General features: G+C 39.8%; 3 protein-coding genes across 11 annotated transcripts; 1 reads left to right on the top strand and 2 right to left on the bottom strand.

Moving 5' to 3' along the window:
* The first annotated feature begins 223 nt into the window (after window positions 1–223).
* On the top strand, window positions 224–15570 carry stat1a (signal transducer and activator of transcription 1a). Of its 6 annotated transcripts, none has more exons than XM_031735767.2 (25): window positions 224–369; window positions 2814–2941; window positions 4196–4340; window positions 4426–4521; window positions 5784–5870; window positions 5964–6042; window positions 6451–6542; window positions 6728–6879; window positions 7355–7513; window positions 7613–7705; window positions 8130–8189; window positions 8267–8287; window positions 8382–8472; window positions 8600–8641; window positions 9308–9397; window positions 9499–9597; window positions 9690–9825; window positions 10135–10190; window positions 11467–11564; window positions 11653–11792; window positions 12057–12245; window positions 12331–12406; window positions 12487–12583; window positions 14109–14159; window positions 15220–15570. In XM_031735767.2, exons 2-25 carry the CDS (start codon window positions 2814–2816, stop codon window positions 15250–15252), a joined length of 2310 nt encoding a protein of 769 aa, XP_031591627.1. In that variant the 5' UTR covers window positions 224–369; the 3' UTR covers window positions 15253–15570. The 6 variants fall into 6 exon arrangements, with proteins under 6 accessions (XP_031591627.1, XP_031591621.1, XP_031591660.1 ...); XM_031735761.2 differs by having other exon boundaries at window positions 2811–2941; XM_031735777.1 differs by lacking the exon at window positions 224–369 and having other exon boundaries at window positions 11470–11564.
* A 2320-nt stretch (window positions 15571–17890) lies between these two features.
* Window positions 17891–47984, bottom strand: LOC116317077 (glutaminase kidney isoform, mitochondrial). Of its 4 annotated transcripts, none has more exons than XM_031735744.2 (18): window positions 47587–47983; window positions 37695–37791; window positions 36583–36701; window positions 33981–34110; window positions 33723–33802; window positions 33284–33447; window positions 31633–31691; window positions 26358–26390; window positions 25291–25349; window positions 25007–25073; window positions 24675–24725; window positions 24398–24574; window positions 22982–23113; window positions 22748–22840; window positions 22040–22101; window positions 20679–20755; window positions 20538–20601; window positions 17891–20377 (listed from the first exon to the last, which is right to left on the bottom strand). In XM_031735744.2, exons 1-18 carry the CDS (start codon window positions 47838–47840, stop codon window positions 20233–20235), a joined length of 1863 nt encoding a protein of 620 aa, XP_031591604.1. In that variant the 5' UTR covers window positions 47841–47983; the 3' UTR covers window positions 17891–20232. The 4 variants fall into 4 exon arrangements, with proteins under 4 accessions (XP_031591604.1, XP_039462692.1, XP_031591610.1 ...); XM_039606758.1 differs by lacking the exon at window positions 47587–47983 and adding an exon at window positions 41215–42267; XM_031735750.2 differs by having other exon boundaries at window positions 20233–20377; window positions 37695–37785; window positions 47587–47984.
* A 7281-nt stretch (window positions 47985–55265) lies between these two features.
* On the bottom strand, window positions 55266–79731 carry LOC116317068 (NGFI-A-binding protein 1). The gene is made up of 8 exons (XM_031735734.2): window positions 79218–79731; window positions 70714–71516; window positions 70496–70629; window positions 70172–70223; window positions 67923–68042; window positions 64970–65141; window positions 59223–59375; window positions 55266–58993 (listed from the first exon to the last, which is right to left on the bottom strand). Exons 2-8 carry the CDS (start codon window positions 71512–71514, stop codon window positions 58917–58919), a joined length of 1509 nt encoding a protein of 502 aa, XP_031591594.1. The 5' UTR covers window positions 71515–71516; window positions 79218–79731; the 3' UTR covers window positions 55266–58916.
* Between the last annotated feature and the right edge of the window lie 37539 nt (window positions 79732–117270).

The following is a 117270-nucleotide window of genomic DNA, read 5'->3' as shown; positions in this document are numbered from 1 at the left end:
GTGTCGTTCTCTTTAACTGTGTTCAATGACAAAATACATATTGACTCTTCATGTTATGCTTACAGGGGCAGCTTTAAATAAAAAAACACCCTCTGTGTATTTTTTTTTTAAGGCATGCTTGGTAGCTGTGAAGAACAGCCGTTTTTCCCTCTTTGTGATTGGCTGTCTCATGGAAAAGGGCGGGGGCTTGTCGTAAATGGTGTGCGGTGATTGGCTGATAGTGTTTCCGTAAAGTAAGCTGCGCCACTGGAGTAGAAAAAAGGTAGGAGAGCTGTGTGGCTTGTTTCTGGCACATTTAGGGACTCAAGCGTTTTCGGAAACACAACTTACTTCCTGTGGAAGCTTATACACGTTACCTTTACATTAAAGGTAAGTTACACGACTTACATGTTCAAAAGGTGACGTTGTTTTATATAAATCGCCTCTGTGACCTTTTATTTACACAGCAAGCCGTGCTAGGGGAGCATTTAAACTTGACGTTGCTAATCGGTAATGCTTAAAAAAACGACTCCTGGAAACACTTAACGGTAGTTTACGCGATATAAGCGTTCCTCTGTGTATGTTGTAATATTTGTGTATCTGTCCGTAGCCGTTATTTAAATCAAATCTTAACTTTTTACACGCTTATGTCCATACCGCCCACCATTAGGGGTCCGAAACGTAAATAATTACCCGTCAACCAAGTGTAAAATGGGATCTTAGTCGATGTGTAACACCAGATGAATTATTGTATATGCCGATCGCTCAGGTGAGGCACCAACATGTAGAGAATCTATTGAGTCTTGTATTGTTAGACGTTAAAATAAGGGCCTCTGCTTGAAATCCTTAAAAAGACACATTACCGATTAGAGTTTGGCTGAGGAGAGCTAGAAAGGACCACAGGGCTGCCTTAAGTGACTTGGGGAGCCAGAAAGGGATCATGCTCTAAAAATGAAAGCTGTGAAATTGACTTATTGGCTATGATCGTCTTGTGAATGTGGAATTAGGTCATATATCTAGATAGACATACGTTTAAATACTCTTAATGATATATTTTTAAACTGATGCTGGAGGCAAAGTTGCATTTGTGGGGAAACTGAAACCTAAGCTGACCTTAGACGCCTCCTACATTCAGGTTTAGCCACTTAGAACAAGATAAATACAGATAAGATTGAGTTTGATTTTTAAAAAAGTAAACAACAAAAAGGTTAATTTGTCTCTTCTTTAGCTGTCAAACAATCCTGTTTTACAATATGGGAATTAATCTGTGGAGCTAATTACAGCTTATGAGCTTCAGTGTCTATGAAATCCAGCTGCTTTTAACAGAAATCAGTGTTGGATGTTCCTTTACATCATCACACACATATCTTTCTTTGCTTTTACTTTCTGATCTTAAGTCAGAGCAGAACTGAGCCAGGAAGGAGGCAGGTGGCAGCCCGTGACAATCCTCGAGTCAGCACTTATAATTTCAGAATTTCTCACACTAAACAAGCAGCTGGTTTTCTGTAGTGAGATAAATGTTTCGGAGCTTCCTGACCTTTGTCTTCTGTCCACAGTGCTGCAAGGAGAGTCAGAAATAAAAAATTATTTTCAGTTAGACCTTCAAATTATTGAATTATCCTCATATATTTATGGGTTTAAGATGACTTCTTGGAAAACCAAGCTCTGAACAAATGACTAATAAATGTTTCCTTTATTTATTCAGGATTATTACACACATCTACATTGTATATAAACTTTAACTGGGTATCCACATCTAGCGAATTCTCAAAAAGCATAAATTCCCTTTAAAGGGTTTTTAAAAAGTCTCAGATTTCTGCCACTTTTATCTCACAGCCTCATGATAATAGATTCTGTATGTTTTTATTAACTGTTGTGTGTCTACAGCTGGAGACTGCAGACAGAAATGTGACATACATGTCAATAAATTCACACACATGATCTGCATTTGTGGGCATTTAATAATCCGGCTAGAGTTTTCTTCAATCTTTGATGACACACCAGTGAAAAAGTATATAAAATCAGACTTTTTCTGCTCATTTCCAGCTCCATATTTTCACTCCTGGACTCTGCTAGAGTAGCTTTGCATGATTCCCAGATCAGAATAGTCCTTATTTATCTCATACTTGGTCTCCAGTTCATCCTCTGTCTAAGCTGTTTTTGCTCCTTCACTTTTAAGCTGGCTTTCCTCTGATTGGCTGCCCCTCACTATCAAGACTTTTGTTGCACATGTTAAAGATATGTGCCCTCCATGACATAAAGATCAAAGAGTAGGAAAATAAATTATTGAAACTGAGTATTTAGAGCAGTCGGAGGCTACAGTGATTACTCGCACATACACTGTCCTCATTATTTGAAGCTCTGTTGGATGTTTCATATCAACATCCACCACAGAAACAGGCTATGTATGACAGCAAAACCACTTTAACATTTCTTATCTGTGACACTAAAATGGCAGATAATCTTGCCTGATGCTCGGTAGAAAAACCTGTATATATGTAGCCACCTTCTGTTTTTTTAGGAAAATCATGAAGCTGAGCATTTTGGCCACCACCTACCTGTTGATTTGAAACTGATTACCTCTTATTTCTGACACTAATACAGCTAAAAAGCAATAAAGTTAAGTTCATGTTATATTAGCAAGATGTGAAAGTACAGATTTAGGCAAATAAATTCACCAAGAGAGTTTATTTTATTGGCATCACTGAGCAGGGGAAGAGGCTACCTGCTGGTCATTAGTAAGAATGCAGCTTTTAGACTCTCCCGTCTTTTATGTAAGCTGTGGCACATCGTGCAAAAAACGTCCTGACAGAGCTGCTTTCATTCACCAGAAGATGGCGCAGTGGGGCCAGCTTCAGATGCTGGACAGCAAATACCTGGAGCAGGTGGATCAGCTGTACGATGACTCGTTCCCCATGGACATCCGGCAGTACCTGAGCAAGTGGATCGAAAGCATCGACTGGTAAGAAGTCCGAATAAAGGGCAGCGTCTTTTTTTTTTTTGCCAAACGTTTCTCATCGACTCGTTTGAACCATTAAAAAGTTGTATTTATTGTAATACCTGTACTGATTTACCTAAATTTTTTTATCTGGCATATCCCCTCCATACAAAAAAAAAAATAGAGGAAAAACTAACACTGAAACAAGAAAATCAAAGGTTGCAAAGTAAATCAAAGCAAAGGTTAAACCGGATGTCCTGATGGAAAAGAAAATTGTAGGTGCATTTATATCGGGATCGTAGCCCAAACAGAAGCGAGCTCACACTTGTGGACGTGGATCTGGATCTATGCTCCTGCACTGGAAACACCAGGGTCACCAAGGATATGGAAAGCTTCATGACATTGTATCCACAATGCAGGGATATAATAACATGGACTGAACCACCACTCACAACCACTAGCATTTTATATAGCCTCTGTAGAAATTATCCATATATCTCACTTATCTTAACTGCACTACTGTATAGTTCTGTGTAAATAATCATTCTGTACATATGATAATTTTTAATCCTACAACTGTTCATAACTTGCATAGTTCACATTTCTGTATAACTGTATATCTCATATTTCTGTATAGTTTTTTATTTCATATTTATATCCTTTTCATAGCCTGTACATAGCTTGTACTCACTACAGCCTGTACATACTTATAGTTATAGAATATTCATAACATACTTCACACCGTGTATAACATACCATAATAGACCCATTTCTGTAATATACTTACATATCTATATTATTGCTAATATATATTGTAATATATCTATATCATGGCTAAAGCACTTCTGGATGGATGCAAACTATATTTCGTTGCCCTGTACCTGTGCAATGATAATAAAGTTGAATTCTATTCTATTCTATTCTATTCTATATCTTTGCGCATATTGAGAGTTTTGGTTCAGCTGCGCAAAGTTAATTACATGTGGGAAAAAAGTCCTCACAGCCCATAAAATCCTGGTTGTAAAAGTGCAGAAATACCTGTCCTTCGTCATCATTTCAGCATCTGTTCATTAACGGTTCCATTGCTAGATTTTTATCAGACCAAAGCAAAAGTGTTTGAGCTAATGAGACTGATAATCATGGACTTCTCAATATTTGGATAAAGGTTTTGTTGAAGCACAGCATTTGCTGAAAACCAATTTGTAACCCTTTCAAGGTTAACCCCAAACTGAGCGTCTTCTGTTCATGCTACTCAAAGACTTACTGTGGTCTCCTCAGGGACACGGTGGCCATGCAGGACTCTCTGGCCACTGTTCGTTTCCACGACCTTCTCGCTCAGCTGGACGACCAACACAGCCGCTTCGCTCTGGAGAACAACTTCCTGCTGCAGCACAACATTCGCAAGATCAAGAGGAACTTGCAGGTCCGACCCTGGATTCGAAACACTTCTGTGTGAGCCAGGTTAAATTCCTTTATGTAACTAAAAGTACGAGCGGTTCTCTCTCCAGGATCGCTTCCAGGAAGATCCCGTCCACATGGCCATGATCATCTCCAGAAACCTGAAGGAGGAGCTGAAGATACTGGAGATTGCAAAGAGCACCGAGGTAAAAGCTGCAGCTCGGTTTCGTTGTTAGAACAGAACTATGACACCAGAATAACACCCGACAGATCTAAATCCTTCCGTTAATCAGACTGGGGTTTAAGTTATAAACAAGTGTGCAGGATCCAAACAGCTTATAGGTGGATTACAGCCAGCTTCTGGTGCTAGTAGACCATCCTGAATCCTACCAGATGAAACTTAAAGCAAGAGAAAAGATGCTTTCAAGACAAAAATAGCTGAACAAATGATAAGAACTGTATTACTTTTCCAACTTAATGGCTGCTTGAATGCTCCAAAATCATGCTGATGCACGGTACACATGTCTGCATGCTCTATGAATCAAAGCCCAATATGCACACAGGGACTGAGTTCTCATTCTTCAAAATGAAAAATCAACAGAAACAACCTCAGAATCAGCTTTTTTTCTTATGTACTATAACTTTAGTGCATTAAATAATGCTATAAAAACCATTTCATCTTCATGCTGTTTATATTCTCTTACTCTCACAGAGTAAAAAAAAAAATCATCCTATGTTTGTTTGTTTTTTTCCTAGTAATATTTCATCTGCATGATCTCTTTCCACTCTTACACAGAATACATGACCACGGATATTTTCTACTTCACAGCCACAAGCCGTAATCAGAACATTAAAGCGACCTTCTCCTAGATCTAAAAGACAGAAAGAATTGGAAAAGATCTACTTCATTACACCCCTTATACCTAATTTTTTGTCATGGACAAAACTGCCACGCTTGTGGGATAAATTACTTTTAATTTAAAAGGAAATACCATCTGTCCATCCATCTATCTTCTTCCGCTTATCCGGGGCCGGGTCGCGGGGGCAGCAGCCCAAGCAGAGATGCTCAGACCTCCCTCTCCCAAGCAATCCCCACCCACCTCCTCCACTTATCCGGAGGAACACCAAGGCTTTCCCATGCCAGCTGTGTCCTGGGTCTGCCTTGGGGCCTCTCCCGGTGGGACATGCCCGGAAAAGGAAATACTTACCTGTGATATCCTCAACGATCCCAGAGTGATGTTTTTGGCCCTGATGAGAAACTGGCTAAAATTTGCTCCTCTGTGGATTTTGTCTTAAGATTGAGACACTTGGAGTGGGTGTAATCTTGATCTGATTTCCTTGTTTAGCAAAGCTTTAACCTCTATGTCTAAATTAATACTTGAATTCAGTTTTACTTTTAAAGATCCCGAAGAGTCTAAACCTGTTTCTGTTTCGGAGACGCTAAAATGTGTGACCTTTGTTTCGGTAGGATGAGACCGATGGGGCAGTGTCGGCCATGGTGGTGGAGAAACAGAAGCTGGACAACAAAGTGAAAGAGATGAAGCACATAGTCCAGGTAAAACTATACGCAGCGTGTAGGTCCCAGCTCGAGGTTGGCCCGGCTCTGCTGGAAAATCTCTAACGGGTCCGGTTCCTTTGACTTTTTCAGGTGGTGGATCAGAACATTAAGAACGTAGAAGACCTGCAGGACGAGTACGACTTCAAAGTCAACACACTGAAGAACAGAGGTGAGGAAATCAGAAAACTCGTTCAGGCTCAGCTGTAGAGCCAAACCCCAAAATGTGATTGCAGTGATTTGGATGGCTGAGGAAATACTTCTGGCAATACAGTGAAGATCAACATGTCAAGGGGCAATTTGAGTTCTTGGAGACAGAGAAATAATTTCAGAGAGCCGACTGAGTTTTGAGGTTTTGATCTAAAGCGCACTTGTTACCAAATGCAGTGATCTGATTGGTCCGATCTGTTTATTCTGATCTTAAAAAGTCGGAACAAAGGAGCTCGCTTTGGTAAAATTACAGAGTGAAAGGCCTTTTCCAAACTGACATATATTAGATGCTCTTAAAACTTCATATTAAAATTTAATCTATGTTGCTTCCAAGTTTTAATTGTGTGGATTTTTTTTCCTTCTTCTGCAGAGAATGAAATGAACGGCATGACGGTGAAGGAGCTGGAGAAGGAGAAGATGACAGTTGGGAGGATGTGCTTTGAGCTGAAAGCCAAGCGTCAGGTGACGAGAAACACTGAAACATGACTAACATATAATCCCTCTGAGGTCACTGGGTTGTAACAATAAAGTCATTTTGAGGTTATAAACAGTTTCTTTCTGAGGAGTTTTAAATGCCATAACAGGACATTTGATGTGACTGATGCGATGGACTCTTGGGTGTGGGGTTTTTTGTTTTGATTTTTTAGGACGCTGTAGTCGGGCTGAACGAGCTGCTGAACATCACTCAGGCCCTGCTGGCAGAGTTGATCTCCGAGGAGCTGCCCGACTGGAAGCAGCGTCAGAAGATCGCCTGCATCGGTGGCCCGCCCAACGCCTGCGTGGACCAGCTGCAGAACTGGTGAGCCGCCCTTTCCATCCCATCTCTTCCTCTTTAACCGCCTCTTTCTTCACTTCCTCTTCTACTTAGCCATCAATCTTAGTGTCTTTTTCATTCTTCCACCTATATTTAATATTTCCCTCACCTTCCTCATCGTCTACCTCTTAATTTTTCCATCAGTTTTTTTTCATCAGTTCACTTTGATTAAACACCTGCGAGGATGTGAACCTGTTTGAGAAGAAAATTTAAAAGGGTTTAATAAGATGTTAAAATAGTTTGATAAAAGATGTAACATTGTAGATAAACAGATGAAAGTGGTCACTAAACGATACGGAAAGCTCCTAAATGGAGGAGATAAATGACTGAAATTAAATGGAGAACCAAAAGTAATCCAGGTCCAGTTCATGAATGGTTCCTCGGTCGACTGGGTGCATCATCTGTTGACAACCTTTTATGTTGGTGTGTTAGCTGATCTTCTGTCCTCGCCCTCCTGCAGGTTTACGGCAGTAGCGGAGAGTCTGCAGCAGGTCCGTCAGCACCTGAAGAAGCTGCAGGAGCTGGAGCAGAAGTTCACTTATGAGAACGACCCCATCACAGGGAAGAAGGCTTACTTGGAAGCCCGAGCTCTGGAGCTCCTCAAAAACCTGCTCTCCAAGTATGAAACCCTTCACTCTTTATTGTTATTATTATTATTATCATTATTATTGCTGAGTGTTATTATTGGCTGTTAACCTGGATTCTGATCTGTGTGAAGCTCTCTAGTTGTAGAGAGGCAGCCTTGCATGCCCACCCACCCACAGAGACCACTGGTGTTGAAAACAGGCGTCCAGTTTACGGTGAAACTTCGGTAAGAAGTTAAATGTGACGTGTGAAGTGTTGACGTGTCTTTCTGCCCTGACCACTAAATCATTTTTACATTTATATAATTTATATAATAATTAATATAATTTCTAATTTATATAATTTCTAAAAAAACAAAACAAAACCCAGGTTATTACCACTCTTAATCCTATCATGCTGGTATCGATCCAATACTGATACTAAAATTGGTATCCATACTATCTATACATCCCTGAGCCTGGTTCTGCTGGAGGTTTCTTCCTGTTTAAAAGGGAGTTCTTCCTTCCCACCAAATAAATAAAATAAGAATTGAATTTTTCCTTCTTTGTTTTGTACCCAAATGAAATTAAAACGCAGAAATTGCGTCAGGTGATGTTTATCCGTTGGTGTGCGTCAGCTTCCTGTTTCAGTCTCGTTTCCCTTCTGTTCAGGTTTCTGGTGAAACTGCAAGAGTTTAACTACCAGCTCAAAGTCAAGGCCCTGTTTGATAAGTAAGCTTTGCTTTTGCCGCTTTGAATCATCATACTGGCATATTTCCAAATATGTAACACTTTTTCTTCCTCCTCAGGGATGTTACAGAGAAGAAAGGGTACGTCTGAAATCCATTCATACACATTGAAATATAACGTGTTATTCAGTAACGCAGCAGATTAATAACTTTCCATTGATCATCTTTGAATCAGGTTCAGGAGGTTTAACATTTTGGGGACAAACACCAAAGTCATGAACATGGAGGAGTCCAACGGCAGTCTGGCAGCAGAGTTCAGACATTTGGTAAAATCAGTGTCTTAGTAGTAAACCCACATTATTCCCTTCCACTGGTTATATATTGTTTTTATTATTTAGGGAGTTTTCTTAGACACCCTAATAGTGATGCCTTTCCAACTTAATCTCCATACAGCAACTCAAAGAACAGAAAGGACCTGGAAACAGAACAAATGACGTAAGAGCCTTTAAAACTTTATTCCATATAATACACAAACCTGCTCTGTGTGTTTGAGACTGCAGGTCACATACTGGGTGTTTTACAGTCATCATAGAGGCCTTCAATATGCAACAAAGTCGTCTACCTGGATGTTTTTTCTTCCTCTTCCTTAGCTGTAGGAGCGCGCCCTCCTTCTCTGTGCTTATTCTCTTGTGTGGTGGAATATAACCATTAAATTAGTAATACTGTCCAGGCTGAATGTCACATGAAAATCACAGTTTCAGCTTCCCAGGGCATGTTAGTGCGAATGCTTCAAAATAAAAGCCTCTTTAGAAAAAACTGAAGGGTTTTTATAGAACTAACAGTGGCCTAAAAAATCATTTTATATGTAATGCACACTAGAAAAAGATAAGAATTCATTGTCCTGCATTACAGCTTACATAGCTATATGAGGAACCTTATTCCACTTTATATGTAACCTTTGTAAATGTGACGTATAGACAGATATGGACACACAGTTTGTTTTGTTGGAGAAAGATTGTAAACTACATTTGATGTGGTTTTACGTGTAGATTGGTGATGTAGAGTGAAGTTTAGTTACAGGAACGTTGCATGCTTCCTGCAGAGGCTTGTGTAAGGGTCTTGTGTGTTTGGAGTAAGCTGAGTGTGTCTCTGGGTGTTCAGGGTCCTCTGATCGTCACCGAGGAGCTCCACTCGCTCAGCTTCGAGTCGGAGCTGCAGCTCAACCAGTCCGGACTCGACATCAAACTTGAGGTGAGACCCGCCGCCTGCCCTTTGTTCATGCTCAGAATTAAACTGGAGTTGATGGAGGAGATTAAACCCTGCTGCTTCCTCCTGTCGTTTTTTTTTTCTAGGCCATTTCTCTCCCCGTGGTCGTCATCTCCAACGTCTGCCAGCTACCCAGCGGCTGGGCCTCCATCCTCTGGTACAACATGCTGACCACGGAGCCCAAAGTGAGAACACGCTTTGATTTCAGTCTGCTCCTAGCACCTCCATGTACCCTCGTTTTTGTCTCTTATCGATCTCCAACTGTCATGTTTTCCAGAACCTGAAGTTCTTCCTCTCCCCTCCTGCGGCGAAGTGGTCTCAGCTCTCCGAGGTGCTCAGCTGGCAGTTCTCCTCCGTCACCAAGCGAGGCCTGAACCAGGAGCAGCTCAACATGCTCGCTGATAAACTGCTCGGTGAGACGCACAAAAATAACATGTGGTAACATTTTAAGAAAATTTAAGACAACTAAATATCTTTTAAAGTCTCTGTTTTATTCATAAGAGGCTTAAACCTTAACTATAACTAAAGATCTTAACCCTCAATCTGTCGTTTCTTTACTACTGATGAAATATAAGACGATCCGAGGCTCAGAGAGCTGCAGACCAAAACGGATGGCTCAAAGCCAACAAATGGCCGACTCTCACTGCTGTGCTAATAAACTTCTACCTGCAGTACACATGAATAACCTGCAGATGTTTGTGCCTGATTGTTTTTCTGTGAAGGAACCAAAGCTCAGAGGAACCCGGAGGGACTCATCCCCTGGACCAAGTTCTGCAAGGTGAGCCATAGTCTGATAAGCCTCATTTATCCAGCTGATAATGATTTAATTTATATTCAAAACCAGGAGACTCAGAGGGCAACGTAACAATCGCAAAGGTTAAAACTATTTAAAAAAATGCAATTATGCAGGTGCCGATGTAAATAATTACAAATAAAAATAAAGTCTGTAAAGATTGTTTGATACACTGTACTGCCAAAAGTACTAACTCGCCTGCCTTCACACACATATATCAACCTGAGTGACGTCCCATTCTTAATCCATAAGGTTTGATATGATGTTGGCCCTTTGCAGCTATAACAGCTTCAGCTCTTCTGGGAAGGCTTTCCATAGGTTTAGGAGTGTTTTGAGGAATTTTTTACCATTCTTCCAGAAGCACATTTGTGAGGTCAGACTGTCGGGTTGAGGACAGGACTACCAGGAAGGGAAACGTCCACAAACTGTTCAAAGCTGAGAACGTGATATTGTCCAACATGTCTTGATGTGCTGAACCCCCTTTGTTCCTTTCACTGGAACTAAGGGTCTGAGCCCAACTCCTGAAAAACAACCCACATCATAATAACCGATCCAACAAACTTTACACTTTGCACAATGCAGTCAGACAAGTACCGTCTAGACTGAAAACTGTGATTCTTCGCTCCAAAGAACATGTTTCCACTGCTCCAGAGTCCAGTGGTGGAGTGCTTTACACCACTGCATCTGACACTTTACATTGGCAGTCTGCGGCATCCCACAGCTGACTGTGGAATATTTATTAGTAAGGAAATTTCATGCCTGGACTTGTTGCACAGGTGGCATCCTGTCACGATACCATGCTGGATTCATTCATTTACTGAGCTCCTGAGGGCGTCCCATTCTTTCATAAATATTTGTATAAACAGTCTGCATGCACAGGTGGTGGATTTTTTCCCGTCGTGGCCATGGAAATGACTGGAACACCCGAATTTTATGATTTGGATGGCTGAGTGAATACTTTTGGCAACATAGTGTATTTATATCAGTGTCTGCATCTATATCCATCTAACAAGTGGGTATCTTTGTCATCAGCTTCTTTTCTATTGGCCCTAAGTTTACTCCCAAATAACATTAAAACAATCTTTAAAAGCTTTGAGTATAATTGACGCTTGAGCCATGTTCCCATGGCTGCAGCCTCCTCAGGCAGCTTGCTCCAAAGCCTTGACTCTGGAGCGGCCGCCTCGTGATCTGAGCCAACAAATATTCGCCTCTAATCACTTTTATTCATCGTGCACTGAACCAGACTTTCTGATTCGTCCAGCAGCAGAGCGCAAACGAGAAGGCGTTCCCTTTCTGGTTGTGGATTGAAGGTATCCTGGATCTGATCAAAAGACACCTGCTGTCCCTCTGGAACGATGGGTGAGTGGCGCTCCGGTGAAGCTGTGAGAGTCCGTGGGGGGAGAATTTAAACTGTAAACGTGAGTTTGTTTGTTTTCTCCTCCTGCAGCTGCATCATGGGATTCATCAGTAAAGAGAGGGAGAAGGCTCTGCTGACTGACAAGTGTCCGGGCACCTTTCTGCTCAGGTTCAGCGAGAGCAGCCGGGAGGGAGCCATCACCTTCACCTGGATCGAACACGACGTCCACGGTAATGAGATAAAGTCACTTCATTTGACCTTCATTTACACTTTCAACAACACAAAACTTGAAATTTTGAAGGTTTTCATGATTAAATGTCTCTAAAGATGTGGCCGCACTGTAGTGGCTGATGAGACATTTTTATTTTGGGAGATTTCTCTACCACTTCAAATCAAACCACATGAACCAATAGCATTGATGTCCTGTGCAAGAAGTAAGTTTGAAGGAGGTTTAGTCCTCGGATTTAATATCTTCGGTCTCTTTTTCCACGCAGACAAGCCGGTCTTCCACTCCGTGGAGCCGTACACGAAGAAGGAGCTTTCCGCCGTCTCGCTCCCCGACATCATCCGCACCTACAAGGTGATGGCAGCGGAAAACATCCCAGAGAACCCGCTTCGCTTCCTCTACCCCAACATACCCAAAGACAAGGCCTTTGGGAAGTACTACCCCAAACCATCAGAGGGTAAGAGCTGCCGTCACGCTTGGTTTTCGCCCATAAATACTCTGATACTCTGCAGACCTTCATCCAAGCTTCATTTACCTTCCAGCTGCTGAACCGATGGAGTTTGAGGACACGGACAAGACTGGCTACATGAAGACGGAGCTCATTTCGGTTTCAGAAGTGTAAGCAGAGAGAAACAAACGCATCATGACTAAAGAGAAAGACTTAACGTGTAATCAGAGTTTGTGTCTGTGTGGTTCAGTCATCCGTCCAGGCTGCAGGACAACATGATGCCGATGTCTCCGGACGACTACAAGGCTCTGGAGCAGTACGTGAGCCCCAGAGACATTGACGCTGTGGTGAGTCAGCACTGTTTAAACTATAAATTTGGTATTAGCCGAGCAGTAGTAAAAGTGGTAAAGTACAACGCAAACCAGAAATGAAGTCTGTTCACCTTCAAAGTAAAAGTTGCACTCTTTGTAACCTAGGGTGCTTGGAAAGAAAAGCATCTGGACTTCTTTAAATTTCCTTTAAGATGTTTCACCTCGTATCCAAGAAGCTTCTTCAGTTCTAAGAGCAAGTGGTGGAGAGTCCCAGATTTTAAGCCCTGTGATATTGTCCCCAAGGGGGTCATGGATGTGAGTGGGCATTAAGGCGTCTGGGATGGGATCTCAAAACTGGATTATAGATGGCAGACAGTTGGTGTCGTAAACCACCGCCTCTGTTCAAAGATGGTCGCTCACAGTGGATATAAATGGCTTCTTTCACTCGTCTTTCAAACCATCTGTCTTCTCTGTCCAAAATGTGAACATTGGCATCCTTAAAAGAGTGACCTTTGTCCTTTAGATGCAGATGAACAGCTGAGTCTTGTCCCATGGAGGAGGTTCTTCTATGTTGTGCCATGCGTTTGTGAAGTGGCTTTAAGTCCAGACGCGTTTCTTTCCAAGCTCTTTAGACTATGACCTGGATGACTGAGAACCTTTACAGATACTCTTTGTAACCTTCTGCCAGAGCTTTTATTTTGAAGGCAAATGATCTTGAGCAGTTGGACACTGTCTGTAGACAAGTCCAACTGCTCACAAGGAGGTCTTTGCCAACTGGATGGGCAATATGCATTTTTCCCTAGCAACAGGTGGTTGTCACTGACTCTCTAGTCACCACGTTGCTGCTTTCTGTGTGGATGGCCCTTTCAGCACCACCTTGTGGCAGTATGCAGATTGCAGCGGACGAGCAGGAGTCCGAGGATTTGGGCTGATTCTGGTTCATCTTCACTTTCATCGTTTCCATTCTTGAATATGTCAGTAGTTGTGTGTGTGTGTGTGTGTGCACTTATTTTTTGGTGAGCGATGTCGCCACAAAACCGAGAGGTCCTGTCGGCAAGACCATCAAGTTTGGTACAACCAGGAGGGTCAACCTGAAGATCATACGTCCTAAAACATGTTACTGTTGTCTTCTGTCTACGCAAAGATGCAAATTAATGGAAATTTGCTCTGCATGCTCTGAATGGGGATAAATACATGCCAGTCCAAAACCCATCAGCAGTGATTCCCCCTCGCTTGGCCATCAGTTAGAAATGGAGGAGGAGCATATTGATGGCGTCTGAAAGCAGCTGGAGCTGAATCTTTAAACTCTGATGTCATTTAGAGAGAAATTTAGAGCAATCTTTGGCTCTTTTTTTAAAAACATGGCAGTATAAATGACCTTCTGCCCCTGGAGAAACTGTTTTTGTTTTGTTTTTTCCTCTTGGCACTGCATGATGTCATTGAAAAGGGACTTCCTTTTATGGACACCAGTTTCTAGTGTTGGGACAGGCTCCAACCCCCCTTTACTGCATCAGCTGTTCCTGTTGTCTATCCCTCTACAATGTTTCTGTCTGTCTTTTAGGTCTGCTTTCAGGCCAACAGTCTGCTGGATCTCGAAGACTTTGACCATCAGGTAGATGCAGCTTCAGTGTTGCGCTGCTGTGTGTTAAAGTTTAGTTGGTGTAGCTTTGACACACCTGCTGCATGTTGCCATACTAATGTTAAAACTCCCTCAAGTGTTTAGTACATCATCCTCACTTGTGTGGGCCAAAATAAATCCATCTGACAGGACAACGCCATCCATGATTTATTTCCTAGTGGACAGCCCTCCTTGTTCTTATTTTCAAAGTTTAGGGTCCGGCATGATTTTGGAAGGGTTTCTAAAGATTTTAACATTTATTTAGCAGTTTAGCAGTCAAGACTTGATAGGAAGGTGGGCGAGAGGGTGCAAGGAAAGACGCAGCAAAGGATTGCTGGTCGACCAAACCCAAGCTTTCAGCTATAAGGCATGCATGCCTGCTAATCAGCAAACTAAACTGCACCATTGGTTTTTAGACTGGCTTCTGACATGCCAATTTCTGATATGACTTTGAACTGGTTTCGGACCCGTTTCTGACACGCCATTGGACTGGTTTCGGACCCACTTCTAACATGACTTTTCACTGGTTTCTGACCTGTTTCTGACATGCCGTTGGACTGGTTTCTGACCTATTTCTACCATGACTTTGAACTGGTTTGTGACCCATTTTTGACATGAGTTTTGACTGGTTTCTGTCTGTTTTTATTTTTATTTGAGTCGGTAGCTACACTTGGTCTCAGTATTGTATTTTTCACGTAATCCAGTCTGCCTCTATGATGTTGAGCTCTGTAGTGTGTGATTTAGACCACTGGCTACAGGACACATTGTTCTTCATGTGGCTGAGAATATTTCCCAGATGTATTTTGGCCTAAATTGTCTCAATTTTGTTGAAATGAGAACATTGATAATGAAAGCATGAAGCTCTTCTTCCTTGCTAACCCTGTTACCCTGTAACTGCCTGCACGTTTTGTGTCAAGAGTTTGTCTTTTGGAGTTTTCTGTGTAATATTGTAGGGTCTTTACCTTACAATATGAAGCACCTTGAGGGAACTGTTGTTGTGATTTGGCATTATATTAAAAAAAAATTAAATCAAATTTTACTTATTTCTTTTCAGATGAGTGCAGCAGACTTTCGAGATGGAAACTGAAGGGAAGTCATATTCCTTTGACCTTCATTCTTCTCCTTGTACTGTACTTTTCACCAGAGGTCATCAGATTATGTACTCCTCTTAGATTCCTGTACGATTTTGACAGCACGGTCACCTTTCAGAAACAGAAAATTTTCTCCTTTTTATTTGTACATAGTGTTTCTTTTCAATTAACTGTGAACTTTAAAGCCCTCAGTATCCCCTGCTGTAAAACTGTAGCATTTACAATGTGATTCTGCTTGCTTCATGAGAAATTATCATCATAAATGACTGTTTGGATTCATTTTATCACTATAATAAATGCTTGTATTAAAATGAGTCAGTGATGCTTTGTTTTTAAGGTATAACACCCCCCTCCCTGATCCTGTTGTGAGGTTTCTTCCTGTTTAAAGGGAGTTCTTCTTCCCCACCATCGCACCATTGCTCCTCATTGGGGATCATTTGATGGTTAGGGTTCTTTCAGTAATACTGTCTGGTCTTTACCTTTATAATAAAAAGCATTAAAACAACAGTTGCTATAAAATTATATAAAAAGTATAAAACTAAATTAGCCTCCTGGGACCTGGCGTTCACACACGTGGACATCACATTCTGGGTTGTCTAGACCAAAATACTAAATTTTGCTCTACAAGGGCCTGATGTCCACTTACGAGGACGTCATACTGCCGCTGTTCTATCAAAATTTAAAACAAATATCCTCTTATGTGGATCTCATTTTTCTCAGAAACAAAAATTGGGTTAAAAAAAAAAAAGGTAGTTCTTTGTTTTTACATTCATCAGGCCCCAATCAGCCCAAAGAGAAATTAAAAATGCATGCCGTGAAAGAGTTTGGGTCTTAGGAGGTTAAACTGAACTAACACACTGTTAAGGTTACAGGTTTTACACTGATATTTTTCAGCTGCTTCTAAACTGGGCCAAGTAACATCAGTATCAATAGGGTATGTAATCATAACTATTGATACATGTACTGTCAACAGAGCAACTGATTTTACAAAGATGAAAGTTGAAACAATGCAGACTAAAAACACAGATGCTGCAGTGTGAGAGGAAAAGCATTGTGAGGTGATATACTATTCAAAGGATGTTCTTCAAACGTTTAACAGCAAGACTGGAAAAGATCTAATACATTAATAAAGTTTAGACTTTGTGAAGGCAGGAAGTGAGTTGAGACTCACAGCTCTATCACTGATGCAGGAGAATCTGAATTATTTGAGTATTTCAATAAACTCTTAAAAAAAAAGATGGTTTTCAATTTTTAGTCTTTCAGCTGCTTTGGCGCTATGTACAGTAGCACTCAGTGTAAAGAAAATAAAAACAAAATTCAAATATGCTTAGTCTACCTGCAAAGTACAAACAGATATCCTCTTTTAGGGTCCTACAGTCCCAATCAAAAGTTTAAGACTGGAAAAATGGCAAAAAAAAAAAATCATATTTTGCATGGTTGGAAGGTTTGCAAGGTTCCAGGTAGAGCTTCAATATGCAACAAGAAGAAATGGGAGTGAGACAAAACAGTTTTTAATTGGTCTTAAACTTTTGATTGGGACTGTATAGTAATGTTTAAAGAACAATAAAACTGTTGAACTGTTTACAGCCAACAGGTGGAAAAAAGTCACGGAGTAAAATTGTGTTTTAGAAAAAAACATTTCACAACACAAAGACTTTAGACCTTCCTGGTGTTGACACACAGAGGTCAGAGGGAGTGGCGATGCTAGTCATTTAATTTCAAACCTGTTGCTCTGAAACGAGTTATCTAGATAAGATGAAATCCTGCCTACTGGCCTCATGTGTCTGCCACCATGTTTCAAACTGGTTTTAAAGTCTATTTCTTCCATTATTCTGAACTGGTTCTAGACTGGGACAGTTGCTGTAAATTTATAGGTCAAACTTTAGACCAGTTGTGCACAAAAATGTTTCCTACAAGCTAAATATTCTACAGCACACATTCCTAAAGTCAAGAGTGCTGCGGCTCTCTTAAAAACCAAAGAAATTCCATGGGGCCCATCAAATCCTAACCTTCACTCTAACCAAAATACAAGAGAAAGTGAAAGTGATGCATTTCACTGAAAATTGTATTTAAAAACAAACCACACATGCTGTTGGCTATAAAATGCTAAAACTACTCAGTCATAAGCAAAGTGTTAACACCAGGTGAGACATGAGTAATATCACCAAACCAACCAACAACTACCATATTGCCTGTAAATACATTTATACAAATATGTTACTGTACATACTCGAGTAATGGCAAAAGTTGAAGGCTTTGAATGTGAGGAAAAAAAAATCTGTTTGATCAAATACAAACAGGTGAAGTTTTATATTTTAAGACCTACTGCTCTCTTATTTAATCTCAGCCAGTTAAACGTCAGTTTTATATCATCACATTAGAGGTACTTTTTTCTTTTCTTTAGAGTTTTAGCACTTTTTGTTGTCTTCGGTCATTTGCGGCATTTGTCGGTTATTCTGAGCTTTGGGTGGAATAAAGAAAAAAGCGTGTGGTAGCTCTTGTATCGCCTGAGCCATCTTTCCAGACGAGCAAAGAGATATTAAAACGTGACGATGGAGATGGTCATGGGTTTAACCAGCATCATGACGGTGAAGGAATCTCCTAAATCATTCATATAAAACTCAAACAGCCAGCTGGTTTTTTCATGTTTTTATTCTGTGAATAAATATCTGGGCCGCCTGCAGTTGCTCAGTGAGCTGCAGCAGCTTTACATACACATGAAGAAGAAACAGAACAACACCAAACACGTTACATTCAGAATACTTTGGACTTTGATTTGGATCAGTTCACCTCATCCTACAATCACGTCATCTCTATTGCTACTAGTGTCAAAAATATTGGCGTTTTGTGCTTCCTTTAAGTTCCTTTTTTAATTTGAAATGTAAACTGGATGAACTGATCCAAACCTGAGGAAAAAACAAAAACTGTTTTTGTGGATTTTCTAAATTGTGGATTATGTCGCAGACTGTCTGGTTCAGTTTGTTCGCTCACAAAGTAAAAACAGTCAAACACGCTTCAGACACACAAAAACACATCTGCTTTTCAAGTATGACTGCTCCTTTAAAATAAAAGCCTTTAAATTTGAACAGCAGAAAATGAGAGGGTCAACAAAGGAAGCAGTTCACTGGTTATTAAACGAACGCTGGATGTTTTTAATTCCAACTTTAGGTAGCTTAAAATGCAGGATTAGTTAAGATGTAGATCCGAGGATTTTCACGTCTACAGCAGGAAAGGAAAAAAAAAAAAAAAAAAAAAGTACTCAAGCAGATTCTTTCAAGACTTCATTTAAATAACACTGTATTTAAATGTTGCTTTGGGGGATTTTACAATTTGTGCCTAGAAACAGAGGCTGTCCTCAGAGGCTGGTAGAATTACCAATAAAGTTTTAAAAAGAAGTTTAATGAGGAGAAAGATTAAGAACCATCTATAAGATATATAGATGATATATAAAGTCAAAAGATAAGTAAGGTGAAACTGTCAAGTTGCTCTGTGTTATCTTAATCCTAGAGAACGTACAGGTTGCTAGGAAACATGCATATTCATTTTAAGGTTGGTTACAAAGACTAGTGTACCGAAAACCTCGCTTTAGTGGCCAACAGGTTGCTGTATTTGTGCAGTTTGTATGAAAGACTCCAACTTATCTGCCGACACTTGCCAGCTGCTCACTGAGCGGTAGAGAAATTATGAGGACTGAGAATTGACCTCTGCAGATCGGTCGGCATCTTCAATGCCAACAACAGGTGATCCAAGCAACATGTTGGCTATCAGAGCAACACGTTCTTTGCAACCAATTTCAACTCAGTGACAAGTCTCTAGGTCTCCATTAGCAAGACCTTAAAATGTTTAAACTGATTTCCGTTTTCAAACAATGCCACTAAAGGATTTGTGATAATAACTAGAATAGTAAGAGTAGTAGTAGCAACTCTCACGGTACTCTTCAGCTACTTTAAAGCAACTCACAGGGACCAATCAGCTCACTGTTTATGCCACATACTGAAATACACTAGACAGACTTTCAAAATAAAAGTATTGAAATATCTCCATTGCTGAGTGCATCCATTTTCTGCTGTGACTTCTTTAAACTAAGACAAAGTGTAAGAAAAACATTTTCTTGCATGTTTACAGTCATTCACTAGGAGCCCTGACAGTGTCGCGTCTGATATGCAGAAACACTTTCAATGGTCAGGAGACGAAGTACGAACTGAACTTTGGCTGGCTTGCTTTACGTTATTACCACTTTAAAAAAATAATAAACCTGAAATAAATAGTAAATAAAAGAAAAGACGGGTGAAAAATTCCAGTTTCAGTGGAAAAAAAACAACAATAAAAACAAAAAATCTTTTAACTCATCTGTTGCCACATTAAAAAGCTGCTTACCAAAAAAAACTAATAATAATAAGAATTTTATGGTTCAAATACTTTCCAAAAGTGACTGAAACGCACACTGTTATCAAATCTGAACCCATCACCACACGAGACTGATCGACTACACATTTGTACACCTATTTACAGAGACTCGCCGTCCTCGGTTAATATACACAAACACTACAGTAATGTACAGTTTATCTTACATCGATTATCACAAACGCACATCAAAAACTGTTTGTGGGGGCGGAGTTACACTCCATAACGAAGGTTTTATGCAGCTGCTGCTTCCTGTTGCTGATGTTCAGAATAAAAAGAACCGTCAACGTAAAAGCTGAAACACGGAAAATAAGAGTACTTCCACACTCAGAGCACACAAGCGGCGATACAAAAACACAACGACACCTAAAGAGAACATGATGAGGAGCACTTACACTCGGAGGGAGGCAGCTGCTGCGCTAACAGATACTGTAAAGGTTTGTTTTCAGTTATTTCAGCGATGCGTCTACTTGCGATCTTTCCAGTTTTTTGTCTAAAGCACCGCCTGATCTCTTCCCCTCGCTGGTGGAGGCAAGCGCCCGGCCTCACACGGCTGAGCAGCGCATTCTCCATCACAGCATCCCGTCCAGGTTCTCTTCGTTCTTCTTGGCCGTGCTGCCTTCCTGATGGGTGTACTGATTGTGGTAATCGCGGAGGATGGTGACAACGTCATGGTGGCCGAAGTGCACGGCCTCATCCATCGGCGTGTTCCCCCACCTGCACCAGACACGAAGAACTTTAAACACAAATCCACCTCGTTTCATTTAACACATCTGGCTCAAAGAAATTCCCTCCATCTCTATCTAGATAAGTTTTTTTTTTTTACATGCATTTGTTTATTAAAAAGATAAGTAAAGTAAAGTGTGGTCTCTGGTACCTGTCTTTGGGAACTGGGTTGACCTTGCAGGCCTCCAGCAGGAAGCGGACCACCTCAGCATGTCCTGAAACACACAAACATCGGGTCAGCTGACCGAACAGAGTAACTGCCATGCCGACAACCTGACTATACGCATTTCACCTTCAGCGGCGGCCACGTGCAGCGCTGTCCTCGAGTCGTAGTCCCTCTGCTCCATGTCCATGGAGGACAGCGCAAACCTGCACAAAGACAGAACAGCCAAGCAGGAAGGAAGGAGTGAGAGCCATGTGGAAACAACCAGGAGTGACTGCATTTAGTTTTTATATTTGGACTTGATTCAATCATGTGGGTTTCTTTAAGTTTCAAGCTCTTTGCGATGGTGCTGAAGGTAAATTACCTGAAGATTAGAAGTTATGTTTGCAAACTAAACTGGAAAAAACAAAGCCGTCTAGTGGCTGACATCTTCATATCAGACCTCTACCTCCTTTTCCTTGGTGGACACGCTGCACCTCAGCTGTTCAGAAGAGACTCAAAACAGGCAAAGATGTCTTTCCCTTTTTGCAAACTCCCTGATTTCGGCTTCCCACAATTGCATGAGTATTACTGACTGATACTTAAAATGCGGGCTCTGCCAATTAAAATGCAAAGAGCTAATTTAAGCGGTCCCTACATCAGTACTGATGATGTGTCCCCATGTGCTAATCACAGCTTTCCCCTGCATTGAGCAGCTTGAAGTTTACAGGACTAGTCTGAAGACAGACAGACACACAACAAAAAATAAATGTGGATACAATACATGGTGTGAACTACTCCCACTAAGCAGTTCCCATTTAATGCAAGTGATGTTAAACAATAAAAACATTGCAATGGTTTCTAACGTAAACTGTTCATCAGTTCAGACATCCATAAAAGCGAGTCAGTATCCATCCAGCTCTCAAAGATGGACTGAAATCAACCAATCACTTTCCACTTGGCCATAGACAACTATCCAGTAAACATGATTCGTTAGTTTCAGGAAAATGATCGGTTTACTGGACTAAAGACACATTATCCCCCTCCAAATGAGTAGTCTTATTCACATCCATCATGGGAGCACAATGAATGGAGTGAAAGACTTTATATTATTAGCCTGCAAAGATTAATTTAGAAATATTAATTTACAGGAAAGTAGCAGAGTGTAAAGATGAGAGCAGGACCCTGTTGATTTAATTTGGTGCCAAGTTTTAGTGCAGTTTTTTTTTTTCAAACCAACAAGTCAAATAATCCAATTGGTGTGCTTGGACCCAAGTAATGTAAATTCTGTCATCAGATGGTGAGCACTCAAGTCTGCACAGAGGTCTGTGTACCTGCCTGTTATCTGTGTGTGGTGGAAAAATGAATGAATCCACAAGTTTATCCTGGTTCTTCTGTTTTCCTAATTGCTGAAGGCCAAAATTCATATTTGAAATTAAAATCAAATGAATGTCTCTGTGCTGTCCAACGGTCCTGAGTGTTACTGACACTAAACCTGAGAACTGGCGTACCTCCTGAGAGCTGAGACGTCTCCTGTGTAAGCAGCAAACAGCAGGTTGATCACAGACTTCACCTGAAACACGAGAAAACAAAGCAGAGACTGTGATGTTATAATAATGCATCGTATCTTAGTGTTACTGTGTTTTTGAAGTATGGCAGAGCTGAAAAAAACTAATATTTGTTGTATTATGCTTGATTTAAAGTACAGTGAAAGACACCAATGATCAGGTTGTGCAAAGCTGGAAAATAACACATCTGATGCAGTAATCTTCCAGCAGATGGCGCTGTGGATTAAGCTTCCACAAACAAGGAGGGTAATCTGCCTTTTATGGTGACACTTTAGAGTCAAAATGAACACAAACTGCTCTAAACTGTAGAAAATAACCAAAATAATTACATTAATGATCTTTGTTGGTGTGTTAAAAGGAACTTCCGCTTATGTTAGTTATGTTGCAGTGCAGTCTGGGTAGTGATGTCTGGTGATTTCTCATCAGACTTTTTCAATCTGAACCCCACAGTAATGTAACTGAGACATTACTCACTGTGAATATGATTACAGCACACAAGCTAACGGCAGCCTTTATGGCTCAAAATATGCATCAAACATTCAGGATTTTAACACCGCACTCCAGCAGAAGGACATTTACAGCATGTAAAGGTCAAAATAGTCGAGGTTGTGAAAACGGAGAAGGATGAAGGCTGATGGTGCTGGCGCTCACCCTCTGGTCTCCTCCCTCCCTGCGAGGATCCAGCTTCTTTGCAAAGTGCCTCAGGTTGTCGTAGTTGTGGAAGTTACACAGGGAAACCAAATCCTAAAAAGAGAAAACATGACCCAAATTTTTAAAAAAGAATAATAAAAGTATCTTAGGATGAGATAAAGGATTATTTTGAACTTTGAATCATGCAAAGCTACTCAAGCATAGTCCAGGAAATGACTTTAAAGATGACGTTACCGTGCAGAACTGGATGCCTCTGACGCTGTTGCCCAGCTTGTCGAGCGGAGGAGACCAACACATGATGCCCATCACGTTGGGAACGACCAGCAGGATCCCGCCAGCCACACCCGATTTAGCCGGCAGACCAACCTGAAGCAGAAAGAGAGAATGTGTTCTAATTATTTGAGATTACCTGTTAAAACTGTGGCTCACATCTGTCTTAAAGTAACCAACAGATCCCAAACCAAAGAAACTCAAAACATTACAGGTAACATAAGTCAGGGTGCTGCTGGTCAGTTGAGACCCAGTTTAGCCATTTAAAACAGTTTTCTGTGAAGATTTGAATGTTTAAACTTTAGATCGTGTTCAGCTCTGGGATTTTTCTGCATTTAAGAAATTTTGACGTCCACCCTTTTGGGGGATTTTGGCCCTTTGCCCAAGGAAAATCCCCAGGCCTGTAATAAAAATATTTTCAACTCGTTGTCACTCAAGCATAAAATATTTTAATTGTTTAAATGGCCTGAAATGACAGGAAAGTCTTATCTATTGATTAAAGCAACACAAAGTCGCCACCTTCAACAGGCTCAAAGGTAAATTTGAAGAGATGAAAAGTCCTGGATACTCCCTAGCCTGAAAGCAGACACACAGTCTGATTTTGTTTCCATTTCTTCATTGCTTTATTTCAATTTAGTCCAGAACGTTTAAAAGAATAAAAAGAGTTTTTCTTGTAATTATTACAAGTTGTAAATATTGTTGGTTAACATCCATCGCTTGCTGTTCGTCTTGTTTTGAAAAACATAAAATTAGAGATGGACAGAATCAGCAGAATTCCAGCGTTCTGGGCCCTGACCGGAGATCAGCCTCATGCATGTCTGATTATGAGACGGACCCTTTCAGGCTTGCTAACTACAAGTTAGCATGGAAGCTCCCCACTGTGAGTGAAACTGCAGTCATGAAAACCTAGTCAGACACTTAAGTCACCCTCACCCTGACGAACAGGGACATTTAAAAGAAGCTAACACAGGCAAAGAGCACAAAGCTAAAACTATCCAGAGCTCAGAGTCAGCCACAAGCTAGCAGCCTCGGTATGAGCAACAGATCAAAGCACTTATGAGGAAAATTATGGAGATGAGTGAAAAAGAAGTTACAAACATAGTGACGTAAGTAAACCTGCTTTTTTGTTTATTATTTGTAACTTTTCCAGTAGTAGAGCACTTTATTTTCAATTGTCTAAGTGATAGGAAACCCTGCAATTTTCTGCAGTTTGGGGAAAATTGTAAAGTTAAAAATGTTTTTTTAATGTAAGTAAAATTAAATAACCTTTTTAATGACAAGATGAAGACAGAATGTGCAGATTTTTAAAGTTCTGGTGCAAAATGGGAAAATGGAGATGGTAGCAGGTTGAACATGAGATCAGGACGAGGAGATACTGACGTGAAAAGCGAACTGTCCGGAGAAGTCATACATGCCGCAGGAGTGCATCAGACTCAGAGTGTTTCGCACAGACTCAGGGCTCAGCACACGCTCGCCCGTTATTGGACAGAAACCGCCGTTGGCCAGAGTTGCCGCCATAACGCTGGCACTCTCACAGGTCACCTCGATGGAGCACAACTGATTGAAAAACAAAGATTCGTCAGTGATTGGATCACAATGACAAACAAAAATCCCGTCGCATCAGTGATTCCACTGCATCGGGATGAGCTCTACTCACCTGGAAGTAGAAGTCCAGGATGGACGTCATGTCCGTCCCCTCTGGAAAACACTGTTAAAGATAAAAACACTTTAAAATGGAAACTGCTTTTCTTCAAACAGAAAAGAGGAAAACCAAAATGCAGACATCAAAGGATAAACCAGGTAATAATGTGATAAACTGATTAATTACTGGAACAGAAATCCTAATATTTATGCAGAAATACCGAAAATAAAATTCAAACTACAAATGCTAAGAATGAAATCGCAAATACAGTGTGTTCACAAAAGGAAGAAAAACTTCCTTTTAAACAAAAAAATCCCGGCTCAGTTGTCAGCACCATCTAATCTCACCTTCTTCTCCTTCAGGTAGTAGCCAATGGCGAAGTTTCTGTCTCCAGACTCACGCTCTGACTGGAAACTGGGCCACACAGAGAGCAGAGAGAGGTTTATTTTGTGATGTGACTCAGATCCTGTTACATGAACTCAAACTGAACCAGGAAGTTGCTTTGAGACCTGAGATTCACCTCAGAGATGCAGAACTGTTTTGTAAACAAGAAATCTGTCAAAGACGTTAAAGTGCTTCATTTCATCTAAACACAGAAAATCTGTTTTATTTCTAACTCTGCTGCACTCACGTGGCATTGCTGAAGCCCACATACTCGTTTCCTGCCAGCTTGTTCATGAAGTTCATGACCTGCAGAGCAGAAGAGCAGATTAAGAGTAAATACACAACACAAACACAAGACTACGAAGAAGGCTCAAGGACACTGAGCATACATATAATAAAATAAATAAATAATAATGATAATGTAGAGCAGCTGACGTTTTTGTAAAAAGTAAAGTTAAAATTAGAAGAATAAAACTGAAACTTCTACAAATACGTCACAATTTCTGGAATTAACACTTACTCAATTTAAGAAAAAAAAAAAATACAAATTTGAGTAAAAAATCATTGTTGTAATTTCATCAGTTATACATGAAATTACAATTAAAATATCCAAAATAAACTTAGAATTTTAGTACAAAATCATAAACTTAAATCTAAATTTTAACCAAAATATTGCAATTTGCAATATAATACTGAAATTCTACAACTAAAATAACACTTTAAAAAGTAAAACTTTCACAATAAAATCATCCTTTACAGTTTAAAGATTACATTTAAAGACAAAGGGATACACAAAGTATTCAAAAAAATAATGTCATTTTTTTTTAAAATAAAGTCTAACTATTAAGATTTAAAACTAATTTTTGAGACTATAAAAAATGTTATGAATAAAGTAAAAACTACATCAAAACTAAAGTCAACAGAAAAGTTAATATTAAAGAAAAATGTTAAATGAATAATGTCGAATAAAATTACTATATATCGATAGATAGATAGATAGATAGATAGATAGATAGATAGATAGATAGATAGATAGATAGATAGATAGATAGATAGATAGATAGATAGATAGAAATAAAACTCGAATTTGACAAATGTCAATGAAATTTTGAGTATGAAGCTAAAATTTCAAGAATAAAATTTAAAATAAAGTCAAAATATTCACAATTAGAATCAAATTTTTGAGAATAAAAACTATTTTAAAGTATAAGTGTGGAAGAAAAAGGTATAATTCCAAGAATAATGTAGCCCTGACATTTTATTTTATAACTTCCGTTTGGAAACTTCTCCTTCAATCAATATTTAAATACTCACGTAATCAAATTTCTCGGCGTTGCTCGCCCCTTGCTGTAACACAAACAGAACCAATCACAATATTCATAAAACAAAAACTTCAGTAATGAAAGCATTAAAAACAGTCACCCGTGTGACGATATTAACACTACCACGTATGATCCACGTCTCTATGAAATTAAGCTACGGCAGGAAAACAGTGCAGGTTTACATCACTACTCATGTGACCAGTCAAAAAGGCCATTCAGGCATGACGTCAGATGAATTAAGATTAGAGGTGGGAGACTAGCTGGAGATGGAGGAGGTGAAAGAAAAGTGTTAAATCCACTCTGGGGCTTCTGCTTTTTTGAATAGAGAATTAAATAAAAGGTTCATTTAAATAAGTGACTTAAGAGCACAGCTACTGATTACTACAGGCGTGTTTACTGTATGGTTACGTGATTGGACTTTAAAGTGCAATCACACTGCGAGCCACAAAATTAAGTTCATATTTATCAATCTGCTTCTCCTACAGCTTTCCATAGTCGTTTCCTGTAACTGGTGCGTTGGTGGGGCAGAGACGATGGGGAATTGTGTGAAATATGTAAGTTTCTTGAACACTGAAGCCTTTTTTTGCATTTCTTTTCACTTCCAATCACTGAATCTCTACAAACCAGATGTTTGTAAAGAAGACTTCATTACAGTTTGTGTTGATTGAGTCACCAGATCATCTAGATTTGGTTTGTTGAGGTATTTTTGAATGAATTATGCATCACAGTATGTTTGTATCATTTAAGTTTTTCTTCTACTTGGATTAAAGTATGAGAAACAACAGCAGAGTCATTTTAAAGATGTCTGCTTTATAAAATATAATTTCACTCCTTGGTCATTTTAGTCCCTAAAATAATTGGTTAAGGGTTAAAGACTCCGGTTTTACAGGTCAAAGTCAAAGAAAACTTCTGGTGCATTGTGGGAAATGTAGGAGCCACTGTATTTTAAGCCTGTTGCTTCAGCTTTTCTGAGGCTAACATTACTTTGTCTTACCTGTTTACAGATTTTATTGATAATTACAATAACTGACAAATACAGATGCGGATGTAGAATGAAATCTGACTTATTTTACACTTAATGTCATTTAAATTCTTTCAACTCTACTCGATTCTATTTGAGTCCTTTCATTAAATCATGTTTCCCTACATTTTTTATTATTACAGTAAAATTATAAACATTTCCAGAAATATTTATACAGTTGATCCAGATCAAGTTAGGGATATAGCACTAATGTATTTAAACCTATAAATAAGAAATTTAAAACTTTACTAACCACTGCAGAACTTCATCATTATTACTATAATACAGCAAAAGTAGTTGGAGCGAGTGACCGTTATCTCTCAGATAACAGACTCAGTCATGTGGTTCGCAGTGTGAACTCACCTCCTTCAATTTAAATCAGACAAAAACCAAAAGTTTGGCCAAATGTGACAAGAACAACAAAGCCTGAAGCACGGGGAACGTTACTGCCTTTATTCAACAGCCTGAGCATGAATTCTCATTTTCAGGTCATGTAACACTCTCCCTAAAAGCTGCTGCTCTACTTTTAAACTCAGATATTTATAATTACTGCTGCCTGCAGAGTTTTTCTGGGCTCCAGCTTCACCTTTACTCTTTCATTTTGCTTGCCCAAAGTGATGTATGAATCTGCTGTGACCATAGGTGGAAATCAAAGGTGGGACCCGGGGGTCCCGATCCCCTATTTCTAGGAAGACAGTGTTGTCCTCCTCAGTACATCACTCTAAATATGACTGTATAAGGTTAAATATTATTATATGAGGCACTGAAAGCCCTTGTGCTAATTACAGATGCAAAACAATAGATCTACAGAAGTTCAGTCCAGTGCTTACCAATCCCTAACTCTCTGACATCGTGAACAATGATTGCTTCTGTAAATAAACAAGTGATAAAAATAAATAAATCCAGTTAGGCACTCTGGAGATGGCTGCGAAAACATTCTGGAGTTATATTGTCCTTGTTGCTCATGACAAATCTTCACTCTCAGAGAATTAAAACAGATGTTTTAATGAATATATTATGACTAATTTGAGCCCATCAGTGTGTGACTCTTCCTACTGTTCTCTAACATATGATGGAGCTCTTAATCTGCCGCCAGAAAAGTTTCTCAAACTGACGGACCACACTTTTGAATAAAGACAGCAAAACATCCCCATGAATTTACGAGCATCACTACTAACACGACTTATTCTTTCATACCGATTACTAAAGACAAACAAATTGCTTGAAAAGAAACATATGCACAAAAAAAAGAGCTCCCTCTCCAGAGAAGAATGGAGTATGATATAAAACCAGTGTTTGTGCCAGAGCTGCACTGTTTATAATCCAGGTGTATAAACAGTTTGGTTTTTTTGAGGGGGGGAGGGGAAATGCAGGCGAAAAAGTATAAAAAGCAACATTAAAACATTCATAGACAGCCATGTGGAGGCTAAAGCTTCTCACAAATCCAGATCAAATAAGGGAAAAAAATAATTAAAAAGGAAAAATTACCAACGTCATTGACCTGAGGCTGTGGTCATAATTTCCCAAAGATCCTAATGCTGTAAAATATGCAACAACACATAAAACCACACAACGAGCCTTGAAAAGGTACATCACAAATGAGAGCGTTTAAAGTGATTTAAACAGTGATTGGCTGGGACTCAAGAAAGCTGATTTCACATCTTGTGGGAATGATTATCAGAAGCGGAAAAGTTAACCTTTTTCCTCTGATGACGACATACATTATGTCCACTCAGCTGGATTTTAATTTGCAACAATCATCTTCATACAATGTTTCTACCAAAAGAGATACACGGGATGATTCATCTTTTCAATCCATAACATTAACAACATAAAATGTTTCTTTTTAAGGATGGAAAGCTGGGCTGTTTATAGTGTTGGAGGAAGGAGATTTGGATAAGGAAATCAGCAATAGAATAGAATAGAATAGCTGACCTCTCTCACACTTAAAACTATTAAATAACTGGGTCATAACTAAATGACAAACTTAAAGAACTCAGTTTCATTTTTTTAGAGATATCATTTTCTTTTTCTGTGGATTCCTGTAGATGAATCCTAAATCCTTCCTCCCTCGAAAGTAAACCACCCACAGTGTGACTCATAAGGACCTTTTCAATATAAAAGCATAATGATGGACACAAAGAATTAGTAACCCTGATGTAATATAATCCTTTCCCTAAATCTTTGACATTTCACTGAGGTGCAGTCCAGTAGATGTGTTAACATCATTTTCAAGTTGTGCTGCTGTTTTTAAACAAATGAGGAAGCAGTGTTAGTTTATGGAAATCTTTTCAAACATGTCAAATTTCCCTTTATGAAAAGAGATGGTACGATAGTAGAAAGCACAGCGGCTTTATTTTCCTTTCGTTGAGTTAATTGTGCAATTTTTTTGCTCTTCTCTAACATCAAGTCTGAGGCTGAAAACTGCTGTGATTTTGCTCTTTTAGGATAAGGTGGAGTTCTGGACGCGTTCTTTCTGGCAGGGTATAGGTTAAAGATTTTTGTATTGGGTGTTACGGGCAGCAGATTTTCTTCTTACAGCTAGTTCAGGAGTTTGCAGTGTTTTGAGTTTTTCTCTACATCTCCAAAACGAAAACTGCAGAGAACACAAGAGCATCCGCGTGTTTCTTCTCAGCAGTCGGCACATGGAGCTCTGCAACATCACAAACTCACTTTCATGTAGTTTTCTTTTTACTTCCCTCTAGTATCAGATCTGGGAAGTAACATAGTGAAATGTCTGCCAACATACAAAATACAGCCATCAGTGGAAACACTTTTCTGCCCACAAGTGGCTATGAATCAGAGTTCTTCCTTTGACTTTAATATTATATCTGGGCCCTCGCAGGGCTGGCAGAAATAGGAGCTTTGGCACATTTAGAGTTGTTGCTCAGCACCAGGTTTAGAGGGCAATCACTTTTTCACACAAAGCCTTGTAGGTTTGGATTTTTTCCCCCCTTAATAACAAACACCTTCATTTAAAAACTGCATTTTGTGTTTACTTGTGTCATCTCTGGCTAATATTTAAATTTGTTTGATGATCTAAAACATTTACCTGTGACAAACATACAAAAAAAATAGAGAATCAGGAACGGGACAAACACTTTTTCACAGTGTTGGGTCAAAATATAATGGTAATAAAGCCTGGTGTGTTATCCTGCAAGTCAGCTATTATAGTTTGAGGAGTTTGACCTCAGATGTGTTCTCACTCAGCTGCCTGTCCTTGATCTGAATTGCTGTACTGTTTCTGGAGATAAACATGTATAAAACTTGCCCTTACCCTGTATCTCCCTCATCACATTTGCTCAGTTTTGACCTGCTAATTTATAACCCACTGCACTGTTAGTAGCCTCACTCAGTCTATTTCTATTGTCTATGTAATGGAAATACTTCTTCACCTTTCCAGCCATTTTGTTGCAATACTGTATTTATTTTATTAAGCTAGACATTTTTTGGCTGCTTTAACCATTTTCCAGCTTTTGGGAAAAGTAAAGTATGCAGTGCTGTTTCCTACAAGCACTCCAACATGTTCGCGTCCAGGATTTGCCTGAAGATTTTCCAACTTGTTTGATTTTGTGTTCCATCTCTCTCTTATTGAATGTAATTAAACTCCTCTCTAAAAAGCCCCCCTGGACTCATCCTCACCGGCCAAATGAGGAAGGAGTTTTTAATTTTGATTCAATCAGCAGGTGGTGCTCTTGTATTCACCCCAGCTCCCTGTGCATCTGTACGTAGGTCAGAGGAGGATATTTAATGAAACACTCAGGTAATAGAACAGTTCTCTGATTAAATATGGTGGAGCTGACCTGCCTGGAAGTAGCTGCTCTCCAGCTCCACCCACTCTGTGGGCAGTGTGTGTGCGCAGGATCTCCGAGCGATTCCGCTTTCAACCAAATCCCCTTTCAGCATGATTATCTATAACCTTAATCTCCCTGTTTACACTAATCTGGCGGAAACACGTTCTGCACACGATTATAATTTTATTCCATTCAATTTCTCTCCAACTATTTTACTCCCTGCTCCACTCAGACATCCACAAAAATCATCTTTAAGGGAGTAAAATGTAAATCTACATATGTGGATTTATAAAACGATAAAGAAGCAAAAATCACAGGGGCCTCAAATCAAATTTACAGGGTTGAACATTTGCTTCCACAGAGAGAGAGAGAGAGAGAGAGAGAGAGAGAGAGAGAGAGAGAGAGAGAGAGAGAGAGAGAGAGATAGATAGATAGATAGATTAAAAGCTTACCTTAATGAGGGAGGTGCAGACAATAGCACCAGCATTAACCATGGGGTTGTGTGGTTTATCTGCAGGACAGGAAATAGAAGTTAATAAGAGCAGGTTTTAGCAAGCTAACGCTGCAGGAACACCTTCATCTGAGCACATCACAACCACATACTACTCAGTTGTATATAAACTGATAGTCCACAGTTTATTATTCCAGATTATATTGTTTGAAGTTCTTTTTAAAAATTGGCCACTCTGCTGCTGGTAGTCCTGCTCATGTTTCTGATTAGCCAGATGCTGCAACCTCCGCCTCTTTAATGTGAACACACTCCAAGCTAGATTGGGAAACGCTGGGTTAACCTTATGAACCCAAACACCTTTCATGTGACGCCTTAGGATAAGATATCCTGGATATGTTGAACCTGACTTGTTCTACAAGCCCTTGGAAAAGCAACTTGGGAACACAATAATTTGTGAATTATTGTTTACTTTCTCAAAAAGTATACAGTAAAAGAAAAAGAAAGGAAGCCTTTTTGTGCCAGAGATCAAAACATAAGTGAATAATCTACTGAGTGAACTAAAAAACATATAGGGCACAATTACAACACTTCCCCTCTGAGTTGTAATCGTCTTAAGCAACAGGAAGAGTGATGTTTCCTTCTTTTCACTTGTTTTTAAAGGGAAAATAAACAGCTGGAATATCTGTGCCACCACAGACTTCTCTGCTCGGTTTGTTAACAACAAAGAGAGGAAACCTGGAAACGTTCTCACACCAGTTTCCGCTCAGAGAAGCTACAGACACAATAAAACCCAACTCTATTCAGGTTGAACAAAAACTACTAACTGTATTTGTATCCAACATATCACATTACTTCACTTGCGACACAAAGTTACTGCTCTTTAACATTTCGACATGCTGAGTATTGCAGTAACATATGTTCCAATGTATAAGCTTTTTTCAACTGCAAATAAAATCCTCAAAGTTAAACTTTGTCAGCATCTCTTTTATCCAATAAATCTTTTATCACTTTAGTTTTTATTCATGCAGAAATATTACGATACTACGCTATACTTATACAAATTCAAATTTATTCACTCAATTCTTGTTTTTTTTAAATTGATTAAAAACATATGCTTCACAATCATTCAACCAAAACCCCAAATCACCATGACATTAATGCCCACGATAGGTGAACGTAACCTTCTGACCACAGCTGTATGAGGATTACTTTGAACTGTGCAAGATGCAAAGTCACTCTAGTAGAGTCCAGAAATAAAGGGTTTTTTTGAGCTCATAAGGCCTACTGTGCTCAAAGAACAAATGACCTGCTCTATATTGTGATTACTGATATCGCTTGACATCCTCGGTGTATTTCAGACCTGTGGGAAACCATGCTCTGATTCCCCTGCACTGCAGGACTGATACTAAAAGAGCGCCTCTGTGTCTCGGCTGCTCCGTTCTGCCTGCTTTTTAAGGAACCACATGCCAACAGCTTGTTGTTTTTCAGGTTTTTTCTGTCTCCGTTACACACTGCCCACTTTGTTTTATCCAGCTACGCTCCTTAACAATTTATCATGGCGCCATGGAAACCAGGCCACGTGAATGGCTCCTCTTACAGAAAGTGCATGCACCTGTGCGCCATGTGAAGGTGTGAAGTGACCGTTTCCTCACCGTCCTCGTTCAGGAAGAGCTTGTTGAAGCGCAGGCCGCTGGGCTCTTTGCCGATGAAGCGATGCACGTACTCAGTGCCGTGGTCGTGAACGGCGATGGCGTATTTCAGCGGCTTCACGCAGGACTGCAGACAGAAGGGAACTTTGGTGTCGCCGACAGTGTGCCTGCAAAAGACACAAGTGTCTCACTGCACTGCCATTCTTATACCTTCAAACTATTAAGGTTTATTTCAATAGCTTTTCAGAGTGAGAGGAAATAGAAAAACTCTCTAAATCTACGTAATGATAAGTCTGGCTTTTACCATTTCCTATACAGATAAAGGCCTGACCACATCCCCATTCTCTCATATCTGACAGCCACTTGTGAAAAATACATTTACTACAAAGCCTCTGGTGAAGAAACCATACTCTGTAGGTTCTTCTACACGTAATCAGAGTACCTCTGTCCGTCGACTGTGCACAGGGCGACGGCCCACAGGTCTGGGCTGAAGCGTGCCAGCTGGGGAATGTAGTCTGCCACCTACAGTGTGAAGAAACAGTGAGGTTTAATCTGACCTATTCCTCACTCCCAACCATCTTGTCCTGGCTGTTATTTAATATCACAAAGTATTTAACAAACAGACAAATGACTCGCACTGTTAAAACTGGTCTATACAGAATGGTTAGATACAGTTCTACTCAGCTCTGCTCTCACTGACCTGCCCTCCAGACATGTTTTTGGCGTTTTCGTACAGCTCGTCGATGTGAGCAGAGAAGGACTGGAAGTCTGGAATAACAAACTTCTTCCTGAAGGCCTGGGTGAGCAGAACGATGTTGCTCTGGACACATCTGAGGCAGGAAAGAAGACAAATATTTAGGCTGAGGAGTACAGAACGTCCTTATTGACCTTGACTGCTTCAAATCCTCTGAGACTTTAATGACAAGTATGGAGCTAGTTAATGAACACAAAGCTTTTAAGGGCACGCATTACTAAATATAACATTAGATATAATTAGGGAAATTTCTGATTTTTGAACACGAGATAAGACTAAATACAGTGAGTCTGCGCTCCCTTGCTCAGCTCTTTTCCTCTTAACAACACCTAAACTTGAGGAGTCTGAGTAGAGAGTATAGCCAGGTGTGCTTCACAAGTCATCCTGCTGCTTCTGTCAGCAGGCACATCATCAATAAACACCAGTGGTCTGGTTCTACTGGGAGCCATACATGCCCATAACCATAACACTACGTCCACCATGTTTGACAGATGATGTGATATGCTTCAGACCAGGAGCCGTTTCTTTGGTTGAAGCTCATTTTGGTTTCATCTCTCTAAAACATTTGTTTCCAGATCTGTGGAGTCTCTTTCAGATATTCTCTGGTAAATTCTAATCTGGCCTTGCTTTTTTTGAGTGTAACCAGTGGTTTGCATCTTTTTATAAACCTTATAAAGGCTGACGGGCTTGTCAGTCAATTGTACTTTTCAATATCTAAAAATTGTAAAAAAATAAAAAAATAAAAAAAAACACTGTGTAAAAATGTCTAAATAATAAAGAACTAATGCAATACTTTTGTTAAATCCCTTGAGTTAAAGCTGAAAGTGTGCATTTCAAAGACCGACTGTGGTGCTAGTGTACAGACAGACCTGACTATATTTGCTTTTCTGGTTCAAAGCTTCTATTTCCAGGCTAAAATTTTCCAGTAACTGTTCTGTGAGAGCTGTATCCTCAGCTCAACTCGGCCAACTCTGTTGACCTTTCGCTGCGGCTGCTGTAGTTTTAGGAAAAGATCCCCGCTTGTTCCCTCGCAGCATGGAATTAAAATTAAACAATAAAAGAAAATATGTACTCCTTTTCCCAACACGTTCTGTACTCTAGATCACCCTTAAAGCAGCATGCTCTGGCTTTTTTACCACTTATAGATTTTGTCCTGGGCCTTTTTATACGAGTGATTATGGATGCAGACCTTGTAGTAAACACGGCTCCACGTAACAAGGCGGTGAGATAGAAGCTCTCCGTTAGCAGAGAGATTTACAGCTTGGCTATCTCACTGCATCGAGCGGTCTAATCCCTGCAGAGAAAACACACGCTACACTCCACCGCCCGCTCACGTGCTTCCCTCTGAGAGGCTCTATAAATAAGCCCGGGGAGCGGAAGTGATGGACGCCAGCCAGGAGCGCCGGCTCGGGGTCTGTTCAGTGAGGATTTTTCGCTCCCCGGTGAGCCATCATATGCCCAATCTCACCAAGCTGTCACCCAGTTCTGTCTCAATGTCGTTTCCTCCGGGGAGGGCCAGACAGCAGTGATGCAACAACACAAGGGGGTGAGGGTGGAGGTGGGGATGTCATTTCACTCCACATATCTTTGTTTCCTCTCCAGCTGTGTTTCAACAACAGGTTTGTGTGGCTAAAAATGTTGTGATTACCAAATAAACATGAATTTGAAGGTCGTGTGATGGCCTTCTGCACGTTCCAGTTTCCCCACAGCAGGCCCAAGTCAGCAACATTTACCATCACAGAACAAATCGGCCGTGATCGAGTGCAGTTGTATTCTCTGAGCACTGCCGTTTTTCCTTTTCCTCAGTCCTCAGGTCAAAGTAAAGTCATGTGGAAAAGGAGGCAGGAGGTAAATTTGTGGACTTTTTAAGTGCACCATCATTTTAAGTTAGATTACAAGGAACATTGTTAAGTTTTATGCAAAGTGGAAACCAAAAACACCTTGTTTTTTTGTTTTTTTTCCCCTTTTCAGAATAAGAAGCCAGTGTCAAAATGAAACCTCCAAACACTGGAACATAGCCAGATTGCGCCAAATCTACTCCAAATCTTCACCTGTGAATCTCCTAATTAACAATTTGATCTCAAGTTATTGAAGTCTACCAGTTTTCCCTGAGCAGATTTTTTCTGGGTGATGAAAACCTGAAGATCGGGTTGCTGACGTGCAAAGCGAGGGATGATGAATGATTAATGGCATGCAGTGACCCTGTTCTGCTGCAGGGACAAGCAGAGGACTCTAACCAGCTTTAATAATTCTTGTGATGAAACATTGATGCTGGTCATAAAGGTGGGACAGCAGGCAGGGCATTAAACACAGGATACAGCTAAAAAACACTAAATATTTATATATAAAGAATATCCATATAGTCAATGCAAGGTTCTGTCTTCTTATACATAACAGTAAAATCCAACATCTGGCTTTTGACTCAAGCTTCACATCTGGACCTTTTATTAAATTTTATGGAGTTAATTAGGCTGCAGTTTGTTAAATGAGAGTGCAGAAAACTCCCACATCAATCCATCTTTGCTCAGTAAATTAAAGGCAGGCATACTTTTTGAAGAGGTGTCGGTCCAGCGCTCCGTCTGAGGTTGTCTTCAAGGTCACCTTCAGCATCTCCATACATTCTTTCAGCCGCGGGTCTCCCGTGCGAAGCCCTGTGGCCTTCAGAGCCTGTGCAGAGAGAGAAGAGAGAGACACCAGGATTAAGACAGCCTGACAACAAAATCAATAAAGCTATGCGCTGTGATTCCTCCAGAGCCTGACAGGAGGGGCTCATAATTCAGAAAGCTACAAGGCTGAATCACTGCCAACAAGTCAGTAATTTATGTGTGACACGCATTTATTTAGCTGCTATACTGTAAATGCTTTTTGTCATACATTTTATGAAAGTCTTATTTCAGTTAAGTCACCACAGCATTATTTATCCATTTGTCAACATTGTGTGGATTTCCCATCTTCTTTTCACCTTCATAACTGATTCAATTCAGTTGTACTTATATAGCACCAAATCACAACAATAGCTGCCTCAGGGCGCTTTATATTGTAAAGACCTTACAATAATACAGAGAAAACCCTAACAATCATATGAACCCCTATGAGCAATGAGTGGGAAGGAAAAACTGAATTTTAACCAGAAGAAACCTCCAGCAGAACTCCAGCGGGCTAAGCAAGGGGTGGCCATCTGCTGCAGCTGGATGGAGTACAGCGAAGATGATAACCACAACATCTAATTGGTAGTTTTTATGGGTCATTTATCCAGGGGAGGAACTGTTGTATAAAACCACCCCGAAGTTCCTGTTTCAAGCTGGTTTTAGACTGGCTTCCAACACTGCAGGATGGTAGTACACCACTGTACTTTCACTCCAAGTGGAATTTAGATATAGATATCTTCAACAAGTTTATGTGATTCTAAGCCAACACCTGATTTCACTTCTAAGATCTATCCAAATCTGCACAATGTTTAATGACTTAATCTTCTCCATTACTCCCCTAATGAAGTTTAATAATAAGTGAGATCTGCTTTGTTACTCTGTCTCCATTACTGTGGGCGATTTGAGCCCATTTTCTCTTGTATAATTTATTTCTAGTAATATTTCTATTTAACAAAGGTTCCGACGCCATAAATATCCAACTCTCAGACATATCACTGCTGTGATAACTCACTGTGGTAAATTTGTGTGCAGGGATTTTTTCTTGGCCCTCTGCGATGGTGTAGAACAGCAGATCCTCCAGGCTGGGCAGGATGCCCGCCTTTCTTCTCCTGCAGGAAGCAAAAATAAACACGCAGAAACAGAAAAATGAGAAAAATAACTCCACAGTGAGGAGCTGTGGTGGAAATGTGGAGATACAGGAGGAGGAGCAGGGTGGGGGGGGGGACTGCAGCAGAGGGAGAAGAAAAAGCTTTTTCACTGCAGGGAGAAGCAGTGAGTAATAACAGTAAGGAAAACACGGCCTCAGCTTGCCTTACCTCAGCATTAAAACCTGTGGAAAAGTATACTTCCATACTTTTAGTAACATACTTTTCCAGGAGGTTAATACGCTGCTTTGAGGCCACAGGAATTGTTAATTGTACCTTGCTTGAATACCAGCCAGGAATGTGTTTGAAAAGCTCCCAGCATGCAAGCTAACAAAACCCAAGATTTAACGATTTACCCAAGTTTACACAGAATTTAACCCAAAACGCTTCAAGCCAAGGAGAGAATTTAGTGCTAAATTTCTTTCCTAGCTTTAAGTTTAGAGACTGCAGCACAACAAAAACTACCAACACTTCATGACAGACAACCCTTACAGCCCTCGTCATTCACACTGTGTGAGGTCGCAGTGTTGGTGCAATCAGCTGGATAAAAACACAGTCTGGGATGTGATGACTGGGCCTTAACTGTTGCAGCTGGGAAGGGAGACTAGCCAAGGCCTCCGGCATGCTGACGGTGTTCAGTGGCTGGAAGAAAACTAGGGGAAAAAAAAACAACAAAACAAACAGCAACAAAAAAAAACCACACACACAACCAGAGTGATAGGTTAGCACTCGGCGTGGCAGCTAAAACCCTACGTCAGACTTGCAGCGTCACCAGAGCCCCATTTTTATCCTTCAGAGCTGAGTTAGCAGCAAATAAAGAAATAAATGAAAAACACTTGGCAGAACCAATTAGACCTTGTTTTGTTTTCCCTCTATAAAATGGTAACAGTTGAAGATGAACACAAGTCAACAAATTTGCACAAATGCCTCGCAACTCACAAATATAAATTTAAACGATTCAACATTTAATTGGGGGCAATAATGACGATTTAATTGATTGATACCTGCAATCTTGTTCTAACCCTCCAACTTCAACAATCATTTATCAAACTTCACATACTCAAACTTGGAATATAACTGAACTGAAGGACAAATAGACAGTGATGGGGTCCAATACTAGTCCCACACAAGAGGAACTACAAACAGTTATTGTAAATACCTAAATATTAACAACAACACTTGGTCAGTCATCTTTTACAGTTAATTGGCTCAGATTTGAAACACTATCTTACTAAATTTTTAATGTAAATGGAAGATTATAGTTTAAACAAAAGCAAATCTGTGATCATTAAAATATATTTTCTGAATGTTTCTATTTGTATTAGTTTCTGTATTCCAACTGTCTGATTTTATATTTGATATGGTGCAGCTTAAAAGCCTAACCAGGGACAAGGTCTGCAAATTAGCGGTGGCTACAAGTCAGTTTTTTTGCATTTTGGTCAGTATGAGCTTTTAGTAAAAGGTAAAAATCATCACAGTTAACCGATTCTGCTCATGTCCACCTCCATGTTTTTTAATTCTTGGCCTTTACCAGAGCAGCTCTGGATAATTCATAGTTCAAAATAATCCTTCTTTAAATTATACTGCAGCCCCTCAGTTCACCCTCTGTCTAAAACAAACTTTTTAGCTCCTCCCTTTTTAGACAACTTTCTTCTGACTTCCTGTCCCTAAGGTTCTAGACAGGAGGTGGGTGGGGATTTTGTGCTGAGATGGCCTTATTAAGGGTTATCCTCTCTGAGAGAGCCACGAGTAGAAAAAACTACCTGAGTGTGAGTGTGAAACATCGCACACGTGACCGAAATCAAAGCAGAAAATGTCCCCTTCAAGGAAACCTGAGAATCTAGCACTGTTTCCTGGCTGGTATTCGGAGCAGAGTGTCCACAGGAAGTCGTCTCTGGGAGGAAGGTTAGTAGCGTGTCAGGAGGCAGACGGGACGAACGGCTCACAGCAGGCTCTCTGCTATGATTCATACCAACACCAAATTGGATTTGTGCAAAGCTCTGGGTGCTCACGATGACCTGCAATGCATCATGGGGGGGCGGCTTGGTGCTAGGAGAGGATGTCTGAAGGTCAAACTTGAGTTGGCAGGCAGCTCCTCTCAGCAGACAACCAGAAATAAAGAAAAGGAGCCAAGTTTGGATACATGAGAGCAGAAATGTACCAGATTATAATTTCAGCATCAGCAGAGCTTCCTCTGGAATCATGCAGCAGCAGCAACCATCAGAAAATTACAACATCTAATAGAGGAAATGGACAATTAACAGAAGCTTTCACTCTCAGCTTCTTGCGCTCACTCTTTGTCGATGGAGACAACATGTCACATTACCATTAGCATAAAAGCTTCCCATCAGTGTCTACTCCACTCTGTGTGCAAGGAGGGGCACTCACAGTAAAGGAGAAACCAGACTTTATTTAAGCAACAGTGCTTTTTACTTCAAGCTGCTTTCGTCCTTGTGTTGACTGCACTTATAGAACTGAATTAAACTGAGTCTGAACTGAATTCCTGAAACTATAGTTTGCCCTTCCAACTAAAATAAAAAGGATTTCCTCCCAATAATTTCTATTTATAGATAATGTTTTTTGTCGAGTCTCATGTGGTTTTAAATATTAAAGAATGATTCCCAGTCTTTTTCCTCAGGGTAGGGAGTATAGCTTATTATTTACATGGGTGTGGGAAGTAAAAAAGGTTGGATTGGAGCATCTCTAACATACACACATAGCTCCTGAATATGTGAGAAACACAGAGTGACTTGGACTAAAGTAACAGATGTGAACGGGGGTTTTCCTGAGGCCCACTGCTGCAGAAACCAAGAGAGGAAACACTGGCAGCGAGTTGAAAGTCAGATTTATAGCTTTTGTGCCAAGTTCCACTCAGGGTGAAAAGTCAGGAAGTCTCAGCGAGGAGCACATATATTTTAAAAGTGTGTCTGTTTGAATAGATTACATTAGGTTGCACCTCTCAGAGGAATACCGCCCCATACTTGAAAATCGGATTCTTTAACGGTGCCTTAGGAGGAAGCTCTGACTTTCCAGCATCAGTGAAACGCAGCAGTAACACTACAAACAGTTCACACGCCGTCTGGGTTCGCATGTCGGGGTCGCTGCATCGTGCTCCACCTCTGACCGCATTAATGCAGGCTGCTGGTGAGGAAGGAATACACATCAGAGAGTGTGTGATTGAGGAAGAGGAGGAAGACAGGATGGAAGGATGGAGGGTGAGGTAGAATAGAGGGGGACTGAAGCGCAGCCACTGGGAGGAAGTGAGGTCATGTCTAAGTAAAAGCAGTTGGCTTTCTGTAGAAAACCTCTACTTCTACTGGAAAACAGATTTTATTTTGAAAAACTTAAAAAAAGAGAGACTAAAACGACAAATAGAAAGATACTTACAAATGCAAAGCAAGAAGATCAACAACAGGGAGACAGAGAGTGAAGAGGGATAACACTGAATTAGTAACAGTGGCATTAAACTGAAACTGTAACAGTGAGCAAACATATGATCAGCACAGTGCACGTCTTCAGATCACACTGCTGTCAGGACAAGAAATAAAACAGAAGCTGTGACATTAAATGCAGCGTTTCACAGTGAATCACATTAAAAACATGCAGCATTGAAATGCACTATGAGACATACAAACGAATAGTACAATCTGAAATGACTACTATGACTGAGTACTACTACTACTACTATACTTTTTCCCACCACTGAAACAAATGAGGCCCAGCCGGCTTTGGAGTCAGAGGTCTCTGCTCTAATCAAAAGCAAGCAGCCATTTCCATATAAATAAACATTTGGCCTAAAATGAAACAGAAACAGCTGCTGGTGGATTTTAACCGTGTAACACTTGAAATGAACATGACACTGTAATCAAATAATAATGAAGTAAGAGGGTCCTTCTTGAGTGAGAGACTTCCCCTGTGGGAGCATCATTACCACAGGCAGGTTAGAGGTGGACACTGGAACATCTGGATGGTCTCATTAATCTACCTCAGCTGGTCTCATTAGTACTCTCGCTCACACTCTCCCTCCCCCTCCTCTCGCTCTGTTTGTTTTTAAAGGTCAACGCAAAGAGAAGCTGAAACAGCAGCAGCCACTCCACAAAACTCTCTCCTGTACTGCAGATGAGCGAGCCTCTTCCAGAAGAGTCATCGAAATGGCATCTAACCGAACTGAAGCAGGAATCTGGAGAGGTTTCCTTCACACGTGACCTTTCTGTGCCTAGACCCCCACAGGAGCAGTATTTTACCCGTCACTACTAACACAAATGCTTCAAACCTTTGTCATCAATGTTAAGGCAGCTGTTTAAACAGATGTAACTCACCCACATTATGTTTAAAAAAGTTGGGAGCTTTATGGTGAAAAAAACCCTGCAAATTAACAAGAATTTACTGGCAAATTTGTGAGAAAAAACCAAATTCAATTTATGACAAAGAAACTGCCAGACATACGGGGAAAAAGGCAGAAACTTACCAAGAAAAAGCCAGGAAAATTATGCACCACCATGGCTCACCTGAATAAGCAGGTGAGCTCTCTGCCTGCTCTCCTGAAACCAAAATTTGCAAGAAACTCACAAAATTATGAGGACAAAAAAACAACAACAACAACAAAAAAAAAAAAAACACAGTATCACCCTCACATTACATTGTTTTCTCCAACCAGGCCTTAACACTAATACACCACCATCATATTCCCACAGATCTCCCTCTGAGCCCACCATCAGATGGTGCGACTCCCTTCAAGTCGGGGCCTGAGGTGTTCGCACTGACAGGCGGAGGTCTCTGTGTGAATTGAGCCGTCAGTATCTGCTGCATTTATTTAATCTGATCGATGGCGCTGGTTTCACCGCCTCACAGGCATCATGACAAATTGTTGCTGGTGGGTTGGAGAGGGCGGAGGCAGACATTAGACTGGGAGCGCTGAGAGAGAGGCGGTGCTGCACGAATCGATCTATGCGACTGACTCATCTGCTCAAGGCCCTGACATCTGCTGGGCGGCACGCCAGCTCACGGTGCTTAAAATAAATAAATAATTAAAAAGCGAAGACATGATTTAGGCAGGGTGAGCTCCTCTGCATCGCAAACAGCTCTGAGCCCTTACTAGCTGAAGCACGGCCTCAGAGCCCTCAGAGTCAGAGTGGAGCTCAGGCTGAGCCTGTCTGTCTCTTCTTTTCAGACTTCAGTGTTTGAAAGCAGCAACAAACACCAGGATGTACATCTTATGTGTTGAACGCCAACAAAACAGTCCAACAACCTGACTGAAGAAACCCTGATTAATATATATGTAATACTGTTATGTCTTAATAAACAGCTGTGGGGTGGTTGTGTAAGAAGGTGGTCTGCATGTCGAGGTATCCTCAGGTGAGACACTGAGTCGACCCAGATGCATCCATCAGAGTGAATGTGTGCACGAATATTTCGTGTTGCAAGCTAAACATAGGACAGCAACCTGTTTACATCTACAAAAATAGAAGAAAAAAAATGGTTGCTTCCTGGTTGTATTAAACCCTGTTGAGGGTGACTGACTTCTATCAGGAGACCTGTGCAACCTTTCTGCAAACAGCTGCAGTCTGACTTGGACTGTTTCAGTCACTCTCAGAGAGACTGCAAATAATTGCCGTCTAGTTTTTAAATGCCGACAGATGCCAACACGTTGCCATTAATCTGGACCAGTCTTTGTGAATGAGCACAACTCGACTGGTTGTATTCTGGTTATCTGAGGACAAAAATGTAAGACAGCAACAGATATGTGATTTTCCATGATTTATCAGTTCATTGCCGTTTTGTCAGAAACAGTTTGCAAGTAATTGCCAACTTGACCCCATTCAATCCCAGACTGATTGCAGACCGACTCATTTAGAAGTCAGATAACTTTATCTTACTGGATAAAACAGATACTGACTGAGGTTAATTTGAGGACATAATTTGGAGAGCAAAAAGGTGATAAATCACAGTGTGTGTTTCTGCAATAGTCAGCATATCACAAAAAGTAAAATATCGCATATCATGTGGGGTGTCTGGTGACTCCCACCTGCAGTATTTAGTTCAGAATGTGAATAAAAACATTCTAGAATTGAAGAAAAAAGCTGGCGATGTTGTAGTTTAGGCCTACAGAGGGGCAGAGCCACAAACGAGACAGACTGTAGTCACAATCAAAAACTTAATCAAACTGCCTGATCAGCAACAAAACAACCGATATTACAGATTAAACTACAGATCTTTACATTTTTATGTTTCTGATTCGATTTGCTGGATGTTGGAGACTGCCATTTAATGACCCACAAGAACCCTGAAATGCTGAAAAACTAACCCAATAATCAATCCCTATTATGGACATAAACTGATGAGTGTGGCTATGAGAAGGTTTTACAATGTGTGGGAGTATGGCTGGAGGATTTTTAGACTTTCTTTGCATATCTTCTTATATTACTCTCTTTTATAAGGCTTTATATTACACAGGATATTTAATATTGTGAGTAGCTGTCCAGGAACTGCAGATGGAAATCACCTGGAAGCTAAATGTGCTGTCTATGTACGATCCCTGACACGTAAACAAAGCTCCTTTAAGCTGCCTAATAGAGAGAAGTCACTGAGTTCCTCAAAAGCGTTGAGTTTTTCAAGAAGACGATGAATCTGCTTGCTCACCGTGATTCACGCTGCAGATAAACTTCACACAGTGATCTTCACAGAACGAGCCGAAGCTTGGCTCAGACTTGGATTAACCTCCGGGGGAGGCATGCTAGTGCTGACAACCAGTCAGCTGAGCAGAGCGACAGCCTGAATGCCGCCGGTAGCTTCAGCAAATTGTCCGTGAACAGAAACAAGTGGGGCAACTCTGTCCTGGAGGGGCAATGAGGCATTTTATGACTGTGGAAGCTCTCTAAGGAGACAGGCTGGTGTCAGAGCTGCTCCGAGGGGAAGAAATGATCGGCCGGCTGGTTATCACGCTGGATCTTCAGCAACTATGTGCATCTTTATATATTTTCTTAATGAGTTGCCTCTAAAAATAATGAAATTACAAACCCTCCACTGTGGCTGTCCTGCAGCCCCCTCTCCTGATGATAGTATAAATTAACAGACTTATTCAAAATTCTGACACTCATATTTTCATTCACTGTATTTCTACGGAGGTCCAAAAGACAGCAAATTTAAATTAAAATGACACAAAAATCAATTAATATGCCGCTACATGAAAACACAGCACCTCATCTCTGTACTGCTTTTTATCTCCAAGATTTTTCTATTTTTTTAGTCTGTATTTTCTTTTATGTTTTTTCTATTTATTTACTTATTTATTTGATAGACAATAAGCTAGTGTAGCTGAATTTCATGATATTAAAGAAAGATGATTCATGACAGTGTATATCTGTGGAGGAACCACAAACACTGAGTTTAATTTATTTAATTCTAATTTATACTATTCTTGATACAACCTATTAGGACTTATTAACTTTTTTTTAAATTTTTTTTATTTCTATATTTGGAAGATTGTTTTTTTTTCCCCAACTGGCATACATACTTTTTTTTTTAATTCTGTATTTTACTTTGACCTTTTTAAAGACTGACATTCATAATAAATCTATTGAATTTTTTTCATATTGCGCCAAATCACAACAACAACAGTCACCTTAATAAGCTTTTACATTGTAAGGTAAAGACCCTATAAGAATAGAGAGAAACCACAAAAACTAAATAAACCCTTGCATTTGGCAACAGTGGGAAGGAAAAACTCCCTTTTAACAGGAATGACCTCCAGCAGAACCAGCATGACCATGGGGGTGAGGGGATGAAGACAGGACAAAGACACACTTTTGGAGAAAGAGACATTCAGGATTCAGGGAAAGGAAAGGAAAGAGCTCCTCAAACTGGAAGCTGGTTCCACAGAAAGAGAGGCCTGAAAGCAGAAGGCTCTGCCTCCAGCTTTATTTTTAAATACTCTACGAACCACAAGTAAATCTGCAGTCTGAGAGCATAGTGCTCTACTGTGGTGATATGATACTATGAGGTCTCTAAGATAAGACAAGGCCTGATTATTCAAGACCTTGTGTGTGAGGAGCAGCATTTCACATTTGATTCCGGATTTTACAGGACGTCTGTGGCAAGAAGCCAACCAACGTTAATGAAATGCCAAGAAGAGTGGTCAAATATCAGCCACAATTATACCAGAAGCTTGTTGATGGCTACCAAAACCACCCAATCAAGGTGCAACACGCTAAGAAACATTTAGTGGGAGTTTATGTATATATTTGATCCTGTATGTATACTTTTAATCCTGTGTGGATCAGAGAAAATCCCAAATAAATACAAATTTGTGCACTAAATTCTTGTTTTCTAAAGTCATTAAAGATGTGTGCTGTACGATCGTTCCACCCTAGAACATGCCCACAACTATATATGTGTTAAACATTTAACATGGGAAAAACTGATTTTAACTTGTGTCTATGTTTTCATTATTTTATCTTTATTTTGATTCATTGTGCTATTTTTTACTATTAGTAATGTAACAGATTAATTTATTGTTATTATTAATGTTATCAATGATTTATACTGGATTTTTCTACTTATTTTTTATTTATGTCGCTAGTTAGAGGCATTTAAAATAAAACTTTGTTTCAGCCACTGAAGAAACATTTTTGGCATCCATAAGAGAAAATTTCAGGTTAGTATCTCAAAATTTTTACTTGGAAGTTGTGGCTTGGCTCTACCCAGCAGTTTGTTTATATATTTATTTATAATGTATATAGTTTTTTTTCTTTTTTCCCCCCAGAGGCAGAGACAAGCGTCTATACTTTAGACTTGCTTTACTTTGCCTCTCATCATGTGGCATACACTGTGCTTTATAATTAATTATAAGTGTATTAATTCAGGTCAGTAGCTGCACTCCTATGGAAGCAATCGTGGGTGACCTTGAATATGCATGGAGCTGATGCTCGGTGTGGAGTGGAGATCCAAACATTAACCAGGCTCAGTTGTCCTTAATTTTTCGTTTAAACTGACCCGGCTGGGTAACCTGGTGAAGGCTGATGCCTCCCTGAGTCTGGATGGATGGAGGCATCAGCCTCTAGCAGCTGGTCACGATATCAGGCTTGCCCCACCTCATGTGCTTCCATTCCCGGACACGTCTCAAATTTACTTCCTTTCCACCAGTTTCCATTGAGTACATTCTCACTAATCGCCACCCGCTTAGAGCAAGTTAATGCCACAAAACATGCTTGGGTTCATACTGGAACTACTAAGTCATCTTAGGTATATTACACTTGTCCGATAATAGCTGTTGGATTTACCTCCATCGCTACCTACCGGAGCTCCTCACTGACCTGACCCCGTAGGTGGGCGTACTATCACCGGTCACTTGCACCCATAATCCCCCTCATCTACAGCCCCTGACCTGCACAGTTCCCCGGAAAACCCAACCTTCCTTGCCAGCCTTTAGCAGGCTGAGCTAAATGAACATCAGAGCTAGCAGCTAGCCACTTCGTGTGATGCGCGTTAGACCCTTTGCACCAAACTACGTTGTAAAAAGCCTAAATTCAAATAACGTCCCTTTTTGTGCAAGTGTTATATATAAAGTGATTAATTTTTAACTACAACGAGAAATTAGCCGCATTTCTTAAATTCCGCGTATTTTCTGTAAGTAAAACTGGTTCATTTTTTGTAAATGAGAAGCCTCAAGGTAAAGGCACCTGGATGTCATGATTGTTTACCGCCCCATTAAAAATACTCCTTTTTTTCTATTGAGTTCGTCCTACTGTTAACGTTACTCACTTCTCTGTTGAAGAGTCCTTGCCGGTAGAGTCATTGGAGCAAAAGCCTCTCAATGCGTACTTCCTGGCCAAGTGCTGAGGGGCTCTCCAGCCAGAAAACCGTCCTCTGCCCGGTGACCGTCCATCAGGACTCAGGGTGCTGAAGCAGGCGGCGGGAGCAGGTGCTGCTTTAACGCCGACCCTACCTGTGAGCGACCGCTTCAACTGAGTCTGGAATAACTCCTTGAGCGTTACTGTAGACCGAAGATGTAACATTTCAACCCTGTGGTACAGACGAATTGTGCAGTGGAGTTACTGTAAGACGGTGTGGACGTATCGTAGAGGTCTGTTCCCGGTGAGAGCGCCGCTGTCTCGGTCGAGTAACGGTTCTCCCGCTGACTCAACAGCGGAAAAAAGCTCCCCAGCGGGATACAACCAACCTTATCCACCGCGTGAGCTGTGATTGGACGAGCTTGACCCATGGGCGCACCTAATTGGTGAGAAGTCCTAACAGTCCCGCCCACGGTTGTGAATCGTGTTTTGGTCCTGTTATCTCCATCACTTCCCGTAATTAGCGAACATTTTTATATTATTTATAAGTATTTGCCCATTTTTTATATGTTTTTAGGCACAGTTTGAATCTTTTTTGTCTTTATAAACTCATACAATAACGAAAACAATCATATTTTTGAATTTACTACATTTAATGGCTGTTTTTATTCTATTATAGTTTAGCTTTTTAGCTCTTTTACTTTATAGAGCCAATATATTGTATTACGTCACGTTTTTACAAATCATTTCACTGTATTTTATTTACAGTTATTATTGTTTATTCAAATAATTTCCTATTTTAATGTTTTACTACACGTTTTCTATTTATTTGAACTGCTTTATGTTAAGCATGATACATTTTAGACCTATTTGTTCATGTTATATTTATTTTTTACTGGCCCACTCTTCTTTATCCACTCCATTTTCATGTAGGCTTTGTTTGTGGCTGCTGTAGCACAGACATAACTTTTGGAGAGACAAAAAGTATATATTTTAAGATACGATGGAAGTTAGCCATCCAGTTTTAGTTAAGTAGGAAAAAACAAATTATAGGATGAGTCACAAGTATGTAGTCTGCATTAATTTTAAGTTAAATGCACATTTTGCACTCTTAGTTGTAGAAATGTTATTATGTGTGCCACATGAATGCTGGAAACCCCATAACACATATACAAGAATTTAAGAATAAACACAATATAAGTGAAGTAATGTCATAAACATCACTAAATTGAAATATTTTAAGCCTAATATTTGCTGACTGACTCATGTGCATGAGTCTTCATGCTTGGCCTGCAGAAATCATGTGCAGATGATTCAAATAAACAAGTTTGCACAGCTATATAACTCACACTGCTGTGCAGAAATCTTGAGTCATCCCTCATTTCTTTATACTTTGGTAGGAAAATAGGAAGTGATTTATTGAAGCATGTGCAAACATACATGTAAATACAGTATATAAGGCAAAATCAGAGATTGTACAAGTAATGAGTTTGAAAGTCAATATTTGGTGTGACCATCTTTATTCTTCAGCACAGTCTGAACTCTCTTAGGCAGCTTTCTTGTCATTTCTTTAAGTAGTCTTCAGGAATAGTTCTCCAGGCTTCTTGAAGGACATTCAAAGCTCTTCTTTGGATGTTTCTGCCTTTTGTTCTGTTCTCTGTCAACATGATCCCACACTGCTTCAATAATGTTGAGGTCCGGGCTCTGGGGAGGCCAATCCATGACTGATAGTGTTCCACTGTGTGTTTTTCTATCCAGGTATGATTTTACTGCATTGGCAGTGTGTTTGGCATCATTGTCATGATGAAAATGAAGCTGCTGCCAATCAGAAGATCTCTAACACCACTGGCTGAAATGCAGCTCAAACCATGACAGAGCCTCCATCAGACCTGTTGTCACAGATTTTCAGTCCAGTTCTTGTGTAATGTGAAGCTTCAGTGAACAGTTGATGGATCCACTGAAGGTCCAGATGGATCTCTCAGGTTCTGTTTCAGGTATTTGCTGGATTTGTTCCTGTTTCTTAAGGACATGACGTTCAGATACCGTACATCTGCTGTAGGTAGTTTTGTTGTTGTTGTTGTTGTTTGTTTTGTTTTTTTTGTTTTTTGTTTTTGTTGTTTGTTTGGTTTTTTTTTTTGGGGGGGGGGGGGGGGTACGCCTGATACTTCTGCTTTTGTGCCCCACTTCTCCATTTTCCTCAAATTTTTTAAGAACACACTGCACACCATGCAGACATAAAACAAGTTCTCAGCTAATATTTCTTTGGGAATCACCTCGTTGGTGCAAAAATACTATTTTAAGCTGTCAAATTGTGTGTGTGTTTTTGGTTCAGTGTTAAATGGCTTAACCAACAAACAAACAAACACACAAACAAAACATTCTGGACCACACTGAAAATGAGTGAAGCAAACGTCACTGAGTTTATGTTAAAATATTCTGCTTCTCCCTTTTTTTAAGCTTCCTATCCATTCAGCTGAGTTACAGTCCACACTCTCCACCAGTTGTCCATGCCTGTGACCTGTAATAAATAAAAATGAAAACTAGACTTCTATAAAAAATATTATATAATGCAATTATAAAACCTTACAGGGATACAAGTAGAACTTTAAACAATAAAAACAAATAAACAAAAACAAGGAAACACACCCTGGAAGAGACCTGAGATATAAAAGTAATTAAATAAATATTAAAGCATCATGTCTCTGCACAGTGGTGAGGAATAAAGAGGCTTAAAGCAGCACTGTGCAGGACTGTCACTGATGTTTTGTGCTGCTCTGCCACCTTGTGGTTCATTTTGGTGTTGCACACATTCAGGGTTTTCTCTGCAGGCTCTCGCCTTGTGTGTGTGTGTGTGTGTCCTTGAAAAAAACATTTACAGCGCCATCTCCTGGTTAGAAAGTGATGTGAGACTAGTTTACAGGGGTGTAGGAGCAGCAGCCTCTTTCCATTCATGAAGTGACAGATTGATGATTTGCAGATAGAAATCTGGGAACCACATGCACGCTCTGCAGAAAAAACACAGAAAAACACATCAGAAATTTCCCAAACAGTGTCACACTCAGGTCTAATTCAATCTGCAGAGCTCAGTGTACCAGATTACAGATTATCGGCCTCTTCCTCCTGAGTCAGGCAGCATTTTAATGCTCGTTTTGACCTCCTTTGCGGCCCGCGTGGGTGTAGCTCGACGCCCATCACTAAATAATGACCTACACCACAGATTACTCACCGGAAAGTGTTTGCTTTACTTTTCCCAAACTTTTTTTTTTTTTTTTTTATCTGACTGTATCTTGGTAAACTCCACCCACCTGGAGAGCCAAAAGAGGATAAAACAAACAAATTAGAGCTGACTAATAAAGCCTCCACTGCACTTGAACATGAAACATTCATGAATTTGGCCTGAAAATCTGATTTCCATGTGATCAGAAGCAAAGGGGACTTCCAACCAATTGCACACAGAGGGTTTTTACTTGACAGGAATCGACATTTTTACATTTAAAAAAATCCCTTTTTATGCAGATTTGAGCTAAACTAGATGATCTGACTGATGATGGCTGAGGAGAGGTTTGTCATCAAGCGGCGGCAGATGAATACCTGCTGTTTTACTGCTGTTCATTTGGACTATATAAGACATCTTTTGGTGTCCACATACTTTTGCAGCCCTTGCAGGCGTTTTAGTGAACAATCATGAGCTTCTAAAAATAAAACCAGTGGGATTAAATGTGCCCCAACATGTCCCAGACCATGTGCACATTTCTGACAGAGGATTCTTTCTAAGCCGAGAGGTTTGAAAATACAAGCTCACTGATGACCTCCTACTTACTGTAAAACCAAAGAATATAAAGAACGTCAGGCTTTTAATGATACAATGTGCTTGTAATGTGCTTGTTTGTGTTACAGCAGCGTCTTTTATTCTCCTATTTTATTTCTCTTAAAACATTTAAAAACACTCATGTGAAAGAAGGCACACTCTACCTCTTTAAGTCACAAGATTGTACCAGCGCAGGACATCATGAAAATACTCCCTAGCGGAACTTAAAATGAGATAAATACAACCTCAAATGAACAACAGCACATGACATAGTACACCGTGTCATTATTTATTTAACAGAAACTGAGCCAAAATACACAAACAGTCCTGTGAAAACCCATAGTACCTCTATAAAGCAGATGTTTTGCTAGTTTGCTGGTCTGGAGCATTCAGGTGCATGTTAACAATGCCACAGTCTTCCCAGAAGTGGACGTCCCAGCAAATTCTCTCCATATGCTATGTGTCAGACTCTACAGGCCTCAGTTAGTATGTAAAATGTTAAAGTTTGTGACAGTACAGTCAGAAAAAGACTGAACGAGTGTGGCTTGTTTGGAAGGATTGACATGAGACAAGCCTCTACTCTGTAAAAAGAGCACGGCTTCGCTGCTTAGGTTTGCAAAGTTACATCTGAACAAACTGCAGGACTTCTGGATCAAGGTGTTTGGTCATAATGCACAAAATCAAAGACCTCATACCAGCTGTTAGCACAGCGGTGGAAAGGTTATGATTTGGGCACCTTGCAGTCACTGAGTCGACCGAGAACTCCTCTGTATACCAAAACATTGTTGACTCAGATTTGAGGACATCTGTCTGACAGATAAAGCTTGACCCAAACTGAGTCATGCAACAGGATAATGATCTGAAGCACAGCAGCTTATCTACAACAGAATGACTTAAAATGAAAAAAAATAATGGTGATGCAATGACAAAGTCAAAGTCCAGACCTGAAACTGACTGAAATGCTGTGGTGTGGATTTAAGAGAGCTGTGCATGAACTTCAATGACCTGAAGCAATGTCCTAAAGAAGAGCGGGCTAAAACTGCTCCACACTGATCAAGTGTAAAGTTACTGCTGCGAAAGGTGCTTCTACAAGCTGCTGAATCATGGGGTGCACTTAGTTTTCACACAGTTTCAGCATTTTTGTTTGTTTTATGAAATAAATAATGTCTAAACATGTCTTATGTCATGTGTTGCTGTTCACCTTGAGGCTGTATTTACCTGATTTTCAGACCAGCTTATTCCTACACTTCCATGTGTATCTTTTCTATGTTCATGATCAAACCAAGTCAAACGTTCACTCTTGGTAAAAGTCACATACTGATGTGTTTACATTGACTCTAGTGTGACCCTGACGGCTGGGAAATTTCATTAAAGGGGAGGGGAGGCAAGAAAGACTGGAGACAGTCCTGCTTTGCTTTTCTTCACTTCATCTAGTAATTTAAAAGCTACAAACAGCTTCTTTAAAAGCCTGGCTTCCTGTTTCTTTCTTTCTCTGCTATAATGCATAAAACATTTAAAAAAGCAACTCCAGGACTCATGAAAACCGGCCAACTCAAAGCAGCCCTCAAAGTTTAAGCTGCGTTTTCTCTGCATGCGGCATTAAAAGCAGAAGACAAAGGAAGAAAAGAGAGGAAGGGAAGGAAGGAAGCAAGGAAGGAGGGGAGACAAACATCCCTAACGAAGCTGCAGGGAGGAGAGGCGATAATTCACCAACACCCACACCTTCTCAAAAGCAGTCGGCTTCCTGCTCCTTTCAAAATGAGGGTGATGGGTGCGCTCGGCAGATCCCTCCCACGCCGCTTAGCGGCTGGCTTCCGCCCACCGCCCGTGGAGCCGCCCACCTCCTGCCGTTGCCGCGGCAACACATCATCATCATCATCATCATGAGCAGTGACTTGCACTGGAGGAGGAGGTGGAAGGACAGGGAGGGGAGGGGTGGCTGTTTGAGCAGGGCTGCCACTGTGAGCAGCAAAACGGCGTGGGTGTTCATGAGCTGAGTTATTCTCCTGAGAAAATCTGTCCACGTGTGTGTGTGTGTGTCTGTGTGCGTGCGCGTGGAGAGACAGAGGGGGAGGAGAGAGGGAGAGGATGATGGGAGGTATGCGAAAAGGACCTGCGTCAGAGTGAGTCATCGGCCGGTTTCACAATGTGTTGATGTGACGCTCATGCAAATGGTCGGCGCAGGGATTCATCTCTATAAACCAAAACAAATAAAAAGAAGATGAAGAAGAAAACAAACACAAGAAGAAGAAGAAGGAGAAGAAGAAGAAAATTCTTTAGAGGTGTCTCGGTGGCACCTGGAGGACGAGCGTTCCTCAGGGCTCAAGTTCTCAAGTAGCTTTCGGAGCTCCGCCCTGCAGCGGGAAGCTAATATGTAATCACACTAAACATTGTTATCACTAAATGTTAGGTTTGTTACTATGACTACAACCTGTTATTGGAGGACTACAAAGAGCTTGCTGCGCCATTAGTCACATACCTTCTTATTCTGCCTTAAGCAATGGCTCAAAATGCTGTTTTTGGCGTGTGCGCGAACATGCCAGACTTTCTTAAGAGGGCTTATTTTTTTAAGTATGCTTCCTTTTAATTACCAGGAGTTTCAGTTTCACTCAGAGGTGACCATATTTGGGCAAGAGGGTGGTTCAGTTTCCTCTGATTAGGACAATGTTTACCATAAACCCATGAGGAAAGCATTTACTGAGGTCACAGATTAAGAGAAAAGCAGTGCTTTTTTATCATCGACTTCTATGCAATCAGACTTACAGAGGAGTGGCCCCCTGCTGGCCATTAGAAAGAATGCAGGTTAAAGGTACTGTTTGTCATTACCCTACTAACCTTTTCACCACCAGGGGCCAGCATTTTGCCATTATTGAGTGCTTCAGATGTGTGCTCCTTTAAACTTTTAATATTTCTTTTCAGCTACTCCACATTTACTCAAGAGGGTCTGCGGTTATAAATAAGGACGTGTTCTTAATGAGTTACTCGTTATGGACCGGCCAAACAGGTCACTGTGCTCCCTCAGCTGAATTCTGATGCACTTTTGGAACTAAAAATATCAAACCAAGTGATACGATTTGGTAATGAAAGTGTTAAAAAGTCAAAATCGACTGCACTGTAGTACCCAAGCTCAAATTAATAATTGGATAAACAGTAGCTTAGTGCAGTGATTCCAAAAGTGTAGGCCAGGACTCCCTGTTAGGTGGTGAAGATTTGGTGGGGCCCATGGGATTTTGGGGTTTTTAAGTGGGCGGCAGGACTCTTGAAAGGCTGGTGACGGATATAAAAGTGGCAGCATTCATCTCTACTATTTTTTGTTGTTCTTGTTCTTTTATGTTTTTATTTAAATGAAAGAACCAAAGTGAGTTGCTCTGGTGCTGACCCCGTGACTCACTGCACCGCCTTGTGGTTCTGAGTGGCATTACATGAAATTGCAGCCTGGCCCTTTTTTAACAAGTTGATATCGCTTCAACGCAACACATGGAAGCTGTTACCTTGAACTAATTTTAGAACCTTTCAAACTATTTTCGAACACTGCAATAAACAATAAGAACCTTTCAAAAATAACAGTTAAAATTTTATTTAATTTTAAAGGTCAGCAGTTTTTCAGGCGCAACAAATAACGGAGACATTCTGATATATTTTGAGTATTATGGCTGACAATAAGCTCAAGTTTTGGGCCAACACCTGTTTTTTTCAAGGGAATTCATCAAGTCTCTGGCAAATGGGCAGACGATCAGTTATAATAATGAAGTCCCATGACCATCCCACAGATGCAGGCATACCTTTCACGAGCAGGTTCAAACCGGATTTGGACGACATTGATCACAGAACTCGCCACACAATAGAGTTCAAAAAAATAAAGTTTAATGTTTATGTGCTGTATAACAAATAAAATATATTAGTGTTTAAAAAACAGGTGCATAACTAGGTGAAGCCTAATCTATCACTTTACAATAAACAGTGAGGAGAAGGGTGATCAGTGAGACGGCAGCTCAGACATGCGACAGTCACGCCAACCAGGCCAGTGTTTGAGCTGATCGGGCTGGGAAAAAAACAAAACAAAACAAAAAATTCCCCAACGATATATATATATATATATATATATATATATTTTTTTTACAAGCCCAAGTCTTTGCTAGTTAAAACAAAACCACCTCATGGAGTTTTTGTGAAAAGAGAATGTCTTTAAATACAAACATGGTGCTCTGTGCACTAAAAGTGAGACAACACAAACATTTCCCACCCTGATGACAGACATACAGTTACTGAGCACAAAAAGATGAATCCATATAAATGCAAATAGACTTATTACTTACATAAATATTGCATTGGCCTGTCGTTACGCCGAGTGAGACTAAAACTATCTGCAGAAGGGGACAGAGTAAGAGTCTGACCAAAAACTGTCTGGACGTCATCATCATCATCATCATCATCATCTCGGACCAAACAGACGTATTTACACAATGTGGCGAACACGTAAAAAACACAGCGAACACTTAATTGTTATGTATCTACCTCTAAACAGCAAAAACACATCTGAAATATGCACCGATGGCCATCACAGGTGGATTAAACACTGTTAAGAGCTAAGGCTAACAACATTATCATCATGTAAAGCATGTTTTTTATATACCAGACACGTTCACGTGGTTGTATTTTTTTTCCTCAGTGACACTTAAAAGATTTCTTTTTCTTTGTTTTTAAATGTTTTTGCTTTACATACATAAACACTGTATTGACACCAAAAATCTACAGCAGAGTTACACTCGACAAAGGAAAAACCCTGGTTTGAGAGATTAGGCTAGCACTATTTGTTATCACGATACTATTTACAGACCCAGGCTGCTGCTCCACGCACAGCAGCGGCAAACAGGAGTTTTCCTTTTTTCCCCCAGCTGCTGTTGAAATTAAAATTAAAAAACAAAACCTGCAAACCTGCAAGATTTTAATTCTGTCTTCAGAAAAATTTCCTTTACCCGTGGGGCTGCTGGGAGCTTGTTGGATCTGTTCTAAAAAACCTCACAGGCATCTTTTTATTCCTGAAATACTCCCTGTTTGCAGATGCGTGGTTTTGGTTCAACAGCAGTGTTTTGCTAAATTACAAAGTGAAATGAACCAATTAGCTCGGCCTCCGGCATGCCAGCCCAGCCATTCTGCCAAGACGGATGACAGAGGTCCCCTGGTGCTACTCCACAACAGCTCTTGTACATCCTCTTTTTAAATTACCTCCCATCCCATAAATATACACAAGACAAGAGCGAGGCAGGGAGGATTAATCCCACCTCGCCTGTTTCCCTATTTGAAGTGAACGATAAAAAAATGAAAAACACAATAAAAAAATAGGAACTGCTACAGGGGCTGTATCTTAACTCAGTCTCCCTACAGTACTTACACCTTTGTTTCAAGTTACAGTATGCAGACACCTACGTTAGGATTGGGAGAGTGACGGAGGCTCAGAAGATGACACAAGCTACACGCAGCTAAAATAAAAAATAAATACATTAAAAAAAAGCTTCTTGTTAATCTCAAAAGTTAAGCTTTGCTTCTAAAGACATCAAAAAAAATCTACCTTTATCACATTTATCTTAAAATGCTACTTTAACATATTTTACAATAAATATTTATATGTTTTCAAGTTTGGTCATTTTTAGACAGAAGGTTTATGGATGTCTTGTTAACTTCTGTTTAGTATTACACTGATTTAGAGACATCCTGTATGTGTGTTGCTTTGAGCTAAATGCTGGTATTAGCAACTAAAGTGGTCACAGTGACATTAAGCCACCATTTTGCTAAAAAGCACTAAATACAAAAGCAGCTGAACGTGATGGGAAGGAACTGACTAAGTGTAATTTATCTCATGAACAACAAAAACGTTTGTCTCAAATTTTGTGCTACTTTATCTCCTTGTTATAGAGCTTTTTTGACTTTATTCAGACTGCAGACAAATCAGATCAGGTAATGACTTTAGCTACAAGTGGTGATGCCTCCATGCCAAAGTACAAACAGATAATTTACTTGGGAGCTCTCCACCAGGTCCTCCATAGCACTTGACTAGTATTAGCACAGATTCTGCTCAAGTATTACACTGTGAGTGACCAGAGTATCCACACGAGGAATCTTACTGGCAACTTTCGCTGCAAATGTCAAGAGATAAAATCTCTTCAGCATGACCTGGGTCTAACCCAGGGCTTCATTCCAGGAGGACGTGCCTAAAACACTTTACCTAGGAGAAGTCCAAGAGCTATCCAGGTCAAATGAATCGGATCAATTGGCTCTTTTCGCTACTCTGAGCTTCCCCCAATTGATTGAGCTCCTTCTGCCCTCACCAGAACATAGGTGAGGGCAGGAACATAGATCTGGCGGCTGAAGAGAAGCGTGGTGTTTCTTCTTTTTTTCTTCTCTTGTTGCTAGTCAGACTTTCTAAAAACTAAACGGCAAATGTCCTAAAACTGAACTAGCTGTATAGATGTGCCCCCTGATTCATCCTCTGGGGAGTATAAATGTCCAAATTTGATGCTAGTCCAGAGATATTGACCAAAGTAGGTAACTGACTGACTCATTGAAATTCCCATTCCTACATATACTGAATGAAATACTCAGACATGACACATAAAATATTTAGCTATTTATCCTGAGTTTTGGCACAGATATCATCGCCTTTAAATATTACTTTTATAAAGCGTCACCAACAATGAGGTGAGATTAGCCCAAAATTAGCTTTTGAAAGTCTACTTAAATCACTCATTTTAAGGCACCTCCAAATGGGGTGTGGTTCTGTTTGGAATAATCACATTTCATGAGTTTTTATTTTCCAAATTCTGAACAGATTTGAACTAGCAGTCTGAACAAGGCCTGAGATTCGTCCTCTGGGGACCATGAATGTCTTTTCCAATTCATTTATACTATAGAAAGTTATCAAAAACGTGTTTGTTAAATATTTTGTAAATAAATGCCAAATCTGATGATGTCCTCTTTCAAATTTGGGAAATATAAAGTGTTATCAAGAAGCTAAACTTAAAGCACCATGGCAAAATTTCCTCTAGAAATTAGCTTTTTTCCCCATCTCTGAATCTACACGTGAGTTAAGATTCAGCCCCAGCATCACAGCCTGCACTCTGGCTGTCCAAAAAAAGCAGGAAAACCAACACCAAGGCAGAGGTAAAGAGGACACAAATGTCTGCAACAGATTACTCTTGAATTACAGGTACATCTAATGTGTACAACTAATCAACAGACAAAGACCAGAGAGCACTGAAGAACTTCTCAAAATGCTCTTTAGGTGCTTTGGCAGATACCTTTGAAAACAAAGAAACAAACATACTAAATCAAAGAAAAATAAATGCTATTCATGAGGCAACATTGGTTGTTAAGGCTCTACTGTGGCTGTGCTTGCTTAGTATCTATTGATGGATAGTAACTGCATACTGTCAAGTGTGAGTAGAATGAAGTGGGGCGGGGTACTAAGGGGGGGTCGAATGGTGAGGCGGGAGGCACTATGTGGAGTCTTCTGGCTCTGACTTGATGGTCTTCTTCTCTGCGTTCGTGGACGCCCGCTGTGACGTTCCATTTTCTGAAGGAAAAAGGAGAATGTCATCAGCAAAGAGCTTTATAATAATAAACAAGGCCTGCAGAGTAGTTATTCTAAAACACATCTGTTGGTGAAAAATGTACCCTTTCATGAGCTTAAATCTTGTCCAAAGTGTCTTTGAGTAAGGCACAGCCTTTTAACTTCCTGCTCATTTGAAAAATCATTACATTTTTTGTATGAATATCATTTCAGGTTAGTCGCCTTTACTAACCTGTTGCTGGTGTTTTGGTCTCATCTGTGTTGCTGTTGTTGCTGTTGTTGTGGTTGTGATGACGCTTCAGTTCATTGGCTAGCTGCTTGCCCAATGGGAGGTCGCCTTCCTGCATGTTCTGACTTACCACCCGCAAGTTGATTGGTCGTTCATCTAGAAAAAATAAAAAATAAAGGCAAAAACTCAGATTTTACATCTTGAATACAGTTAGCTTTGCCAATCTGTTCCTTAAAGAAAACTGAGCTAAAGAACCTTTAAAGTACCTTAAACTGTGTTTTGTAACTGCCCTGTTCACCAGGAATTTCAGCTGTTTTTGGTTTTTAGGAGCCAGAAGTGACAATATTTAGAGACAGTGGATTTTCCAGAGAACCAGAAGACACTATATGTTTAGTTTTTACTCTAATTAGAACAATGATTTCCAAATTGAAATGTTTTATTAAATTAGACATGAAAGTAGCAACTGAGTCGGTAAACTCAGTGTTTGCTGACAGGCTAAATAAACTAAACACTGCCTCACTGCACCATGTTGTGGCACAACTGGTATTAAAGTACAACCCACCCCTAGTTCAACTTCAGTTGATATTTCTTCAGCACAATACATAGATGTTTTGGACATAAGGTGTTTGTTTCTTTACATAATGTTGATAGCTTTAGGTTATTTTGGAAGATTCATTTTGGAACTATTTTTAAATAATTATTTTCCAAAAGTACTTTTAACGTATAGTTTTTTATCGGTTTAAATGTTTTAAAACAAAAACAAAATCTTACATATACTGCATTTTATAAGGAAAACTGACAACTGTGAGCTTTTCCAGGGAAGGGAAGGGAATAAAAACCACTAGTGACATAAAAAATATTCAGTAAGTAACAGCCCAGTACAAAATGAAATTTCACCTACTATCTCTGAGATTAAGCTAAAGTAAATCCACTGGGATAGAAGTCAACATCAGCCCAGATGTTTGATGTAACACCGGCTTTGTTTTACATGTTCAATATTCCCAGTAGCAACAAAATGAGTGTGTTTGTGTGTGTGTTAAGCTGCTGATCCCTCATGTTTGCCTTTTATTCCCTCTGAGAGACAAAAAAGAAACAAAGACGGAGGAGAAAAGGGTGGATGAGGGGAAGCTGTGACAGTATTTTCCGCCACATTCGACTGCTCGTGCCCAATGCAGCTGTTATTTAGTTGTTTATATGCACATTAGCCTCCTGTCTTGGGATCGTTTTGCTGTTGTTTTATCATGTATAAGGTATTAATTTTACACAGAATACAAAGAAATGTGACATTAGAGCCAGATGACTGTTTGTCATTTTTGTAGCTATTTGCTAATAGTGCAGCTTTTAATCACACAATATGTGCTGTACTAAAAGATACGGCCTTTCACATATTTCCTTCTTGCTAAAGTGTCCATATACTTTTTCCAGGGGAGATCTTCAAAACAACAATAAATTCCAAAAACTTTATAAAAAAAGAGCCTTGTGCATTACTAACGTACATCTACATCTATATTATGTTCAAAGCAGCAGGACTGCCAGGACTGCATATACAAGCTGTTTTTTTCTCAATGCAGTCGAGTAAATATATTTCTAATTTCAAAATGCCAAAAAAGGAGATAGAGTTCTGTTGTTGGGCTAAAATTATGGAATTATGCTGAAGTAAATATAAAGGTCCTTTTCTTCCCTTTGGAGAGTAGATGAGCCTTAATAAGAAGAAGGTAGGCCAGGCATCGAAAAGATTGACTTCTGTCTGAGCCTGTTCAACTGGACTTCATATGAAGTGTTTACACTGTCTGTGTAATCTCCGATGACTGCATAAAAAAGGCACTAAATAAACTTAGAGGACAGTGACACTGCAGCTTTTCACTTTCATTTTTAAGGCAGTGTCACACATAGTGTGTAAAATAATACATTTGCTATTACAACTAACATATTCAGGTTTAAATAGTTTATCCAGAGACATTATAAACAGTGGTGTTTGATGTAATCACAGTACATTACAGTAAACTGTAAGCTACCTGACAGGATCATCAAATGTTCATCATCATAAATCTCCATCTCTGCCTGTCTGATCGTCTTCCTCACTTCTCTATGTGTCTTTTCTCTCTCTTTTTGTCATGTTTCTTAAAAGATAAAAGTAAGTCTGACATTTATTTCCTCAGCATGTTGAGGATGTCCACCTCCCGGCCTGTGACGGCTGTACCCCCTGATCATGAGACCCCAAATTAAATAAGCTGTTAAGAAAATGAATGCATGTTTCCTAAAATGTTTCACAATAAAAGCTTTGTTAAGCAACCAAATGTACTTTATACACTATTTGTACAATGCTGAGTTTGTACAAACAGCGTAATGCAGTGACTCTAACAAAGTAATTTACTAAAATTAACTAATCGATTAATATAACATCACTGTTTGATTACCAAATAAATATGCAGTAGACTGAGGTTAATTATAACCTTATAATGAGGTCTGCCATTATAACATGACATGACATACAGACTTCCTAGTTTTGGTCATTTTAGTTCTGCTAGAAAAATAAAGGTATATTTCGCAGACCAGCAGCTGCTCCAAGTGTTGCTTGTAGACTGACTTTGCAAGGATGCCATGTTTCATCTAACCTTCCAGAAAATCGGCAAAATATCTGAAAATATCCAGATGCTTTAGCTCAAACGTTCAGAAACAGCAGTTATTTTCTTTCTTTTTTTCAAATTAGGTGAAACAGACTTGCCTTATTGGCCATACAAGTCTCCTATATATGTGAGTCCTCATCCATTGCTCTTATGGAAATGTAAGGAGCTGGGTGCCATTAAATTATTGTGTAGGAAGATGATGAAATTAAAAGAGCTGCAGTCAAATCTCAAATGATGGAAAGCCAGGATGGACGCTGCATGTACCCCATGATTTAATCTTTAAGCTTCTACAGATAAATCAACTCTTTTATCGAAAGCCAACTTTTTAAAAACTATCTCAGCATCCACGCTGTTTAAAATTTCCAGATTTAACACTCAACATTTCTTATTGTTTTTAATTTTAAAAAATGCAAAAGGAGAGGTGCTTCTACTGAGCAGTTTGTTGTTAAATTTCAGGGTTTTATCCCAGTGGAATAAAACATAAAGGGGCAGTGAAAGAGAGAATAAAAAGGAAACCTGCAGGAGAAGAAATAAATGACAGAAGGGGGGAAGAAGAAGAAGCAGAAAAAAAGAAAGGAGAGCAGTGAAGAAGAGGGGGAGGAGAGAGAGAGAGAAGTAAACAGCGAGAGAGAGATAGAGACGCCCCCCTCCAGGCAACTGGCTGGAGGTAAACAGGCGTGGGCGTGATAATTACAGGTGCATTGTGGGATTTGTGGGAACAGCGATATAATGAGCTGTCGGGAGTGGGTGAGGGAGGAAAAGGATAAAAATGAGATGAGGCCCGGAGGAGAAGTAAGATCCTGAATAATGATGCATCTTTTTTTCCCCTCTCTTCCCCCCCCCAACGTCTCTGTTTGAGAAGTCGGAGTGGGAGCAAATGGAGATGAAGAAAAAATACAAAATAAAAGGTGACAGCTGCCACGGCGGCCGGGTGTGGAAAATCAGCACCTATAGGTGTTGTTTCCATCCACGCATCCTGTGGCATTTATGACATGAAGTATGTCTGATCTGCAAATTACTTGGTGCACTCCAAGAATGTCGGTCTCCTATTCAGCTTAAAGACCAACAAAGAGCAAAGATTTGGCTCAAAAACAAAACCCCAGCTGGGTGTTTTCTCTTGACTGGACACAGGGGGCAGCAGTGAGTCACTAAAACAAAAACACAAAAACAAGAAAAGATGCTAATAATGCTTAGACAAGCCAAAAAAAGGGATATTTTTTTTTCTAGACTCAAGATTTTTGATTTCTGCTCATTAATCACAAAAAACTGACTGGGCGCCAGTTTAGCTCAGTGTGTTGAGCAGACGACCACATGCAATATGGCTGAGTGCGGCCGGCCCGGGTTCAAGGCCAAAAATATATTTAATAAAAAAAACGGACTGATTTATAGGTAGGGCGATATTAGCTAATTACTAATATATGACTAGAAATTTTAAAAATATAAAAAGACGTGACGAGAGAAACCCACTTAAACCATTTTTTGAGTGTTGATTTTGCATAGTTTGTCCACCAGAGGGCCCTGCGCAACTTAGGGTAAGCATGTGCTTGGATCGCAACAAACACAACAGCTGATCCATGCAGAGTTGATAAGAGCATAACTACACTAATATCAGTTTTAAAAATCTGAAAATTAGCCAGGCAATTTTTGTTCAGTTATGTTTCAAAACGAAAATATTAAAATTACCAAGGAAAGACCTGCTGGGTGCTACACAGGGGGCAACATTGAGCCAACTATAACAGTCACGCAAGAATCTAAAAAGACTCGAACAAGCCAAACAAATATGAGGCTTAGGTTTTGCTAAAAACAGATGTTAGTGCCTTTAAATGTTATTAAACTGTTATTATATTATTAAATTATATTTTTTACCTCATTGACAGAAAAAATGCCCAGCATAGTCTCCATTTATTGGAGATTATCATACACTAAACATATAAACTACCAAGGAAGCTACACAGGAAAAAAGACCAGGTCAAATCAAGCGTATTAGGGTTAGATACAGTCCGTTTGCTTCCCTTTGAGCTTCTGACCAACAATGTGGCTCAAGCCTGGAGCTAACACTAGGTGTTTTCTCTTGATTAGACACAGGGGGCACCAGTGAGCCAGCCACGACCAACAAAAGATACTAAAAATACTTGAAAAAGCCTAACAAATATAGAGTTTTTCATTTTCTGGAAGCAGTTCTGGGTGTTTTTATATTAAAGGTTTGTTTTTGGCTGGATCTTCTTTTAGTGGATGCAGCCATAGATTAAAAAATGAACATTTCCAGTGAATGGCAAGGGGTAAAAACAATCAGGTCAAAGTTTAGTTACTCTGAGATATACTCCTTTTGCTTCCAACTGTGATTAAGACCAACAACAACTAGCAAAAGGTGCTGAAAATACTGCAACAAACCAGAGTGGAGATTTATGCTTTTGCGGAAGCAGTCATGGGCAGTTTTGCATAAAAAAAGCTTTTCTTCTGCTAATATGTGACAGAAAAACAGATTTATGGTTTACTGGAAGCAGTTTGGGGCTTTTTTTTAATATTCCTGAGTTTCAATTTGCTTTCAGAGTTGCATTTAACTTCATTATTCAGTCAGGAACCTACAAAGTTAATCACAGTGAGGAAAGATCGTCTTTCGCACATGTCCTGGGAGATTTATTACTAGATAATAATGTGCTTCAAGAGAAATGTTTGGTAAACTTCACATAAACATTTAAATGCCAGAGTCCTTTGACTTTATGATCACACCTTAAGCGTTGGATTGACTGGTTTGGAGTCAAAAGTATTTTCTCTTTGCACAAACCAAAGCAAGGCATCATAAAAATTTGAAAAGACTCCACCTTTTTAAATTCTTTTGTTGTGTAATTTTAGTTGTGTGTTATCTGCTGTACTGACAAGTATGACTTCATACTGAGGAGGTGTGCCTGTTGCGACCAGAAATGTTGTTTTGGTAAGTTCAGGTTTCCACTGATACGCATCAAAGATGGCGGGATTTCATGAGGGCCGTGGGTGGTTTTTATCTTCATCCCTTTTTAAAATGTAGCTTCATTTCCACGTCATATTTGAATTCATTCCTTATGTTTTTGTAATAGTACATACAACAGCGGGGGTGAAACACGCCTCTGTTAACGGCCGCCCTACCTTGGCTGTCTCTGCTGGCGTCGACGGCTGCGTTTCCGTTGGTGTTCTGTGCATTGTTGAGGTACTTTAAGGCAGCGGGGGGGATCCTCCAGTCCAGAGCCTGGAGTCGTTCCTGGACAGCGGCATCCTGCAGGATCTCCATCTGCCTCGCCAGCAGACGCTCCAACTGCATCTGGTGGACACAAAGAAACAGCAGTCAGATATGAACTGTGGGTAAAAACATCTTCTGCAGTCTCTTGATCAGGGGTCTCCAACTCCAGTCCTCGAGAGGTACTGCCCTACTACTGTCCCTACTCCAACACAGCTGAATCAATGGTTGAATTACCTCTTCAGCATGCCATCAAGTTTGGAAAAGGCCTGGTAACAAGCCATTCATGTGATTCAGGTGTGTTGGAACAAGGATGCATCTAAAAGCTGCAGGACAGTAGCTCTCGAGGACTGAAGCTGGAGACCCCTATGCTAGATGTTACAAAACACAAGCTTTTATATAAAGATGTGACTTTCATCTGTGGACTCTCAGTAAGACTGCGATAAATGGGTCTGCTGAGACATTATAAGTAGATAAAAAAGTGGATCCTGAGCTTTACTGGACTTATGGTCTTTAAAAGGTAAAAATAGAAACTAGTATGGTCCAAAGGTGCACGTGAAGACAACCTTGAACGTGAGAACAAACAAATTTAAATCCAGTTCTTGGTTTAAAAATCTTCAAAGAAACTTTTAATCAAGTACCAACCACAATGTGGACTTTGTTCCAATGTTGTAAAATAAACACAAGAGGAATTCAATGCACCTTTAAGAAATAAAGGAAATTATAAATGCAAATTACATGTAACTGTTGGATTAGGATTACAAGTAATCTCTAAAACAAAAAAGAAACAGTGTTAAATCCAATAGATTTGGGCCTCATTCTTAAATTTTAGACCTTTCATAATTAAACATAATTAGCCTTTTTACATTTTAAAATATAATCGAAGTATCAGTTTAAGTCTAAACCTTCACTAAAGTAGGAGTTAATGCATAATGGCAGGAATTTTTCACTATAAATTTGACCTTCAGTTATTGCTAATACCAACTACAGAAATAATGACTCAAGTAAATACAGTGACACTCAGATCGTTGGGGAAAAGGTCATGGTCTCACACACACGGGCATTTCCAGGATTTTCTCCAGGCACAAAACCAGTCGGTGGAGGTGGGGAGGCTCCGTGGGAAATAAAAAACAAACCAGTTAAAACTATTTAGTCGTGGATAAACTTACTGCCTTCATAAACGTGCATCAGGAGACGTCGCTGCCCTCTAACAATATGGCGGCTCGCCTAAAGCATGAGATTTAACGGCGAGCTAACCCAGTGTTTTAGTTTGCTGAGTGGTAGAAGTTAAGAAAACATCTCACACATAAGAAGTCGGGAACGACAGGCAAAATGGACTCATTTATTCTTCTCAACTTAAAAAAGTTTTTTTTGTTGTTGTTGTAAATTAGCTTTCATTGCATATTATTATGTGACTTGACATTTGTTATATTTTGTGAGGAGGACAACACAGCTTTTCCTAAAAAGAGAATCAACACCTCCTACAATCGCTGTAACTTCCACACATGGCTGCTCTGGTATAATTATAGGTGGGCACCAAGGCCACCCCAGCTCCCCCTCTTTAGCTACACCTCTGCATATAATTGCTAAATAAGCTGTGAGAGCACGAAGAAGCATCTGAGGTTAAACCGGTTTTACCTTCATACACAGAATAACTGATACATATGAATAAATCATTTAAAATCCACCGATTTTTGCTGAATTTTATTCTTTTTGAGAAATGCAGTGTCCTAATTTCAAAATTATTAACTTCTAGTTTCTGATATTGTACTTATTTAACATGCAGGTTAAGTAGAAAACAGAGAAAACGCTTTCTGATGTAAAAAAAAAAATACTGTTTATTGAAGGGCAAAGGAGCAGCATGTGAGCTAAAACTAAACATAGCCTAATGTAAATCAATGCAAATGTCTCTCTGCCTCACTGTTGTTGTTTTTTTTGCTTCATTTATAATTGATAATAACTAGAGGATGACTATGAAGCACGATGAAGATTTCTAGATCCTTTTTTAATCCTGTCAGCCACCCTTGTGTGAGGTTTCAGACCTGTAAGGTAAACAGCATGTGAGATATCTCTGAACTACTTTGAGGTTTGACCTAAATCTGAGTGACCTGAGCTCAACCTGACTCAGGGTGAACTTTTGCCCCCTGCATTTGCTACCTGGGTGCATTAAACCAACCCGGGGAAAGAGCTTGAATTTACAAAGCGGGAAAATGACCGCCTTAAATGAGCTTCTTCAGCGAAGTGAAGGCTGACAAACAACAGCGCTGCGTGGTTGCTGTCAGTCGGCACGTCTCTGTCACTTTAAATTACTGCAGGACACGTCCATGCGCGGAGAGACGAGCAGCGGTTCAGAGGGGCCCGCAGCGCGAACGCAGCCGTGAAATCTCTTCTTCTCCTGAATGCCGTTTGTGGAAATCACATCAGCTTGATGGGTGTAACAAACACTGAGTGATCAGCTGGAGTACATATACATTAGGCCACACGTGTTCACACAGGGAGCAGGAGCTGAAATGTTCTGGCTAATGAGTGATCATAAAGCGGTCCTCCTACACTCCGGCTCTAATTATGAACAGCAACAGCAACAGCAGCGCGAAAACCAGTGAAGAGTCTAACTAGGACTGCCTCAAACATCTGGCGACATGGTGAGGAACGACAGACGTTCCAATAAGACAACTCTGGGCGATCAACCTCAAACGACACCCAGATGAGGAAAATAAATACAAAGTGGTGACGTCTGCTCTTAGGAAACAGCCTTTCTGAATGATCACCACTGCAGTAGATTTAGCCACTTTTTATAAACTCTTTAGTCTTAAAAATAACAGCTGCTTCTCTGGAATTGAGACGGCGAGTGTTTGTTTCGGCTACCTGCAGATTTCGTCCAACGGTTTCCTCTCCTTTCGACTTGGCGCACGCCAGCTGCTCCCTCAGCATCTCCTGTCGCATGTGGATGGCCTGCAGCGCCTCCTGGATGTCGAAGAAGTTCTCCTGTTGGTGTGACAGACAAACACGTATACATGTCTTGGGTTTTCATTTTATTGTTTCTTTAAGATTCATTTGAAGGTTCTGGTTGGTTCTCAGAGCCAAGAAGAAATGGAGTTTCTCTCAGTAGTCAAGAAAATATGGTGTTTTAGTATGAAACTACAAATCCCAACCCTGCAACTGACAGCTAACATCTTGCTGAAGTGTCAGTCACCAGCAAATCTTCACACAGGTAGAGTATAATGAGGTCAGTGTATGTGCAGGTAATCCCCATGAGCCAAAGGCTCTTTAAAAGCTGTTCCAAACAGTTTTTTCTACTCATGGGTCTTTATGATGTCAGTAAGAGGGAATTTCCTTGTATGCTCCACCCACCTGCTTTTTAAACCTTCTGTTTGGGAGAGGTAGCCAATCAAAAGAAAGTTGGCTTGAAGGCGGAGGAGCTAAATCAACATGTTTTACGCCATGGGGCTGCACAGAGGCTCAGTATGATATAAAGATGGATTATTTTAAACTGTGGTTCATGCAAAGCAACCCTAGCGGAATATTTTCAAAGCACAAAGCTGTTTTTTTTAACTGACATCCAATGTGTGGCTGATATTTTTTAAATAACATTTAACGGTTAGTTTTATGTTTCACCCTTCACTGAGCACATGAAACTGAATACAGCAGAGCAACAGAGCAGCAGGTCAAAGACAGTTTTCTAAGAATTTTTAGAGGTTAAATTTGCACAAAATACACTGACGCTGTTCAAGGCTTGTTCTGGTATTTAAAAATGATGAAAAATGATTAAAAAAAATGATAATAACTCCAGGCAATATAGAGAACATTTTAAAAGAAAAGAACAATTAAACAATTAAAATAAGAAAACAATATCATTTCTGGAGGCTGATTTTATTAAAATTATTAAAGTTGCTAAGAAGCAGTTTTACTCTGCTATTAATTAGTTTGAACTTATTTTGTTAACATATAAATAATTGCAAATATTTTCTTTCATGTTACGATTTAAAAACTAATTATTAACAAACTAATAAAGCTTATTTATTTAAAAGAAGAACTAGTATTGCTGCTATTTCTTGCTACCTATTTCGGTTATTGCGTTTTATCAAAACTTATACAATACAATTTCCTTTGATTTGTTTATTAACAGACTCGAGGGAGTTTTTCCTCACTGTGGATTTCTGCAGAAATTCCCCCATCTTTAAGAGCTCAGAGTAGTTTTTGTGAGCAGGTGTCGGCTTATCTGCAGCTCAGAGGTCCCAGCTGAGTGTGCGTCCGCCACATGTTTTCGATCAGGGGTCTACATGCTGAGAGGAGCTATTCAAAGACAACTCTCTCAGTCAACAGTGTCAGGAGAGGAGCACTGAGAGTCCTTTGTACTCTATTCAATGGTGATGCTGATTCGCCCTTAACGTTCCTGAAAAAGTCTCGCAGAGGAGCTCCAGCTGCCATCTGGCCACGTCTTTACATTTCACACATTTTAAATACTGGAAATTAGCGAGCAAGACAGTTCCGGTCATCATGTTTTCAAATAAATGGTGAATTTAATGAATAGGAAACATTTCTGTAACATCCATCATCAAGATCAAGTAAGTTAGGGATTATTTTCTCATTTTAAAATGACAGTTTGGTAGAAGACAACCCCTGAGGGCTCCAGAAACTGTCCAAAACCCCAAATATATTCAGGTTGCAATCAGTTAGGACAAAAAAAGTTAAAACCTTTTATTCCAACAAAAAAATGAGCTCTTTCCTGAAGTTCTCATTGCCTCTTCCTGTTAAAGGGTGGTTCTTCCTCCCCACAGTCACCAAGTGCTGCTAATATTGGATTATGTGATAGCTGTGGTTCTTTCTGGTTCTTCTGTAATATTTTAGGGTGTTTATGTTACAGTATGAAGCACCTTTTAAATATTACAATGATGTAAGATAGTGATTTTTGGGTATCAGTAAATTTTATAATCGAACAAGGAAAACTAATAAACACCATGGAGAGTGGGAGAAGCTTTTTTAGCTTGGAGGAACAGTCCAGAGTAAGGACAGTCTCTTGATAGTTTAAAGGAAATAGAGACATCTCAGTAAAGTCCAAAAATATTCGACAAATGTTGAAATCAAGACGCAAATTGACAAAAATCTGACCTTACCTCTGTTTTAATTCTTTTAGGTGACGGCTCGTCTCGGTCTCCACAGCGAGACCTGCAGAGAAAAGTCAAAATGCACACATGTCAGTTCCCTTCCGACCGCTGACATCCAGTTTTTATGCCAAGAATTCACAGAGCTGACAATTTATCTGGGGAAAGCTTTTTAAAAATGAAAGCATCACAAACGCCAAGAAATGTGGACACGTGATTCATGATGGGCTTAGACAGGTGGTCACATGTGTAGTCCAAAATCTGTCGGCTCATTTTAGCTTTAAAACCAAACAACTTAAATCTGAAGTCGGCTTCAGTAAGGAAAGTGGCTCTTACTTGCTGGTGCGGTAGGTGTATTTGTAGGTGACCTCCCTGGAAATCTGCCGGGCGAGTCCGAACAGCTCGTCACGGCGTGTCAACAGAGCCATGTCCCTCATGCAGAGCTGCGCTGCCGCCTCATTCACCGTCAGCTGTGGGACACGCACGTACAGATCAGGTTACACAGGAAGACCCCCAGAGGACAACATTAACCAGACAAATGTGCGTTCACCCACCTCGTGAAGCGTCAGGTGCTTGCCGTCCCTCCTCTTGGAGTCAAAGCGTCCATAGATGGCGCTGTACTTGCGGATCTCCTCTTCCCTTCGCGGATCATCATCGCTCATTTCAAAGATGTGTCCAATCATCTTTCCCAGCTTCTTGTTGTTCTTCAGCTGCTCTTTAACCTCAGCCAGGTCCGCCTTTGGGAGTCCGGGCGCCATTCTGTCCACACACTCCATGACCGACTGCACGGCGGCTGCGTCCAGAGCTTCTAAAGCCTCTCTGGGCGAAGACGGGGAGCCGAGGTCTGACGGAGACAGGCTGTGCTCGCTATCGTTGCTGTGGCCCGACCAGAACCTCACCTCGCTGCTGCCCTGCAGGGGTGATCCGGCCGACACTTTGTCTCTCGCCACATCCAGCTTCCCCGGGTCAGAGCAGGCGGCGGCGATGGCTTTGGGCATCTTGACGCTGGCGGTGCTTGCGCGGTCCTGAGCGCTGAGCAGCGTGGGCGAGCCTTCGGGCAGTTTGTACACGGGGATGCTGCACACGGGCAGTGAGGTGAGGGGCTGGTTAAAGATGGCGGGGTTGGTGACCCAGTCTCGCAGTGCCTTCTGCAGGCGGCGCACGTGCAGCGGCTTGCTGGCCATGCCGACGAGGGCCATGATCTCCAAGAACTCCTCCTCGCCGGCCTCGCAGAGCTGCTGCACGTCATCACCGCCCTGCTGGATGAAGGCCTCGTAGTAGTAGAGCAGGTTTGCCCGCTGCAGGATCCTGTAGAGCTGCAGCTCACCCAGGGTTCTCGGCAACACCGCCGCCATACCTAAGAGAGGGCAAACAGAAGGCCAAAGGTCACTCAGACGCTAAGCTAAGCTAACAAACAGACACACTTGAGATTTTGATGTGAAAAAAAAAAATACCATGAACCTATTAATATAGTGGAAAGCTGTATGGAGGGCCAAAAGTGCCAAATTTACCCCCCCCCCCAAAGTTGAAGGTGCTACATAAATATTGCAAAAATAATAACGATAGAGGCATTGATCCAAATAATAATAAATAAATATCAGCAATTAAATATGTTATTTGTGATGATTTTTATACTGTATTATTTACATATTATTACTAATTGGTTCAGTAGTATGGAGAACTGACACTGTCAAAATTAAAAAGAAATAAATAAAAAGAAATAAAAAACAATAGAAAAACAAATATTGAAAAATAATATATAAACAGAGGCATAATACAAATTAATATTTTCTTTCTTTTTTGTTTCTGGTGAAATTTAGTTATAAAATTGCCTCCATTTAGATTATACTCTGTAAAATGTGTGGGTATAATAAGCTAAAGCTACACCCTACAATTTTACAGTCAATAATTTTTGTTTTTTCTGCTTTATTTGTTTGTTTAGTTTTAAAAGCATTCTCCGATTGTTGTTGAAAACTGTAAATATTCACTGAAATACAAACCCCCCATTTATTTTTACTTTTGGCAATTTTAGACTTCCGTACAAGGAAACAATCTTCCTTAAATTTAAATCCATAAGCTAACAATAACAGATTGTGGTACTTCTTTAAGATCGAATTGTTGAAACGCTTCAGATGTAGAAATGTCAAATCAGTCACGTTCTGACTGAAATCCTCCTGCTGAGTGCCAAATGGTGAGAAACACCAATTTGCCCTTTAAGAAGAAAACAGAAAGGGGAAAAAACGAAGCGCTCACATGACACTAACTCAGTGCTTTGTTAAGATCATCAGCAGTCAATCTCAACAAAGAAGTAACATGTGAGTTTCTCTCAATGAGCAGACACTAAAACTGAAAAGAGAGCATGAGGGCTTTTGACCCTGGAGACAAAAAACAGAAGTCAAGTTTGTCACTTGAATCTTCACAGCTGAAGAATGTGAAGATGAAAAAAAGAAAAGTTGTAAAAATAAATATGCAGTTTTTACTGTCTTCACTGAAGGCTCCATTGCTCATCTGAATTAGCTGCTGTGAGCCGACATGGAGACACATTTCTAAGAACAATGCACAGGAATTATATTTGGACTGCACTTTTTATCCTTGGCATGTGCAGGGTTCCTGTTTATCAGGAGTCCACAGGTGCGTGGATAGGTGAAATCTGCCTCCACTTTTCCGCCAGAAACCACAAACAGTTTTTGCTTTGCCCTGCTTTAACTAACCTACGTCGATCCAAGTGTCTCAAATAAAGAAGTAAAAGTTAAAACCAAAGAAAAGGGCAGAAATTAAGTGAAATAATAATTATGAACAACAGTAATCCAGTAAAACTACTAAAACCTACAACTGAAACTTACTTACTAAACATCCAAAACACAATCAAAAACAAGGTAAAATCATAATTAACAGCAGATGCAGGTGCGTAGGCAGCTCATTAAGTGTTTTTTTTCTTCCAAATATCGTCGAGCTTCTGTGCCATATTTTGCTTGAATGAACATTATTATTGGTTTTAGTTGATAGCACTGCATCAACCCAATCCTGGATTCTCTCTATTCGATCCCTGTGTGGTTTACAATTAAAATTCTGGGAGAAATTTTGGCTGTTTTCAGCCTCCGATCCTCAGGTGAGTCCTTCTCCTGCTCCAAAGTGGAGACTTGAATCTACAGACCCATGCACGAGCAGATAACTCTTGTATGTAGCATTCATACAATACATGTAGATAGATAGAAATTTTTACTGGAAGACATCTAAGATTTAACTCCAGTGCGTGGAGGAAATTTGAACTTGATCAAATGAGCGTAGAGAAAACGCGGTGCACATGTTGGTGATCATACCTGGATATGGTCTAACAGTATCTTCTAGCATACTACTAAATCAGACACATCACAGGTAGGTTGCTACAACCTGCCCATCCAGCATACAATATCTGCACTGGGAAGGTACAAGAAATATGTACGTTGCAACAAACTATTTACTGCATTGCATTATTTATTGCAATAAATAATGCAACAATTACAATCCTGTCATGCCCTTTGCTTTCTTGTGTATACACATATATACACACCAAGGTGCTTTGTTTTCTCCGTCTGAAAGCTATAAATCACACGGATATAGCTTTAAAAACTGGGAAAACAGGAATTGTGCACATAACTGTGTAAGTGTTAAAACACATTTTTACAGGGCTGTTTAAGTGACGTTGTTATTTTACTGTCTGTTTAGTGTTTTTTTTATTTTACTGTTATTTTAATCTTTTATTGTTATTTATTACTGACATTTTAGGTTCTTGTTTTTTTAGTTTTTTATTAAAAAAACCAACTTTTTCTTAACTTTAGTTGTTTTTTGTTGCACCCTTCTATTCTAATTTGCCCTCTGAGCTCGCCTGCCAAAGCACTTTGCAAACTCTGTTCTCAAACTTGTTATTACAGTAATAAAACTTACAAAAAATTTGGTATTTTTAAATTGCTGTTTTAGCTCTAAATGTGGGTCTACAAACATCTGTGGATCCCTGTGAATAAACGTCTTCTGCGGGCCCACTCGCCATCCTTTGACGGTGACCTTGCTTGGCCTTTAATTTTAAAGAAATGATCGAATCTTGTCATTTGCCATCTCAAACTCAGAGAAAGCAGGAGAGAAGCTCAGAAACTGCCTTGTTTTTCAACTCTCCCTGTGTGCATGTGAGGCCCTGCGGAGGCCTACAGCTAACAGAGGAGTGGCAGTCAGCGAGCCTGGGTTACTGGGAGGACCACATGCCTCTCTCCACCCCTGCAGGATGTGTAGGTGGTGGGCTCGCCTCGCCCAGAATAGGCTCTGAGAGCTTCAGCCCAGGGAGCCAGGCAGGCAGGCGTCGAGTGAGCAGGGAGAAAGACAAAAGCTGCCTAAGACAAAAAACTGAAACCATCCTCTTTAAAATACATGGATTTATTCAGTCTACACAGATATCAGAGATCACTGGGACTCAAGGTGACCTCCAGAAGAGCTCCTCTAACTCAGTTTCCTTCTATAAAAACGAGTTTTAGGCAAACAACCCAATAAATGAAAAAAAAAAATTAATTCAAAAAAACAAAACAGAATCAGCCAACTTTTTAAACTTGTTCTCCACGTCCTTACCTTAAACTCACAAATTCTGCTTAGGATAACAACTTTTGAAGCATCTACACAAATGACCAACTGAATAATAACAGTGTCCCTCAGCAAACCTGTAAACATGTCTAGACTAGACTTTTTTTTCTTGCTTCTTCCAGCTACAAACAGGTCAATGTGCTTTCTGGTTGTAGAAATCTCTCCATTTAACCAAAAAATAAAAATAGACTTTCCTGGAGTTACAGTTGGGAAAGGAGGAACGATTACGGGCGGTAATAACAGGTAATTAAAGTTCACAGGTCTGCATCACATTCACTATAAAACTTTTAAAAAATGTGGATATAACGTGCGATGTGAAACTCGAGAAAGGCTTGTCGAGCACAACTTCTCAGTGCGCTCGCTTTCCATTTATGTCACCTCAAGGGTTTACGTTAGCCTTTCCTTACAACTACGGTGGCTTTAACAGAAAGTAATGACGCGGCAAAAAAAAATCACTGTGTCAAAGCAAGAGTAAAATTTCACACGAAAACGTGACTGTTTCCAGTCTTTCAATGACAAAAGGTTTGTTTATTTAAGCTCAATGTGAATAAAATGTGACAAAAACTGAAACTAAATGAAGCTCGAGTTCACAAAGAACTCTTGAGCTTCTGTTTTAGCGCTTACACAAGCTTCTTATCTTATGAAAACAGCAAAAATGACTGATCTTAAGGATTTGGTTCATTTATGATTCAAAACATCCTGATTTGGCAGCTCGCACACAACATTTGATTTAATTCTTGGAATAAAGATGTTTCTTTCTTTCTTTAAATGTTATTATTTAGTACTCTGAGAAAAGGTGCAATAAAAACCTGAGATTTTTAGAATAATTTGGCTCATTCAGCTCTGAACCTGCAGACGCTTCAGAGCTTTTGCTCGTCTGCGTGTGAATCTGTAGGCGAGGGATTTTTGCTTCTGGAAGTTTTCTGGTTTCCGCCTGTAGTCTGACTTCTATTAAAACAGGATTTGGCTGCAAACAGGTGAACAGTCTGTGTGCACAAACTCAGTCTCAAAATCATCCTACTATCAGGTTATTATTAGCTTCTTTAAAAAGCCTTTATAGATTGGGGATCCTAGCCCGGATCTTGAATAAAAACCCTGAAAAAACTGCCCGTTGCTCCCACAAACAAGTTGGCAGACTGTCCGATGGCGCTACTTTAAAAAAAAACAAAAGAGTTTGGTTTTACACATTACTTTCCATTTTTATCTTGTAAAATCTACTAGGTCACCCAGGTGACCCATCTAGGGTTAGTGTTCAGTGAGCCAATATTTGCCTTTCTGGAAAATAGAAAGTCCTCTCAAAGAGACTTTAACTGAAAGGTAACAACATCCAATTTCTTTTCCCAAAACAAAACCCAACCATAATCGTAGACTCATCTCTGAAGTTATTCATTCCCAGTTCCTTCTTTTATGTCTTCTTTGGAAATGTGCCATCAGCTAACTAGGCTAAAGACTAGCTTACATCCTGCTCCTGAACACAAAGCCGAAAACCAGCCCGAAGAGCACCTTAGTGATTCTATGATAGAAGGAGGTACAAGCAGAAAAGGGCGGCTACGATGCTGCGTGACGTACTTTTGAAAATAAAGCTCTGGCTGCTTGGTTTGGGAGTTCGTCTAGGGAAAACGGCATGTTCGACGGCTTTTTTTCTATCTGCCTCTCATGCATTTAACTGAGGAACTTACCATAACTGTTTGATTAGTAACTGTAATGTGATTACAGTTGTGTAGCACTGCCCACTTGGCCTAAAGCAAAGCTTTCTGAGGAGCAAATTCTCACCATGTGACTGTGACCAACCAATCAGGCATTAGGCCAGAAGAAACACTGTAGCAACATCCCGCTGTCCGCATGTTATTTGTTGATACATGTACCAGTTTTTTAATGTGTTTTTAGTAAATGTCGGCCTCTCTGTTCTGCTCAAGACTTTTTCAAATTGATTAATCTGAAACCATGCAGCAACTGATTAATGATGAACCTCCAGTTGCAAATGGATAATCTCAGACGTGCTCTAGGCTATGAACTGGGAATTTAACAATTTAACCCTTGTCCTACATCTATCTGTGCTTATATTAGCCTAACCATACCTCTGTAGCCATCCACCAGGTAGAACATCATGTTGACTTACCCCTGAAAACATTGCTGGTATTTAGCTTTCTATGTTTGTTTGCATGCATGGACGTTAAACTTTACTGTATGCCCACTAAAAACAGCCACACTGCTCATTTAACTCTAAGTGCTTCAATGTTTGTCAATTTCAATTCAAGTTAAGTCAATTTTAGAGCCAAGTCTTACCAACAGTTGTAAGCTAAAGACCCTACAATAACAGAGAGAAACTCCAAGAATCAGACAACCCCCTATGAGTAAGCACTTGGCGACAGTGGGGAGGAAAAACTCCCTTTTAACAGGAAGAGACCTCTAGGATTCCTCCTGAAGGAGCGTTTTTACCCAGAAATGGCTAGCAACATCAGATTTATTAGGGGCTGTCTCGAGTTTTGAGGGCTTGGGGCATTGTTCCCATGGGTTCCCCCCTTTTTTGCATTTAAAATAATTTACTTCACAAGTATATAGGCTGAGCTGCTCTCATGTGGTGAGGTCACTTTGTTGAGTAAAGGTCTCCCTGTGTTTGGCTAACCTATTTCATGGGCTCACTTACTTCTGAAAATAGCCTCTATTTGCACGTCTACGTATTTCTGATATGATCGTTATGTTTTTGGGGCAGAATGAACCCACATTTTGAGCCTTTAGAATTGACCCCATTAACCCCCACATACACATGCTTATTTCTAAATGTTGGTTTAGGAAATGGAATATTTGAGGATAAACTCATTATTGTTATCATTTTTCAGGTCTACTGCTATTAAGCATGTTGCGCACCCCACATAACTAACATATAAATTAAGTTTCATTTTCTGATGAACACGAACGCCTCTCCTAGCATTTTAGTATTCATGATAAAACCACTCATCCTCCTTCAGATGCTCAGGAGGCACTCGCCAGCCGAAGACGGGCATTTACCACATCTTAGCCCCGCAGATGCTTCATTATTAGACTGATAGGTTGGAAAAAGTGGCAAAACATAAATAAAATTGACTGTGAAAAGGCCCAACCCTGCTAGATCATCATATACTTTGGTGTTTTATTTATCTGTTCCTTGGCATTAAGCTGCTGTGACTTAAATGCAGCAAAAGCTGGAAAAGTTGAACAGTATAGGATGATTTCTTTGGGGTTTTCTCGGTGATGTAAGATAGTAAAATGAATACCAAGCATGCCTCCTTTCAGAAAAAGAGAATAACCACCAGATGAACTAACAATGAAAGGATTAGAGGAGTTTTCTTGTTCAATAAGTGTATTCAGCAGCAGCAGGTAATCTGGGTAATCTGTCCATCTACACTGCGGTGTGCCTACAAATAGAAATCCTGAATTCATTCACTCCACTTCAGTTCCACTTGTTGTCAGTTCTTCCAACCATCTGCAGAAACACTCCCAGCCATCTTACTCTAGTTTTATCACAGCAGGCGTATATGTGTGTGAGCGTCTGTGTGTGCGAGGATGATGAATGCTGTGAGCGTGTGTGAATGGCAGAATCTTAAGTGAAGTCCTGCTCCACAAAAGCGAGTTTTGCCAGTTGGAGCTTTTCACCTGGAGAAACGAGGCGTGCGCTGGCACAATGGCACACACACAAAACACACATACACGCATTCATGATGAGTGGATTTCCAGGTGAAGTGCCACGCAGAAGCAGCAGCAGCAGCAGTCCTCCCTCAGTAAGCTGAGAAATCCTTTGATTTCACTGTGATTCAGGAGGAAATTCCCAGAACTACTGTTTGATATCATCACCCGAGCGGCCTGGAAACCATCAGCTCATCTGCCAGACTGTCTGGGATGTTACTCCAACCCTTTGTGAAAAAAAGCCACTCAAACCCGGCATTCGCTCCAGTGATGAAGCAGCTAAAAACGGCACAAAATGACGCACAATACATCGGAGATCCTCTCGCTCTTTCCTCAAATATTCCTGTAGCAACTTGTCCGTGACGAGTTCACAACGACACTCTCCGCAAACCAACCCACCCTGCATAGGATGCTAGAAATTTGGATATAAATGTATATTTAGAGGCATTCCCATCCCCTTTTTAAAAAATAAATAAACGGTTTCTAATGGAATGGCGCTTTGGTTTGTGTTTACCTCCCGCTCATGTGGATATTATTATCCCTACAGTGTTATAACACAGACACATAGTTTTGCTACAGCGCGTAAAAATGACTTTAGAGCTGTTTTTACGACCCACATAGAATTTTTAACCCGACTTTAAAGCACATTCAGTCATGTTTGCAAGCATTTCCAAGAAAATGAAAAATAAAAAACATAAAATGTGTCTTTGCAAAACATTTCCAATCACCATTATTATTATTAGCAGCAGCAGGTTACATGCACGGTCAAATCGTCTTTAATTGAGCCTACCTGGTGAGTTTTTGCCCCCCTCTGGTCCGCCCTGGTCCGGTTCCTCTTCTTCCCTTTCTCCTTCTCCTTCTTCTTTTTCACACTACCCCTCCTGAGTGTCAATTTGCGCACAAAGAAACCCGCAAAGGAGAGGTCCCGCAGCAGCAGCGAAGTGCGTAAAATTCAAAAGAGAGGAAAAAAAAAAATCTAAATTCAAAAGACGAATAAAGACAAGAATTATCTCCAAGGCGCACACAGACAAAAAGAAGCGCGCCTGCTTGTGTTTGCGTGCTCAGACCGAGCCACACTCCTCTCCTCTCTGTTTCTGGAAACTTTTCTCTCTCGACTGCCGTTAAGAGAAAGGAGGGGAAAAAACCGCAGAATATGAGTAAAAAAGCCGCTGACCTTCGTGCGTCTTTCGGTGCGTCTTCTTCCTCCTCCAAAGTGTGTGTGAGTGTGTGTGAGTGTGTGTGTATGTGCGAGGATGATGAATGCGTGTGTGTGTGTGTGTGAGTGTATGTGAGTGAGTGTTTGAGTCCTCTCCCAGCGTCTCTCCACTCCCCCTTCCGCACCGTCAAGTCGGACGCTGTAGCGCGATCCCGCGCTTCCGCCTGCGTTTACGCAAAAAAATTAAAGCACAAGGTACTGGGTGAAGGTGCGGGCGCACTTCTGAATGGAGGAAAAGTGGGCGGGAAAAGAAAAGAAAGAAAGAACACGTTTAAATAAGAGCTGCAAAAATGTTGGATGTTTTATGGTTTATGGATCTGTGAGGCACACACGATGACAGGAGAAGCTGTGGTGAGCCCTAAAACAGAAAGTAGAAGAAGACGCAATAATGTGTTCTCTTCAGACAGTTTTTGACAAAAGCGTCTAAACCAGGGGTGTCAAATATAAGGCCCAAGGACCAGAATCAGTAGTAGTGATTAAGTAAGTAATTAAGAAAGAGATAATTAACAGAAAATTCAGTTTTTGGTGATTTTTACTGTTCAGTTTTTTACACTTGTTAGAGAAAAAAGAACATTTTCTGTGAAGTAACGGAAACTTTCTCCGTTATAATCACAGGATCATACGGGCAATGAGCTACCAGGTATTTTTTCTGCAATTTCACACGTTTATTTTTTTGCAATTTAAGCCTAAAGATGGTGAAAGGTTTCTTTCATTTGCTACAGCAGCATTTCTTTATCTTGTGGAAAAACTGAGACGTACTGTTGAAATTGTAGTTTTTTTCTTATATTAAGACATCTCAGGGATTAAACTGGATTAAATCTTATGCATGCAAATGAACAGTGAACCTGAGTGCAGGGGTTCCTCTGCTTGACTCTAGAAAACGTCAATCACATCAGTGACACTCCATGGCGGACGTAACAGGGAACCAGATTTCTATTTTAAACTATTTTACTGGGAATAAAACCAGGGAGTGTTTTTAAAAGTGGCGACATGCCTGAATATTTAATCATCAATAACTCATGCAGACGTTTAACAGTCACAGAGAAACTGCACAAAGTGTTCAGACTTTTTTACTTTAAGCACAGAGAGTGTCTGTAATTTTGCAAAACTATGAAAAAATGCAGAAAAATTACATTAAATTAAATAAAAAACCAAATAAATAAAAAAACCTCGACTAAACGTTCACTACATACATTAAACTGCCTTAAAGGGAGCTCAAATTATCTGAAACAGAACGACGCTTTTATTTTGTCAGCTCTTCCTGTCTGACGCTTCGTGAGCGCGCACGGCTTGACGCGGCAGCCACAGAAAGTGGGATATTCCGCGCGGTTGCCACAGAGCCTCTCTCTCTCTCTCGCTCTCTCTCTCTCGCTCGCTCCTTCTCGCCCACGCTGCTCCCTGCGTGACGCAAATCCGCGCGTGGGCGGACACACGGGGCGTGGGAGGCTTTCTGCACGGAATACCAAACACAGGCAGGTTCAACACCCACAGAGAGACAGAGAGACACAGCAGTTTGCACACTTCATGCTCTCAAACTGAACGATTACTGCGGATGTTATCTTATTATTTGATCCTCAGCTGTAAATATTGTCAGAACTGGTAGTCGGTGAATGCTGAACCTGATCACCGTGCACTCTTACAAACTGCTCCACCTTCAAACTTTCTTATATGTTTTAATGTTGTTGTTTTCTTTTTCACATTAAGAGTGTGCATGCCTGTGAATGTGGGCATCAGTACTGCATCTCTATATATAGTCATTGTTTTACGTGTAAATGTGTCCCTCTCAATATATAAACCGTTTAATATGCATCTGCATTGTATTCCTATACACCTGTAAGGACTTGTGCTGCTATAGACACTAGCTGTGCTGTGTTTATGCTCACTGTCCACTTCATTACATACACCTGTTCAATTCTGGTGAGGCTGTGTTAACTGTAGCCCCTGTTTCCAGTTCTTACCTGAAAGGAGTAGCACCCAGTGTGGTCTTCTGCTGCTTCTCTTAAAAAAGCCCTAACCCCCCCGAAAAAAACAAATGCATGTCTTTATATTATATATAACTTAAAATGTTTCTATAAAATGCACTTTTATACCTCTCTTAATGATGGACACCTGTAAAACTGATGAGCGTATCAGCGTAACCTTGTAATATCTATAAAATACTTTATATTATTTTCTGTATATACAGTACATTTCCTCCATACATATATTTTTACATACACACATGATTGGCAACACATCACACAGTGAGTTTTTTTTTAAATTGTACATAACATAACATTTTTAAATCCCTATAAATGTCTATATTTTGTGTAGTTTTTTATATTTCGCTACATAAAATACTTTCATATGCATTTTCTTCATGCAGTGTGTACATTTACATTTGCATTATCTATGTTTTATATGTACAGTGTGTCCAGTGTAGACATTTACCCAGAAAAATGTATGTATATATTTTATAGCTGTGCATTTAGTTATTACATATTGTCTATGCAGGCGACACATTCACTGACTTTTACAATGTTACTGCATATACATTTACAATATTTACAGTATGTTTATTACATTTATTTTTATACTTAGATATATATTATTTGAACATTGTTAACATTGTGTATATTCTACATTTGCAAACGTACATGTAGAATATACTGAAAAATACTAGTATGTCATCTTAACCTGTTTTCACACATGACTTTGGGCAATTTGGGGAAAATCCTGGCTGGGTATTTTCCACAGTGTTCCTCAGCAGTTGGCAGGTTAAAGACTGTTTAACATCCTGTCAAAGTGCATTAGATGTTAGCGCGTCTGCTGGACAGCTGTCTAGAAGAACTCAGGGCTGCGGTGCAAGCATGTAAACTGCTCTAAATGAGGTATAAAAAATGTAAAAGTTAATGTTTTTCAATCCATAAATAGATTTTAGAGAAGTGCATCCTCACTTCTTAAGTACTACTTTTACTGTCATAATGTATTATAGCCTACTGTAGTATATACACTGTGTCCAAATGAACACGTAGTCCAGAATAAAGTGTATAATGTGTAATAAATATATGTTATTAAAAGGGACACACAAATATTTGATGGCATTTGGGGGAAAATATTAAAAAAAAACTGTTGCATTTGATATATTTTACATTGTAAAGCTACTTTAATATATTGCATTGAGCTTTTTTTCTGCAGCATTTTACTTGATTATCTTTGCTTTATTTGTATTTTATTTATATTTTAACTTACCAAGCACCATTTTTGTTATACTACAGAGGTATCCTACCTCTGTTATAGGTCGTGTTTAATGTTTTGACTACTTATACATTGGAATTTCACAACATTTGGGATAAAACAGTATCTCGTTTCATCTGATCTTTAAAAAACTCACAGCTTGTTTCTGAAACGAATAAACTGCACTTTTCTAATGTGTCAACTGGAAATTTTCTTCCTCCTCGAAAAAAGTTGGTGGAAATATTCCAGCCGTGGTTCTTACGGTTCCTACTTTGGGGTGACTGTGACAGGAAGACCCTTGCATAAGTAAACAAACAAAAAAAAAAACATTCCCATCATCTGATAAAAATAACAGTGAGTTGAACCCGGACAGAGCTTTGATTTTGACTTTCAAAGGCGTCACATTATGACTGTGGCAGCAGCACGCTGTCGTTATCGCTGAGTGATATCTGAACAGGCAGATTTGGTCACGTGCGAGTCTGTAAAGTTGTGCACCACGCAAGTGCGTCAGTGAAACACGCCCGTATGCAAATGCTCAATTGAGATTTCACAATTTTTCATTTGGCTACGGTGTCACAGGGCATGCAAATGGTTTCCAACACAGGGAAGTGGGTAGCAGGAAGCCCTCTGAACAGTGTGTGTGTGTGTGTGTGTGTATGACTATGTGAATCTGACTGAGCATTTCAAGTGTTTCCCAAAAGTGACTTTCACACATAGCATTATTATTCTGAAATTTTTTATTATTATTGTACAACAGTTACTGACAGCACAACCACTACTGTAGGTAATTTTTACTGAAGGGGGTAAAGCAGCTGCAGCTGTGGTGTCAGTGACAGTAATACTACTATTAATACAATTACTATGACAACTACTGGTACTTTTGCTATTGCTTGTACTTAACCCAGTGCTTTAATATTGCTACTACTAACACAAATACCCCAACTAGGTCTGACAGAAACAGATACCAATGCTTCTTTTGTTGCCGATGCTACAATTTTGCTAGTACTAAACAACACATACGTCTACAAGTAGTAGTCATTCCAATGCTTATTTTACTTTAAAGTGTACTATTGCATTACAAAACCATAAATACAAACTTTTTATTTGTAAAGTACTACCATCATAACAGATTCTATTACCAATATGCATAGTATTTGCATTACTAGAAGAAATTCTAGCATATTACACAGTACCATTACTACTATTCCTGCAACTGAAACTATATTCTCTAATACTGTTACTACTATCAGCTTGAATAATTAAATCTAAAATCATGCATTAGTTAGAATGAGAAAAGTTGGATGTAGACATTGTGGTGTCACATTTATTTATTTCAGACATTTGCAGAATTGACCACAGGGGAATGCCAAACTATTAACTAACACCAGCAAGCTTGGTAAGACCCCAGTCACACAGGCCTAGAGACCAGTTGGTGACCACCTGGCAACCACAAGCTAACTAGGAAGAAATCTGTATTCCCTGATTGGTTTTGAGTGGTTGCTGTCATAGTCCTAGTCACACAGGCCTGGAGACCAGTCAGTGAGCCTGGAAACTAAGAGTAGGTAGAGAAAAAGGTATAATCCCCAACTGGTTGGCAAGTGGATGCTGGAGGTTGCTAGTAGTAGCTGGATGAAATGGTTGCAAAGAGTTATAAGGTGCTGCAATTAGAAAACCTCCTTGTAGTTGCTTTGGTCACCAGCAGATTGCCATAGTTGTCTATAGGGAGCATGGAAGACCCCAATTTGTCTGCAAACACTTGCCAACTATTTGCCAAATGGTAGTGATAGTTGAAAAACTTGCATAATCAGAAATGTAAAACATTCATCTTCATGTTAAAGTTGTTCCTTTTGAACTACACTAGTATCAGTGGTAATGCACAACTTTAACTTTGAAGGAGAATGTTCTCCTTTTGTGGTTTTCATCACAGTTTTTCAAGTTTCACCACCACTCAGCAAGTAGTTGGCAAGTGTTTGCAGACAAGTTGGGGTCTTCCATGCTTCCTATAGACAACTATGGCAATCTGCTGGTGACCAAAGCAACTACAAGGAGGTTTTTAGTGCTTAACCCTCTTTGCGACCCAACAACCACTCATTAACTAGTCAAGGAATACACATTTTCCCTTAGTGACCGGAGGTCACTGTGGCTGTTGCCTTTAGATTTACTACCTGTCTGTCATTGTCATTTTTATTGACGTGTCTGTTTTTTCTTAATGAAGGGTGAAGCTTGGCAAGCCGAGTGGAGAGCAGCAGCAGCACCCTTGGCTCAGTTTTCATTGTTTTTAATGAGTTTTATATCAGTTACAGTCAGAGAGTATAAAAAAATTGATGTAACTAAAACAGTATCACCAACTGGTTAGTGAATTCCCATTATCTTGGTGTTTTAAAACCAGACATGACATGCTAAACAATACTCTAATGGGATCTAATGGGGGTCCATAATTGGCAAAATTAACTTCACATTTTATTCATTAAATCTTAAAGTCTTAAAGTCTTAAAATCAGTGATTAAGCCCATAAATGCATCAGGAAAGTGTTTACTAAGGTCACTTAGCCAGTGAGGACTGTTTTCCCATAGACTTCTATAAGACAGATTGGTCAGTCTTTCTCACAGACACATACTGCTGGACAACAGACAGCAGCACAGAAGCACCTGATCTCTGGCAGCTTTTCAACATAAAATCTCTCATTGAGACACATAAAGTTATGCAGTAGACCACAGTCGTGTCTAGTTTTCCAAATAAAAGCCCTGGGATAGTTATAGGAATTCAAAAGGATTATTTTTTCATCTCACAAAAAAACAAACAAACAAAAAAAACAACTAAAAACTGAAATAAAAGCCTGTAGTCAGTTGCAAAAGTTTATCAGATAGGTTAAAGGTGCCAGATCTTTAAAATAAAAGCCTCCTATTTAGTTTGTTCAACTTCTAAGTAAAGCTCCATTCTGTTGGTCAACAGGGTGTAGCGTCTCCTCTGAAGAATCTGGACAACATAAATTGTGCAGACATCAAATACATTTCCTGTGGAAACACATTAGTGTGTTGACAGTGTTCTTTATAAAGTATATCATGAAAAACAAACAAACAAAATTAAAAAAACAAGACAAGTTCATAGACCGGGCAGAAACATTGAGGCCAGCATCAGTCAGTTTAGACAAGGAGTCCTTTAAACGTTCTTTTCATGTTTTGCCACGAGTCCAGAGTGGATGTTTCGGTGAAGTGGATGCTAGCTGGTTCATTGGCTGAGTTTGCCTTTCTATAAAAGCCACTGCTTATTACTGATTTTCATCTCACACTCTTGTGCAAACATCAGAGGAAGTTTCACTTCCTGAAGCATCATCTTTGCAACCAACAAGTGGGTCATGGGGTCATGGTGTCACAGTGTCCGACAACCGTAAATGAGAAGCATTACTGACACTGAGGCAACGAGATAAAGCACGTCTCCTGCAGCTTTTTGAAGGATCGACTCCATAAAAAACTGCAGATAGCGCTCTCACACACTAGGTGAGGCTTTGTGTATTTGCATGTAAGAGGAAGCGCGTAAATGGCACTCTCCCGGTAGATTGCAGAGCGACGGCCTCGATGCTCATCAGGACCGCCAGCAGCTCACATCAAATCTCCATGCGATCTCTTTGACTGTTCCTGATTCCCCATCAATGAGCTATTTTGGGGAATTAGGCCACCCGCCACCAGTGAAACACCCTAGGGACAAGAACCAGAGCGGCTTCTGTCAACGCCCCCTTGCCCTCCCACCACCACCGCCATTACACCCTGAATGCAGCAGAATAGAATAAAACAAAATACAAAGAAGTACAATTTACACAGAGCTGCAACTCCTTTCATGTGCTTTCAAAAAGCCCAAATGATGAGAAAACTAGTATTTGCAGAGTGGGGGAGTGAAAGAGGGAGTGAAAGGGGAGGTGGGTGCAACTGCTTGCTTCTCAGATCCTTTTAATTAATTTCAGAAGGAAAATAAAACAAATATCAAAGCTAAACTGCAGATTAAGCTGGAATATAAAATCCTGCAGGAATACTGTGTTGATAACAAAATGTAACATTAGTTTAAAAAAAAGAAGGTCGTTTTTGTTCATTTACATAAACTCAATAAGCTGCTCTGGAACAGGGACAGGAGAAGAAGAAGTTACAGGATTGTGACTTTATGGTAACAACGGCTATACAAGTTATAGCACATGAAAGGTCTTGTTTCTCTTTACATGTTGAGGCTTAGCATCTTCTTTTTCCAAATACTTTCTCAGTGGTTTGAGTATGAATGGCAGATGAGGAGACTTCACCCATCACAAGTGTCACAGCAGCTGGAATATCCCCACTAAAGTTATAAAGTAAGTAAACAGGATCCCACCTCATGTCCAAACAAAAGGGTCACAATGTGAAGGGGGCATCTACTGATCCAGGGACCCTCTGCAATCCAGGCACTTCAAAGATTTGGAAAAACTTCTTCAGGACTTAAAGTTGTGTGATCTGTCCAAATTATTATAAAGAACTCGTGAACACCAATGTTTCACGGCTGTAAGCTACATCCAGAGTGTTCTAATATCACTACACTGGAAAATTATTCTAACAAAGAAGGAAGACTGACAAAAAGATGATCTCGGTATCCAAGTGTAGGTAAAAAGGAGATCTTTCAAATGCTATAGCTTGCTTCTGCCAAACACATATCCCACATGGTGATATGAGCCCTGAACTGAAAGTTTACCCAAAATGTGTTGTTTTAAAAGCAGTTTTCTCCAGTTAAAGAGGTCAAACATCCAGGGTAGAAATTGTTTAAGTTTCTCTACATCACAGACATTAAATTGGTGCAGGTCTGCTACTGAGACTATGATATATCCCATGATACTGATGTGGACGTCTCATCTATGATGGAAAAAAAAATCACTAAAAAGCTTCAAATTTCAGTCCACCCCTGTGTACCTCAAGGGCCTGCAAGTCTGACAGCATATCTGCATGAAGGTATTGATTGGCTCTGTTAGAAAAATCGAGTGTTTCTGTTGTAATCTGCCTCTGACATGTTTGTTTGTTGTATGGAAACATACTTTGTACAGGAGACAGCTTGCGTGTGTTTATCGGTTGAAGAAGGCCATGTCATGTGTCTTAAAGCTCAGGCAAACGCTAATAAAAGCAGCCTGAGTTGGACTGTTTTGTCACACAGCGTGCATCTAAGGTCGAGGATGAACTTTGATGCTCGTGATGTATTTTCCAAACGCACACATGGAGCAGGTAGGCAGGTAGGATTCCAGTCCGCCCACCTTCAGCCTCTAGATCCACGTCTGGCTGCTCACTGTGTGTGTGTGTGTGTGTGTGCGTGCGTGCGTGTGTAATTATGCAGATATGACCTTCTAATGGCGTTCCCATGGATCAGCTTCCGAGCAGACGGGGATCAAATCAAGCTCTGAAATAAGCGAAGAGGAGAATATCAGCTCCATATCTCTGTGATATGACCTCTCTCCACACCCACTTCACTCCCCCAGTCTCTCCCTCCTCTCACCTACACACACATATTGCGCTTGATATCTAACAACCAGCACCAAACAAGAGCAAATTAAAACACTGGCAGGAAATAGGATGTCCACCCACACAGTGAGGTAGGTTGACACCCAGGCTGCCTGTTCCCACAAGTCCCAGTTTCCCAGTTTACCACATTTTACACAGCTGCCCTTATTCAGCACTTAATGAGGGTTTATTGCATGAAAACTGTACCGCTTTACCCCCCAAACTGACTCAAAAGCATGCTTAAAAATAGCATGACATTTTGGAGGATCCTCTGGTTCACTTTCTGGCTCATAGTCGGATGAGAAGATCGATTCCACTCTCATGTCTGTCTAGTAAATAAAAGGCCACAGCCTGCTTCTGTCTGGGAATAATTGGAAAAACAATCTTATATCATTCTCCACAGTTTTTGGCAGGGAGGAATCATTTGTAAAGATGGTTGGGTGTAGGTTGATACTGCAGCTACTGTACACACACAGAAGAGTATAAAACAGTTTTTTGACATGTTTGTGGAAACTGTTTGTGAAGACTGAAGCTGCCGCTGTAGGTAATTTACGCACAGAGGAAGGTCATGCTTCTGGGAGGGTATCAGGGAGATGGACAATGACTCCCAACTACTCATTATTCAACATGTAGGGCAACTGTGGCGAAGGAGCATGTTTTACCCGCGACTACCAAACCTAACTGAGCAGTTGCTATTACCTAAACTGTTACCTCAACCAAACCAAGTTATTTTTATTACCTAAACCTAACCAAGTAGTTTTGTTTATGCCCAAATCTAACAAAGTAGCCTTTAGTACTTTTAGTGAGGTTTAGTTACGAATAATTACTTTATTGGGTTTATTTCACCAGAAACTACTGTGTTAGTTTAATTGTGTTAGTTTTAAGTAGTTTTTAGTAACTAAACATCATCAAGTAGCTTGGTTATTGGTGAACCTAACCAAGTAGTTTTTCATGTCTAAACATACTAACTAAACTAACCGATTAGCTTCTAGTACTTATACCTAACAGAGAAGTTTTTGGTCATTAAACCTAACCAAGTAGCCTGTGGTGCCCAAATGTAACCAAACTATTTTTATTGCCTAAACCAAACCAAGTTGTATTTTATTCCTAAATATAACCAAGTAACTTTTACTAATTAAACCTAACACAGTAGTTAATGGTGAATAAATCTAACCAAGTAGTTTTTTGTGCCTTAACCAAATCTTTTTAATGATTAAATCTGAGTTATTTTTAGTATCTAACATGTACAAAGGATTAGTAATGATTACTAGGGTTACTAATATAATTATTAGGGTTAGTAATGTAACTGAGTAGTTTTTAGCATTTAAATCTAGTTTTTAGTGTCTAACAAAGGCAGAAAACAGTCCAATAGTTTCCATCTAGTCACTGCCGAACTGAAAAAGTTGTTCACATCATGATATAAAGCAAAAACCATCCTGTTTCATAATTTTTTAACTTAATGAGCTGCAAATCAAAGGTCATGTTCAGACCAATGTCAGCTCTGACTCAATCAATGGCGCAATGCAATGAAAGCACTGCGTTAGCTAATCAAACACATGCAACACGCCAAACTTTGGGTGTTGAACTTGCAATCACAGCACAATGAAAGACAAAAGCTTTTTGTTTTTCTCTGACTGAGCCAACTTATTTCATGTTATGACATGGCACCAGGCATTGACCTAGATCTGATTGCCCAGTCATGGGCTTTAAGAGAAATGTCTACATTTAAGATATTTAACCTTATTTTAACATGGATTCATGTTTAAGTCCTGATCCCTTTTTGTTTATTAGTGGTCAAAATGTTCACTAAGAAGTATAAAGTGTTCAAGGCTAAATGAGGGTAAATTCAATTTAAGTAAAAGTTTAAAAGTAAAACATTTTGTAGATGTTAAGCTCACAGCTGGCTGTTGTTTTATATATATATTTTTTTGTCACTTGAAGTACAAACTGGGTTATGGTGTAAAAAAAAATTGCTGTTTATATTTACAAAGACAGTGCAATGTCTTTGTAAGGGGTGCGAACTTGAGATTTTTGTGACTGACCCTGTTGCATATGTCTTGCTGGGAGTTCTTTTGGGAGGAGAATGTTTAAATTAACCACACAAAATAATTTACTAACATTTAATACTAATTACACCCCAAAAAAACATGTCTTATGTTTTGTACTTAAATAAATACCCCTTTTCTATCTTCTGAAGTCAATTCAATTCAATTTTATTTATATAGCACCAAAACACAACAACTGTCACCAAAAGGACACTTAATATTGTAAGATAAAGACACTACAATAATACATAGAAGTTCCAATAATCAGACGACCCTATGAGCAAGTTCTTTGGCGACAGTGGGAAGGATAAACTCCCTTGCAGATCTAGGCTTAGGTAGAGATAGCCATCTGCCGCGACCAGTTGGGGGTGAGGTTCTGTAAATCACCCGTAAAACTAATCAAACCCATGAGTGCTGTTTGGGAATTGCACTCACGTGGCCCATTTAGTAAGTCTGGACCTTGGTGTGTTAAAGATGATGATAAATTCACAATCAAGATTTTCTTACAGGCAGTCTTCTCATTACCGTCTTCTACTTTGCGTGGCCGAAGGCTCAAATAGTGTGTCTAAGACCCCCTTTTATGTAACCCTCTGATGTCTACGTTATAATATGTGCTAACCCTAATCCTACTCTACACTTTGGGAGAGCAGCACCAACCACTGCCTGCAAACAGTGCTTTGCAATATCAGACTAAAACAAATACCAGAATCCCAAACGTCTATTGAGATGATCTAAATTATAACACTAAATGATTTAGAACATTTTTGCTTTTTGTATGTGTTATTTGACATAGTTTAACAGTATCATTATCACAGCATAAAATATCTAAAATGCTCCTGTGTTACTTACAGTAAGATGTTTCTACAACCCAGACGACTTAAACATGGTTATTTTGTTGGTTTCAATATATTTTTGTGTTGTATACATTAAACTGTCAATAAAATCCATAATACAGCACTGTTACGATTAAAAACTGGTATTTAGTGTGAAGTCTAATTTTTGACACAAGTTTAAACAGAGGCTTGGTGAGGCAGCGTCTAGCTGCTACTTTATCTTAAATCGCTAATGTGATTTGGACACGCCAGCAAGTCTGTAGAATCCAGAGGATTAACAGATCGAAGCTAATAATGAAAGTTGATGGCCATCGTCCTGATACTTTTTATCTCTGACTGGGGTTTCACGTTTCGTCAAGCCAGCTAATGCAAAGAAATCCTGGCTATGTTGCTTGTGCTAGCACTAGCCTCAGGTCAATGAGGACGATGGAAATAAATAAATGTGCCAGTGCATGACATTATTATTCTGCTACTCCGACGGGACAGCCTGATTTATTTCTGTCTCATGGGTACTGTAAGCAACACATACCCACCAGCTTACCCAACCCATACATTGGAACTACATTTTTAGCACAAGTCAAAATGTATAGCTCCCTAGAGAACAATAACATATAGAAGAACTAGTAAAAGTATTTCTTTTATAGGACTGACTAAATACCCAAGTCACAGTGAGCACTAAGAGTAGACTGTATATGCCCACATCTTATTATCTGTAATGTTTAGACTTGAAGAGCTACTGCTTTTGGCATTAATCCTTGCATCCCAGGTTCATCACCTTTTTTTTCAGTTGATGCGATCAGGTTTTGATATGTTTCCACAAACTAAAGAACTCGACTCGTCCTCCAATTCAGTCCTAAAAACATTAAAAACCCCCGAGAGCAAGAGTTAGAAGGTTTCCACATGACAGCAGCAATCTGCTTTCATGTCGCTCTGTCAATCATCTCCGCAGAGTAGGCGTTACTTTTTTTTTTTTTTGCGTCCTCCCCTCCCCTTCCAAGCCTCCAAACAGTGGATGTATCTCATTTGGCAGGGAGCCTCTTCATATTTCACTTTTCACGAGACGCCTGTTCGTTTAATTTCTCCACCATCTTTTCTCTCTCTCCCTCATTTTCTTCTTCTCCTTTTTCTTATTCCCTGCAACTTTTTTTCCCTTCGTCTTCTTCTCCCCCCTGGAGTAGAAACACATTTCAATGACACGCCCACGCCTGGGCCTGTCAGCCCCTCGCCCTGTCAGAGCGCCCACGCTGCTCTGCTCCCCTTCTCCCTCCCCTCTGTCTCTTCCCTTCCCCTCTCCTCCCTTTCCCATCAACCCACATCCTCGACACTTTGCGCTCTAAAAAAGCAGCTCTTTTCATCCAAGTTCCTCTTTAGGAGGAAAGGAAAGAAAGAAAAGAGGAAGAACAACGGAGCGGCATGATTCAGTCTCCAGGCGGTGGTAGTGCTTGTCATGGAGTGTCCCTTTTCATTTGGAGGGAATATGGGTTACAGGATGACTGTGATGCCAAAAACAGGAGTTAAAGAATTTAATAAAGAGAGAGAGAGAGAAAAACTAAACAAATGTCTCTCTTGTCTGGAGTTTGGTGCCTCTTATTGTCGTCGACACTCAGAGTTGTGTTGGTGTCTTTTTCCCTGGGTGGCAGGCACATTTTAGACGGGCGTGGATGTGACTTCACATTGTGAAATTGTTTTTTTGTTTTTTTTTGTTAAATTTCACCAGAAAGTTGCTAAAGCAGCTGTGCAGGTTGTCTTTCAGCAAAAGCAGGACATATTCTTTGAGTTTACGATGCAGTACGAGGCCACAGCTTGTGTGTACGGAGGGAATATGTGTGTGTGTCTGTGTGTGTGTGTGTTTGCACAGCCTCCCTGTTAGCAGAGTCTTACTTTGTGTCTGTTGAGAAAGTGTGGGATGGTATGAGCGGCTTATGTCTGACTGAACACGTGTGTGCCTGCGTGGGCGGGGAGTGTGTATAGGGGCGATGTGTGTGTGAGTGTGTATGTGTGTCTTTGCACACATTACACTCGTGTGGGCGTTTTGGGCAAGGATGTGTGTGGGTGTAGTGAGCGTAGGCGGAGGTTATGTGACATACAGATAGAGACTGCAGTGTTCCTGCAGTGTGTTTATGTGTGTGAAACTTTGGTGCAGAGTGTGGACTGCACAAACAGCTATAGGGGCCGAGCTGCCTGCAAATGTGCCAGCATGGAAATCTGCTGCTTTCACTTCGCATCTACTGCTACTTTAAGTTGAAATCACCTCAGAGAAGAAGAAACACTCTGAAAATGTGTCACGGCAGAGTGCTTAAAAGGACACCACAAATAGTATTTCTTTTGCATTTGAGGATGAAAGACTGGACTTGTCTGGTCCTGACAGGGGCTCCATTTTAGATCTCTCTTCCAAAAACTACTCCAATATTCAAATCAATTTTTTCACTTTCAATCACTATGCTCCATTTTGTCTCTTTTTGCATTTCTCCCTGACACTACAGGGATTAGTAAAGTAAGACATATGCAAAATAAAATGGCATCCTGCAGTAAAAACCCCCACAACTGTTAATTCAGTTTACTAAACTGGACCTCTCAATATTTCTGTGGGCCCTTTGGAGAATTTTTAATACAATTATCAGAGTCAATAAGACTTTCCATGTGGTTAAATAAGGCTAGCAGCGCTTCCAAGAAGTCTATGATCGAGTTTTGGTGAATATGAATGCAGCTTGCTATGTTAGTGATCCATAATCTTATCTAGATATAGCTAAAAAAAAAAAAAAAAAAAAAAAACAACCATCATGGCTGCAGAGAAAATGTTGATGCTTAAAAATGTTCAAAAGCAGTAGGTGAAATGATGGTGGCTAGGACCATATTTTATATGTAGACTATGATAGAAATGCACATTAATTCGGCAAAAACCTGGAAGATTTTTAAGTGAAAAATACAAGTGCTATGCCAAAGTGTTTGTTTTGAGATCCTCTTTTCCAGAAAATGATCCCCAAGGTTGTTTGTGCAAACTGTTTTGGCCTATAGATAAGAAACCTTCAGCAACCATGTGAAAAAAGTATACAATGTGCAAAGCTATCTGACACTGACACTACTTTGTAACCCAAACCAAGTGGTTTCGATGCATAAACCTCAAATAGAGAAAAAGTAATAACAAAAAAAGACATAAAAACAGTCAACTCAGAGGCTGTTAGCACCCTACAGGGCTTCTAATGTTGTTGTTTTTTTCTCTATGAGAAACTCTTGGTGAAATAACAAGACAATTTGTCTCCATGTACACAAATAAACAGTTTCCTTTGTGGTGACTATTGCACGTTTTCCCATGAGAAAATCATTAATACAGAGCTTCACTTTTCATAGCCCTATTATAATTTAGTAGATGGCTTTGTGACAGTAAAAAAGCAAAATGGCTTCATGACTATATTTCTGGCAGAACTCAGGCATTTCTAAAGATTTGAGGTTAAGTCTCCTTGACATTATTTAAGGTGTTCCACAGGGATCCATTCTTAGTCCTCTTATATTCACCACATATAAAAATTATCATTGCCACCCAAAATTGTTGCACATTTTTTTTTATGCAGATGATTCTGTCCTATATTCACTTAAGCAAACTAAAGTCTGCTTTTAATATATATCAGAAATCTGTCAAAAATGGATTTCGTTCAAACTCTTTCAGCCTGCTATACATATTCAAACCCTTCATGATCATAACATTGAAACTGCTGATTGTTATAAATACTTTGTACTGTGACTGGATGCTAGCTAAAGACCACTGAAGGTAAAACTTGGATTTATATACAGGATTAAGCCCAGCGCTTGCTCATAGGGGGTCATATTTGCAGGGCCCTTTACCTTTCAATATAAAGTGCCTTGAGCCAACTGTTGTTGTGATTTGGCGCTGCATAAATAAAACTGAAGATACATGAGAAAACAAATAACCAAAACACACTGACAGATGAAGCCGAACACTCAATATGAAGACAGAAATGGAGGAAAATAACACAAAGAACAAGAAGGAAGGAAAATAAGCCACTGTTACACATACTGACTTACTGAGTCCCACAACTGACCACTTTCATCATGTCTGTGAATGACCTAAAACCACACATTTCTTTTATTGTCCGTATGTCTGTTCTTTTAATTAAACTGTTTGACATACAGAACAAGACACAGCAGATTTTACATTCTGGATTTTAAACTGGGAGCCCACTAGGGTGACCAGATGTCCCATATTTTGATTAGCTCTACAGGACATGTACTTTTCCAATGTCTGGCTTTTACTTGATTCACACAGAGAGCTCAAGGACAGGCATTTTATCATAGGTTAACCTGTCTTTTGCTTCCCAACTGGGAAAGCTGCAGGTGACCAAAAAACTTGCCAGCTCTACCGGTTTGGGCTAAATAAATTGGAAACCACCGCAAAAAAGAAGTAAAGTGAAAGTTTATATTGAGATATACAGTTTTGTCTTTTTTGCTAGAGTTGTGTTTCAGTTTCACACAAGGGAGATATATATGTGTGTACGTCCCATAATTTTCTAGACATGACTCAAAACAGGAATATCTATGGATGCATCCCTACTGATGTTTACCAAAGACTAATAATGGTTACCATTGATTTAACAATTATCTGGGGGCAAAAAGGGAATACTTGAATAATATAAAATTAATATCACATGAGAAATGCCCCTCCCCCCACAAAAAAAAATCTACTTGATCTTAATTTTTGTGATTGTCAGCAGGAATTTGTGTTTTTAATTAATAACATTACAAATAATACAAATAATGTATGAAAATGCATGAGTCAAACTTCAGTCTCAGGCATGAGCCCTGAAATGATTCACTCCACCACTGACCTCGCCAACTCTCAAATGTGGACTTTTTCGCCCTTTAAAAATGGAAAATATTAATTTCATATACATGGATACAAACCAGAACATAAGAGAGTGGAAAGAAAAATGAAAAATTGTGTTCAGGGAGACAAAAAAGATTTGAGTTCAAAAACAGCAGATCTGTAGATCTAATCAGTAGATTAGAATTTGGTACTAATTCACAAACTGCTGTGAGACTAAAGTCTCAGTCATGAAGGATTATAGACCAGTCAGGTCTTAGCATCTGGCAACCATAGGTTGCTAAGGAAAGTTGTATTCCCTGACCAGTTGGGGAGTGGTTCCTGGATGTCGCCTGCTATGCCTGGTGAAACTGGTTGCAAAGTGGTGTATGGGTCTGCACTGAAAACCTTATTGTGGTTGCTTTGGTCGATAAGAGATTGCAGCAGCCACCTTTACGGCCCATTTATGCTCGCCACATTGGTCGCTTCACATGCTGACAAAATGTCATAAGACAGCCACATCCATTTGTATTTGCAGTCTTCTCCACCACCATTGCACATGAGGTTACAAAAATTAAGAGGAGCACAGCTGACCAAAATGACACCAGTTGTGCAGTCGTAATTCTGCCGGCAGATGGGGCGCCTCTTTTGTGCCGTTAACAAAGGCCAGAACGTAGTTTGCATAAAAGATGCCAACTTGTTGGCAAATAGTTGCTAAACACTCACTAACCTGTAGAGAAACTGTGAAAAAGTGACCACACTGTAAATGGGAGTCTGTTCACTTTTAAAGTAAAAGTTGTACAATCAAACCAGCATGTTTAAAAAGGTGAAGGCAAAGGTTCTTAGCTTCACTTATTTAGGAACTGTTTTTACTGACGAGTTGGGTCTTCCATGCAAACTGCAGGTAGCCACGGCAACATGCTAGATTCGTAGTTACCAAGGGGTCACTGATCAGTCTGTAGGGCTATGTTACTGGCACTTTAGTGATCAATTTCACAGCGACTGTGTCAGGGGTCGTGTGTGGATGCGAGTAAGAGGACCCAAGCGCAGGACTCACGGTGTAGGATAATGGTGTTTATTGGAATTGATGACACAAAGATGGCTGGCTGGCTGGCTGACTGGACTGAACACATTGGATTAACAACATCAATGACAAGACAAGGGATTGATGAAACTGAGGAACTTAAATACACAGGCTGAATGATGAATGATTAGGGGCAGGTGAGTAAACAGCTGGACTTAATCTGACTAATGATAAATGGGAAGAGAACTAGAACATAATGCACACAGACTAAGGCTAACACAATAAAATAGGAAGTGGAACATATGGAAGATAAACAGTGAACATGAACTGAAAATACTGGGTCAACGACCCAGGAACCCTGACAGACTGTGGTATCCTCCAGTAACTACTCATAACTGGTTGCGGAATACAAATTTTTCCCTAGCAACCACATAGTTGTTCTGTAATGGGGGCTTTAAATGAGCTCTACCTAAATGACTTATTAAGTTTTCTTTTTTTTTAAGGTAGACATCTAAATTTCAGACGAGCCCTGAGCATCATGGTCTCATGGCTAATTTGTGTTCCTCAACACGAATGTCCCTGAGCACAACCTGTCATCTGTCCAATTTTGTTGTACTGGCTTGAGTCCATGTAGAAAAAATTAATAATTTCAATTTTCAAAAGGAAAAAAAAAGTCTGCATTTGGAAGTTGGAGGGGTCACATCACAGATTTTGGTTTACACAGTCAAGTAAACAAGCAAAAGATCCCTGGTTCGATCTCCGGAGGAGGCACAAATCCCTTTGGAGTTGTGTCAGGAAGGACATCTGATGTAATAGTATCTTCTTCTTTAATTTTCAAATACGATAGGATTATTAAGTTAGGTTTAGGCACAAAAAAGGACTAAAAACTACCAGGTTCAGTTTAGAAAAAGATCACAGTTTAGTTTAAAATACAACACTTGCCACATCTTTTAAAGTATTGTTTTCTTGGTCACATGGGTTTCTGACACAAAATGTCCTTCCTATTAAAAGACATTACTTACACATATGTGCTCACTGTTTCACATTTTGTTTTGGGACAGGGCTGGACACATTGTCCTCCAGAAACACCACTGGGATCTGGTCACTTTAGTGCTTTTTTCGCCTAAAAGGAGAGCGTGGGCGTTCTGGCGGCAGGGCAGTGATTGCTCCACCTCTGCCTCGAGTTGCATGAAGATCTGCAAGGTCGTTTTTGCACGATCTTGCTGACGAACAGACCTTCACATAACTTCAGTGAGCCGAGAGGCATAAAAAATGGCACCATATACTAATACGCAAAGGCGGTCTATGCCTGCTTTTTGTAGACAGACCCTCAACCACAAAATGACTAAAATACCAACTGACTCACTGGCAAACGCAGCATGGTTTAAATCCCAACATGCAAATTTGCAGCTTTAATATCAAGTTTTTGAGGGAATATTCAAGGTGCCTCGTTCCCATGTGTTATTTCGATGTGACACATGTTGAAAGTGACTCATTCTCCTCTGAAGTGGGCTCAGTGTGTGGCAGAGTGGCCTTGTGATTAGAAAGACTGAACTGTAGCTGAAAGGTTAAATCGCTACAAAAGCCAATCGACCGTCACACTTCCTCTGATGTGTCACTCGAGTCGGTGCTTCTTCATCAATATCAAACCTCAAGGTCCACTCAGCATTGCACACAATGAGTTTAACTCATAACAAGATGCTTTTGAAAAAAAATACCTATATTGAAATCTATAGCCTTAATAAATGGTTCTATGCGACTTTAGCTAAAATACAACCAAACAAAAACTGCAGTGAGTGGAGTAAGTGTGGTAAATTCTCAGATGACAAATGGAAACAGCTTCTTCCTCCACCTCCTCTCACTACAAACTCTACAAGGTTCGCTTTGTTCCCATTTTCTGCCCTAAAGCAATCGAGTGCCTGACATACTGCTCGTGAGATATCACATATGTATACATCACATATAATCAGAGTGTGTCTGATGAATAGAATAATCACATCCCAGAGATTAGTCATTTTTACTCATTAAACTGGGGCTACATTACTTACTCCGCTCGTGTACTTTGCTATATTTGTGAAAATGTTTGTTTTTTAACATAATTTACAGAATACACAGCTGTAAAGTTATGTTCATTTAAAAAAAAAAGATGATTTGGTTACAAAAATATGAAATACTGGCGCTGATTTGGGTCGGTGGCGCGTCAAAACTTTTTTTTAAGTAGGTGGGGTTCTTCTGGGGGATTTTAATTTAATCTCATCTACGTATTGAACTTTATAAGCACAGCACATTCTCATCTTGTTCCCACACTGTGTACGTTTGAAATTTTACAGTGTGATGCACATTCATAAAGAGAGAATAAGCAAAAAACAAATACGTGGATCATAACAGATGCACCATTGAGACGTTTAAGGATTTATCACAACTGGAAAAATCTTGACATTCAGAGGAACATGGTGCTTTTTTTTTTATTTTTGCGAATTAAAAAGGTCACTCTCAGGATAAACCTGCATCATTTACTGTGTAATGAAAGTCCTGGGTTTAGAAACAAATAGGCCAAGCCTCACTGAGGCGGTGGAGTTTTTCTGCTGGTCTTAAAAATGCTCTGCATAAACACCTGTAAAGCTTCAGTGGGAAGCCCTGCAGCTCCCTGCTGACAGGCCGTGGGCTGACGTAGAGGGGATTTGCCCATTTTGGCCACGTACAGGCCTCAGCGACCCTCACCGCCCACGGCGTCTTCACCCTGAGAACGCTGCTGACGTCTGACATGTCTGCTATCTCCAGGCAGAGGCTGACACTCCCTCAGCCACGACCACACACTGCAGTCAGAGGGAAACCAGCGGCCTCCAGTGTGGTGTGTATCTGTGCGACAAACACCTCAGCTCTGAGCTGATCTGAAGGTGTGATTAATCTGTTAAGTATATTAATTTGGGGCTGCTGAAAAAAAAGGTCACGACTGCCTATCAGATCGGCGTCTCATCTCGCATGCTGACAGGCTGAAATGCGACAAAAAGAATGGGGGGGGGGGAAAAATCCCTTGCAGGAGAGGAAGGAGTAGAGAAGAAAAACTGGTAGAAATGATGAAACAATGCAAGCTACAAGGGTGTGAGCAAAGTTGAGGCAGGCTTTGAAGTGCAGCCACACATTTTGCATGATTATTGCTGTTAAGTTTTTGATCTCGAGCCAGCAGGCACGAAAAACAACAGCAGCTTGGGATTAGTCTCCCCCCCACTCGCACGCCTACCTTGCCAGCATAAGTCCCTGACTCAATTAGAAAAAAACCTCTGCAACTTAGGGCTCCTCACGCACAAGTACCCACATCACCCTGCCCACGTCCCTGCAGCACATCACAACCAGCATCACTTTAATCGCCAAGCACAATGAATGCACAGGGATTTGTCTTGGTGACATTAATGCAGAGACGTGCTGACAACTAATGTACACACTGATAAGACAGTGCAGGGACTAGAGGGCCGAACACACACAGGAAATAAAGATTTATCCACCTTTAATTAAATATCAGATATCATCCATGGAGATTACTGCCTGCAAGGGCTGCACAGAAAGCTGACTGCTGCAAACAAATGCTGTTAATGTCTAAACTGGTCAGAAGTGTTTGTGGTTTTAGAGTTTTAAATATGCATGCACGTTGAATATGAAAGCATTAAAAAATGGTACAGTTCAATGTGTTGGAAGTCTCTTATGTGCATGGAAACTGTGGTGGGATTTATGGTTAAGTATGGTGAAGGTCTGAATATTTAGTGTGTTAGAAAGTTGTATATTTGCACCTTAGGTCTGCTTGATCCAGATGAGAGCAGATGCAGATACAGTAGTTTTCAGGTCATAAGCCGCTACTTTTTTCCCACACTGTGGCTTATACTGACGTGCGGCTAATGCATATTTTTTTTCATGCGGCCAAAAACATTTTGCCTGGTAACAGTAGACCAATCAAAATGATAAGTAGTATATATACGGTATATATTTTTATCGGTTGTTAAGAGACGTCGTAATGTTGTTTGTGCACTGTTCCGTAAAAAAACATAAGCAACGTAATTTGTGTGTTACCGATACGTACGTATACTTAGAGGTAGCCGTGTTACAGGCGATGTTCGAGGAAAAAAAGCATTTGCAGTATGTGTTTTTGTATGTTACCATAACGTTTATGTTACCTTACGGATTAAATTTAAACGTTAAAAATCCTCACGTGTAATATTTCTGTGTAAATATCTCATATTACAACTGAAATGCATACGGCTTAAAATCCGGTGCGGCCTGTACAAGTACAAAATTGATTTTCTTTCTACAATTAGAGCATGTGGCTTTTAATCAGGTGCGCTCTGTAGTCCGGGATTTACGGTACATATAAACTGGGTTGAGTCATAGTTTCAATTTAGTCATGTTGTTCTAAGCTGCAGTTCCTCTAAAGTCCACTTGAGGTTGGCTTGAACAGTGAGTCACAGCACATAAGCTATGCCCAATTCCTAGGCTGCGTCCTTCTAAGGACCCAGCCTTCGCGGTCAACGTGGGCCGGGTCCTTCGAAAACCGAGAAGGCCGGAAGTGCGAGGCTGTGACATGGGACGGTCTAACCTTCAGATATGCGTCGCCATGCTGTCTCGGTGGGGTTTAATAAACTCAGCCGTCTGCTCCTTGCTCCGTAAAATATAACACGACATTGGAGTAAATTCTCGACCATCTCACGGTTCTGTTTAATCAGTTTTCTGTTTGACGTTTGTTCAGCTGTGTGAAAATTATAACTTTAATCTGAGCCAAACCAAATTACTCAGGAACAAATAAAACTGAAAAAAGCCAAACAATAAAATTTTTAAGCTATCTAAGTGACTTTTATATCATGTTTAACCTGAGTAGCGAAAGACCGCGGGGGTCTGAAAACGATGTGCTGGGAGTCCGGTGTTCTTACCGGCTCTAGTGAGCCTCCATCTCCCAGTCAGCATTTGAGCTGGTGGCTAACAAATATCTCTGAAAACGTTGGAGCACTTTTGCAAATATGTGAAGTCTTGATAAATCGAGCAGATATTTTAAGTTTACACAGCTACGTTCTCGCCTGAAAATATCTTAAAAGTTTATTTTGTGACCCAGAAAGAGTAATATTAAAACAAAGAGGCTGCACCATTGTTGGAAACTGGAAGTGACTGGGCCGCACTATGAATTCTGCGATAGGTTGGGCCACGAAGGATACACCTGACCCATCCTTCAGATCCGGGGAAATGAAGGACGCATTTGTCGGCCGCATTTGGAGCAGCCTTCGAATTGGGATAGCCTTCGTTGCCTGGCTGTGATGTAATTGGTCTTCAAATTTGGCCCTGAAGGATGCGGCCTATGAATTGGGACACTGCTAAAGACTGCCATGTTAAAATATCCAACTTTATATCAGAAAAGTATATCATAACTCATTTGACTGCGTTTTATTAAAGCTTAAAATTAGAGTGGCCACTCTGAGTGACATGATAAGTACATAATAGCTGTCTGCTAGGTTTCACTTCTACTAAACCGCTGAACCAGACCACTTGATATTTAATATTTGAGATTTACAGGCAGTTTTGTGATAAATAACACAATTGAGTTCTATTTGTACTAACAGGCCATCCGAGAGGTTTGTGCTTCAGTTTTGGTGAGAAAAGTTCTAGGATTTTATTTGTATGTATGCACTTTAATTTAGCAGATATCTGTGTCTGTGTGATGCACTCATACTGTTTATGTATTCAGCTTGCTAACCAAACTAGCTAGCATTGCCCAGTACCTTAGCAAATCACATTGTTGTCTGGGCACTCCTGGCTCAAGTAAAACCAACATGGCAACAGATTTCAGTGCAGTAGTCTATATGCAGAAGATCCTGTGTTTTACTTATAAGGTGTGGATAAGACCAAAATCCTTTGAGAAGCAAATATTTGTCAGCAAACCAGGTAAGGATGTTTATGGCGAGTAACTTTGAAGTCCTGTTCACCAAGATATGAAAACAGTCCAAATCTGAGGTAAAACCCCACTTAAAAACATTGCTAAGGCCTAGAGTCACACAGGCCTAGAGGCTGGTTAGCGACCCTTTGATAACAACAGTGTGTATTCCCCATTGGCAAGTGGTTGCTGGAAGTTGCTTATTATCACTGAGTGACACTGGTCGAAGAGGAAGGAGCTGCACCAAAAACCTCCTTGTGATGGCTTTGGTTGCTAGCAGATTGCTGTGGTCACATGTTTGCATGGGAGAAGCTGGCTTATTTGCAAACACTCGTTGTTTACTCTCTGAGTGTCAGGGAAGCTTGAAATAGTACAACACAAACCGCAAGTGTGAAATGTTGCCATTTAAAGTAAAAGTTTCACCTTATTGCTGCCACCAACAAATTTCAGAACGTTCATCTTTACGTTGAAGAAAAATGTTCTACATTTCTGGTGTGCACTGCAATCTTTAGAGTTTCACTCGTGCTTAGCAAGTTGTTTGTTTTGCACTACTTGCAACTATGCTAATCTGCTAGCAACCTTGCAATCATGAGGTTTTCCATGCAGCACCATATACCTCTTTGCAACCTATTTGATGTTAGCAACTGCCAGCAAACTCCAGCAACCACTCACCAACTCCTGGGAGAATGGGCACTTTTCCCTAATGACCAGGTTATGACTGCCAGTCTCTAGGACTGTGTGAATGAAGCATTAGCATTAACACTTTCATAGTGACTCCCAGCAAACTTCAGGAAAGACTCAGCAACCAGTCAGGAAATACAAATTTGTCCATAGCGGATGCTAATTGCAAGCTAGTCACTGACCAGACTAGCCTGTGTGACTGAGGCCTAACTTTGCCCTAAAAAGAAGATTTTTGTCCAACACTTATAGGTCTAAAATCTTCAAAATATCACTCAAGCTCAGCACAGTCAACAACTCTTGCTCCTCGCACGAGAACAAACGTGATACTAAAATACCATGAATACAGATTCCTTTTACTAGCCAAGACAGTTAACTTTACTACATTAACAAGTCGATATCTCTGCCACTGCACACCTGAAACTGTGGTGAACCACTACCCTCAATCCAACAAGGTGACTGACTCTTTGAGGACAGAAGCAGGACAACTGCTGCCTTTACCAAATTCTCTGAGATTTCTTTTCAAGAGCTGTTGAGTGCCATCCCTTTCTCTTATACCGTGTTGCTGTCATTTTACACCTCCTTGACGTTATAGTTAGTTTTTCTGTGGTTGTTTTTGTCTGTCTGTAGACATCAAGTAATGCCGGCAATAACTTAAAAAACGGGGCTCTGCCCAAGGTGACCTCACTTAATTCAGGTATTTCATTAAAACTCTTCATAATTAACTATATAAATAGTTATATAGTATATAACGGTTATATAGTATAAATAAATATACTATAATATTTAATATACTATATTTAATTCCTATAAGGGAGTTTTTCCTTTCTACTTTTGTGCTTGCTCATAGGGTGTCCTATGATTGTTGATGTTTTCTCTGTATTATTGTAAGGTCTTTACCTTACAATATAAAGTGCCTTGAGGCAATTGTTGTTGTGAATTTGTGCTTTTTAAATAAAATTCAATTGAATATGTACTACAGCTGCAAAAGTCCCCTCCAGCTGCATCAGATACTTATGTCTTTGTCCATTTTTGTCCTGAACCTGCAGAGGTGGGATGCTGTAGGTGTAAAATCGAGCCCCTTTCTCAGTTCTGCATCATAAATCAATTTATGATCGTTTTCATATTTTCCACAGAAATTCAGCTTCCAGCTTCCCCGGCTTCAGGGTTCTGCCTGTCACTGTTTCCTTGTCATATCAGTGATCTAGGAAGTAAAGCAGAGCTACTTACTGGAAGTTGCTCCAGGTAAAAAAGCTCCAGCTAAGTGAGTAAAATGCAAATGTAAATGCGAACGTCCTGACTGTGAGGGATCAGTACATTTAATCTGCTTTCTGTTCGGTAGAGGAGCGGCGAATGACTAAAATGTAAATGCAAATGTGCCCGCTGTTTGTTGGTTGTGACGTTGGTGCTCCAGGAATTTAAGCTCACTGTAATGTCTTCCTCATTAGGAGCGCTTTTGAATCAAAGAGTCAGCTGTAACCAGACGCCTAAATTACCCATTTAAAACTCCTTGTTGTTATTAAATTGTAAAGCTTGTCACCCAGGAAAAGAAGCTCGTTCTGCATAAAAGACTGAACTGTTAAATGTTCCAGTCACTTGCTCGATGGATTTTTCCTCCTGCACATTTTTTTAAAAACAAACTATAAAAACTATATGAACCTCTATGATGCTCTATATGAATGACTCATTTATAAAAGTTTACACTTTTATGGCACTGCAAGATAAGGCCATTTAAATGTCTATATGCTGCATGTTTAATCTTTAACCTTCACCTATTCTCTTACTGTTTTCATCCACTGACAGATGATCAGTTCAGTGTCAGCTAGGTGCATTGAATACAAAATTTTTCAGCTGCAGTTTTTTATGTTTCAAGACCTAAAATGTGTTTTTCGTTATGAATCAAAGTCACATTTCTAAAAAGAAAAGAGTTTTGTGTTGAAGAATAAACATTTTTACAAGGTACTCTGAGATTTTGAGTGTCAACATCAGAAAATAGAAGAATGAATGAACTTTAAAGCCAGCATAGGCGAGAAATCTTAAAAAATCTCATGTAGGAGTTCTCGAACTATGAGTGAAATCATTTTTAAGCATTTTCAGTTTGTGTATAAAAGATGGACATAACTCCCGGGTCTGAAAAGTGAAGCTGACACTGGAGAGCTTTAAAGCTGTATTATTTCTAATAGTCATGAGGGGCTGAGACCTCGGTGGATGCAAAAGATTTCATACCTGCCACTCTAAGACCATTTCCATTCTTCTGCATGTGACCCTCACACTTTATTATCAATAATTATAAAAGAGAATTAGTGAGTTTTCTGTGTTCATCTAATGCTACCATTAATTTCCAGTCTACACACCTACAACCTGGCAACACCCAACCCGATTCTAATCTGAGCAGACAGATCGGTGGATACTTAGCTGCTGTTTGACGATCCTAGGTCAGTAAAGAATGGGTTTTCACAAACACACAAAAATAAATAGCAGTCTTGATTCACTGCCATGTGTGTGCATGTGTGTATTTGTGTAATGGTAGGGTTGTTGACTTTGGTAAAGTTGGTTACATCTTAATGGTGCAAAAAACAATGCAAATGCAGAAACGATGTGTCTTTCCAACCATAGGCAACAAGTGTTTCCATCAAAATTTTCCAACGTGTTGTGAGATGAGTGTGAAGAGACTAAGTGCAACATTGTCAAAACTGAAATGATACAAAAACAAGAGATGGTGATAATGGTGATAATTTCAGACATCACTTAAAAGGTGTTTTAACTTTATTAAATACAATATTTAATAACTGCATGGGTGTAACTTTCATTAAAATGTCTTCACACGTCGATGGTCTGATGAATAGACTGGATAAAGAAAGCCTTGAATCATGCCCCAGATCTTTAAAGCTGGATGTTGGCATGGTAACATTTCCTTCTTCCCACTTTAGTTGATTTTGTGCGTTTTGGTCCGATTTAGATCTGCCAGGTCAGGTTTCTCGGTTTCCCAGCTCCACCCTCACTCGTCATATCTACTTTTAAAAAGATGATTATGGTCAAATTGGTTATGACAGGATGGTGACGTCTTTCATATGGTATATATTAACAGCATGGTAGTGAAGGGAACTTTAGATTTTCTTTGGCCAGTTTTCTGGAAATTTTGCTCTGTATTACTTGGAAATCTCACAGCTATAAAGTTAAATTAAAAAAAAAGCCATATTTTACACTTCTGCAGCCTTTCCCATTGCTGAAAGTTTGGCTGTATGTCACTGACCTTTCTGTCTTTCATGATTATATTTTTTTATTTATAGTCTACTTTATGAACCAATAAACAAATATTTACAAAAGTAGAGAATAGGAACACAAATTAAGTTGTTTCTCTGCTTGCTGAACCACTCATGCAGTGGTACCTTTAATTACTCTTTTTTTTTCTCTTCTCTGAAAGCTAAAATGCAATTAGAATTTTTAACAGAGACCTTGTATCTTTCTCCCCCTCACATCTGATTGGCTGGGAGAGATCCCTCCTTCAGCAGAAACTAGATCACAGTAAAAGAAGAGCTGTCCTTCAGTGACTTTAAAGTTCACTGGAGTGTCAGCTGAAAGCTTTCAGATGTAAAGCGTGGCTCTCCTGCTGTGCTGGCCCTGCATGCTGCGGGGGCCGGAGGAGGGCCCAGGCGGGGCCGGACTGGGCCGGCCTGCTGGGCTGCTGGGCTACCGGCCGCCCACGGAGAGGCCTGGCTGGGTGGGCGTCATCTATGGAGCGATTGATCCCAGCCAGGACAAAAAGTCTCCCTGTTGTCCTGCTTGAGCAGCAGTAGCAGAAAAAGTTCTGAGAGTCACTGAAACAATGATATACGGCTGCAGTATTTTGCGTGGTAAAACAGCATTGCTTGCTGAGGTTCAATACCACTGCTAATACTGCTTCTTTATAGGCTAAACCTATAAAACAGCTTTTGGGTTTTTTTCTACTATTAACAGTGCTATCACTACCATTAAAACCATTCATAACATTTCCAGAAATAACTATCAATTTACTGTTTGATTGTTTTCTTTGTTGACTATTTTATATTTACTCGATTGCTGCCTATTTCCAGCTGTAAAATTTTACTGTACTCTACCAGAGTAGCTTTGCATGAGTCACAATTCAAAACAATCCTTAAATATCTTATATTGGCCAAGTACTATATATACCAGCTCCTTCCTTATTTTTTTAGGTTTGAAGCCCCACATATGGAAAAGATTTGATCTGTATCTGCGAGGAACACATAAGGATGTCTCCTCTAATGCAGGTCCAAGACTAGAAAAAACTGTGTGAAACTGACCATTTAGATCACTCTGAAGCTTTAGCCTTAAGCTTAATATGTGTGCACACACTGACCTCATTCATTATTTGAAACGCTAACCTTGTTTAATATAAACTTCCACCAACGGAACAGTTTTGACAGAAAATGAGAAAAAGGAAAATAGGTCAACTTTAAATATCAGCAGTGAGTTGAAAAGCATGAATCGAGTGGCTTTTGCCACGTCATAAACAGAGGCAGGAGTTCCCCAGGGCACCTGTTTTAGTCCTCTTGGATTTTATATCTTTTTTTGTCAGACTTCTTTATAAACCAGTTTTGGCTTGTTGTAACGCTTTTATATTTCCACTTCCAGCAAGTTTCATTTTGTTCTTTGTACATTTTTCATCACTGTGTGGTTTATTTTGTCCTTCTATTCTTTGTCTTTGCTTTTATGATTTTATTTTTGATTAGCACTTTCAGACTTTCTCTATTTATACTTTGCAGGCTTCTTTTATGTTGTCTTTGTCTTTTTAATGACACGTCTGTCTCCTTCTAAACGCAGAACAGCCCCATTACCATGAAGTATGTAATTAGTATTAACATGATTAAAACTGCCAAATGACAGCTGGGATAGGCTACAGACCTTTTGCGACCCAGAATTGGATAAGTAGTTAAGAAAACTGATGGCTGGATGGGTAAATGATTACATCAGAAATGTGTTGTGATGCAGTCTCTCATGTTCACCTCGAGTCACCTATCCTTAAATTTGCTGACCTCTTAGGGGAAACCTGGTTTGTATCTCATAGATATAAGATTACAAACGCAGCAAAAGATTTTGCAGCCTGATTGCATTTGTGCGAAACTTCAAAAAACAGTACTAACCGTACAGGTCAAAGGTGAGAAACTTCAGCAGATGGAACAAAATGCAAACCAGTTAATACCCTTTTTGCTAAGATTAACGGTTTCCATTAATGTGGAAAAAGTGAAATGAGAAAGGAGACACAGAAGGTAAACTTTGTGCTGCAGTGCGACTTTGCCATCGCACCACTCTTCCTCCTTTGAAGTCCAGGCAGCTGTGCCTGGGGGGGTGGGAGGGTGGTGGCTGCTGTGAGTACGGTGTGGAGGTGTTTGCCTGTACAAGGGGAAAGGTCACAGCTACAGAGCTTGCATCTTTTTGCACTTTCTCCTGTACGTCAGAGGTGTTTGTTTAGCTGCTGAGAAAAAAAAAGCACCTGTAGTTTTTGGCGGTGTGGGCTACACGCTGACTTTTATACACTGACAGAGTTTTGGAAACTTTAGGGCAGGAAACTGAAAGCAGCTTGTACAGTCTTTATAAATGACTTATCTCATTTTCAGTTTGCAGCTGCTTTATAATTAGTAAATTATGTCACGGTTTACTCATGTCACACGTTTAAAAACCTTACCTTTCCTGACATCACCACACAAAGCACCTTACATCATATCCTGTCTCTCTGCTAGATGCAACCAGAACCTCGACCCTTTTATCCTGAGAACAAAGAGGCCCTGTAATCTGACAACTGACTGTTCAATCTCTATGTTACCTGTTTGACTTGTCAATCACAAGTCACTATGAGCTTGCAGTGTCCCTCAGTTTCTTAGTCAGGTCTCCCGCTCGCCTCTTAAAGCTTTAAAATAAAAAGGGGAACTCAAGGCTTTAAGATGGAACTTCACAAACCAACAGGTGACTACAAACCAAACCAACAGGTGGCATGGTGACTACATCCATATTTTATATACAGTCTATGTAATGGTGGGAGTAAGGGCAACATTTTAGGGGTTTTCAATTTGTTTTTCGCTTCTGGACTTGAAATATAATGGATCTTACTGACAGCTCAAAGTGCATCAGAAAAGCCACTCAAACATTAGATTCCTACACTGGTCAAACTTTATCCACCTCAAATCCACAGCCAATTTGGAATCACCAGTGGCAAACATGGAAACTCCCCACAGAAAGGCTCTGAGTCACCACCATGCCATCCTTCAAGCTCTTATTTGCAGAAATCTTGCAAAATGTAATTACACAAAGCTACGAAAATAAGAAACAATTTGTACTAAACTTAAATGAGAGATAAGCTGAGAGCCATATTTTAACTAGAGCAGGATAAAGGGCTTTAAAATGTGGCGTGTATTAAGGTAATGTTGTAGATACTCTAGATATTCCCCTTTGATGATTCTGCTTTTGTGCAGATGTGGGTCATCTACTCCGTCTGACAGCAGCATCTGTTGGAGGCCGCAGATGTTGATACATCTGGAAAACAAGTTTTTTGTCATAATTAGTCCACTCAGTGACACTATGCACTCTGCAGGCTCTTTAAAGCACTTCTTTCTCATCTCAAGTTAATTACTGTCATAATCCATCATTAACCAACCCATTGAAGAACACTAAGCTCACAGGCAGCCTGCTCTAACTGATTTTTAATGATTAATAATGCATATCCATTATAAGCACTATGTCTGCTCTCTAATCCATATAGTCAGGCTATATCTAAATGGTACAAACAGCAAAGAGAACAGAAAATGTGACTCTGAATCATTACATTTCAGCTTTTCTCTGCGACTCCTCTGATCAGCTCACAACAATCAATATAAAATGGAAAGAAACAACACTGCCTGAAAACATTAATCTGTTAAAGGTAGAAAAATACCACCAGCCTGCAGCTACATGCCTGTAACCTCCCATTCCACCGAGACTCCTTTACAGACATCATATTTGGCTGGTGAAATGGTGAAAGGCTCTGGCAAAATTTGGAAGGCACCAACTATTGTGGCCGGTGGATGAGAATGTTAATTTCCTCCCTTGATAATGATGCATGTCGTTCCCAAATGTGATTATACAGACAGAATGGTGTGCGGCACGCTCGTAATGTGCTTAAGATGTTTTAAAATACACCATCATGCCTGCTCACTGTGAAATATGAAAGGCCCCAGCAGAAACCTTTAAGGTTCTCCAGATTAAAACCACAGGGGTACCGGGCCGGTTCCCTGAGGAACTCCAGGATCAAAGGTTTAAGAACATAAAGGGAATTTGTGGCATTTGTAACACTTAAGGAGATTATTATTACGTGCAGGGTTAAATTATGAGAGGAAGGGGTGAAGAATCACAATTTTTACATGAGTGTACATGTTTACAGCACCTCAGTCACAATTTGTCTCTGGCCAAGAAACAGAACAACCAACACTAGTTGCATAAACCGCTAAGTTAAGTTACGTTTTGTGGATTTTGCATCTGACTCCAGTAGGCGGGTTCTGTAAATGTAAAATTCCCTTCTTTTTAAATTCATTACAAACCTTTTGGGACAGACAGAAGGGAATGAGGACAATAACTTCCTTCATGTTTTGGATGACTGTAAGTCAGCAAGAAAGATTTATAAGCCTTATAAATAAGAATGTATCTGCCTCATTTACAAATATTATTACACATGTAAGAATATTATAGCTGATATGATTTATTGGACACAGTGGTGCCGAGGTGCAAAATACAATAACACAGAAAACACGGTTCAACTGTTTTATTCTGTTTTGTTATTGTTGTGTTTTTTGGTTTGTTGTTTTCTTTTAAACTGTGTTTTCTGTGTGTGTTTCTGAAGTGTCATGTTTTCTAAACTGTTCCGCTTTTGATTTGGTTGTTATTTTGTGGTGTATTCTGCTTTTGTTGTTGGGTTTGTGTTTTCTGAAACTTTCCATCACTGGTGTGGTGTTGCTCATTCCTTTTTGTTGATCTAATGTTTTGGTTTTGTTGTGTTTCTGAAATGCCATGTTTTGTTGTGTAGTTTTTGTGTGTTTTCTTTAAAATGTTGTTGCTTTGTGTTGTGTTTTCTGAATATGTTCAGTTTGTGGTTTTGTTGTTGTTAAAATGTTGCAATATTTTTATTGTTATGTTTGTGTTTTCTGACACTTTTGGTATTTTTTATTCATTTTTGATGTGTTTCTGTTGTTGTGTGTAAGTAGAAGTAGAATTAGTGGATATTGTCTACAAACGTAAAAACGTGCAATCTTTAAGTCACTGGATGACTTTGACAAAAGAATATAATAACAGATGAACAGAGGTGATTTTTTTAAAAAACATATAACAGCAGGCTAATACTGCATACACACAAATACACAAAAATGTATGTCTTCTAATATCCAGTATGCATGTAGATTTGTGATAGCTGGTTATATTTGCTCAGTCAAAGTGGGTTTAATTTAACCATAAGCTTTAAACCCAGCAGCATTTGTACCTAAACCAAAGGAAACATTAACCACAAGCACCATCAAATCACAAAACTAATTTCTTCAGTAATCCCTACCAACTAGTAATCCCACCACAGTGATTTTACACAGTAACTGTGTGAATCCCAGGTTTGACTGGAATAAACACCTTAAATAACTCAACCATAACCTCCAAAGTGGAGATGACTAAAAGACTTACCCTCCATTTGGCCCAGCTGCAGTCATGAATATGATAAACGTCTTGACTATAGAGCATCACGATCACCCAAAGCCTCCCTACAATAAGAAGAAAACCCAATTATCATAACATAAGACTCATGAATTTGACTCTGGGTTATACAGGAGCAGGGGTGTGCTCTCTGGGGACAGGTAACACTGCTCTGCCCTCACTTTGTGCAAACAGAGGCGAGGTTGTGTGAACGCAGCCAGTGGGTTGATGCCAGACCAACCATGACAGCTGTCTGCTCTTATATATCGTAGTCTGCTGCACCCGGTTCACACTACAGCGCTCTCACTGCTCTGCACACAGATACTGTTAATGTTACTGTAACAGGAGGCGCTAATGATGTTAAGGGTGGGGGTAAATACCATATAAACACAGGCCTTCAGTTTCATTATGGCAAATGTTTTTCCAGCAAACTGTGCTCATAAACTAGAAAATTATCCATTAGTGAAAGAGACACAACCAGCTGTCTGCTTAAAAAAAGCTGTGGTGGATCCACAGCAGTAAATGCCCATGCTGGTCCACTAATGGTAGGCGTGGGTTTTCTGTGGGGCAGCATGGTAGGGCAATCACACAATAATCCCACTCATTCTAGGGGTGCACACTGTATCCAGATGTGCCCAGTGGGCCCAAACATTAACCTCAGCCTGCACACACTTGGTCTGCTTTGAGGCCCAGGTGTAGCCCTAAGTGTGGGCCTACACTGTGGATATACGGCCACTTCAGAGCTCCACAGTCACATGTCCTTAATAATTGGTGGTAACATTGCTCAATATGGTCAATTTTCTACCAGCAGTGGCTCCACAGGGGCAGTTAATCTTTTGTCAATTTTTACCAGTACTTCACTAACTACTACTAATACTTGTGTTTTATATAATAAATATTGTAATCAATAAATATATATGCAAAACCACAGCAGCCTCCTATAGCAGAGGACCAAAAGAATTCTTGTTAGCAAAACTTCCAAGTATTTTATTTATAGCAATCATAAAACCATAATATGAATTACTGAAAGTAAAACAAACAAAAAAGCAAATATTAACTTGTTTTTTGTGGGTCTTTGCTTTGTTGTATAAAAAAGATACAAAGCATTTGATTCTTGCTTGTAATAAATAAATATTTATTGTAAGAGATTTGACCCCCTTTCCCCTTCAAACCAGTTTAAATTCTTTATGGCACAGATTCAACAAGGTGCTGGAAACATTCCTGACAGATTTTGGTCCATACCAACATGACAGACAACATGTTGCTGCATAGTTTGAGGACTGCACATCCATCATGTGAATCTACATCAGAAGGTGTTTAAATGATGTGTAGTTAGTAATAATGGGCCCAAAACGTTCGCCCGTACAATTACACCACCAGCAGCCTGAACCCTTGATACAAGGCAGGGTGGGTCAATGCTTTCCTGCTATAAAAGTCACATTTAGACCCTACCTACAGTTTGCTGATTTTAGCTTACAGGAGTGGCATTTGGTGTGGACTTCTCAGGCTGTAGCCCATCAGCTTCAAGGCTGCTAATAATGCATCATGAGTGTAAATAATATAATATATAATAAGCGACTTCTCTAATTCATGTCACTTTCATTGACACGTATCAATGCAATATTTACTTTTTTCTTTTTGACTAGAGTTTCTTGATCGTTGTTCTAACTTAAAAAGGAATTGATATAAGTTTTATCAGCTGTGAACTCATTTTTCCAGTTTATTCCAACACCGCATAAACGCAAAATAAGCCAACCTGTGTCTTTTATTGATTAGCTGAATGGCCAAGCCACAGGATGAGGGAAAAATCCCTTTGGGGTTGTGTCAGGAAGGGCATCTCAGTTAGCACTGGATAAAATTAGCTCTATAAGCTGATACAGAAAAAAAAGTGCTGCTGCCTAAGGGAATCCCATGTTAAGCTAGCTGATAATGACTAAAAATATTAAGTTAATTAACATTTCTATAATAGTTAGGTTTTAATAATACATGAATATGATAAATGTTTAACTTTATTTTCAACATTTGACAAATGAATGGTGACACGTGTTTAACCTCCTAGGACCTGACGTGATGGGGACATCACATTTTGGGTTGTCTAGACCACAATACAAAATTTAGTTCTTTCAAATGAGCCATATTGCTTAAAGGGGCACAATTGTTGTTTCCCATTTTGTTTTTGTACTCAGGAAAAATGCTGCTGTGTTCAGACACCCAATAAAGAGGTTTTCACATCATTACTCAATTTTTTTTCTAAATGTTTGACTGAATTTCATAAATATTTTCTATATAAAATATTGCAAAATTTCAAACGTATAAAGCTGACTGAAGCGGATAGCCTCTGCTAGGTGTTAGCTAGTTTATTACCCAGCCAGCAGTTAAAGCAAAAACAGATAAAGTAAAATAATAATTACAAATAATAGATTTAACATTTATACAACATTTAGCTATTAATAGTACATAAATCTGATGAATTGAAGAATCAGAATTTAATTTCAATGACTAACAAGTGATAGTAGATATATATGACAATATAAAAGAGACCGATGGCAAGCTGAGCTAATTCTATTACAAATTACTTTTTACATTAGTATAAATTAATAATTCTATTACATTAATATAGACACATCTTTGAAGGAAATTAATTTAAAATTAATCCTTAAAAGAGTCAGAAGCACAATAAAAAAAATTTTAAACACACAAAAATGTGATTTAAATTACACATGTAAGATTTTTGATGCTCATCTTTTTGGTTTTAGTTTTAGTACAGTCATCATCTTTATATTTAAGTATTTAGAGAAAAGGGAGAGATTCAAGATGGACTTTTTAAAAGAAACTGTACTCAGTTTGATAAAATGAGCTCGAAACATAAAGGCTATAGAGGTGCTGCTTTCCATTGAAAGAGTTTTCTTTTTTTATTTCTTTTTTTGCTGGAGATTGGTTGTCGTTTGTTTTCTGTGTAGCATCACAGGGCAAACACAAACAGAAACTGGGATTTTCTTGTTATGAAATTTTCTCACGATAAAGAACTGTGGTGCAAACTATACGGAAATTCACCACCTCATGGGACTTCTTTTTGTGTGTAGCACTAAAATGAGCCTGTGTTCTAAAATAGGCACAAATTTCTCAGTCTAAAAAGAGAACAAGAGGCATGCAGCCATGTGATATTTTGTCTGCAACATCCTGCCAATAACATGACTCGCTGTGGTCTTCAGTCTGACTCAGACTTGACTCAGGTGGTCCCGATCACATCGCTGCATGAGGTCTAACCGGGGGTCGTCTGGGGGGTTTTGGAACGGCGTCAGCGCCGGGCTCATCTTTAACCCGTGACCTACTCTTCTGTCTGCTCAGTTACACTTCACATTTTAGTCATTTAGCTCGGTGGTCTCCAGCAGTTTGCCTCGCAGGGCCAAGAGTCTGCAGGTTTCTGTTGTGAGCAAACACTGTAGCAGCAGCAACAGCAACAGCAGCTAGTTTCACTACCTGGTACAACTCAGAGAGCCTCAAACAGTCAAAACAAGACGTGATGGTGTAGCTGTGGCTTTGGCTTGGAATAAATGAGTGCAGTTACTCATTATATGTTTAAGTATCATTAAACCACATTAAAATGTGAAAATTATGAGCATATTTTATAACTGGTAAGGATATTATCTTCTTCTATTATCTCAACAACATTCAGTCATTACTATTTTTTAGACTTCTCCTTAAATACCAAAACCTATTCCTTTATCAGGCCTAAAAAGTCCTTCAAATCGTGCTAAATTTTGGCAAAATACATATTTAATGAGCAAATCTTGCTTTACTTTAAAAGGTCATGGACTAAAAATATGCTACTTTCAGCACATTGTACAGTAGGCACTGAAATAGGGTTTCAGCTCAAGATTCCCTCAGAGGATTCTCAAACAATTTACTTCTTCTCTTTGCCCTTCAAAGTTTTCTTATTATCTTTCAGTTTTCTCTTACATACCTCTAATATATATATATGTATATATACTGTGCGTACGGAAATTTGATGAGGAGTTAGGAGCAGATTTTGCTTTCTTTTAAAGGCCACAGGGTTTAAAAAAGGACCTGGTGCCTCACAGAGGTCGAATGCAAATATAATCTAATTTCCTCAGGTTTCAGTGCATCAAAGTCTGCATTTCTGAAGTCTAATGTTTACTGTGTTCATCAGCAGTGTGCTTGTTTAGGCATGTAAATACTGTTGTAGTGAATCTTTGTGCTATGACCCCAGTTGGATGGCTTGATGAATGGATTTTTGGATGGATCGTCACTCTTTGATCACCTTTGGGGAACTTTGATGCGTCTGACACAAAAATGCGCTGCTGATGGTTTCTAACTACAAAAATCAAGAGTGACTAGAAGAATAAAGTATGATCAAACATACTCCAGTTCAACGCTGTAGCTTGGTGTCATTTCCAAGCTTGAGTTGAATTAACTGAAATTTTTTAGGGTCTTTTTTGGGGAGGGGATTACTTTCAGGTGTTTACTGTCGTCACTGTTAATGAGAAGCAACCCTACCTCACTACTTCTATGTTTTTAAAAGATGTTTTTTGGAGAAAAGCCAGAAACTGCTTGTTCTGATAGCATACGGATACAGAGACCTGGTATTTGTCCTTGATCCTTCTAAGGCAGGAGGCCTGGAGGCATGTAGGCCCTACAAAGACACTAATCTGGTCTCTTGGACGGCTTTGGAAAACGTAAAGGATGGCATAAATATTGGACTTAACTATATTTTCATGAGTTCTACAGCTTCCTCTACCATTAAAGACCTCCCCCATAGTCATTTGACACCAAAGCAACATTTTCTGTTAATGAACAAAAACTCTCTGTTTTATGATTACAGAACAATCTGAGCAATGAGCTTCCAGAACTTCTTCTTTAATTTTACACGTTTATTTATGTTTAT

The sequence above is a fragment of the Oreochromis aureus genome, linkage group 23 (assembly GCF_013358895.1).
Source record: "Oreochromis aureus strain Israel breed Guangdong linkage group 23, ZZ_aureus, whole genome shotgun sequence".
In the NCBI taxonomy this organism is placed as follows: Eukaryota; Metazoa; Chordata; class Actinopteri; order Cichliformes; family Cichlidae; genus Oreochromis; species Oreochromis aureus.
Note: the sequence above shows the minus strand (reverse complement) of the source record. Positions and strands in the feature narration are given on the sequence as shown.

Coding starts and splice junctions, on each gene's coding strand:
- LOC116317068 (XM_031735734.2), bottom strand. CDS start 71,514: ATGGCGGCGGTGTTGCCGAGAACCCTGGGTGAGCTGCAGCTCTACAGG. Junction 68,043..70,171: donor CTAAAAGAATTAAAACAGAG/GTAAGGTCAGAT, acceptor TCACACCAACAG/GAGAACTTCTTCGACATCCA. Junction 58,994..59,222: donor GACCAAAACACCAGCAACAG/GTTAGTAAAGGC, acceptor TTTTTCCTTCAG/AAAATGGAACGTCACAGCGG.
- LOC116317077 (XM_031735744.2), bottom strand. CDS start 47,840: ATGTTACATCTTCGGTCTACAGTAACGCTCAAGGAGTTATTCCAGACT. Junction 33,803..33,980: donor AAAACATGTCTGGAGGGCAG/GTCAGTGAGAGC, acceptor TTCACACTGTAG/GTGGCAGACTACATTCCCCA. Junction 23,114..24,397: donor CCGGACAGTTCGCTTTTCAC/GTCAGTATCTCC, acceptor TTTCTGCTTCAG/GTTGGTCTGCCGGCTAAATC.
- stat1a (XM_031735767.2), top strand. CDS start 2,814: ATGGCGCAGTGGGGCCAGCTTCAGATGCTGGACAGCAAATACCTGGAG. Junction 6,043..6,450: donor CAACACACTGAAGAACAGAG/GTGAGGAAATCA, acceptor CTTCTTCTGCAG/AGAATGAAATGAACGGCATG. Junction 14,160..15,219: donor TCGAAGACTTTGACCATCAG/GTAGATGCAGCT, acceptor ATTTCTTTTCAG/ATGAGTGCAGCAGACTTTCG.